At 35.9% G+C, this 144,179-nt stretch overlaps 7 protein-coding genes, 1 long non-coding RNA gene and 2 pseudogenes across 8 annotated transcripts; 5 read left to right on the top strand and 5 right to left on the bottom strand.

Moving 5' to 3' along the window:
• The first annotated feature begins 25,477 nt into the window (after positions 1-25,477).
• Positions 25,478-28,173, top strand: LOC113304643 (riboflavin synthase-like). Its single transcript, XM_026553785.1, has 2 exons — positions 25,478-26,455; positions 27,857-28,173. Exon 1 carries the CDS (start codon positions 25,581-25,583, stop codon positions 26,430-26,432), a length of 852 nt encoding a protein of 283 aa, XP_026409570.1. The 5' UTR covers positions 25,478-25,580; the 3' UTR covers positions 26,433-26,455; positions 27,857-28,173.
• A 153-nt stretch (positions 28,174-28,326) lies between these two features.
• On the bottom strand, positions 28,327-29,890 carry LOC113304644. The gene is made up of 3 exons (XR_003338276.1): positions 29,753-29,890; positions 29,557-29,637; positions 28,327-28,876 (listed from the first exon to the last, which is right to left on the bottom strand). It is a non-coding gene; the product is annotated as an uncharacterized LOC113304644 (long non-coding RNA).
• Positions 29,891-59,224: 29,334 nt separating this feature from the next.
• On the top strand, positions 59,225-63,927 carry LOC113304641 (DEAD-box ATP-dependent RNA helicase 7-like). Its single transcript, XM_026553783.1, has 13 exons — positions 59,225-59,865; positions 60,435-60,569; positions 60,677-60,817; positions 60,929-61,040; positions 61,302-61,372; positions 61,465-61,619; positions 61,734-61,845; positions 62,022-62,123; positions 62,225-62,285; positions 62,378-62,546; positions 62,658-62,754; positions 62,845-62,939; positions 63,142-63,927. Exons 1-13 carry the CDS (start codon positions 59,335-59,337, stop codon positions 63,491-63,493), a joined length of 2,133 nt encoding a protein of 710 aa, XP_026409568.1. The 5' UTR covers positions 59,225-59,334; the 3' UTR covers positions 63,494-63,927.
• LOC113304642 (vacuolar-processing enzyme gamma-isozyme-like) lies at positions 63,917-65,322 on the top strand. The gene is made up of 5 exons (XM_026553784.1): positions 63,917-64,208; positions 64,304-64,389; positions 64,489-64,528; positions 64,652-64,861; positions 65,128-65,322. Exons 1-4 carry the CDS (start codon positions 63,920-63,922, stop codon positions 64,852-64,854), a joined length of 618 nt encoding a protein of 205 aa, XP_026409569.1. The 5' UTR covers positions 63,917-63,919; the 3' UTR covers positions 64,855-64,861; positions 65,128-65,322.
• Positions 65,323-67,953: 2,631 nt separating this feature from the next.
• Positions 67,954-68,547, bottom strand: LOC113305309. The gene is made up of 2 exons (XM_026554372.1): positions 68,244-68,547; positions 67,954-68,093 (listed from the first exon to the last, which is right to left on the bottom strand). Exons 1-2 carry the CDS (start codon positions 68,545-68,547, stop codon positions 67,954-67,956), a joined length of 444 nt encoding a protein of 147 aa, XP_026410157.1.
• A 10,559-nt stretch (positions 68,548-79,106) lies between these two features.
• LOC113305308 lies at positions 79,107-82,976 on the bottom strand (annotated as a pseudogene).
• A 1,373-nt stretch (positions 82,977-84,349) lies between these two features.
• On the top strand, positions 84,350-87,779 carry LOC113304640. Its single transcript, XM_026553781.1, has 5 exons — positions 84,350-86,015; positions 86,305-86,455; positions 86,545-86,692; positions 86,793-87,038; positions 87,289-87,779. Exons 1-5 carry the CDS (start codon positions 84,350-84,352, stop codon positions 87,532-87,534), a joined length of 2,457 nt encoding a protein of 818 aa, XP_026409566.1. The 3' UTR covers positions 87,535-87,779.
• A 422-nt stretch (positions 87,780-88,201) lies between these two features.
• LOC113305307 (serine/threonine-protein kinase Aurora-3-like) lies at positions 88,202-95,732 on the bottom strand. The gene is made up of 7 exons (XM_026554370.1): positions 95,669-95,732; positions 95,497-95,621; positions 89,171-89,407; positions 88,944-89,039; positions 88,593-88,805; positions 88,407-88,481; positions 88,202-88,315 (listed from the first exon to the last, which is right to left on the bottom strand). Exons 1-7 carry the CDS (start codon positions 95,730-95,732, stop codon positions 88,202-88,204), a joined length of 924 nt encoding a protein of 307 aa, XP_026410155.1.
• Positions 95,733-122,893: 27,161 nt separating this feature from the next.
• On the bottom strand, positions 122,894-123,676 carry LOC113305305 (major latex protein 15-like). The gene is made up of 2 exons (XM_026554369.1): positions 123,472-123,676; positions 122,894-123,027 (listed from the first exon to the last, which is right to left on the bottom strand). The coding sequence occupies exons 1-2, from the start codon at positions 123,674-123,676 to the stop codon at positions 122,894-122,896; spliced, it is 339 nt and encodes a 112-aa protein (XP_026410154.1).
• A 2,606-nt stretch (positions 123,677-126,282) lies between these two features.
• LOC113305304 lies at positions 126,283-130,367 on the top strand (annotated as a pseudogene).
• The last annotated feature ends 13,812 nt before the right edge of the window (positions 130,368-144,179 follow it).

The following is a 144,179-nucleotide window of genomic DNA, read 5'->3' as shown; positions in this document are numbered from 1 at the left end:
TTTGTAAATTTTTGTCTTATATTTGTTAAGAAAATTTTCTCCTAAGTTGATGGAAGGCGGATAACAAATCTTGAAAGACTCATTCAATGTCTTCTAGGGTTTTGTGTTCATAAATCCGTTTATATTTTTGTGTCCTCCCTTTCTCTTTTCTTATCAAAAGATACAGTCTCATGGCTCCTGTAACTAGAGGGATCACAAAAAGAGATGCAGTTGAAGCAGTTAATGTGTATCTTTGTGAAGGAATCTTTTCCTCAAGAGTAAAGAAAGTGAAGTCGACAATCAATGGAGAAGGTTCTTCCTCTAACTGTCTCTTATCTGTTTGTCATTTTGATAATGATTTTAGAGGCATGGTGAAAGATTTCATCAAAAAGAGAAATGATTTAAAATCTCAAATTGTTTATTCTTTGGAAAAGATAACTCACTATCAACAAATGTTGTCACTAACCAAGAACACCTTCTGTGAACTAAAAAGAGAAGTTAGTGAGTTAACTAACATTTCTGAAGACCTAGAGGAATTGAATGATTCTATAATAAATGGTCTTTTCAATAATGAGAAGGAATTATCAGTAGATGCTCTGAGAAAGCTCTATAATGTCTAGGAAACTTCTTAATAGAATTTTATTCTTGTTTTTGTTTAAGAAGGATAACTAGGGTTTGGAATAGCCATTATTGTGAGTACACATAGTTATGTCCAACGTTTTCATCTTCTTGTTTTTAGATTTATTTTTTTAAATTCTAAAGCTGGTTTGGAAGATGCTTTTTGCAGTATTAATATTTATGGTTTTATATATTGCAATTTGTTACCGGATATGTGTGTTTGCATCCGTGAACTATTATTGTCCCATACAATGTCAAAAGTTATCTCGTTTATATGTTGATATGCAAATATTGATACAAGATCGATGAACTCTTGACATAACAAAAGTTAAGCCTATTATGTCAATTCATTAATGGAATATAGGTTAAAATATTTTGTTTATGAGGATTATGTCTACTGTATGTCATTGTGCAAATAATGATGGAAAATAGAATGCATCCTTGTATATTCCGCAGTATTGATCTTTCCCTGATCCATATTTTATGTGTATATTGTGCGGCTCCATAAGTCTTCTTGTGTGAGCATTTCCAATTAAACTAATCATAGATTCGTTTATGATTTATTTGGTTGTGTGTTCCGATTAAATTAATCATGGGTGCTCTTGTGGTTAGTTTAATTGAGAATTTTTGGATAACAAAATGATTTTGTGATTTTTGGTGTCCAAAGAAATCCTTCTTTTCTTGTAAAAGTAAGGTCGCTCTTGTTATTCTTTCGAGAATGACATCAAATGGGGGAGAGTTCTTTTGAACTTGCGCTTAATTTCCATATCTTTGTGGGGAGTGCGGCTGTGGAATTTTTAGGGGTTATCTTGTATACTTATAAACTCCTTGATGAATGCATTTAGCCCCGGCTATATGATTGCATCTAAACAAGTTGATATGTGCTTTTCTTTGGTCTTGAAGCATCTCCGTGGAAATTTCATTAGGATCCCACTAGTGTTCGTAACTTTGCCAATTTTATTGACAAAAAGGGGGAGAATTGATGTGTAGTTCACACTACAAATACATATGGTTTTCGGATCATTATGTAAGGAGGAGTGGTTTTCATGTTGAGATGAAAGATTTGACTAAGGGGGAGTGATACATATCACCATAGTATTGTTGTCGAAGTTGTAATATAAGAACTTTGATACTGTGTAATAATACTATGACACTGTATAACAATAATCGAGAGCTTTTGTTTTCTCATTGTTATGGATACGGATCTTCAACAACTATGATGCTGAATTGAACATCTATGGAATCATGGGAGTACTGGGAAAAGACGAAGTTTTAGAGTAATGTTGAAGCACCAAGGAGATCAAGCATGTGGACGAGAAGCTACAAAGTTTTATTTATTTTGTAATCCATATGTATTGATAGTTTTTTCACTAAAATTGACAAAGGGGGAGATTGTTAGAGCACTGCTCGGTCGAACTCGCATGCGTTTCTATCTCAAGCATGTTTGTCAAATTTAGTTGTCAAAAATATATATCTTGATTTCTAGACTACTTATATCTAAATCTCGGTTTAGGACAGATTAGTGTAGTTGAGCTCCATACTCCATGGCGATCATCTTACGAAGACAAAGAACTACTCGAGGAATAGGTGAAACTTCATCCGACTAAAAGGTATGTGGAGACTTGAATTCATATATCACTAAAAAGTCTATCTCTCTATCTCCTACTCTTGAGACAAAGTCGTATAAGTATGATAGTTTTCATACATACACATTTGTTATTTCGAGACGAGTTAACTCGCCTATCTTTTTCTCGAAATACGTGTTCGTAAGCTTTCGCTTTAACCACTTTTCACCTTTATCCGTGACGAAAGTCATGATGATGTTTCAATCTTGAGAATATATTTGATGATGATAGTTGTGAATAACGAATGTTATAACATTATAGAAGAATGTTTCGATGATTGAAATGTAGAGTTGAGATTATGTAACCAACTATGGATATAAGCATATATAGTATGTTGGCACATTAGTTTATAAATCCATGTGTCGGAAACCAATTGTATGAACTTGTGCATGCAACATTGGTAAAGGACACTGGTTAGGTACGTGTACCCGTACGCCTACTGGCAGAAGTTTTCTAGCCGAAAATTTCTGCTGGAGTTTGTAGTTTACAAACCAGAAAGCCAGTCACCTTAGGTACGCATACCCGTACACGTACTCCCGAAGTTTTCGAACCAAAAATTTCTGCTGAGTTTTCAAACTCAAATCCGGTATCTAAGGTACACGTACCCGTACGCGTACCCAAGCTGGTTATTTCTCAAATTGGAAGTTCATGAACTTAAAACAATAAATTATAAGGAATGCAATCTTTGCAAACCGTGGGTATATTTTCTTGAATTGATTCTAGTGGATCAATCCGATTTTGTTTCAATTTTTTCTATGAATAAAGACCCAAGCAATTGAATAACTCTATAAACTAGTTCTTATGAGTCATTTGAACTAGTTATGAGAAAGATGAATACGGTTAATATGAAAAAGCTCATATGGCTAACCATTGGTTAACTATTTGTGAACAATCCAAGTGTACATGTTTAGGTACGGTTAGTCAAACCTAAATGAAACACATTTCATTTGTGTATGACAAGCTAAGTTTCGACCTAATGGTTGAAAGATATTAGCTTGGAGAAATCAGGTTTTTCATCTAACGGTGAATATTGAATGCTTTGTTACCAAGGTAACTTAGATTGCAAACCCTGATTTGAAAACTATATAATATAGACATCTATCAATTGGAAAAACTAATCCCCATATCTCCTGTGTGATACTAGTTGGGTTGCTAGAGTCGATTCTCCTTTAACCTTAGGTTTCTTCCCGAGACTCTGTAGGTTAACGACTAAAAGACTTCATTGGGATTGTGAAGCCAGACGAAAATACTTCTCTTGTAGTTGAGCGATCTGATCTTGTCATTTTCTATCGCACAATTTCAATTGAATAATTTGCTTGAGATTTATCTATGATAGGGCAAGATAAAAAGAAATCACAAACATCTTCGTCTCATCGTTTATGATTCTGCAACATCTTGTTTCGCTACCATACGATTAAGATTGTTGCGAGGTGATTGATATTTCTAGGCTGTTCTTCGGGAATATAAGTACGTATTATCAATTAGTTCATGTTCACCTTGATTTATCAAAAGACGGAACAAAAAATCTTAGGTCTTTCTGTGGGAGACAGATTTACATATCAATAGACTTTTCTGTGTGATACATATTTTCTTATTAAAGCCTTCGACTTTGGGTTGTAACAACTCTTGGTTGTGGGTGAGATCATCTAAGGGAATCAAGTGTGTAGTATCCTACTGGGATCAGAGACGTAAGGAGCGCAAATGTACCTTGAATCAGTGTGATATTGATTTGGGTTCAACTACAGTCCAGACCGAAGTTATTTTGTAGTAGGCTAGTGTCTGTAGCGGTTTAATACAGTGTGGTGTTCAATCTGGACTAGGTACCGGGGTTTTTCTGCATTTGTGGTTTCCTCGTTAACAAAATTTCTGGTATGTGTGTTATTTCTATTCCGCACTATATTTTGTTATATAATTGAAATATCACAGGTTGTGCGTAAAGATCAATTAATTAGAATATTTAACCGTTGGTTGTTGATTTAAATTGATTGACACTTGGATATTTGTCTTCGGTACAATCCAAGTTATTATCCTTGTATTTGATAAAGACTCGCAGACTTCTATTTGCTTGAGTAAAGATCAAATCAAGTGAGAGAGATATTAACTCATCGATATACTTTTCTCTAGATTGAGTCTAACTATCTAGTTGACTCTCTGGAAAGTATATTGGAGTTAGTTCATACAGATTTCTAATCGAAATATTGGGTTTGGTTGTTAGACCCCCCGCTTTTTCAATTGGTATCAGAGCAGGAAAACACGTTTAAGACCTCAAAAGTTTGTGTTTGTAGCGATCTGACTCTATGGGCAGAGGTGTTATCTCTATTAATGTACCACCAGTCTTCGATGGATCAAATTACTTATGGTGGAAAAATGCTATGCGAGCTTTTCTTCAATCGCATGATTTCAATCATGGGTATATGTTGTTAATGTCTATGATGCTCCCGTTGTTGCAGTAGGTAACGTTAATGTTCCAAAAAATATTGGCGAATACGATACTGCTGAGATACTTGCTGCAAAGAAAAACTCTGACGGTTTGAATTCCATCATACATGCCATTACCCCATGTGTCAAACTGCACTAGGTATAAAGATGCATGGGATATCTTAGAAACCGTATTCGAAGGTAATACCAGTGAAAAGGAATCTAGGATTCAAAACCTTAATTCCGATTGGGAAAACCTTCGTATGGCAGATGAAGATTCATTTGATGAGTTTAATCACAAAGTGTCTGAAATTTTAAATGCATCTTTTGCATTGGGTAAGACTATTCCTGAAAAGGTCATTGTGATGAAAATTGTCAGATCGCTGCCATCTAGATACGACTCTAAGAAGCATGCCATCGTTGAGGGAAATAAACTTGATACACTTTCCAGAAACACTCTGATAGGAAAGTTAAAAATTCTTGATCTTGACACAGGCAGAACGTTCGCACTCAATTTTGTGACCAAAACAAGTGTATCCTCTCACTTGTCTTGGGATGTTGCTCTAATAATGTTGATCTTGATAAATCACTGATAATCAGAAAGGTCAAGGATTTGATAAAGAGGAAAAGTAGATGTGATGAATTTCCATCTTCAGTTAATGCTTCTGATGATTCAATAGAAGACAAAACTATAGATTCTATAGATTTGGATGTCTCAGGTGAGTCTACTATAGATTCTCTTTCCTCTTCAACTTCTGATTCATAACTTGAGTATGACACAGAGTCTCTTGATCTCTTGAATAAAGAGATTCTTCAAGAAAACCTTCACTTAAAGGCCTCTTTGAAGAGAGTTGAATCATCACTCCAGGCGAAGAATATTGAGATAGAGCGCCTTAAGGATAAATTCGTCAGAACCATGTCTCTAAAGGAAGAAGAGATTAATACTCTCAAGTATGACCTGCAAAGGTTATCTGGAAGCTCTGACAAAATTGCAGCGATGTTAGTTGGCCAGAGATCCTTTGGAAAAGTAATGTTTTAGGTTTCAAAAGCAAAACTCAAATCTCAAAGTTGTCCGTTCCAACTAATCAAGGAACGATAATTGTTGATTGTTGTGTTAAACCTGAAGAGTCACATAAAGACGAAAAATCCTCATTGATTTGTTCCTTATGTGGACATTCGAAGCATGATCAAAACACTTGTTGGAGATTCAGAAGAAGCAATAAGAGAATCACCAAACTTCAAGAGAACATGTAGAAAATGAATCTGGATCCGGATAACCAAGCTCTTTTAAAAAAATCCAGATCTATACGAGGTAAGAAATCTGTTTACACAACAAACAGTGATAAGCCACGAAAAAATACGAAGTGTGAGCATATGGATCACACAGTCACCAACTAATGCTGGTGACGTCCGCATCCTTATTTTTTGCTTGGGAAAAATGAGGTTTGCACTAAAAATGGCTCAAGTCTTTGTTTTTGTAAATTTTTGTCTTATATTTATTAAGAAATTTTTCTCCTAAGTTGATGGAAGGCGGATAACAAATCCTGAAATACTCATTCAATGTCCTCTAGGGTTTTGTGTTCATAAATCCGTTTATATTTTTTTGTCCTCTTTTTGTCTTTTATTATCAAAAGATACAATCTCATGGCTCATGTAACTAGAGGGATCACAAAAAGAGATGCAGTTGAAGCAGTTAATGTGTATCTTTGTGAAGGAATCTTTTCCTCAAGAGTAAAGAAAGTGAAGTCGACAATCAATTGAGAAGGTTCTTCCTCTAACTGTCTCTTATCTTTTTGTCATATTGATAATGATTTTAGAGGCATGGTGAAAGATTTCATCAAAAAGAGAAATGATTTAAAATCTCAAATCGTCTCCTCTTTGGAAAAGATAACTCACTATGAACAAATGTTGTCTCTAACCAAGAACACATCCTATGAACTAAAAAGAGAAGTTAGTGAGTTAACTAAAATTTCTGAAGACCTAGAGGAATTGAATGATCCTATAATCAATAGTCTTTTCAATAATGAGAAGGAATTCTCAGTAGATGCTCTGAGAAAGCTCTATAATGTTTTGGAAACTTCTTAATAGAATTTTATTCTTGTTTTTGTTTAAGAAGGATAACTAGGGTTTGGAATAGCCATTATTGTGAGTACAGATAGTTATGTCCAACGTTTTCATCTTCTTGTTTTTAGATTTATTTGTTTAAATTCTAAATATGGTTTGGAAGATGATTTTTGCAGTATTAATCTTTATGGTTTTATATATTGCAATTTGTTACGGGATATGTGTGTTTGCGTCCGTGAACTATTATTGTCCCATACAATGTCAAAAGTTACCTCGTTTATATGTTGATATGCAAATATTGATACAAGATCGATAAACTCTTGACATAACAAAAGTTAAGCCTATTATGTCAATTTTTAGGGGTTATCTTGTATATTTATAAACTCCTTGATGAATGCATTTAGCCTCGGCTATATGATTGCATCTAAACAAGTTGATATGTGCTTTTCTTTGGTCTTGAAACATCTCCGTGGAAATTTCATTAGGATCCCACTAGTTTTCGTAACTTTGCCAATTTTATTGACAAAAAGGGGGAGAATTAATGTGTAGTTCACACTACAAATACATATGGTTTTCGGATCATTATGTAAGGGGGAGTGGTTTTCATGTTGAGATGAAAGTATTGACTAAGGGGGAGTGAGACGTATCACCATAGTATTGTTTTCGAAGTTGTAATATAAGAACTTTGATACTGTGTAATAATACTATGACACTGTATAACAATGATCGAGAGCTTTTGTTTTCTCGTTGTTATGGATACGGATCTTCAATAACTATGATGTTGAATTGAATATCTATGGAATCATGGGAGTACTTGGGAAAGACGAAGTTTTAGAGTAATGTTGAAGCACCAAGGAGATCAAGCATGTGGAAGAGAAGCTACAAAGTTTTATTTATTTTGTAATCCATATATATTGATAGTTTTGCCACTAAAATTGACAAAGGGGGAGATTGTTAGAGCACTGCTCGGTCGAACTCGCATGCGTTTCTATCTCCAGCATGTTTGTCAAATTTAGTTGTCAAAACTATATATCTTGATTTCTAGACTACTTATAGCTAAGTCTCGGTTTAGAACAGATTAGTGTAGTTGAGCTCCAGACTCCATGGGGATCATCTTACGAATACAAAGAACTACTCGAGGAATAGGTGAAACTTCATCCGACTAAAAGGTATGTGGAGACTTGAACTCATATATCACTCAAAAGTCTATCTCTCTATCTCCTACTCTTGAGACAAAGTCGTATAAGTATGATAGTTTTCATACATACACATTTGCTATTTCGAGCTGATTTTACTCGCATATCTTTTTCTCGAAATACGTGTTGGTAAGCTTTCGCTTTAACCACTTTTCACATTTATCCGTGATGAAAGTCATGATGACCTTTCAATCTTGAAAATATCTTTGATGACGATAGTTGTGAATAACGAATGTTATAACATTATAGAAGAATGATTCGATGATTGAAATGTAGAGTTTAGATTATGTAACCAACTATGGATATAAGCATATATAGTATGTTGGCATATTAGTGTATAAATCCATGTGCCAGAAACCAATTGTATGCACTTGTGTATGCGACATTGGTAAAGGACACTGGTTGGGTACGTGTACCCGTACGCCTACTGGCGGAAGTTTTCTAACCGAAAATTTCTGCTGGAGTTTATAGTTTTCAAACCAGAAAACCAGTCACCTTAGGTACGCATACCCGTACGCGTACTCACGGAAGTTTTCGAACCAAAAATTTCTGCTGAGTTTCCAAACTCAAATCCGGTAGCTAAGGTACACGTACCCGTACGCGTACCCAAGATGGTTATTTCTCAAATCGGAAGTTCATGAACTTAAAACAATAAATTATAAGGAATGCAATCTTTGCAAACCTTGGGTATATTTTCATGAATTGATTCAAGGGGATTATTCCGATTTTGTTTCAATTGTGTCTATGAATAAAGACCCAAGCAATTGAATAACTCTATCAACTAGTTCTTATGAGTCATTTGAACTAGTTATGAGAAAGATGAATACGGTTAATATGAAAGAGCTCATATGGCCAACCATTGGTTAACTATTTGTGAACCAACCAAGTGTACATGTTTAGGTACGGTTAGTCAAACCTAAATGAAACACATTTCATTTGTATATGACAAGCTAAGTTTCGATCTAACGGTTGAAAGATATTAGCTTGGAGAAATCAGGTTTTTCATCTAACGGTGAATATTGAATGCTTTGATACCAAGGTAACTTAGATTGCAAACCCTGATTTGAAAACTATATAAAGGAGATATCTAGCAATTGGAAAAACTAATCCCCACACCTCCTATGTGATACTAGTTGGTTTGCTAGAGTCAATAATCCTTTAACCTTAGGTTTCTTCCCGAGACCCTGTAGGTTAACGATTGAAAGACTTCATTGGGATTGTGAAGCCAGATGAAACTACTTCTTTTGTAGTTGAGCGATCTGTTGTTGCCATTTCTATCGTACAATTTTACTTGAATAATTGGCTTGAAATCTATCTCTGATAGGGCGAGATATAAAAAAATCACAAACATCTTCGTCTCATCGTTTGTGATTCCGCGACATCTTGTTTCGCTACCATACGATTAAGATTTTTGTGAGGTGATTGATATTTTTAGGTTGTTCTTCGGGAATATAAGTCCGGATTATCAATTATTTTTGTTCACCTTATTTTATCAAAATAAGGAACTAAAACTCTTAGGTCTATCTGTGGGAGACAGATTTACCTATCAATAGACTTTTCTCTGTGATACAGATTTGTTTATTAAAGTCTTCGACTTTGGGTCGTACAAACTCTTGGGTGTGAGTGAGATCAGCTAAGGGAATCAAGTGCATAGTATCCTGCTGGGATCAGAGATGTAAGGAGCGCAACTGTACCTTGATTCAGTGTGATATTGATTAGGGTTCAACTACAGTCCAGACCGAAGTTAGTTTGTAGTAGGCTAGTGTCTGTAGCGTCTTAATACAATGTGGTGTTCAATCTGGACTAGGTCCCAGGGTTTTTCTACATTTGTGGTTTTCTCACCACACTAGTTTCAATTAAATCACTGTCATGTATGCACTCCCTTAGGTACCGATTGATGAATAATACACCTGAGAGAAACCAATGTCAATTACTAAAACAATAACACGTCTTTTTCTTCCACTATAGTATCCAAATCGATTTCATGTGTATATTTCACATAGGCCCGCACGAGACTCATATTGTACCTTTAAAACAACTATTTTACTTTCAGTTTCTCAATATTGTACATGAAATTCGGTTCATTCAATATTCAATGCTAATAGAGTAGTTGTTTATAGTCATTACACTCAACATTGAACATGAATACATTACAAAATAAGTAATATTCATGGGTTTTTAACTACATTATGTTCAAATGTTATTATTGAGTTGTATACAATGTAATTAATCAACCTAATATAAAGAATTTCATGATTGTCAAAAATAATAAATGCATTACAATTAACCATATAAGTAGAATGACTAATGTTTGGTTATTTTGTGGATGGAATTTGAAATTAAAAGATACAATAAAACTACCTTTTATTTTTCTTCATAAAAGAGGATAATCCTCAACTGATTACATCATTTACTTTATTTCTCACATAATATAAGATAAAGGAGAACATCTTGGAGTCTTAGATAGTACATCATAGCTGAGAGACTCTCTATTATCCAAGTGTTGGTAACAGCATAAGTACTACAAAAAATCGAAAAATTTGTTGCTTCCAATATAAAGGCCTGAATCTTAAAGTTTATAAAAAAAATTGAATTGTTTCCAGTGCTTGGACTAACTTTGCATCAACTTTCCTTAAATTTTGCAAAGTTCCCCGTCACAACAACATAGTAGGTTCAGAATCACTTTGACAAAGAAGATTATGTATATTCCAGTCAGATGCTCATTGAAATACAACTTCGGCTCCTAGCTCTTCTATTTCTTCTCTGGTACGTAGTATAGTTTCCATTGAGTCATCTTGCAGGAATTGTTGTTGTTTCCCAGTCATTTATAGTTAGACCAATCAAAAATTTGAAATGGCGTTTAATATAAATACATAAATGTTAAGGTTATAAGCTAAAATAATTTTGTTACTTGTTGGTTGTTCTATGAAAATCTCCAGAGATTCATCTAACATTAGGTTATAAAGCAAGTTAGTATAATATTATAAGATTTATTATGGACATACCTAAGACTATCAATGAATTTCACAATATTAACAGTAATATTTATACCGTTGTTTCATAGTTCCATACCATAAAATTCAGGTCATTTCATAACATACCCTTCCCTAGAAGTATCTTCAAATATCTTGTTCAGGCCACCAAGCGTTGGTATGTCAAGTTTGGTTGTCATCTTTTAGTATCAAAACTCATCTAGAGTTGCTTGATTAATTATTAAAATCAACTTCGTATAGGTTAGACTACAATGTGTAGGAAAGTTGAGACTTACAAGTATTACTCTGAAGACCTGAAGAATGTGAAGAAGTAACGACTATAACGAAGACATCATCCTCCCACTTGAGGTTAGTACTACTGACTTGACTTGTTTCCATTCCTAACTTATCATTCCAATCGCTTTATATTGAAAACATAACATGCGAAGCTATATTTATGAAACTCTAGTATTTGACTTGGTCATGTTAATATGATCAAAGTATCGAGGAATTATATTAAATTACGAAATATAACATTTATCTTTTAAACTTCGTAAATACGCGATCAACATAATCTATGTATTTAGTTACTTGAGTATGTGTAGGGTATATGTGTGATTTCATCCTAGGAAACTATGTGTTATTACATTGGTTTACGGAAGTAGATGTACGAACTTGTTTCGTAATTGAAAGGGGAATCAATAAGTGTGTTGGTACGACTTTCATTGAAGATTATTTGTATGACCAATGCAAGATGACAAGGTAAAACCAATCTTAACTGATGTTGAGAATCAAGGTAGAACCGTTCATAGCCTATATTGTGTGACAAGTTATAACCGATCCTAACTAGTATTGGGATATAAGGTATATCTCATAACCTATATCCAGTGACATGGTATAACCGATCCTAACTGGTCTTGGGAAGCATGGTATAACCAGCCATTACCTATACTGGGATTCATGGTATAACTGGTCCTAACTTAGTTTGGGAGTCATGGTATAACTGGTCCCAAGAGCCAATTCGAGTTTCCAATGTCCAGTTAATAACTCTCCCCCATAAAATGTCATTCCCGAAAGGAACAACAAGAGCGACCTTACTTTCACAAAAAAGAATGATTTCTTTGGACATTAACAAATTACATGAAACATGAATTTGTATCCAGAAAACTCAATTAAATTAACCACAAGAGAACCCATGATTAATTTAATCGGAAATGCTCAACATAAGAAAACTTACGGATCCATACAGTACTTTCACATAGAAGTGGATAAGGGAAAGATCAATACTGCAGAATATTCAAAGGTTCATTCTATTTTTCATCAAAATTTGCATAATGATATCATAGACTTAACCTTTGACATATAATCCAAAAGTTCATTCTATTTGCCATTAATATTTGCATAATGACACAATAGACTTAACTTTTGAGAATATATAGAATAACCACGGTCCACGGACGTAAAATACATATCCCATACAAAATTATTTTTTCAATATATAAAACCAATCAAGATTAATACTACAAAATCATCTTCCAAAAAACTTATAATTTAAGTAAATAAATCTAAAAACATTGCAAGATGAAAACGTTGACAATAGTTATGTTTAATCAAAATAATTGTTATTCCAAACCCTAGTTATCCTTCTTTAAAACACAAGAATAAATTCTCATAAGAAGTTTCCTAGACATCAAGACAAACTGGTAATGCACATACAATATGACTTGTCCTTAGAGGGTGGAATCAATCTTTTTTGCACGGATTTACACCAAGAATAGCTACCAAAGGCGTATAAAAAGATTTTTTTAACAAAGAAGAACATACAGAGTCATTAAAGATCATGCATCATAGTTCACATTAGATGATTGTTAACATTCAAGAATCTCATAGCAATGCGTACTACTGTCCATTCTTGAACTTCCTTCTTTGTGATTCACCAATATCATTCTTTCAAAAGCTATAAATGATCTTAGAAGAAAATTACTCCAATAATCCAAGTGCCCAACTCCAAGAGAAGTATAACAAGTGTGACGAAACGGAGCAAAACACTCATAAACAAGATACGGGACAAGTACCAACCTTAACTCATCCAAATTAATTAATTCTCATCACCATTTTGAAGATATTTTAAAGAGGGAGAGAATTCAAAAATAATGAGGTCATTCCTAGTTCGGATGAAGAAGTTACAGCCAAAATAAGCTTTTTTTTATCAAATACCGAAGACAGAAAAAGTTTGCATACAGGTTTGCAAATGGGATTTCGTGAACTGGAGCATTTTGCAAACTGGTATGCGAACTGAAGTCCCTTGTATTTTTTTTTTAAATAATGGTATGCATACCTGGTATGTGTACCATGAAGGCCAAACATCCTGAACTACTATTTTCAAGCCTAAACATTTAAGAACCTTAAACACAAATCAAGTTAGGTAGACATGAATGATATACAAGGTACATGGATCATTATATGTACTTTAAGAAAATAATAAAAGAAAATAAATCTTTCTTAAGTTTATAAACATACCTTTTTAGAGGAATCCAATCGAATTCTACGGCCTTACCAAAGATTCAAAATCATACCTAACACAATATGTGCGCCCTAATTCTCCTGATTCCCTCACTGTATACATAGCAGGGCATTTCTTGGTGAGGATATAATTACAACATAATATAGTTGTGTTGAGGTGAACAATGTCTTTCTCACCACAAGTGACTGAAACAGACTTTTCGGCAACTATGGATTTTCACCATCAATAGTTTTTGGCTTATTCGGTTTCACTTTTGGATTATCATGAAAGAGATCGCTTTTAGATCCTTTCACATCCAAATCCATCTTTCCAAAGAACTTTTTAAGTTCCAACATCATGGATGCTGCCTTCTCCATAGTCATGGAATTTTCTGAGAGATCATTACTTCTCACACTCAAAGCATCATTGACTTCCTTTGGTATCCACATCTGAGTGTGTTTAGGAACAACCAGACATTCTTCCCGTTACTCTCTTATATATTTCTCTGAAGAGAATTGGACTGACTATTCTTTTGCAAGTTAGTCTTACTCCAATTGGAAGCATCGGATCTTGTCTTTGTCTTTACGAAGTTATCCTTTTGATAACCATTACGATTGTGAAAAGGATTCGTATGACGTTTATAGGCAAGTCTATGTTTATCACAGCACCGATTCCTTTACCTAAGGGTTGGGTTACAACCTGTAATGTTAAGAGGATTAGCCTTAACATAAGATCTTGGTTTCACAACTTCTTGTGATTCCCAAACAAGAACATCATGAAGTTTCTCATTACTTATACGAAAACGACATCTCCTTTCCAAATGACATTTGTTTCCGCAATAATGACAAATATAAGGAATGTTCTTACCCGAATTCATGTGTGCTGTTTTTGGAGGTTGATATAATTTGTTCTTTCGAACCTTAACTTCCGGTGAAGGAATTTCACTTTTTCCATCAGTGGAAACCTTTTTTTGAGAATAATCACTAGCCTTGACAAATTTTACCTCTTTTCTAGTACTTGGAGCATTTATTCCCTTATAGCCCAATCCTCGTGCATCACGATGATTTTTACTTGCTCCTACCATAGTGGTTAATTTGCTTGAACTAGTATTGAACTTTTTCAAGTCCTCTTCCATCATCTTGATTTTATCAAGAGCAGCAGCTAAATCATCCTCAAGGCGTTTTTATCGAGCGAGATAAGTGATTTCCCTGTCATCAAAACTTGCTTGCTTAGATTTAGTCCTTGCTTCAGTTTCTGCAAGTTTCTCTTCCAACAAGAAGTATTTCTTATAAACATTATCACATTCAAGTGACTTTATACTCAGTTTTTCCTCAGAATCTTTGAGGATTGACTCGCAAGAGCGGTTCAAAACACAAAGACCTACGTAAATCCTTTTCAATTTCTTGTTTTCTCGACAGAGAGGAGTCAGAAGAGGTGTGATATGAGAATTTCTCATCTTCTTATTTTCCAACGAATTCAAAACCTTAACGTACTCTGACACTTCCTCATCAACATCTCTATCAATATTTGAATCACCTTCATCAGAAAGTTCATCCAACTGTTCTTCTAGGCGTGTTTCCCAATCAACAGTTTCTACATCAAGAGAATGTATAGATATTGACTTAGATATGAAAGTTCTCTCAGGTGAATCAAAGCTTTGAAATACATCTGGTAATTTCTGACCTGGTACGTTATTAGAGATAGACTCGTCCATAATAATCAGATTGCTACAAACACAGAGTTATGAGGTCTTAGCGTGTTTGCCTTCTCTGATACCAATTGAAAAACCGGGGGACTAACAACCACACCCAATATTTTGTCTAGGAAATCTGTATCGACTAACTCCAATATATTTCCAAGAGTCGGACTCAATCAAGGAAAATACATCCAAGAGTTATATCTCAATTTCTCAAATCAATCTGCAGTCGAACAGGTAGAAATCTGTGAGCTGGATTAATATGAGAAATAACTTGGATGGTAACAAAGACCAACATCCAAGTATCAATCAATTAGACAATCCAACCTTTGGTTGTTGATATAAATTGATTGATACTTGGATGTTAGTCTTTGGTTGTTGATATAAATTGATTGAAATACGCACAACCTGTGATATTTCAATTGTATAAAAATATAATGCGGAAAAAAAATAACACGGACACCAGAAATTTTGTTAATAAGGAAACCGCAAATGCAAAAAAAACCCGGGACCTAGTCCATATTTCAACACCATATTGTATTAGGCCGCTACAGACTCTAGCCTACTACCAATTAACTTCGGACTAGAATGTAGTTGAGCCCTAACCAATCTCACACTGATTAAGGTACAGTCGCGTTATTTACGCCTCTTGAACCACGCTTGATTCTGCGCACGTGATTCCCTTAGCTGATCTCACCTACCACTAAGAGTTGCTACGACCCAATGTCGAAGACTTGATAAACAAATCTGTCTCACACACAAAAGTCTATTGAATAGATAAATCTATCTCCCACAGAAATACCTACGAGTTTTCCGTCTTTTGATAAATCAAGGTGAACAGGAACCAATTGATACACCATACTTATATTCCCGAATGACATCCTAGTAATATCAATCACCTCACAATAATCTTAATCGTATGGAAGTGAAACAAGATATTGTGGAATCACAAACGATGAGACGAAGATGTTTTTGAATACATTTTATCTTACCTATCAGAGATTAAATTTAGAGAAAATCTTAGAGAAGATAGTACTCAATACGATAGAACAAAGTAAGATCATAACACGCAACTACAGAGAAAATAGTTGGGTCTGGCTTCATAATCGCAATAAAGTTTTTAAGTCGTTAACCTATAATGGTTTTAGGAAAAACCTAGGTTAAAGGAGAATCGACTCTAGTCACAACTAGTATCACACATGAGGTGTGGGAATTAGGTTTCCTATTTGCTAGAGTTATCCCTTATATAGTCTTCAAATCAGGGATTGCAATCAATGCTACCTTGGTAACAGAGCATTAAATATGCACCGTTAGATGAAAACCTGAATAGAGTCAAGATAATATCTTTCAACCGTTAGATCGAACTTAGCTTGTTATACACAAATGAAATGTGACTTCATTTAGGTATGAGTAACTGTACCCAAACATGTGCACATAGTTGGCTCAACAATAGTTAACTGAAGTTAGCCATATGATCATTTTCATATCAACCTTGTTCATATTAAACACAACTAGTTCAAATGACTAAAATGAAACTAGTTATGGAGTTGTTCAGTTGTTTATATTCTCATAGAAGATACAATTGAAGCAAAATCGATTTTGATTCACTTGAATCAATTCATGAACACTATAGTCACGGTTTTCAAAAGATTGCATTCCTTAATACATAAATATATTTGTTAATGAACAAACGATTTTAGAACTTAACCCACTCAAGTATGCAAGCGGGTACGCATACTTAGAGTTCCGGACTTGGTCTGGGTTCGCCAGTATGCGAACAGGTACGCATATTGTCGTACGTGACCAAACTCAGTTGAATTCTCGGATTAGAACTTCTCAGCCGGTACGCATACGTGTATGCATACTAAGTTCCCGGATTTCAACTATCAAACCAGTACGCATACGGTTATGCATACTTTGGTTCCCGGACTTTGAATAAGTTGCAACAGTTAGTATACAAGTACATATACTGTGTTATATCCAATCAATGGTTAATCTTTCTAAACTCCATCTTAATCATTGAAACATTCTTGGAAGACGGGAATAGCTGTCTCACACAAACTATTAGCTTCAAAAAAAAATTCAAGTGATCAATAGATCAATATGAAACATTCTGAGTCTACATCAAATGAATGTCTCGCACAAATCATGTAAGATGTTACCAGACGATTTTTACATAATAATCTTTTGAATTTCGTCAAGAATAAAGATGAACTTGGTTAAAGCGAAAGCTTACCAACACATATTTCGAGAAATATGTAAGTGAGTTAAACTCATCTTGAAATATCAAATGTGGATAATGTGAAGTCTATGTAGCTATATGACTTTTGTTACAATAGGAGATAGAATAGAAATAGACTTCTGAGTGATAGATGAGTTTAAGTCTCCACATACTTTTTGTTGATGAAGTTCCACAAGCTTCCCTTAATAGTTCTTCGTCTTCAATCGATGAACGCCATGAAGTCTAATGCTCAACTACACATTTTATCCTAATCTGAGACATAGTTATAAGTAGACTAAAAATCAAGACTTATAGTTTTCGCAACCAAACTTGACAACAAGCTTGAGATACGCTTGCGAGTTCGACCGAGCAGTGCTCTAACCGATATAAAGATAGAGTTTTTATTTTTATTTTTAGAAAATTTGTATTAGTAAATCTATATATATTTTCTGATTTTTTGTTAACAAAAAGAAATTTATTATTACTTATTATTTTTGTAATTTTAATATTTTTCAGTTATTTTTGGACACTGATATTATTTTGTATTTAAACTCTAAGGTAGGATAACTAAATATAAATTTTACAGGAAAGGATGACAATTACAATATTTCCTCGACCCCTTGGGTTCATATGCTAACACGCGAGTTAGTGGCTGAGTTGACTTCAACCGATTCATCCCCCATCTGGTAAGGTAGGTAAGACTCGATTAACCCAAGAATCCCCATAAGATGGGTTTATTGCATTCATCCGCATGCATATATGTTGAGGAATTGAAAACAAACTTTATTTTCTAATAAAAGTAAGAAATTGGCCGCACGGGATAAGGATTCAGATTTCATCACCATATCATTTTTTCCCTCTTTAGGAACATGTTACCTACGCGAACCTAACACTACAATTTGGCTAGAAAGAAAACCTATATGGTAACGAGCTTATTGGAAAAAAAAATCGTAATGATTGTATTGGTTACTTTATTAGCTTAACTCAAGGATGTAATCCAGAGACACGTGCCAAATAAGTACGGTTATTCAATCTACTCTGATCTTATCCTGCTTCTCTTCGACTTAATTTATCGGATCGTTCTAGAGAGATTTGATAGAACTGTAACTAGTTGTCGTTTGAAGAATAGAAGATGGTCTAGAAAATATCTAAGCGGAGCTGTCATGATTTTTATTTGCTAGATTCAATAGGTTTGATTTGGTTGAATCAGATTATTTGTGCTTTTTTAGAATCCCTTCCAATTAGGATTTGTTTTTCTTTTAAGTCTTTCTAGTGTATGCCAAAACCACTCAATACCATCAGTAAGCGTGCTTGAAAAAGAGATACTTTAGGCCATTCTATTAGCGATAGGCCTAGTAGTTCTGTTTTTAGAAACAACGATATCAAAGACTCTTCTTTTGAGAACCTTGTTTTTGGAAATTTGACATTTTGCGAAGAAGTTACCTATATTTGAGAGTGCCAACAATAGCAACTTAAAAGCTTTATTGAAATATATGACTACTTGCTCATCATGAATCAAGTTAGTTGACATTGAACCAAACTATGAGTTGATACCTGACACCATACATATGCTCCCATCTTCTTAGGAAAAGACAACTCATATTTTCATGTTAGGGGTTTTGAGGAAATATGTAGTACCATTAGAATTAAAATCCTAGATTACGAAGAATCGAAACTTAGGTTGTTTTCTTTGGAGTTTACTTTTATGTATCAAAAGTAAAATTGGTTCTAATTATAGATTATTTTATTAGAGAGTATCATCGTTTCCAACATTGACAGTTATGAGTATTTCTTGAACCAATATCTTGAGTTCATGATGCATGTGAACACATGTATAAAAGACACTAAAAGTATCTGGCATACGATGATTTATTCTACACAAATTTTAGGTCATTTGTCTCTTCAGAGCATCGTGGTATTATGTCGTGAAAAATCCCATGACGTCTTGGAGTTATGATCAATACCGTAAGTTTTGTCGTTATAAATATCGTAACTTTTTTTCGTTTAAATTTAAAGTTTTTTTTCTAACTTTTATATTGTTCCTTTTTCTTTCTTTTTTTGTTATAGGTCTTAAACATCTATAGTGGGGAGTTCATCAATGAGACTAGATCTATCAATGGAGAATGTATATGTTTTTAGTTGAAACTTAAGTTCATATATTAGCATAGTGTCTTTTAACATGAGTATTTCAATTGTTAAACATGATAATCATCCCATGTCTGAAACTTTTTCTTATTATTTCAAGAGGTGGCCTAAGTAGTTAGTCATATCAGTCGGCACAAAAGTCATGTAGATTAAGAATAACTTGTTGTTCTCAAAAAGTTGAATAATATATTTGTGTTTATACATATATGAAACTAACAAATTAAATTTACACACAAAAATTTACAAAATATATATTTGCCCACATTCTTAAATAGTTATCATTAAATTAAAAGTATCTATATTTCTCCAACCAAATAAGATTTCACCTTTGCGCTCAGATTAACGTCTATCTATATCTTAGCATTTTTATTTCATGATTTTTTTTCAAATGATTACAACAAACATTTTGAGCTTATTTAGTCTCCTTTGGTGATTGAATGATACCAAAAATGTACCGGAGGATATGTTTACTTCAAAAAAATGTTATGTTGCAAGGGATAATCATTCGAAAAGTATTCTAAGGCCAATGAAAGATTTCATGATGGTATTAAAGGAATGTGGCCATACTCGTAATATTCTTCAATTCTATATAGTATTTAAGGCTCTACATAGAGGAAAAAGAGGATGAGAGTTCGCTAGGAATGTCATAAAGTTCCGTGAGAATACACTACTTAGACCTTTAATTTCATAGTTGTTGCAAAGAAATGATTATCATGAAGTTTTGCATGTCATTTATTTCTCTACTCCTACTATACTTTTTGATATCATCCCGTACCTAGAAGAAGATCTTTCGAATAATGACTTTAAATCGGAGAAGTTACTCATAGAGTTAATTGTTATGGAGCAAGGTAAAGAAGTCCCTGATGGATTAAGAGGTTTATTTTGTTTTTTTTCTTTGCAACCTTGGAGCATGGAACAGTTGAGTTACAAGTTTTTCAGGTAATATACATATTTGGAGGATTTGTGCTTATTAGGCATGTGGGTTTGAAAGGGAAATGTACTGATATTTTCATTTGTTCAAAACTTATGTTCAGAGAGAATATTTTACATTGCGTGACGTCCACTTAAGTTTTTCTAAATTGATCATTATTTTCCTTTCTTTTGGTGGCTTTGTTTAAGAAATAATCAATTGAAATGAAAAGGAAAAGTGACAAACGTTTCAGACTTTCAGCAAAAAAAAAAATATCATGTCATTAAAGATTCTGGCATGATTATTTGTAAGATATTTTTTGTATTGGTCAAAAAATAAAAATATACCAACATTTAATCTTATGCAAAAAAAAAAAAATTGATATCATAAAATGAAACTTATATTAATAAAAGATACTCATTTGTATACAACTATATAGAGAAAAAATCATGACAATTATTTTTATATACAAACTAAAACTAGTGTGTCATTTTTTTTCCAAATATTTAAAAGTAACATATCCACAAATATTAAACAAATTTGGAGTTTTACAAATCTTAAATTAAAGATTAGTTTAGGAGTTTAAAAAGTTGAGTAAACGTAAGTTAAAAGAAATTAATTGTGGTGTGAGAAAATAAATTTTCGTAATACATGTAAACACATATTCCCCAAAAGTTGAACTAAACATGAGGATGAATACTTCATTTTATCGAATAAAATTGTTATAGTGGATGGAAAAAAAATTGAACACGCATCACGGAACCAAAGTTTGAACGAGCACCTTTTGCCACCCTTGGATGATAAAGATGGGACGTTATCTAACTATTAACTTAACCATAGTTTGCACCCAAATTATAATTATATCTTAGGACTCTTTTTGTTTCCAAAACAAACCAAGTAATCTTTTATTCTTGGAAAATGCCCATTATATCCTTTCCACTTAGGGTGCCAAAATCTCACCAAATCAGATGATTTAATGGAAAGACTTACTGTTGTATGAGATGATCATCTTGATAAATATGATATGGGGTACTGTTGGTTGGGCATTAAATTCGGTATAGTGTTCATTGTCTGCTAAGTTACTTAAGTCAATGTAATTTTTTGGTGCCAGGAATTCGCTATTGTTTAAGATTAACTAATTTGATAGTTTAACACGGCAACGTTAAAAACATCATCAATGATCATGCTATCATCTTAGTCCTATCCTTTCAAAGAGAATAATAAGAAAACATATTGCATATTTTGAGAATTCTTTGTTTGTGTGATTTCGGTTTTACTATGTAATTTCTTCAGCTAGTAAGCATGAGTTCTTATTTCAAACCTAAATATTCAACTTGTTTGATATTGATTTTTTTTGAAAGTAATGACATTTTTTTTTGCGCCCAAAAGAAGCAAAAGAATAAGAACATGATAAGTATTTGAAATTGAATATAAGTATAGTTAAGATTCCTAAAATATAGTTAAAATTTTGGTAAATAACTATGGTTAAGTTAATAGTTTTATTATGTCACATATTTATCATCCAAGGGTGATAAATGTGCTCATTAAAACTTTGCTTGCGCAGTGCGCGATCAAATTTTTTTCTTGCATGGATATAATGCCTCCCTTTTAGACTGATACAACCACCTCAAGATCTTCTTTAGTCTTCCTCATCTTACCACCTCTTATAATCCTTGGCTAGATCAATTGGGTATTCCACAAAATCAATCAATTTGGTTTTATTCTTAATTATTATTTTTTCAAAAACTTTCGTCGTTGGAATCAAAAATCTCTTCCATATAGTCTAGTTCATTGGTGCAAATCCTAAAATATTCGTTCGAGTACGTTACACCATTTGTAACAGCGGATATGTCATATTCATTCCCCTCCTTTTGAATAGGAGAGTGATTATTATTATGATTCAAAGTTGAAAATAACTTTACCATTATTAAGAGGACTTTTCAAAGGTTGATCATCTTCAGAATTATCATCGATCAAATATTCTTAATAATCATGGGAACATTAGAATTTTTTTGGTTTTGAGACCAAACTTCTTCCTTTTTCACTTTCTCTTTAAGTTGACCAGTACGATTCTTCGGGATATCCATAGTCTTTTGAAGTTCTTGGAGTGTATCTCTAGTATTTTTGTTGTATTCATCTATCAGTGATAATTCTGAAGATGATCAAACCTTTTAAAAGTCCTCGCAATAATGATAAAGTTATTTCAACTCCGGATCATAATAATAATCACTTGCCTATTTATAAGAAGGTGAATGAAGATAACATATTCGTTGTTATAAATGGTGTAACGTACTCGAATGAAGAATTTAGGATTTGCACCAATGAATTAGACTTTCTGAAAGAGGTTTTTCATTCCAACGACGAAAGTTTTTGAAGAGATAGTAATTGAGAATGAAACCAAATAGATTGATTTTGTGGAATACCTAATTGAGATATCCAAGGATTATAATGATGTTGAGATTTCGGTTGAAGCAGAAATTGATGAAATATATCCATTACAAGTTCACCGTAGCTACCATAATGATCCCTGTAACACAATATTTCTTGATGTTCATGTTATATTGTACTGAATATTGACCTTCATTGTCTTGTTCAACTCAGCTGTCAAGGAATCTAGATCAGGTATTGTTGTTTTATTGCCAAGAGTTTTCAACCTATCGATGTACCAATCAGCAACAATTTGTGAATTTGCACATATTTTCTTCCCTTTATCATTATCAATACAGTTGTCTGTAAGATTCCAGCTTCTAAGAGTGAATGTAAGTCCTTCACCCTTCATAACTCTTCCATAAATAAAAAATTGTTGTTTTTCTGGTTATTGGAAGAACTCTTTTTCCATTGTGAAAAATCGAGTTTGCGCATCCACGTAGGAATAACTAATGCTCTCACCATAAGAATGGCAGAAGCAGGGTTCATTTTGCAATGATTCGAATGAGCACACGGTGATGACTCTTGCACAACCTTTAGGAATAACTAATTCTCTCACCGCATAAACATGGGAAACCGTGATAGTAACCAGAACAACGACGAAAAGGCAATAAAATGTTGTTTGAAACGACTCATAAAATCTCATAGGCTTCATAAAGACCCAACAGAAGCTCCTTGGTATATCTCAGAAATGATTGCAGAAATAAAACAAACAATGTGCAAAATTCCTTTCTATGATACACAATACAATTATCGAGAAGGAAACCAAGCGGCAGATGTCTAACAAACTATGCATCTACTACTCGACCATGAGATATGAAATCTGGAAATCTTATCTTTCATTAATTAGATTTTCTTAAATGACTCCATGAATATCAAATTACCTCTTGTGATAATAATAATATGGAAAATTAACCTTTTTATAATACACATGCTTCGAAAAGGAAAAAGAGAAAAAAAAAAAAAAAAAAAGGATACACCACCAAATTGATTGGAAATTTTGCCAACTCCCAAGGCAGGGTGGTGAATTTCTGAGAACGAAAATTCTAAACTCACAGTAAAATCCACCGAGTGAAACATAAAAAGTGAGCCCTCTATAAATCCCTGGGTGGTGGATTCCAAGTAGAGCTGGCAAACCAAGCCAAAACCCGCGGGTTGGCCCGTCCCGTCCCGTGAAAACCCGCACCCGTCCCGGATGGTAACTAAACAAGACGGGCGCGGGTTGTATAATTAGTGGCTTGTGAAGAAACGGGTTAACCCGGCCCATACTGTGAAACCCGCGGCTGGCCCGTAAACCCGTAATTTCATTCCCCTACTGTGAAAGAGCAACAGATCCAGGCTCCAGTCCAGCCTCTTCTTCAACATCAGAAATCAATCACTACCTCCCCCATCCATTGTTCTTCTTCCCACTGAGTTCCTCATATCAACACCACTAATTTGATTCTCTGAAATCTCGTTCTTGAACTGAGCTGCAGTATCAACAACACCACCAATCGAATCTCCTTATGCAACCGATTAAACCCATTTCATCTTCATAGCATCGACAACTCCTTCAATTCCTTGACAATGACTATGAACCCATCTTGATTCTTCCCTGAACTCTTGATTCAAACCCACAATTCCTATGGCTTCTTCTTCTCTGAATTTCATATCTCAGAAACAATCGTAACAGATAAAATTACCTCAGCTCAGACCCATCTTTCAATTTCACATACACATGAACCCATCACTGAACATCAACATAACTCTAACTACAAATACATGCAGCTCCACTCCATCCCAAACTCAAGCCTTAGTTCCATTAGTACCAACAAAACTCGATAATTGAAACAACTCGATTCAGAAACTAAAATTAAATCAACTTAGAACCCTAATAGAAACAACTCGATTCAGGAACTCTAATTCCTAATTGGGGAAGAACAACAAGAACCCTAATTCTTAGAATCAAAATTAAATCCTATACAATCATCTCTACCTTAATCAATAACAAACCCATGAAATATTATACCAAAACAAATTCAATTTCATAAAGAAATCAATCAAAACTGAAACCCCAAATTTACCTGGTTTTGATTCTTCATCAGAACAATCTCCAATCGATAATTCAACATCCAAAATCTTCAACAAAACAAACCCATCCTGCAGTTCCGTTTAAATCTTCTTAATCCTTTCTCGTATCGAATTCCAAACAATTAACAGAAACCCTAATTTTACTTCTCTATTTCATCATCTCGAGCAGAACTATATCAATCCCCTGACTCTCCTCCTTAAAGATTCACCACCACAACAACACCTCCATCATATAATAGTTTCATCAAACACTTCTCTCAATCGATCTCTCACAAACTCTCAGAATCGCTCGGAAAAGAACTCAAGAAAAACGAAGATGAAGAAGAAATAAGAAAAAAGAAGAATAAGAGAAGGGATACGACTCTCAAAGATAGTTAGGAATTAACCCGTGAGCACCCGTGAACCCGCAAGCTTTACCCGGGACGGGCGCGGGTCGGATAAATGACCACCGTGAAGAATTTCAACCCGCAAGCTTAGGCTTGTATTAACCCGTAACCCGCGAGTTGGTCACAAGCCAGCCCCATCCCGCCCGTTTGCCAGCTCTAATTCCAAGGGTATGTTCCACCCGGGACATCTCACGGTGCAAAAGCACGGTGAGTGTAGAACTGCTCTTCTGACTTATGAGAAACAGTCTCATATTGGATTTGTGGGTCTTGGATATCTGTAGCGTTTTCACCTTCAACATACACTAAACTGCGGTTCTAGGGGTTTCAGTTTTCTCCATACCTATCATATCATGGCAGTTTCTAATCATTTCACTGCAATCTCATCAAAATTCCTAAAATCCTCACCTCCTAAAACCTTATTTACCAATCAACAAAGAATCCTCTCAAAACCCCAAGTGAAATTTAATCTCAGTTCCAGAAATCCAGTACATAATCTCTTCTGCAATGCTAACAGTTTTCAAAAACCCTCAATTCAGTCTCTTCCCTACCCTAATTACAATCCAGTCAAAAATCTATTCACTGGAATTGTTGAAGAAATGGGTGAAATTAAACAACTAGGCTATGCTGAAGATGGTGGATTTGAGATGAAAATCTCTGGAAATGTTGTTCTTGAAGATGTTAAACTTGGTGATAGTATCTCAGTTAATGGTACTTGTCTTACAGTAACTGAATTTGATAAAAAGGAATCTGATTTTTCAGTTGGATTAGCACCGGAAACCCTAAGAAAAACTTCGTTGATCGAGCTCGTACCGGGTTCGCGTGTTAACTTAGAAAGAGCTTTACTACCGAGTACTCGAATGGGTGGTCATTTTGTTCAAGGGCATGTAGATGGTACTGGTGAGATTGTATCATTAGAATTTGAAGGGGATTCATTGTGGGTGAAAGTGAAAACACCACCAGAAGTATTGAAATTTATTGTGCCCAAAGGGTTTATTTCTGTGGATGGAACTAGTTTGACTGTTTGTAAGGTTTTTGATGATGAAGAGTGTTTTAATTTCATGTTGGTTGCTTATACTCAGCAAAATGTTGTTATTCCTTTAAAGAAAGTTGGGCAGAAAGTGAATTTGGAGGTTGATATTCTTGGAAAGTATGTTGAGAGGCTTCTTCAAAGTGGCTTCACTAGCAACATTACACCAAAATGAACCGTCGCGAAATTCTGGCTTTGGTACTTGTTTTTACTCTCCTCCAAGTTCTCTTGATCATGGTTTTCATTATTCTTTCATTTACAGTTATGCTATTTTCTATTCTGATTTTGTCCAATTTAAGTTTAAGTTTTTCATGTTTTCTTGGCTTCTTAGATTAGTTTTGTTTGGTTATACTCTTATTAACAGTTCAGAATTATTAAGTTGTACAATCCATAACATTGAGCCTTTGATGTGTGAATTCACTATCGGATAAGAATGTGTATCACAATTCATAATCAGAGAATGTCAATTTGCTTGAACAGAGAATTAATGACACGAAATATGTACTATGTAGTATTTTGTTTGGTAACACTCACGCGAAAACATTCTTCTCATTTTATGATCCCAAGCATATAACATTGAGCCTTTGGTATGTTTATAAACATAGAGAGATTAATCGAAGTGTCAGAAAAATCAACTAGATGGATGTCTAGGGACGGACCATGATCGAGTTTTGTGTCTAAATTTTTTAACATTTCACTAGCAATTCCGATCAACATTGATACTTGTAGAATCAGGAATCAGTGAAATTGTAGATAATAAGATAACTGATAATTGGAAACTTTTAGATAGTGGCTTTGCTCCTGTGTGGTGTTCTTATGGAGAATAACCAAATGCAGCAGTCAGTAATATGAGCTAATTAGTAATAGATATGCTTCAGGCAGCAATGATCGACCAGTTACTGCTACATTGCTGGGTTGCAGAGGAAATAATTGACTGCTTGAGTAATCATTAGAAATGAATGACCAGTTACTGCTATATTATTGGGTTGCAGTATTGGGTTGCAGAGGAAGTTCAATTCTTTATGATAAGACTATGGAAAGCTTTCCGTGGCATGTGGATGAGCATTTTTCTGCAAAGCAAAATATAACCAATAAAGTTTTAAAGAGCAGAAAAAAAAAACATTAAATCAAAGGGGGTTTTTATTTATGTTTAGATAGAGAACCATTGTATCTTCTTTAATTCTAAAATTGAAACTGCGACACATCTCTATTTTGACGGTCACTTTGCTAAATCAGTATGGGCTTTACCTCCTACACCTATTTTAGTTGTCATTTCTAGCTCTGGTAGTATCTTTCTGGATCACTACAATCTTTGGCTTGCTAAAGATAAAAAAATGGTTCTCAGTTGGATGTGGCAGCAACCAAGTGTGGTACATATGGAAAGACAGGTGTAACAGGGTTTTTAATGAATCGAAAAGGACTAGTACCAAGGTTTTCTTAGCTATACAGAGACTTGAAATTCTGGAAACGAAAACCTCGTCTAATTCATGTTCATTCTGATCCTAATACTAGTATAATCTTAACAGGACAAATTATAAGAAAACAGAACTGAATTAGATACTAATTGTGGTTTTGGTTTCCTGGTGAGGGATAATACAGGTACATGTAGTGCAGATGGAGCAGGACCAACTAATGCAGGCCCTCCAGAAGAGGCAGAAGCTATAGTGCTGCTTCTAGCTGTGGACTGGGTAAAGAGGCAGATCTCTGAAACCTCTACATCCAAGGAGACTCGACTGCAGGAAGATCATCAGCTGCATGCACAAATAAGTTAAATGGCAGTGCCAGGCGATTTTTCAAGCACAATGAAAGTTCCAGGGCCCAATTCTAGAAACCTAGGGCCTCACATTGTTAGGGCCCAAGATTTTAAGTTTTCTTACAACTTGATTGTTTTAGTGCTCTCACATAGCGCTTGATGGTCATACTTAGGGGTGTGCAACGGACGGACGGTTGCGGATTAGGGGTCACCCGCAACCAATCCGTCAAAATTGCGGATTTGGAAAATCAAACCGTATCCGGTCCAGTCACCCGCGGATTCCACATCCGCGGATCAGCGGGTGATACGGGCCGGTTGCGGATTAACCGCGGATTCACTCATGAAAAGAAAAAAAAGAAGTAAAACAAATAAAAATACGAAGTTCAGAAATAGGAAATTTTAACACAAAAGAGTATTGTGTTTTTTTAACGGAAACAAAAAAGTACTAATTCTTACAACAACGGAAGGTAAACTATCAAATGCAACAAGTCTGGTGCCAAGCCAATGGAAATTCTGCTGCCAAAAAAGAGTACTTAGATTTGAGTACTAGTTCATTCAATCCATAATTCATATGTCCGGAATCTCTTTCAAGATTTCTTCGGCATCCGTAAAATGAGAAGGAATGTTTGCAATTAGATAAAATTGAACTGTGATGTGTGATCATATAAAAAGTACCAATTGACTAAAAAAACTGAATCATGACAAACACCACTATCATATGTTTAACACAAGTATGGCCATATCTATTTCGTACTTGCAAGTGGACAAAAATGTAGATCATTTGAAAAATGTGCTTTATCAAACAACATTCGCAAATGGAAAACCGTATGAAGAGAGAGCAGCTTTGTTAAACATGACCAAGAGTACTGCAACAAATATATTTTATTGAATCTGTCAGTACCATAAGAGATATACAAATGATATTACAAAACTCTGAGCAACCAGCAAAGAAAACGACAACTCAAATAAGATATGTCAAAACAGTCATATCAACTAGGAAAGATAAATGATTCATGTAAACTGAAAGCGAAGCCTGTTGTCTGATTTTTCCTAACTACACTTTAGTCTAGGGTACTCTGAACAAGGGTTCTGAGTAGGAGAAAAAAACAAATGTGAGATGCAATTTCGAAGAAACGCTAACTAAATTCCCAATAAAAAGACCTACTTGACCTAACATAACAGGTATCTGTTCTCAGTTCACTTAGTTTTTATGAGGCTTTATGTTGTTGATATCCACTCATGTCTCACATCAAATCCTAATTTCCTCATATAAAGAAATTCTAATTAGCAACAAGATCCTAATTTCCTCATATAAAGAAATTCTAATTAGCAACAAGACGTAAGGTTGATAACTAATTGGCAATACTCTTGTAATCATTCGCAATTTTGTAAGTCTGTATTCGTGCCCCCACAACCAAATAAGCTGAACATAACGAAATAGAATTTGATACCTTCTGCTACTTGAACATAATTTCCCTTAAAAGATACTCAAACACAAGACTAAGCCCAAGATACACAAACAAAGAAAGCAAGGTTTGAGAATTACCTAAGTCAATTTTTTCAATCTCTTCTAGCATCTCCTCGAAATTGATTTGTTCAGCATAATTTCTTATAAAACTGTAGTCTCCTTTCACACATGAAACTAAACCCAATTTAATTTCATGTGTTTCAGACTTAAAGATGAAAAACCCGGAATTTTTTTCTACAATTGAATCCAAAATTAAACAGATAAATAAACTTACTGGTTTCAGGTGCAGCAATCAGGTAGTGCGTTTACTTCTTCTTCAACACGATCCAATACTTTTTAGTGATGAATCTGATAGGCAGAGAACTACTCAGAGTAGAGAAATGAAGAACCTCTCATAGGCAGAGAAGACTGTTGAGCGTGAAGTGAAACTGTTTTAGGTTTCACAAAGATAAGATATTTATATATCAAACTCATATTTCCTATATTATCCCTAGTATTTCTATCAAATTTCTTTCCTGTCCTGCGGTGCGGGTGAATCCGCGGATTCACAAAACCAACTGCAACCAAACCGCTAAACCTTGCGGATTTAAAAACTCAACCGTGTCCGGCCCATTGACTCTTGCGGATTGGTTTTCACCCGTAATTTTGCGGATGGTTGCGGGTGAAATCCGCGATTTCGGTTTTTCTGCACACCCCTAGTCATGCTATCTAGCTGTTATTGAATGTTGTTTGTTATTAAATGTTGTTTGTTTCGTAAGTACAGCGTACTACTTTCTAATTCCATATAGCTATCTACTTTTCAATGATTGAGTTACAGATGAATCATCCTCCAGAATTGATATTTCTATAAAAGATGGAGGACATGAAGACCAAACTCTCGACATTTTAAAATTCCTAGTATGCCTAGCAAGTTTATCTACTGGCTTATTGCAATCTCTACTTATATATTTGCAATACCATCTAGGGTTATTGCTTAATAATATTTTTATATCTAGAATCATAGATTGATTCTCCTAAGCTACTAGCTGATAATGTCCATTAACTGCGTTTGCCATCGTTTGTGCATCCAACTCAAAACACGCTTCTTGTATTCCAATTTCTTCAGCACATTTTTCCTGCTCCGAGCTTACATATTTGTCTGCATAGATGCACTTCCCTTGTTGATAAGTGCCTGCAAAATTACGAATAATTAGAAATTATGAATTATTAGTCATATGCCAGTATGATGTACGTTGTTAAACTTTATATAAGATGCATCACGATAGAAAGAGAGATAAGGGTTTGCAGGGAGTTTCCAGTGAGAGATAGGTCTCATATTCACTTGAGTTGATACATATGCATTTATATCTTTCATCTTCATTTTCTTTCTCGTGCAACCATTTAGAAGTTGAATACGTTTTATTACACCCATTGGATTTGTCCTGATTTCCTGAAAGACACAGTCACAACGTGCCTTCCATATTTCTCAGGCCGTGTTTGCCATCTTTACGACCCAATCATCTACTATATTATGTGTACAATCTGTTCACCAGCTTTTTACCCATTCTGCCACATTGTTGCAATTACGATGAATATTTTGACTTGCACCAGCGACTGTCAACCAAATTGCTCTTGAGAAAGAACACTCAAACAAGATATGACTTGTTGTTTCCTCTTCTTGATGGCACATCTGAAAAAGTGGAGGTCTAACAACCACACCTAATATTTCGCTTAGCAATCTGTATGGACTAACTCCAATATACTTTCAAGAGAATCAACTAGACAGTCAGACTCAATCTTAAGAAAAGTATATCAAAGAGTTATATCTCTATTTTTCAATTCAGTTCACAATCAAACAAATAGGAATTTGCGAGCCCGATTGAATATAAGAAATAACTTGGACGGTATCAAAAATCAATATCCAAGTGTCAATCAATATAATCAACAACCATAGGTTGGATTCACAATTGATTGAACTTACGCACAACCTGTGATATTTCAATTATATAAACAAATATAATGTGGAAAAGAAATAACACAAACACCAGAAATTTTGTTAACGAGGAAACCGCAAATGCAGAAAAACCCCGGGACCTAGTCCAGATTTGAACACCACACCGTATTAAGCCGCTACAGACACTAGCCTACTCCAAATTAACTTCAGACTGGAATGTAGTTAAGCCTTAACCAATCTCACATTGATCAAGGTACAATTGCGTTCCTTATACCTCTGAATCCCAGCAGGACTCTGCGCACTTGATTCCCTTAGATGATCTCACCTACAACTAAGAGTTGCTACGACCCAAAGTCGAAGACTTGATAAACCAATCTGTCTCACACAGAAAAGTCTATTGTATAGATAAATCTGTCTCCCACAGATATACCTATGAGTTTTGTTCCGTCTTTTGATAAATCAAGGTGAACAGGAACCAATTGATATACCGGACTTATATTCCCGAAGAACATCCTATAAATATCAATCACCTCACAATAATATTAATCGTATGGTAGCGAAACAAGATATTGTGGAATCACAAATGATGAGTCGAAGATGTTTGTGACTACTCTTGATCTTGCCTATCGGAGATTAAATATCGAGAAAATTTTAGAGAAGATAGTACTCAATCACGTTAGAAAACAGCAAGATCATAACACGCAACTACAGAGAAAATAGTTGGGTCTGGCTTCACAATCCCAATGAAGTCTTCAAGTCGTTAACCTATAGGGTTTTGGAAAAAACTAAGGTTAAATGAGAATCAACTCTAGTCATAACTAGTATCACACAAGAGGTGTGGGGATTAGGTTTCCCAGTTGCTAGAGTTCTCCCTTATATAGTCTTCAAATCAGGGTTTGCAATCAATGTTACCATGGTAACAAAGCATTCAATATTCACTGTTAGATGAGAACTTGATTTGACTCAAGCTAATATATTTCAACCGTTAGATTGAACTTAGCTTGTTACACACAAACAAAAAGTGACTTCATTTAGATATGAGTAACCGTACCTAAACGTGTGCATCTTTGTTGGCTCAACAATAGTTAACCGAAGTTATCCATATGAACACTTTCATATCAACCTTATTCATCTTAATCATAACTAGTTCAAATGACTCAAATGAAACTATTTCTAGAGTTGTTCAATTGTTTATATTCTCATAGAAGTATGCAAGACATAATTGAAGCAAAATTGATTTTGATTCACTCGAATCAATTCATGAACATTATAACCAGGTTTGAAAAAGATTGCATTCCTTAATATATAAATGTATTAGTTCATGAACAAACCTATTTTAGAACATAACCCACTCAAGTATGCAAACGCATACCTAAGTGGTGGGCCCGGAAAAGCGTATAAAATTGAAGCGAAATGAAACGCGGGCCTACAGTAATACCGCAAGTGCACGGTCGTCGGTTGTAGCTCGTGCAAGTACGGGTCGATCCACAGAGACTGGGAGTGTTTGGAGTTTCTAGCTATTTGGGCTCTAAATTGCTATTGGGCTTAGTGGGTTTTTGTAACAATGAAATGGTTTTGGGCTCAATGGGCTTTTGGATTGACTGTGAACTTATGGGCTTTTGGTCTTTTGAATTGCACTGGGCCTTGGGCTAACAGTGACTGTGAATTGGGCTTTAGCTTTTCACCTGGGCTTTGATTAAGTCCACAGTGGGCTTTTGTAATGACTGAACTTGTAGCCCATAATTGAACTGAACTGAGTTGGGCCTTAGGTTTCTAAACATATATAGTGGTCTTAGCTGAGCCAAGATCAGTGCACAGCAGCAGCAGTGGCAGTGCACAGCAGCATCAAAACAACAGCAAGTAGTAGCAGCTGGGGGAGAACAAGGCAGCAGAGCACTAGGCAGTGAATGCAGTAACAAGAACAGGAGAAACAAAAGAGAAGAAAGAGCAAATAGTGGCAGTGAAACTGTGATATTTACAAAGCAATGAAGATGGTAGTGAAATAAACTAACAATGATCATGGGAAAGAAGCAAAAATCAGTGGCAATGAGGCACAAAGGCAGTTAGCCTAAGGCAAGGGAGCAGCAATGAAACAAATGGTAACAGTGGCAGTTAACAGGAAACAAAACCAAATAAACCAAGGCTGTGAGCCAAGGGCAGGGAGGAGAAGAAGTAACAAAACAGTTAAGTTGCAAGTGACTGTGAAAACAAAATGTGGGTTAAGCTAAGGCTTTGAATCCACCCTTGTGTCCTAGCCAAACAATGTGATCCTAGGTTGAGTTGAAAATCCTATGCATACATCTAGAATGGGAGGAAAACTAATTTGCTCACTAGTTTGCCCCTAGCATTGACTGTCTTTTGACAGAACAATCAATCACATGCACTATGAGCATCAATCTCTTCCCATTGCTCAATCAACACACTGCACTAAGGCTCTAACCTAGCATTCCACTATCTAACAGTCCACTAAAGCTTCATCTGAGCCTCAGCAGTGAACTCAGAACATGAGAAAAAAGATGGAACAACACATGATTAACAGGAACACCACAACATTTAAACTACTAAACAGTGAACGAAAATTGCAAAAGAATAACCCTAAAAATTAACAGTGAAATCAAATTAAATTAACCCAATTAGGGGGTATCTCGGCTAACCAAGAACAACCTTTAACATCCTACATCAGTTCCTATTTATAGTTTACAACAAAATATAAAACCCTAATTCGAAACCCTAATTTTTTGGGGAAAATCAAATTCTCTCACCAATTTCCTGAATTGAGCTCGACCCATGCTTTGGGTATGTCCCCTCTGCTCTTCTGAAGCTTTTCCTGCCCTCAATTTTGTCTTCTCCTCGCTGTTGGTGAAACCCTAGCTCGAGATTTCTTGTCAAACCCACACCTAGGGTTCAGAGATGTGAATTTGGAAAGAAGTCTAGGCTAGGGAGAGATGTCATGGTGTTGTCGGGTGGTTGTGGTGGTGGTGTGGTTCGAGAAGAAGGTGTAGCTGGTGGAGGTGATGGAGATGGCAGAGTTGCAGAGAATTTGGGAAGAAGAGAGGAAGAACCCGATGGAGAAGAAGGGTCCGTTTGGTTGGGTAATAGGGTTCGGTGACTAGGGTGTGAAGCAGGTTCAGCGGAGTTTGATGAACAACGAGTGGAAGGCGTTGGATGATCCCATATAGATTGAATCGAACGGCTACGATGGAGAGGTATGTGGCGACCGTTGGATTATGAGATACAACAAAATTAACGACACCAGATGGAGTTAGGTGTTGTAGTGTTAAGCGGAAGTATCGAGGTTTGATGCGCAGGCAAAGAAGCGACCGTATGATCTAAATGTGATCTAATCTGAAGGCTTGGAATTTAGGTACTATGGTGTTTTGCAGGGACTTCAGATTTTGATGAACGATGAAGAAGCGACCATTGGATGATGAGATGGATCCGATCTAACGGCTGAGAATGGAGGCGGGTATGGATATAGAAAATGGGTTTGGGTAAGGGTTTTGGGCCTTGGGTATGCCAAGCCCATATCTTCTTTAAGAACAATTCTTCCTTCTTGAGCCCATTCCTAGCTTTTTGGACGTGCGCTCCATTCTTTGCGTCTTCCTTGCGTAATTTCTTCCGGCTTTTCACTACTTTTCTGCTCTTTTCCGCTCTGCTATTCATCCAAACTTTATTTATTACCTAAAAATGCAAAATTAAGTAAGAAAAATATTTATTCTTGAAAACAATGAAAATACAGAATATGGGATAAAATGTAGAATTACTGCACAAAAGATGAGTTAAATGCCAACAAAAAGGGATAAATATATACATTATTTGGCACTCATCACTAAGTAGCCGGACTTGGACTGTGTTCGTCAGTATGCAAACGGGTATGCATACTGTCGTACACAAACTCAGTTTATTCCAATACGACATAATTATACTGTCGATTGTGAGGTTTATCTGATGACCTAGGTTTGTCTCTTGAAAACCGTTTACTTATCTTAAATAGAAGATCCCTAAACTATCTTGTGATCAAGGAGACTGATTTGTCAAGATCTTCATCCGAAAAATCACCCTCAGACTGATCATCCTCAGAGACATATACACTTTTACTTTTATCAAGTAACTTAGTGTTCTTTTGTGCTTTAAAGCCAACATCCTTTCCCATTTTGGATGTATGCTCATGATCAAATATCTTTAGCTTTCCAACCAGTGTATTTCTGGAAAGATTATCAAGTTTATTTCCCTAAACGATGGCATGCTTCTTAGACTCGTATCTAGATAGCAGCGATCTGAGAATTTTCATCAGAATGTCCTTTTCAGGAGTAGTCTTACCCAATGCAAAAGATGCATTAACAATTTGAGACACTCTGTGATTAAACTCATCAAATGTATCTTCATCTGCCATACGAAGGTTCTCCCAATCGGAATTAAGGTTTTGAAGCCTAGCTTCCTTTTCACTGGAGTTACCTTCAAATACGGTTTCTAAGATATCCCAAGCATCTTTAGACCTAGTGCAATTTGATACATGGTGCTGAAGATTTGGGGTAATGGCATGTATGATTGCATTCAAACCGTCGGAATTTTGCTTTGCATCAAGTATCTCGGCTTCACCAATATTCTTGGGAACGTTAACATCTCCAACTGCCTCAACGGGAGCATCATAGCCATTAACAACATATACCCATGATTGAAAATCACGTGCTTGGAGAAAAGCTCGCATAGCAATTTTCCACCATAAGTAATTGAAAATCACCCACAACTAAGAGTTACTACGACCCAAAATCGCAAGCTTTGACAATAAACAAATCTGTCTCACACAGAAAAGTCTATCAAAGGATCAATTTGTCTCCCACAGATAAACACTAAAGGTTTTGTTCCGTATTTTGATAATAATCAAGGTGAACAGGAACCAATTGATAATCCGGTCTTATATTCCTGAAGAACAGCCTAGAGTTATCAATCACCTCACAACAATCTTAATCGTATGGAAGCGAAACAAGATGTTGCGGAATCACAAACAATGAGACGAATATGTTTGTGATTACTTTTTATATCTTGCCTATCGGAGATATCAATCTCAAGACAATCAATCTGATTATACTCGTACGATAGAAGATGCAAGGTCATAACACACAACTACGATAAAGTAGTATCGGGCTGGCTTCACAATCCCAATGAAGTCTTTAAGTCGTTAACCTGATTTTAGAAGAAGAAAACCAAAGGTTAAAGGATAAACGACTCTAGCACGCAAACTAGTATCACACGTAAGGTGTGGGGATTAGTTTTTCACAATACTAGATGTCTCATTTATATAGTCTTTCGAATCAGGGTTTGCAATCAATGTTAGCTTAGTAACAAAGCATTCAATATTCACCGTTAGATGAAAACCTGATTTAGATTCAAGCTAATATTTCTCAACTGTTAGATCGAAAACTTATATTGTTACACACACTTGACAATGCATGCTTCTCATGGTATTGTACATAGTGATAAAAATGGTTCGATTCTCAGACTTGCAAAGGATAAAATATAGACTTAAATTCTAAAACAAAAATAGAAAACTCAAACAAAGATGATGTTGTTATCAATATTAAAAGAACACTGAGGCTAAGATTCCACTATTTTCCAAGTTCAAAGTGATTTAAATCCAATATTCATATTTATTCAATTTTTTCGCTTAATTTGATTCTAAGATGTTGCAACAAGTAGATTTTTAAAATAACAAGTGTAAATCAAAAGCATGGGATATCAAAAACCTAAGTCCAAGCATATACCATCAATGGAAATCACAATTGTTGAATAAAAATCATTAAAACAATTCTCAAACAAGGAAAATAATCATATAAATAATTGTAATAAATAAGATAAATAGAAAATACCACTCTTTATTGGAAAAATAGCTTCCTCTATCGCCTCAGCAATGGGGTTTAGCTCCTCATATCAAAAACAGGTTCAAAATATTTTTCCATTTCTCAAAAGGTGTTTTCAAAGGTGAAGAGACTTAAAGGGAGTAAAACAGTTCAATCGCAACGTTTATATGTGTTGCAGATCGACTGTTACAAGAGAAACAGAAGGAATAAGACTGCTACAGTAACGATAGAAGCGAAGTGCTGTAGAACAACGATAGTGTTCTGTGACAGTTGGGCGTGGGTTGATGTTCTTCGTGTTCTTCAGCAGCACCAGCAGAACAACTTTCCTGCAACTCGTGATTTTTGTCTCCTCTGGTTCTCTAAACTACCCCAAACTGTTCGTAACCCTTCTATGACCTATCCGAACTCCTTTTATAGCCCACAGGTCGATTGAATCTCAAGAAATCCTCGGTTATTCTTATCTTTTTCTCCACCTCAAGTCTCGGGATTTCTTTCCCTTCCAAGCTTATCTACGCGTCAACTTGGTTCTCCAAACTCTCAAGTACTCCCTTTAGACTGAATAAGGACTCAATTCATAACGTAAAATCCTATGGTACTTCCATACATAAACCAAAATATCCGAGAATACACGGAACTCCTTGTTTTAGCCAACTCGATGATTTCCTCCTCTATTTTCGAATCTAAAGGGATTACCAACCCTGTTTCGATGAATCAAGATAATCCCAATCCATCTCCACGTCAAACTCCGACATAATCTCACCCAAAAGACGATAACAACTCCGATAAACTTCACCTCCTATGTTTGCTTCTCCCGGCCTATCTAGCCCAATTGGTTGGGTCCAATCAATCACAACGACCATGTTATGCTATCACAGGTCCAGTCCAACGAAAACAAGCCATTGAATCTCCTTATAAATCGCTCAAAATTCGATCTCCAGATCTGCTTCGCTGCTGCAACAGCTTCCCGCCAAAAAGCTTCATTTGAATTGTGAAGAAGAGGCGCCTCCTATCCAGAGCAGGGGTGCGAATAGAATCTGCCATGAGGGTGTCCTGAGGGTGCCCCTTAGTAATTTGGGTACCCCTTATCCATAGTGAGAGTCCGAATAGCATGTGTCCTCCGGGCGCTTTTCGACAACTTTTCGAGCCGATTTTTCCAAAAATGTTTATTGGACAAAAATACCTACACACACATAAAACACCATAATAAGTACAAAAATGAGCACTGTCAATATATAGAATCGAGACAAATTAGACACAAAAATGTGTCTATCAAATACCCCCAAACCTATTATTTGCTAGTCCTCGAGCAAAAAAATCCTAACTCACTGACGCAGGCATCGTCGATTGCATTTAGCGTATGCAATAATCCTTTAAACCCTTAGGTGGCCCTAGTGGCCGAGTTATAGTCTCGGGAGGGCTTACCAGAGGTATACCCACAAAACCTTTATACTCCAGACCCTAGCTATCTACGCAGAACCTTGGAAAGCACTAAAGAATCTCCTTGGTTGGCATACTTATTGACTACAGGAGGAAGTACCCTGATGCGAAATTCCAATTGTTGTACACGAGTTTGCACTCAAGCATACTAAAATTCATATAAAGTGACAGATCTCTACTCAGATAGTTGCACTATGGACATCAATATTCGGAGTCAAACCAATCACATGGATAGATTAAGAGATGGATATAGAAAAACGTAGATGGTTTTGATGTTTACTAAGTGAACGGCGTTTCCCATATCTGTCTGAAGGCCTCCTCCAAAATGAACCTATCCTAATGGATTGAGATACTAGTCTGACTAATATCAACACACTGGCATATACAAGGGAACCAGTGGTCGATAACCTAACTCTAGGTTAACACAACTGGAATATACAAGGGTACCAGTGGTCGACTTTATTGAATTTATTCCTTTTGGTCAAATGGTCTGGTCTCAATTTTTTTTTTCTCTTTCATCTCTTTTTTTTTTCTTTTTCTTTTTCAACTTTTTTTTTTCTTTCTTTCATGGTATCTCAATCACTCTAATTCACCCTAGCATTAGTAACAATCGTGAGCCCCACCTAATCACTTAGAGTAACATAGTTTAAAAACAAAATAAAATAAAAATAGAAGTGAAAATGACTCAACGAGATATGGTGAAACTATCATGTTATTTCTAACACCTGAGCTCTGTGCTTTTATGAATAGACTCTTCTAGATGTTTCCATCTAATCAGATTGGTTCCTCAACTCCTACAACCAAAATGCTTCCATCCACTTAGGTTGGTTAGTGATATCCTTAATATGCATAAATTTCTAGGCTCTGGAGTTTATTTAAAACAAAAAGTTTCTACCCCACCCCCAAACTTAAATCTAACGTTGTCCTCAATGTTTTGAATGAAAGAACAGTACCAAAAATATAAGTAACATGAGGAAATAGTAAAGAGAGAGTTCGGAAAGATAGTACCTGAGTGAAGTGAAACCGAAAACTGACAAAAATATTATACAACATACAAATCGCCTCGATGGTCAATCAAGGGTAAACAGGGTCCTCCAGGGGGACCTCCTCAGCATCACCTGTAGGAAAAGGCTCTAAAAAGGGCTTCAATCTCTGACCGTTAACCTTTGAAGAACTAGTACCATCTGATGTCTCAATCTCAATAGCGCCATGAGGAAAAACAGTACGGACCACAAAAGGACCGGTCCACCGAGAGCGCAGTTTCCCGGGGAATAGATGCAAACGAGTGTCATACAGAAGAACTTTTTGACCTGGAGAAAATGACTTCCGTAAAATATTCTTATCATGCACAAGTTTCATTTTGTTCTTATACTCCTTAGCACTATCGTATGCATCTCTACGAATCTCGTCCAATTCATTGAGCTGGAGCTTTCTGTGAGCTCCTGCCTTGTCAAGTGAAAAGTTTAACTGCTTAATAGCCCAATAGGCTCTATGCTCTAACTCAACAGGCAAGTGACATGCCTTGCCAAATACTGAACGGTAGGGTGACATTCCAATGGGTGTCTTAAACGCGGTACGGTAAGTCCATAAGGAATCAGTAAGCCTCGACGACCAACCTTTCCTATTAGGATTAACTGTTTTCTCTAAAATACGCTTAATTTCCCTATTGGAAACCGCTACCTGACCACTAGTCTGTGGGTGATACGGGGTAGCTACTTTGTGGGTAATACCATATTGTTTTATTAATAGAGCAAACGGTCTATTACAAAAGTGTGAACCCCAATCACTAATTATAGCTCGCGGTGTACCAAAACGTGTAAGTATATTCTCTTTCAAAAACTTAATTACGACCATATGGTCATTTGTTTTACACGGAACCGCCTCAACCCACTTAGACACATAGTCTACAGCGACAAGTATGTAAAGATAACCTAAAGAATTAGGAAATGGACCCATAAAATCAATTCCCCACACATCAAAAACCCCAATCACCAAAATAGGGTTCAAAGGCATCATATTTCTACGGGAAATGGTTCCTAACCTCTGGCAACGATCACAAGAAACACAGTGACTATGGGAGTCTTTAAACAGTGAAGGTCAGTAAAATCCACACTGCAATATCTTAGCAACAGTCTTCTTAGCACTAAAATGACCCCCACAAGCATGTTCATGACAAAAGTAGAGAATACTGGACTGGTCACTCTCAGGTACACATCTCTTAATAATCTGGTCGGGACAATACTTAAACAAATAAGGATCGTCCCAAAGGAAATGCTTAACCTCGGCTAAAAACCTAGAACGATCTTGTTTACCCCAATGTTGAGGGGTACGGCCAGTAACAATATAATTCACTATATTTGCATACCAAGGTGATTGGGAAACAGAGAACAATTGTTCGTCAGGAAAGCTATCCCTTATAGGAAGGGCATCACTAGGGGAACTAACAACTAACCTGGATAAGTGGTCTGCTACTACATTTTCAGCACCCTTTTTGTCTCTAATGTCTGGAGAAAATTCTTGTAACAATAGGATACACCTAATCAATCTAGGTTTGGTTTCCTTCTTAGACAAAAGGTATTTCAAAGCAGCATGATCGGTATAGATTACGATCTTAGAACCTAATAGGTAGGATCTAAACTTATCCAAGGCAAACACGATGGCTAGCAGTTCCTTCTCGGTAGTTGTATAGTTCAATTGGGCATCATTCAGAGTTTTGCTAGCATAGTAAATCACATGAAGTAATTTGTCTACTCGTTGACCTAACACAACGCCTATAGCATAATCTGAAGCATCACACATAATCTCAAAGGGTAGGTTCCAGTTGGGTGCCTGGACTAGGGAGCGGTAGTGAGTAAATTTTTAAGCTTCTCAAAAGCCTCTAAACAAGCATCATCAAAGACAAACTTAACATCTTTTGCAAGCAAATTTCAAAGAGGTCTAGAAATCAAGCTAAAATCCTTAATGAATCGACGGTAAAAACCTACATGCCCTAGGAATGGCCTAATGTCTTTTACGGTTTTTGGGACCTGTAAAGTCTTAATAAGGTCAACTTTGGCTTTGTCTACCTCTATACCCTTTGAAGAAATGATGTGCCCTAAAACAATTCCTGATTTAACCATGAAATGGCATTTTTCCCAATTAAGCACTAAATTCTTTTCCTTACACCTAGTCAACACTAATGTCAAATGATGCAAGAACTCATCAAAAGATGAACCAAACACTGAAAAATCATCCATAAAGACCTCTAAAAACCGTTCTACCATATCAGAAAATATGCTCATCATACAACGCTGAAAAGTCGCAGGGGCATTACACAGCCCGAAAAACATGCGTCTATACGCGAATGTACCAAAGGGACATGTAAAAGTGGTTTTCTCTTGGTCTTCTGGGGCAATAACGATCTGATTATATCCGGAAAAGCCATTTAAAAAGCAATAGAAACTATATCCTGCTAATCTCTCTAGCATTTGGTCGATAAAAGGAAGGGGAAAGTGATCCTTCCTTGTGACCTTGTTCAATTTCCTATAGTCGATACAGACACGCCATCCCGTGGTCACTCGGGTTGGGATTAACTCATTATCCTCATTCTGGACTACAGTGATACCTGATTTCTTGGGAACAACCTGAACGGGGCTGACCCACTTACTGTCTGAAATTGGGTAGATAATACCCGCATCTAACAACTTAAGCACCTCTTTTCGAACTACTTCTTTCATGTTAGGGTTCAGTCGACGTTGCATCTCCCTAGACGGTTTGGAGTCTTCCTCTAAATGAATCTGATGCATACAAACGGTAGGACTAATACCCTTAATGTCTGTTATAGACCACCCTAAAAATTCCTTATTATCTTGAAGTACTTTTACTAGCCTACTTTCCTGATCACTATCCAAGTCGGCAGCAATAATCACAGGTAAAGTCTCAGATGGGCCTAAGAACACATACTTCAGGTTATCTGGTAGTGGTTTGAGGTCTAACTTAGGGGGCTCTTCTAAGGAAGGAACTGAGGTAGTCTCAGAAGCTGGTAATGGTGCGAACCTAGCTTTCCATCTATCAGTGTCTAACACAGGGGTAGAATCTAATAGAGAATTCACTTGTTCAATGGTACTATCATCGTCAAAATCTAAACCAAAACGGGATAGACAACTCTCTAATGGGTCTTCAGACAAGATGTTTGGTAATGACTCCTGAACTAAGGATTCTATCATATTCACCTCTTTAACACATGTGTCATCTAGCTTATAAGGTAGATTACTGACATTAAAAATGTTCATTTCGATAGTCATATTACCAAAGGATAAATTCATCACACCATTTCGACAGTTTATGATCGCATTAGACGTAGCTAAGAATGGGCGACCTAAAATCACAGGTATCTGGTTCTCTGGGTCAGGGACAGGTTGGGTATCTAGGACCACGAAATCCACTGGATAAATAAACTTGTCGACCTCAATAAGAACATCCTCGATAACACCTCGAGGAATTTTGACAGACCTATCAGCTAACTGCAGTGTTATCTGAGTAGGTTTCATTTCACCAAGTCCTAGCTGTAAGTACACATGGTACGGCAGTAAGTTCACACTGGCTCCTAAGTCAAGTAAAGCTTTTTCTACCCGGTGTTTACCTATTGTACAAGCAATGGTAGGGGGACCTGGGTCTTTGTACTTTGGAGTTGTGGTGTTCTGAATGATTGAACTTAGGTGACTAGCTAAGAAAGCTTTCTTATGGACGCTAAGTTTTCGTTTTCGCGTACACATATCCTTTAGGAACTTGGCATAATCATGAATTTGCCTAATTGCATCTAATAAAGGAAGGTTTATGGTAACTTGCTTAAAAACCTCCAATATGTCATTAAAGTTCGATTCCTTCTTTGTTGATGCTAATAGCTGGGGAAATGGGGATCTAGGCACAGAATCAGACCTCTCGGGAACCGAATTGACATCATCGGAAATTTTATCAGTCCCCTCAGTTAGTGGTCCTGAGGGATGAGATCCTGAGGGGTGAACTACAGTATGTTCACTATCGGGCATGGTTACCTGATTGTCTACTACTCTACCACTCCTAAGGGTTCTAATAGCATTCAATTGATTCGATGGTTTTGCACCTACTTCATGAACTCCTCTAGGGTTGGGTTGAGTTTGACTAGGGAGCCTTCCGTTATCTCTCTCACTTAAGGTCTTAGCTATTTGGCTGACTTGAAGTTCTAGCTTAGCAAGGCTCTGAGCACTAGTTTGAAAGTTCTGCTTGGTTTCCTATTGAAAACTAAGTTGGTTCTGTGCTAACATATCCTGAGTTTTTGCTAACATCTTAATAGATTCCTCTAAGCTAGTCGTTTTATTTTCTGGGCCTGATGAATTCTTAGTGTAACCAAAACCTGGGGGAGCATTAGAATTACTAAACTGACCTTGACTCTGGCCCTTAGACCATGAAAGGTTCGGATGGTTTCTCCAACCAGGATTATAGGTTTCTGAATATGGGTCAAACTTCTGACGGTTATCATACCTAGTGTTATTATAGAGAGCATTGGCTTGCTCTTCATTATTCTGTCCTTCCCAAAAAGGCTCCAATCTACCACTAGTGTGACCCACTTCTAAAGCTTCTAACCTTTTCGCTATAGCAGCAATTTTGGCATCTGATTCAAAGCTTCTTTCTACCCTATTAACGTTTCCTCTGCCTAGAAGAATTGCTTTCTAGGGTACCCTATTGCTTTCCCACTGTTGGGTCTTTTCGGCGATTTCATGCAAATATGTCATCGCATCATCAACTGTTTGGTTTTCAAACCCACCTGTACACATCGACTCTACTGTAGTTGTAGTGGGATAATCTAAACGCTCATAAAGGATCTGAACTAACCTAACCTTTTCTAAACCATGATGAGGACATTGGGCTAATAAATCATTGAACCTTTCCAAATACCTATACAAAGACTCTCCCTCTTGTTGCGAAAACGTGCAGATTTGCGTCCTAATAGACGATGTTTTGTGCCTAGGTAAAAAATTGTTCAAAAAGGAAGATGTAAGTTGTTCATATGTTTCAATTGATTCGGAAGCCAAACTATACATCCACGACTTGGCTTTATCTTTTAAGGAAAAGGGGAATTACCTGAGTTTCAAAGCATCATCATCAAGGTTTCTAATTTTCAGGGTACTACAAATTTCCTCAAAGTCCCTAACATGGAAATAGGGGTTTTCATTTTCTTTCCCTAAAAAGATTGGGAGCAACTGTAAGGTTCCAAACTTAAGTTCATAATTTGCTTCAGTTTCAGGTAACTTGATACACGAGGGACGAGTAGTCCTAGTAGGGTTCAAAAAAGCTTTCAAATTTGCCATTTTTGGCGCTATTAGACTATCAGGGATTTTCTCCTCAAACGGACGTTCAAAAATGGAATTTTCAAGAATCGGACTTTCTAAATTGAGGTAATCGAGATGCTTAGAACTACTAGGTTTCTCTTTAACGAATCTACTTAGGGCGTCTCTTTTACGTTCAGGCATGCAACAGAATAAGGTAGGGAATTCTATGCAAACACAAAACAAGGCTGACTCAACCAAATCAAACCTAAATTTCTAGCAAACCAAAAGCATGATGGCTCCACTTAGGTTGTTTCTAGACCATCTCCTATTCTTTCGAAAAGGAACTCGTTACAATCTGAGCAAACCCCTCTGGAATCAATCCGAGTCAAAGTAAGTTGAATCGAGGCGAGGGAAGCTTAGTGGAGCTTTGATACCCACAGCCTGTCACGTGGGAGACCCAGGTTCGTTCCCCGGCAGCGGCGCCAAAAATTGATGGTATTGTAGATAGTGATAAAAGTGGTTCGATTCTCAGACTTGCAAAGGATAAAATATAGACTTAAATTTTAAAACAAAAATAGAAAACTCAAACAAAGATGATGTTGTTATCAATATTAAAAGAACACTGAGGCTAAGAGTCCACTATTTTCCAAGTTCAAAGTGATTTAAATCCAATATTTATATTCATTCAATTTTTTCGTTTAATTTGATTCTAAGATGTTGCAACAAGTAGATTTTTAAAATAACAAGTGTAAATCAAAAGCATGGGATATCAAAAACCTAAGTCCAAGCATATACCATCAATGGAAATCACAATTGTTGAATAAAAATCATTAAAACAATTCTCAAACAAGGAAAATAATCATATAAATAATTGTAATAAATAAGATAAATAGAAAATACCGCTCTTTATTGGAAAAATAGCTTCCTCTATCGCCTCAACAATGGGGTTTAGCTCCTCATATCAAAAACAGGTTCAAAATATTTTTCCATTGCTCAAAAGGTGTTTTCAAAGGTGAAGAGACTCAAAGGGAGTAAAACAGTTCAATCGCAACGTTTATATGTGTTGCAGATCGACTGTTACAAGAGAAACAGAAGGAATAAGACTGCTACAATAACGATAGAAGCAAAGTGTTGTAGAACAACGACAGTGTTCTGCGACAGTTGGGCGTGGGTTGATGTTCTTCGTGTTCTTCAGCAGCACTAGCAGAACAGCTTTCCTGCAACTCGTGATTTTTGTCTCCTCTGGTTCTCTAAACTACCCCAAACTGTTCGTAACCCTTCTATGACCTATCCGAACTCCTTTTATAGCCCACAGGTCGATTGAATCTCAAGAAATCCTCGGTTATTCTTATCTTTTTCTCCACCTCAAGTCTCAGGATTTCTTTCCCTTCCAAGCTTATCTACGCGTCAACTTGGTTCTCCAAACTCTCAAGTACTCCCTTTAGACTGAATAAGGACTCAATTCATAACGTAAAATCCTCTGGTACTTCCATACATAAACCAAAATATCCGAGAATACACGGAACTCCCTGTTTTAGCCAACTCGATGATTTCCTTTTCTATTTTCGAATCTAAAGGGATTACCAACCCTGTTTCGATGAATCAAGATAATCCCAATCCATCTCCACGTCAAACTCCGACATAATCTCACCCAAAAGACGATAACAACTCCGATAAACTTCACCTCCTATGTTTGCTTCTCCCGGCCTATCTAGCCCAATTGGTTGGGTACAATCAATCACAACGACCATGTTATGCTATCACAGGTCCAGTCCAACGAAAACAAGCCATTGAATCTCCTTATAAATCGCTCAAAATTCGATCTCCAGATCTGCTTCGCTGCTGCAACAGCTTCCCGCCAAAAAGCTTCATTTGAATTGTGAAGAAGAGGCGCCCCCTATCCAGAGCAGGGGTGCGAATAGAATCTGCCTTGAGGGTGTCCTGAGGGTGCCCCTTAGTAATTTGGGTACCCCTTATCCATAGTGAGAGTCCGAATAGCATGTGTCCTCCGGGCGCTTTTCGACAACTTTTCGAGCCGATTTTTCCAAAATATTTTATTGGACAAAGATACCTACACACACATAAAACACCATAATAAGTACAAAAATGAGCACTATAAATATATAGAAGCGAGACAAATTAGACACAAAAATGTGTCTATCAGCTTCTAGGTTTGTTAACCGTACCCAAACGTATGCACTTGTTGGTTCAACAATAGTTAACCAAATGGTTAGCCATATGAGCATTCCATATCAACCATGTTCTTCTTTACCATAACTAGTTCAAATGACTTCAAATGAACTAGTTAGAGAGTTTTTCAATTTCAAGAAAATATCATGTACTACACAAAACACAATTGAAGCAAAGATGATTTGGTTCACTTGAATCGGTTCATGAACTTTTATAGCCACGGTTTGCAAACTGAATTCCTTAGTCTTTTTAAGTTTAAGTTCATAAATCATCTTCGGATATATAACCTTCTCAAGTTCGCAGACTAGGTTCGTGGACTTAAGTTACCGGGCAGAGTTTACAAACTCCAGCAGAAATTCTCGGGTATGGGAACTTCGTCGGTTCGCGGACTAGGTTCGCGGACTTAGCTTCACGCAAGTAGTTTGTCAACTCTAGCAGAAATTCTCGGGTTTGAGAACTTCGGCAGTTCACGGACTAAGTTCGCAGACTTGGCTCACGCCATTCTTCCGGTTCTCTTGATCAACAAAGTTCGCAAACTTTGGTTCAAGGAATAGGACTTATACATAAATGTGTTTCCACAACAATGCTTATGTCCACCATTGGTTATGTAATCTAAACTCTCATTTCAATCATTGAAACATTTTTAGAGGACGTTATATAGTTGTTACACCATTTCTCGTCAAAGCATTTTTCAAAACATATCATGACTTTCGTCACTAGGTAAAGATAAACTTGATCGAAGCGAAAAGCTTACCAACACATATTTCGAGATATAGATAAGCGAGGTACACTCGGCTCGAAATACCAAATGTGTATAATCCAAGTCTATATATATAGCATACGACTTCTTGTCTCAAAGAGTAGGATATAGAGTAGATAGACTTTTGAGTGATAGATAAGTTCAAGTCTCCACATACCTTTTTGTCGAGAAGTTCCATCGGTTCCTTGAGTAGTTCTTCTACTTGTATGATGAATCGCCATGAAGTCCTTGAGCTCAACTACACTTTCTATCCTAGTCCGAGACTTAGCTATAATAGACTAGAAATCAAGACTTATAGTTTTGATCACTAACATTGACAAACATGCTTGAGATAGCAACGCATGCGAGTTCGACTGAGCAATGCTCTAACAGTCACGCACTTGGAACAATTCCTTTGGTTCGTATTCCAAACAGTAAAGGAACAACAAATATGTTCGGTAACAACTCTTTTCAAACAAGTGATATGAGTTTGACAAAGGCTCTTTTGTTTATCCCAATAAACTTCTTTGTCAGGTTCTTAGATCTATCTCAATACAACTACCAAAGTAATTGTATAGATTTTGCAATCAATACTTCTTAGTCACAAAGATAATATATTGATTCTGATCTACTCAACTAATCAATCAAGGTTATCACAAAGATAAACCGATTATAGTTGGATCCCCAGCCGATCAAGTTTTTTGCACACCAAATAATATGAACTCAAACAAGCAATCTTCTTTATCTTCAAATCTTCTTAGATTCAATAAACACCTGCACACAATCAACTTGAATCTCTTATGATCAATCACACACAGAACGGAGTCTGTTAAAAAACTAAGGTTAAAGGAGAATCGACTCTAGTCGCAAAGTATCACACAGAAGGTGTGAGGATTAGGTTTCCCAGTTGCTAGAGTTATCCCTTATATAGTCTTCAAATCAGGATTTGCAATCAATGTTACCTTGGTAACAAAGCATTCAATATTCACTGTTAGATGAGAACCTGATTACACTCAAGCTAATATCTTTCAACCGTTAGATTGAACTTAGCTTGTTACACACAAATGAAAAGTGACTTCATTTTGATATGAGTAACCGTACCTAAACGTGTGCACCTTTGTTGGCTCAACAATAGTTAAACGAAGTTAGCCATATGAACACTTTCATATCAACCTTATTCATCTTAACCATAACTAGTTCAAATGACTCAAATGAAACTAGTTCAAGAGTTGTTCAATTGTTTATATTCTCATAGAAGTATACAAGACATAATTGAAGCAAAATCGATTTTGATTCACTCGAATCAATTCATGAACATTATAGCCACGGTTTGCAAAAGATTGCATTTCTTAATATATAAATGTATTAGTTCATAAACAAACCGATTTTAGAACATAACCTACTCAAGTATGCAAACGCATACCTAAGTATCCGGACTTGGACTGTGTTCGTCAGTATGCAAACGAGTACGCATACTGTCGTACAGAAACTTCAGTTGATTCCAGTACGCGTACATGTACGCATACTATAGTACCCGGAATTCAACTGACTTCGCCAGTACGCGTACATGTACGCATACTCTAGCTCCCGGACTTTACCTGACCTCACCAGTACGCATACGGGTATGCATACTGTATTCCATTCTTGGACCAATTACATATGCAAGTGCGCATATTGTGCTTAAATCCAATTATGATTAAGTGTTCTAAACTCCCATGTCAATCATTGAAACATTCTTACAAGATGATAATAGCTGTCTCACACAAACTATTAGCTTCAAACCAGTTTTCAAGTGATCGGATGATCAATATGAAACATTCTGAGTCTACATCAAATGACCGTCTCACACAAATCATGTAAGATGTTACAAGGCGATTTTCACATGATCACCTTTGACTTTCGTCAAGAATATAAGATGAACTTGGTTAAAGAAAAGCTTACCAACACAAATTTCTAGAAATATGTAAGCTAGTTATACTTAGCTCAAAGTATCAAATGTGCATAATCGAAGTCTATATAGCTATACGACTTTTGTCTCAAATAAGAGATAGAGTAGATAGGCTTTTAAGTGATAGATGAGTTCAAGTCTCCACATACCTTTTGTTGATGAAGTTCCACAATCTCCCTTTAGTAGTTCTTCGTCTTCAATCGACGAACACCGTGAAGTTTAATGCTCATCTACACTTTATATCCTAATCGGAGACTTAGCTGTAAGTAGACTAGAAATCAAGACTTATAGTTTTGGAAACTAAACTTGACAACAAGCTTGAGATAACAACGCTTTAGAGTTCGAGCGAACAATGCTCTAACAACATATTACAAATCTCTCCTCTATAATTAAAAACTCTTGTTAGTCTTTCATTGGAACAAATAATATCATATATACACCTCCATGGGAAATGCTTGACCTGAGGCAGAGTATCTATATTCCATAGATTCTTCCAAAATCTATCCATTACCTCATTATACTGAATATCATTGTTGTGCTTGATATCCATTAGTTTCATATAAGCTGACTTGACGGAGAACTGCCCAGACCTTGTAAGAGTCCAAACCAGTCTGTCTTCATTTTTTACAGGAATACAAATCTGTAGAATGATTTCAGCATCATCTTGTGTAAATAGATGTTGAACCAACTGAACTTTCCAGGCCTTAGTTTCTTAATCGATCAAATCTGAAACTAGTGTATAGTTGCTTGCTTCTTCAGATGAGACTGCAAGAAGAGAAGGTCTAGTTTTACACGAAATCCATTTATCTAACCATATGTGAACTTTACTACCATTTCCAATCACCCAAAATAAAGGGCATAACATTGTAGATATTTTTCCAGGCCCAAGTGGAGTTTCTTTTTTCTTTGCATGCAAGGCATTACTGTTTGGATAATAACATTGCTTCAGTGCTCTTGCCCAAAGTTGATCTTGTTGGTTACATAATCTCCAAGCTGTTTTTGCGAGCATGGCTTGATTGAAATAAGAAAGATTTCGGAAACCCATACATCCATTGCATTTTTCTTTACCAACGGTAGGCCAAGAGAGTAGACAAACGCCTTTACCATCCTTTCTTCCCCACCAGAAGTTACGCTGAACTTTATCCATCTCCTTCAGTGTTGTCTCCTGAATCTTGAAGACACTCATTTGATAAGAAGCCATTCTGTTGATAACATTTTTAACCATCACAGAACGACCAACTTGGTTTATGAATTTTCCATTTCATATTGTTAGTCTAGTATTCATGTTGTCCACTATACTAGAAAAAGAAGAAGTTTTTCTGTCTAGAAAAAGAAGAATACCCAAGTATCTTTCTTCAAGAGACATTTTCTTCATTCTGAGTCTCCTTAATAAAATCCTAAAATGACGCGAGTTTATGTTTTTTGAGAAGAAGACTGTAGATTTTTGAAAGTTAATATGTTGGCCCGAGATAGCACTGAATTTGTTGATGCTATCAAACAGATTGTTTGCATTATGAATGTAAGCTTTCGTAAACAGTAAGCAGTCGTCTGCGAACAAAAGGTGAGTAACTTGAGGAGCATTTTTAGCTATTTTGATACCTTGGATTTTATTTTCTTGTTCTGCTTTTGATAGAGCTCCTGTAAGGACCTCCATTGTTAGCAGGAATAAATATGGTGACAGTGGGTCACCTTGACGAATCCTCCTTGATGGTTTGAATGATTTACACGGTGAATCATTTAGAAGTATATGTATTTTTGTTGTACTAATGTATTCATACACCAGTTGACGCCATTTGCAACCAAAACCCAGTTTTGCCATCACATTATCAAGAAAGATATATTCTACATGATCGAAGGCTTTGCTCATGTCTAATTTTAAGGCCATGAAACATTTTTTAGTCTTTTTCCTCTTCATGCAGTGTATTATTTCTTGAGCCAGCGTGATGTTGTCACCAATTTGCCTACCTGGAACATAAGTTGCCTGCATAGGAGATATGATTTTTCAAGATGGTGCTTTAGACGAGTTGCCATGGTCTTCGTGATAAGTTTGTAGATTGAATTGCATAAAGCAATATGCCGATATTCACCAAGAGTGTGAGGCAGTCTAGTTTTTTGGTACTAAACACAAGTTCGTCTTGTTCATTTTTTTTAACATCCTTCCAGACGCAAAGAAGCTTTGAATCATTTTTATAACATCGTATTTTATCACTGGCCATTGTGTTTGAAAGAAACCTAGGGAAAATCCATCCGGACCCGGTGATGCCCACGACTTCATGTTTTTTAGTGCTTGAACGATTTCATCTTCATCTGGTATCTTCTCTAGAGCTGCGTTATCTTCATCAAAAATACATACTGGCAGTTGATTCAAGAGATCAGTATTATTAATTGGTTCAGTTGTAGTCATGATACCTTGAAAGTGAATGTTTAAAAGAGATTCTAATTCAGATCTTCTATTACACCAGCTACCATTTGGTTTTTGTAGCGACTCAATTCTGTTTATAGTTCTTCTTTTGTTAGCTTGGAGGTGAAAGTGCTTTGTGTTTTGGTCTGCCTCATGAAAAGTGTATCTCTAGCCTTTTGTCTACAAAATCTTTTTCTCTGGTGTGCCATTCCTCTATTTCCTTCTCCAATTCTGTTACCTTATTTGTGTTAACTGAATTAATATCAAATTGTTGAAGAGTATTCGACTACTCTTGTAATGCCTTAAGTTTTTCATGTATATTTGCCGAATGTGGTTCCATTGCATAGAGATATAGTTCTTCTTTTCTATGATAACTTTTGCTCCAAAGGAATAAGCTACAGAACCGTGCAAATGCTTGGCCCAAGCAACATTGATTTGTGACAGGAAGGTTTTATCTCTTAACCAACATTCAAAATTTTTCCAATTTCTAGAGTTAGTCACATCATTTGGTGACATGTCAAAAAATATAGGACAATGATCAGATCCTAGAAATGGGAGATGTTTAAGACAAGAGTTAGGAAAGTATATTAACCATTCAGAGTGTACAAGGGCTCTATATAACCTAGTCTTGATTTTACCTGCTCCATGTTTGTTACTAGTCCAAGTGTAAGGGTTTCCATGAAAACCTAAATCAGAAAGACCGGTTTCTTGGACAGTTTGAGCAACTGTACTAGAGGAAGAGATGGTACCATTGATTCTTTATTCACTATGAAGTGTAAGATTGAGATATCCTATATATAAAAATCCAAGGGGTTGTAATGTTATAAGTTTCACAGATATCTATAATAAAATTCCATTGATGACTCTTTTCCTGTAGGTACGGTGAACCATAAACACAAGACAACAACCATTTAGTTTTGGATGGATCACTACAAACAAGACAATGAATCATGTTTTTATCACTATAAATGATGTTTAACTCAAAACCATCTTTCCAGAGTAAACAAATGCCTTTAGCTTTACAAATGGATGGTACAAAGAAAGAATTTGGAAAATTCCGAGGTCTAATAAAGTTTAGGATTTTGTTTGAGTCTATTTTGGTTTCCTGAAGGAAGATAATATCTAGTTTGAGCATCTTGTTAAGATCAGCAAGATAATTTCTAGTGTTTTTGGATGCATAGCCATCACAGTTCCAAGCAATAATCTTCATGAGTAAATAACTAGGATGATAAGAGTCAATAAAATGAGATGTGGTAAAAACAAAACTAGATGAAAGATTAATTATGTAAATTAAATTCTTAAGTTGGTGGTATACCTGCGCAGTTTCTCCATGGTAATCATTTGTGGCTTCAGATTGCATAGCTAAAGGATTGTTGTAGACCATCTCTTGAGCTGTGATGGTATTAACAGTAGTATTAGTGTCATCTTCTATATTACTTGGTGGATTAGCATGAATTTTGTGAGGATTCATAGAGGGTGCTTGATTGAGAGAAAAGTTTCTCATTATTTTGGTTTGACGTTGAGCGTCTGTAGAATCTTCTTCACCAGGTTCTTCCAAGATTAGATCTAGTATACCACGTTTATCTAGATATCTATTGTACATTATCTAAGAAAGTTAGAGTTCATTATATTAAGAAATTCTCTTCAAACTAATTTAGATATTCTATTTTCCAGTAAATTCATACAGAATTTGATGAATATTACTATGTCACTAGAAGAATATCAATTTTCATCAAATCGCCCCTATTTTTTTTTGCAAGATATAATGATTTAAGCTAAAAAGAATTTGCGCATGGTTATGATACGACCAATGGAGTCATTAATTATATATAAAAAGTAGGGACTACGTGTTCCCAAAAGATAGTTTTAAAAGATCTTTGTTGACTTCGGCTTGCCGCCTGATTTGATAGTGTGTATGTCGCCTAGTTGTCCTCTTTATAAATGTGGTAGGTTGTATGATGCAGAATACATCACAATAAGCCACTGGTTTTGTTGTTTATATCTTGCAAGCACGATGGTATCTCGATCCAGGTAGTAGTGAAATGGACGAGGTTTCGTGGGTTTGACTCTAAGCAAACTTTTGCTGTTGGTGTTGCTTCTGTCCGCCATAAGCATGGCCCATGTTTCCGCCACTACCGTGGTTATTCTATAGGGTATGTCATTGATACCATGGTGATAGTTGAGGATTTCTTCCTTAAAATCTCACTATATTACAATTAATTGAAAAAGTATATTACAACGAAAATCATCAATCTGGAAAAGACCAAAACATCAAGTATCAACTCAATTTGAAATCAAGATCCTTGGTAGAGCATCGCTCGTTTGAACCTACAAGTATTGATATGTTAAGCTTTTCGTAAATATTACATGACTAAAAATGTATCTTGATTTATAGTCTACTAAAGTCAATCTTAGACTAAGATTAGGCATGGTAGTTGAGTATCAGAAATCACTGAATACCATTGAAGATTAAAGAATGAATAAAAATGAAGATATCTGTGAGAACTTCGTCAACAAAGATATTGTAAAGTCTGACTATCTTATTTACTCATTACTTCTACCATTTGATATTTAAGACAATGTCGTATGGCCTTAGTATATGATAAATCACAAAGAATAAGTTTCGAGTTCAAACTTGTATTTAACAAATCTCGAAACATGAACTCAAGCATTGGATGTTCATAGATCTTATCACTTTTGAGGTTGAGAATATTTTTTATTGTTAAAAAACTATGTCTGTGAAATATAAGCCTAAAAACGTCAAATTGTACTTTTTTTTACAAACTGATTCTTTTAGTTTTCGAACTATGCAATTTAATGATACTATTGAACTCCAAGGTGGACAAATTTTCATGAACTGATTTTTCAGTTCGCGAACGATGCACTTTTGGGTATGTTTCTGGACTATTCAAATATATTGAATTCACGTATCTCTATTCATAGTTCGCGAACTGGCCTGTTTTTGGGTGTTACTGAACTCCAACATTGGTTTATAATTTACGAACCATACTTGATTATTCATGAGCTAACTTTTATGCACAGTTCTTTAATTGATAAATACGCGGGTGCACGTTCTTCTTTGTATTACAAGGCAAACTTCTCACATTCTTACATGATTTTCATTCTTTAGAATCAATATATGATGAGAAATTTAGTTTCGTTTGGATCAAGGTAAATTTTTAAACATGGAAACTAGTTCACGAACTTACTTTGGTCCTAAGAAAATTTCCTTGAACCTTAAGCAATCTATCTTGTTACATTATTATAAATAGAGGACTTTCTGCAAATTAGATCTCAATCCCTACACGATGTATACTAGTTGCGGCTAAATTCGCTCTCTAAAGATCTAAGTTTCTTCATGAAGCATAACTTGGTTACGACTTTGAATACTTCACTTGTTTAGACAATTGTTAGATCAAGTAAATTCTATGAAAAGAATTACTACCAAAGATAACTTTAAACTAATAAAAATGGACAATATGTATTATCTAAAAGAATATCTAAACGCTTAAATCTCAAGATAAATAAGTTCTTAGAAAGAACTTAAAACTTTCCATATGAAGGAATTAGCTAAGAAAAAACAATTCAGAAGCGTGTGAAAATTTCTCATTGTAAATTAAAGAAGAATTAATGAATCCAAAGCTAATAGTGTATCAGGTTGACTCAATAAGCTTTTAAGTCCTTGAACTCAAGTGATGAGTTCGTGTACTCATAAGAGAGAAAATACAATTTCAGACTCAGTGATCCCAACAATATTAAAGTTTAACTTAAGTTCATTTACATTAATATTAGGCTTCTTGCCCAAGTGTAGGCTTATTCGATGAATATTATTGTACCAAAAACTCAAATATCTCTGAATAGACAAAGAGGTTTACATATATTGGTGGTGGCTTTGTTTTGAAAGACTCCGATGCACCTCTCCTTCCAAATAAACCAAAATTCAATGCCGCAATTCCTAACTAAGCAATATCATTATCACGTGCAGTCCATGAACTATATATGACTCCATTGCACCTCTCCTTCCAAATAAACCAAAATTTTAATGCCGCAATTTCTAACTAAACAATATCATTATCACGTGCAGTCCATGAACTATATATGGCTCCATTAGAATTATGAGAACTAGCCAAGTCTAACATATTAAGAGTGGGTCATAGCATCCAAAACTTTATAGCAACCAACATTCAAAAAATAAGTTTGTAAAAGAATTTCAAAATACGTAGTTGTAATCATTCATATCACAAGTCTAGTTTTCTAAAGCATTACTCAAGTATTTTCCATACGGAAATGTTAAAGGAATGGAAAGAGAAATCCCTCGTAATCAAATGAATCTCACATAATTATGGGATCCACCCCTGAAAAAGTGGGCTTTGTAAATTCCCATCCCTGTAAATTTGGAACGCGCAACTGGGGATACTAAAAATTAATAGGGGATATAAATTACTATCCCATCCTATAGTGTCTGTTAATGGTTGATTTTTGGGTATGAAAATACTAAAATACCCTTTAGTATATTAACTTCTCTTCTTATTCTCTTCTCCTTCTCTGCCGGCTCTTTTATTTGATTTTTATTTTCTCCATCATTGATTTCAACACGGTTTCATCGTTGTTTCAAAAAAAAATCGGCGATTAATCTATTATATATAAATATGCCTCATTGAAAAGAAAGCTAATCATCGATTTGTTTAAAAGAATTCGTTTAGTTTAGAATCAAAAATTGTAACTGAAAATTTTCAGTTTCAGTTTCAGTTGAATACAATGCCGGTTTTGCGTACCGACATAGTTTTAGTATGAACACAATGTCGTTTTACATTCCCGCACTGTTTTTAGTATGAATATGATGCCGAAATCATTAATTGCCGGCATGCACGATAGAAATCTATCAATACCGAAAGGCAAGTGAAAAATACTCAAGTTTCTGGAAAATTTGCATCATGTGCCGGCATAGCATGTTAAGCAATGTACCATGCCGACACTACCACCGACATGCTCGATAATGAAATTTCTGTGCCGGCAGTGTACTTACAATTTCAAAATTGGTGGATATTGTGTATCAGCATGGTGAAAATATGAATACCATGCCGATTTGGGCCTTGCCGGCATGGTATTTATACTTTTACCATGCCGACACTGAGTTTTTCAGGCGTAACAATGACGAATTCAATGAAAAAAAATCAAATATCAATACATTAATACCTGTACATGAGTAATTGGAGCACTTGTATGTTCACCTAAACCTTCATGATCATAAATATCTTGATTTAATGTTGTTGCATCAACAAATACAATGATAATGATTTATACTAATCATTATCAAACTAATCTATTAACTTAACTAATTATAATTAACCATTAAACATGATTAGTGAAGGGTAGATTAAGAATTATATAAATTACATGGATAGAGGGTGACTCTGATTTACTATTTAAATCTCGTTTTTGTCTTTTTCCTATATCCCCCAACTGCGCGTTCTAAATTTGTGAGTATGAGTTGATTTTGCGGGATAAATCCCTCGATAGGTACAACCCATTTCCATAAGAACAGCTTAATTATCCATCACAAGTATAATTTTCGAGAAATTTTGGTAAACCCCGTAAGGGTTTCCTCTATGGTGCTTCAACATTCAACTTAAAAACCGTTATAAAAGCGTTGCCATAAACTTGATTAACATAAGGTTCAAGCATTTGCTTGAACATAGTCTTGAATCAACATAGGAGCGACCATTGATTTGACGCTCCAAAAACTGCTTTAGCAGCCAATGGTTTGGCACTCCGCAAGATATTCTGAGAAAATATGCTCTAGAGCGACTAATGGTTAGGCGCCGGGCGACTAATCATTAGGCTCCCTACATAAGCACAAAACCATTGGTCTCTCAAGTTAAATATTTGTTTGACATTTTTTGAGCTACACTCCGTTGACACTCAGATGACGTAGTTCATATTCTTATTGGTATCTCATATTCTGGTCGGGATATGAAAGAGTGATGAGGAGACACTCAACTTCATATAGTTTACTGAAAGTGATAAATGAATTTTGGAATCACTTATTAATATGTCGTCTCCAACCACTCAATTCCGATGCGTTTTTCGTCTTTCCCGCCAATTGTAAAGGGGAGCCACTCACTATAGAAACTCATATGTGACGCATGTTTGTAACTAATCTGAAATCAAAAATCACAAAAACATAAAAAAAAATCAACTCAAAGTTGTTCTACATACCTTGTTATTTTTTATGGATGAAAATCGTGAAAAATAGGCTCAAAAGAACCACAGTTACAACTAGCAGCTACCTCTTTCTGATTTTTGTTCAAAAAAACTTCAGTTTATCCCACGAATCAAATATGCAAAACTAGGTTTTGGGTTTGAAATCAAAAAATGGAGAAAAGAAAGTGAGGAAAATCGATTCTGCTGTTAGTTTTAGGAATAATCCTCGATTGACTAATGGTTTGATGCTTTGACCACGTTGACTAGGTCGAGCGCCAAATGATTTGGCGCTTCCAGGATAACACCAAACTATTGGTCGCTCAACGGCTTATTTTTTGTTTATTTTTTGTTTTGGGAATGTTGAATCACTATGGGAGCTGGGCAAGGGTTCGCCCGCTAATTTTTCAATACGGCATACTAAAAATATCTTCAACATATGCACGTGACCAACACTCTTCTAGGACAGGTGGACTTGTTACTGACGTCCACTCAACTCAACCGAATTCCTCCGTTTTTTCTAACAGGACTCCCAAATATATCCCTCATAAACCCTAATTTTTCAATCAGCCCACGAGAAGCCCTAGACACTTCCCAAAATATTGGCAGTGCCGCCACTTGCCAGGAGTCGGTCAGTGTGGCTATTTTCTCTCTTTCAGACCGCATATTCCTGCAAGGCTATTATCGGTAATAAAAAATACGACCCAGAAAAACCTTTCTTCTTCGTTATAAAACCCTAACCCTAACTAACAATTTTTCCTTCTCTTTGCTGCGCGCTGTGTTTTTCACTGCCGCACTTCTCCATTAACCCGGAGAAACCCTAGCTTCAATTTATCAAATCTTTCTTCAGTCTAATATTATTATGCCTTCAATAGCACTTTCTGATATCAACTTCATGGATGAAGTTAAAGAGAAGAAGATTAAGAAAGAGAAGAAGATTAAGCTAGAAGTTGAAAATGGCGGTACTGATAATGGAACCCCAGCAGCTTCTCCTTCATCAGAGAAGAAGAAAAGTAAGAAAAGTAAGAAAATTTCTGATGATAGTGATGATTCCATGAAAGGGGCATCTACAGAGAAGAAAAAAAAGAAGAAGAGGAAAGCTGATGATGAAGAGCAGGAGGATGCTGTGGAAATTGAAAATGGGTCTGCGTCTGTTGTTGAGAATGGAACTGCTAAGAAATCTAAGAAACAGAAAGGGAATGATGGAGCTGCTGTTGTTAAAGATGATGTCGAAAAAGAGGATCCTAATGCACTGAAGAATTTTAGGATCTCTGCGCCATTGAAAGCCAAGCTGGAAGCTAATAATATTAAAGCACTTTTTCAGATTCAAACTATGACTTTCAATGATGTTCTTGATGGGTTTGATTTAGTCGGTAGAGCTCGTACTGGTCAGGTATATATACAGATATCATTCTTAGTCAGAAATTGATGTATTTTGTGTATGCTGATGTATTTTGTGTATGATTTGTTAACATTTAACACCTCAATTGCACCTTTTCTTAGTTAAACATGGTTAGAATTGTAGGTGAAGGTGCTAAATTTTGTAAAACTGATTTTATTTGAAACTGATTACACTGCTTCATTGACACTTAATTTTGTAACATATAGGGTTTTTATTTGGATGTTTCTATGTGAAATCCTAGTTTAACATGATACTAATCGCTGCTGGGCATTTGGTTTAGCAACTAAACTAAAACTATATGGTTTTTATTGGTTCAATGTTTAATTTGGATGCTGAAATTTTCATACTGGAGCATCTAAACTATATAGTTTTTATTGTTTGACATGGATTCTGCAGTATACCCCTGATCAATATTTCACATGCTAGGAACTGAAACCATATAGTTTTAGTTTAGTTGTTTGCTGTACAGATGGAAAATCTTATAGGTTTTATTGTTTACCTGTTTCTTGATATACCACACCACCTATATTAAACCTGTCTTTACCTTTTTCGATTGATAGGGAAAAACTCTTGCATTTGTGTTGCCAATATTGGAATCCTTAATTAATGGTCCCGCAAAAGATTCACGGAGGACAGGTTACGGAAGGTCCCCAAGTGTTCTGGTTCTTTTACCCACAAGGGAATTGGCACACCAGGTACAGTAAAATGTCATTATTAAATAAAGTACAGTATATTTTTTTGGCTAGCTAGCGTACATAACCTCATGTTGTGTTAATGTTATCTTGTTATCTTTTGTTTCCAGGTGGCTGCTGACTTTGAGTTATATGGTAAATCACTCGGGTTAACTACCTGCTGTGTATATGGTGGATCTCCTTACGGTCCTCAAGAAGGTGCACTGAGAAGGGGGGTTGATATTGTTATTGGAACTCCTGGAAGAATAAAGGTATTTATTTGCTCATGATGGATCTCAACATATGACGTTATATAGATTTTGTTAGAAAATTTGTGTAATATCGTTACTGTTTTATGCTGACTTCAAGAAATCCTGGTGCAGGATCATGTCGAGAGGGGAAACCTTGACTTTGGCTCATTAAAATTCCGTGTACTTGATGAAGCTGATGAGATGCTTGACATGGGTTTTCTTGATGATGTTGAACTTATTCTCGGTACGTGTTACAATGATTAAAGTTTTATAATCTTCTAATAATTAAGTTGTGAAAAGCATGGAAAGTCTGCTGAGACTCTTGAGTAATATTTTATATATCTTGTATTTTTGCTCGGCCAGATGATGTGTTTTTTGTATGAGTTTATGTATGTAAGAAAAATATTTTTGGGCTCTGTGGTTCATACTGAAAGCATTCATGGTTGTTGTTGTTGAAGTTTCACTGTGCACTTATGTTAAAAAAACTTTCAATTTGGTATTGCAGGAAAGGTTAAAGATTTGAAGACGGTCCAGACACTCCTCTTCAGTGCTACATTACCACCACGGATTAAAAATGTGGGTCTTCAAACCATGGGATGTACTATCTTGATACTTCAATTCTTTTTAACATCACATGTCTTATTCATGCTCCTGTTGTCATTTGCCAGATCACTACTAGGTTTTTGAAACCCGACAAGAAGATTGTAGATCTTGTTGGAAATGAGAAAATAAAGGCCAGTGTAAATGTTAGACATATTGTCATGCCATGCTCTAGAGATGCCAGAGCAACAGTCATTCCTGATGTAATTCGTTGTTATGGCAGGTTAGTTATCTCCTTTCCTTTCTTATGCAATGGTTATCTTGCTTTTCTTTCCTTGAAGTGAACATTCATTTATAGAACATTAGAAATGAGTTATTTAATCACTTCTAATTTCAGTGGCGGCAAGGTAATAGTTTTTACTGAGACCAAGGGTTGTGCTTCTGACCTTTCTGGGATATTGCCTGGAGCGCGTGCTTTGCATGGAGATATTCAACAAGCCACCCGTGAGGTAAGTTCTTTCTAGTTCTGGTGTAGTTGGCATATTTTATGTTCACACTTGGTTGATCGTTCTATGGCCCTATCAATAGTAATGATAACTGTCGAAGATGATTTGTTGTTGTTAAGTCATTTTTTTTGTGCTTGTATTATCGTTCTCCTTCTCTAATTTGAAGGGTTGCGTTGCAGGTCACAATCGCTGCGTTCAGGGCCGGCAAGTTCATGACTTTAGTAGCCACCAGTGTGGCAGCCCGTGGTTTGGACATCAATGACGTCCAGTTAATCATTCAGGTATTTGCTTTTTCTTTTATATGGAAATGCCATCACTAGATGGATTGTGTAGTCTCGTTTGTTGAATCTTGTGTATTGATATTTCATTGCTTTTTTTTTAGTGTGAACCTCCGCGAGATGTAGAAGCCTACATTCATCGTTCTGGGCGTACTGGAAGGGCCGGTATGTATATGAAACTCGCTCCGTGTTTATATTTATTTATTACATCGATGACAAGTTCAAGCATAACTAATTGATTTTCTTTTTCTTCCAAGGCAACACTGGAGTTGCTGTAATGCTTTATGATCCAAGGAAGCATAACATCTCTAGAATAGAAAAAGATGCTGGTGTGAAATTTGAGCACATATCGGCTCCTCAAGCCACCGATATCGCAACTTCTGTTGCTCATGAGATATCCGCAGCTATCCTTGAAGTTTCCGACAGGTATATATTATCTACCGTTTGGCCAATTCTTCTGATGCTACCATGTTCAATTTCGGTCAGTTTACTTCTGGAATATCTGCTTATATTTATTATGTACCGTTTCGAATGCAGTGTTATTCCAGCATTTCAGTCAGCAGCTGAGAAGCTCATTAAAACCTCTGGACTCTCTGCCGTTGACCTTCTTTCAAAGGCCCTAGCCAAAGCATCTGTATGCAACGGCAACTTTCTCAATTTTCACTTTATACGTTTGTATTTCATTGTATGCATGATCTTTACTGAAACTACTGGGTTGATGCAGGGGTATACTGAAATAAAGAATAGATCGCTTCTTAATTCCATGGAAAACTATGTTACAGTACAACTCGATGCTGGAAAACCAGTCTATTCACCATCGTGAGTGCTCTTTACAGCTTTATGCACTTTGGACCCTAAGTCCTTTACTTTACTATAGGGATTAGTTTGATTCCGAGGACTTGTAATTGTCTCACATGATCAGTTTTACCAATTATTATTTTATTTTTTTCTTATCAGTTGTGCTTTTTTACTGATAAAATTAGTGTTTTGACTAACCAATTTGACCCATTTTTGTTCCCAGGTTTGTGTTTGGCGTTTTGAGGAGATTCTTGCCCGAAAATCAGGTTGAAGCTGTGAAAGGTCTAACTCTTACAGCAGATGGGAGGGGTGCAGTATTTGACGTGCCTACTGCAGATCTAGATGCATATCTTGCAGGTCAGGAAAATGCAGCAAATGTGAGTATTGAAGTTCTGAAAGAATTGCCTAAGTTGCAAGAGAAGGAAGGCGGCAACAGTAGATTTAGTCGTGGCGGTGGTAGAGGATATGGTGGCGGCGGTAGAGGATATGGTGGTGGCGGCGGTGGAAGAGGAGGTGGCGGTAGCTGGGGAGGAGATAGAAGAGGAGGTGGCGGCGGTGGCAGATGGGGAAGGTAATAATTTCCTAGTATGATGATAACTTTCTTTGAAGGAATCATTTCCTGGAGATAAGATTGTTTTAGCCTCATTATATGGAAATTATGAATATCTTTCTGGAGGAACTGTGGCCTCAACGTGGGCCTTTTCGGACGTGTGGAAAGTATACTTTTATCAGCAGCAACAACAACGCATCATAGTTTTTTGCTCTGGGTTAATTATCAGTTCACAGGAGGATTAAGATTCTAAATTTATGTTGGTAGTAATATTACATTAAATTTTTGTTGCTGGATTTTGTCCCCTTTTCAGCTTTACTTGAGAACTTCAGATACAACAAGTCTCTTTACTATAGTAATGTTTTCTTCTCATTTTCTGTCATAATTTGTTAAACTAAAACTTGTAGTAGAGATATTGAGCTTTGATTGAGAATATACTTCTACCGTTTCTATGTTAAAGATCTTTGAAACTTGTCCAGTTTTTTCGGTTCTTAATTTCCGTGAACTTCTTGTGGTATGTATCCGGAAATTGAACTTGGCAGGTGCCATTGTAGTACAATCACTACCAGTGACCAAAAAAAAAAAAAACTTGGCAGGATTCTTATGTGATTTTCAAAGATTCCGAGGAAGTCATTGCCGGCTATGGGACCTCAGGAAGAGTCTCAACGTACGACGGCCATCTATAGAGGGCGAAAGAAATCGGAAAAGGTTTGAAAAAGGGAACTCGCAAAGGATTGATGGTGAATCTTCTAACTGTCGAATTATCCTCCCTGACGAATGCATCTTTTTATATGTTGTTGGGAAGTGTAATTTGTTCACATTTTTTGGAGTGCAGGGATGCCAACATATCCTTATTTTTACGCAGATGATCTGGTTGGTGTTTTGAAGCAAAAGCATTCTTTAGGAGCGTATAAAAGCTTGGTAAATTCCTAATGTTTCTAATATGCGTGTTTGTCATTTTTAAGGAATATCTTAAGTAGTGATTTATGTTGCATACTTTACTTTCTGTGTTTCTTGTAGGTGTTCTATCTCGAAGCTTGTGATGGCATTCTTCCAAAAGGTTAAATATTTATGCAACCACAGCATCATTCATTTCTGGCACTTATTTTACTTTGTAATTTAGTATTTTCTTTTGTTGGATTATATATCCCCTTTGTATTGCATTTTTCAATTTTCTCATCAGCACAGTACCGAAAAGCCCCAGAAGGTTCTCAGAGGAAAGCTGAAGCACAAAAGCAGTCTGTAGAGGTAATGCCTCACCGGATGCACGTCGACCGCAGCATTGGAAAGCTTCTATTTGGGTTTGAAAAAGGTCCTCGAGTACTTGAAGTTGTTCGTCCTGCTGGACAACCCCTTGTAGATGACTGGGACTGTCTTAAGAGTTAAGACCATGGTAAGCGACTACATCCTCATTTTTCTTCATGCTTTTCATTTGTCCTTTTTACTCAATTTGAACACTCCAACATCACTTATGCAAGATGACTTTTAATTTTTAAATACTGTGATCTGCTTCTCGCGGGCTTGGAATTTTACTTCAGTCTGGAATCTTTTTTCTTAATGCTTGTGAGGAAGCTCCTGTGTCATCTCCAAGTTTTAAACATGAGATTGGGAATGTAGTGTTGAACTTCTTCCACTGACATGTTATATTTCTTGGTGCAGGTGAGGACCTTTGAGACCCACTGTGGAACTAAAAACTTTGTCTATATTATCATTACTGAGCAAAACTGGAGAGGCAAGTTAAAAAGGAACCATTGAAATGCAGAAATGCCAAATATAAAGTAATCGATCCCATTAGCCATAGAAATACTATTGAATCTTCCGAGTTATTATCAGTGAAACAGAACAGAAACAAGCCCGGAGAATCTTAATGGAAGTACAGACTCACTGGGTTTAAAATTTTAATGATATTAACACTGGGAGATTATCCGATAGAATACAAAACTGAATCTCTCTACATTGTACTCCCTCCGTCCCAAATTAGATGGCCTAGTTAGTTTTAAATTTTGTTCCGAATTAGATGACCAATATCATCTAACAATGAGGCATTTCTAAAATTATCCTTTTAATTAAATATTATTTGTATAAGAAATATGTATAATTTGATAGTCATGTTTATATTCGTTATGTAAGTGTTTTAAAATGTCTTCCAACCATATAAAAGTTTATGAATATCCGTCGTATAGTTTGAGAGAAAAATTATTTAATAATTTTACCAATTATTATACATAAGAGTATAGTCGTAAAAATTACCCGGGAAAACCCAGAGTAATGGGGTATACCACAATTTAAATGGACCTAGAGCCTTGGCTGTGGGGTGGTAAATTGTGATGAACTTACCTTATTTCCCTTGACCTAAAGGCTTAAACCTCTTTCATCTTCTTCGCTTCTTTATCTTCCACCAATACTTTGGAAGTCGTCATCTTTGATTTTCCTCAAAAATGGGTGATTGGCATGGAATAATCTAGAAGTAAAAACTGATATCAAATCTCCAAATTAACAGAAAAAGGTAAGAGAAAAGTTGGAACTAGTGAAATCAGTGAATCAAAACATGAAATTCCTTCGGTTGTTGAAAAGAACCCATCATCGACGAGAAGAAGATTGTAACGATGTCTAAACTCAAACCCATTACTCTATTGTGTGCTATGATTGTTATATTAGTTTAGATTATTGAAAATGATGATTTCTGGGTTGACATTGTCAAGTTATATATATTTGCTTAATGACAACTTTTGATTTTTAGTGTTAGTCATGACGACTTTTGATAATGTTAACAGCGACTGTGAACCAATAACCAGGGTCATCATGTTAGTTATGCCTCAAAGATGACGACATGTGTTAGTTATTTTGGTCGTAACATTCTAATATTTATTATAACATAATGACTTAATGTCACAAGAACTTCGTTTTTTTGTGTAATTTTTAGGGTGTAAGTCGTCATTCTTTCGAGATATAAAGCTGACGACCATTTAGTTACATTTATGGTCGACACGATCATTTAAACTTCAATATAACGACTATCACATGTTCAACTTTCTTTTATGTGTTCATAACTTGTACCTACTTGTGTATTGTTTTATTATTTAGGTTCCAACAGAATAACAAAGGAAAAGAAAAGGCTTCTCCTCCTTCGAGACGTCTTGGTGATGAAAATGAAAAAGGAAAATGTAGCAGAATTATTCAAGTGGATTGAGGATAATCCACAACAATACCTAAGGGATATGAACAGTCCTAGCGATCCCCTCATGTATATTGAATCATCATCATCAGACGATAAAGAGGAGGGAGCTGATTATGATCCATGACTAGTTTCCATCGAGTGAAACCATATTTCAACGAGAATGGAGAGTACAAGCTGATGATGCTCAAACCATGATGAAGTGGAGGAAGAACAAGTTGATGATGCTGAAATCCATGATGAAATGGATGAAAAATCGACATTGATAGATATGTTTGCTTTAGTTATTGTTGAGGAGTGTTTCTAAGACATTTTAAAGTGTGCTGGGTACTTTTAAATTGTGGTTGTAGTTTGAGACTTTTCAGTTACGCTTACACTTATGCTAATTTCGGTTTCAGTTGCTCTTATTATTATTTTTTTTTGTTTTTGCAGTTTCAAACAATGTTAGACTAGTAGTAAACCGTTAAGGTACAAAATTTTCTAAACTGCCGACTGTAAGCATTCGTCATTTCCATAAATTAACGTACCTAACGACTTCTTACTGGTCGTTGGGGCTACCAAAGCAATAGACCATAACGACTTACATAACCTATATAACCTATCAATAGTATAAAAATAATATTTGAAGTACAAAGTGTAATCAATTGAATGCTCAGCGGCTAGTATTTTCATATGCTATCCATTAAGTGTGCTGTTAGTATAAAAGTACTTTCAACTTCAACTTCATCTTCAACCAAGCTTAAAGAATGGAAGGTTCAAATGCATCACAACCAGTTATTTTGTAGCCTTTGTACACTATCTGGTCATTTTGCAGATGATTGTCCATTTAAAGGCAGCTGATGCACCATTACTAATTGTAAGGGGTTATTGTTTCTCATGAAAGATGCAAAAGGAGATGTACTGTATGCTTCAAAATGCACATGTTGTGGATTTTTCTATTGGATAGATGACCATGCAGCTCTGTATGAAGATGAAGCTGCTAAAATCAACTTTCTACCATGCACCAATCCATGTGGCGATGGTAAGACGAAACTACTTATCTCAACGAAATAAGTGTGTCCTGACAAAACATATTATCTATGTCCCAAATACGGTAGGGTTCAGTTTTTGATGTTTATATGCTCTAATTAAGTTTTCATTGTTTCTACTTTTAAAACTATGCGGTTTGATCGACAATCTTTAGTTTTTGTGAAATGACGACTATTTTATGGTTGTCAAGGTTATTATTAATAGAAAATGACGGTCTTTGTTTTTTTGTCTAGGGATGTGTTCTAAATTTTTTTTTTGATTCAAAAATAGAGATTCATTGATTAAATAGAGGATGCATAATTTTCTTGAGAGACCCAATTTTTTATGTTAGGAGGGAACTCATCAAACAGTTCAAAATTGGCTTTCAGACTTTTAGCCTTTTTTTCCAACTTGTCTGCAACAACATTACAATCTCTCTTAACTGAAACACATTGCCAGTGTGCAATTTTATTCAAAAGAAATTTAATATCTAAAACTAGACCTTGATTCAATCAATGAACACATGGAACTGATTTATTGATTGATTTAACTAAAACTTCGCTATCAGATTAAAAAATCACATTGTTCAAACTTCTTGAGATGGCTAGAGAAACAACTGCCTTCATAGCTTCGCATTCTAGTTCCTCCACCTCTATTCCTTCCTTCATTCCTCCATTAAAATATTGTCCTTGCACACCAAAGCAGGTACCTGCAAAATCCCTTAATATCAGTCCTATACCACCCTGAAAATTTTGTTCAACAAAAGATGCATCAAAGTTGATTTTCAGATAACCATTATCTGGTGGTTTCCATCTGAAATTCTGTAATGACACAATATTATTAGCAGCATTGTTAGGAACATGATAAACAATTATATTGATATTATCCAAAGTCATTAATCTATTAGGATTATGATTCTGAAAAATCTTAGTGCACCTATCCTTTCATATAGACCAAGCAGAAACCATTAAGAGTTTATTCATATCCTCCCTTAGTAAACCTGTTCCAAAGTTCAAATTAGCACCTGTTGTGAACCAAGATATCACCCAATTCCTGAAAGAGCCATGCTGTGATAATATAATTCCAACATTTATGTTTAGAGAAAACCAAATGGATCTAGCATAAGGACAATTTAAGAAAAGATGATCACTTGTTTCATTAGGATGCCCACACAGACTACAGTGAATCTCAATATCATTTCTATATCTAGATAGTTTATCTCTTGTTGGAACAATATCTTTAATACATTTCCAAGAAAAAAGTTTTACTTTATGAGGTAATTTAGTTGTCCAGATAATCTGAGGAACTGTGTTAGGAAAAACAGTGACTTGAGTTTGTCTAGTCAAAATATTGTAAATACTTTTGACAGAAAACAAACCCTTTCTATCTGGTTTCCAAATGAGTGTATCCTTACCTGAACCAGGAACATCCATAGCCAAAATTTTATTAGCAGACTCAGGTTCAAAAAGATAATGTATGAGAACAATATTCCAATCTCTAGTATCATTATGAAATAACTCAGAAACATAAGTTTAGGAGACAGAATTAACTAAACCATTAGCAGGAATAGGAGGATGACTTAATCCTATGACCCAACAATCCAACCAAATATTAATTCTAGTACCACACCTCACAAGCCAAAAACTATTATTGTTAACAGTTTCAATGCATCTGTAAAGACCTCTCCAGATCCAAGAACACCTTTCATTCAGTTTCTGCAAATGAAGTATACTGCAATTATGGAAGTAGTTAACACTCAGAATTTGAACCCATAATTCATCCTGGTCATTAATGATTTTCCAGACTAACTTACGTATGAGGGTAATATTGAAAGTCTCTAGATCCCTGAAGCCTAATCCTCCTAAATCTTTAGACTTGTTAATATTATCCCAACCTATGAATTTAATTCCCTTACTTGTCTTATGCCCCCACAAAAAATTCCTCTGCAGAGAATCAAGTTTACTTATAAGTGTAGTAGAGATTTTAAAACAGCCCATTTGATAAGTAGGTAGAGAATTCAAAACATATTTAATCAGAGTTGATCTGCCTGCTTGATTAACAGTGGTACCCACATAATTTCTGAGTCTAGCTTCAAAATATTGAACAATAGGATCAAAAGATCTAACCTTGGAATGGCCAAGCATCAAAGGTGCACCAAGGTATTTCTCTGTATCTAAAACTATTCTCATATGAAGAGCATTAACAATATCATCACAATAGCTTGGAGAAAGATTCTTAGTAAAATAAACACAAGATTTATCTAAGTTAAGCATTTGACCAGAAATTGACCAAAATTGACCAAAATTTTGAAGAATTTGTAAGATGTTATCGACATGCTTCATATTGGCTTGACCAAATATTAAAATATCATCAGCAAACAACAAATGTGTTATAGGAGGAGCTTTCCTAGACACTTTAACCCCAGTTATATGTTTATTGACTTCAGCAGCAAGTAAAGACCTAGAGAGAAATTCCATGGCCAGAATAAAAAGATAAGGGGATAAAGGATCCCCTTGTCTAATACTTCTAGTAGGTTCAAATTTTTCACAAGGAGAACCATTGAGAAAAACATTTATACTGGTAGTTGAAACACACTGCATAATGAGATTGCAAAATTCAGATTTAAAACCAAATTTCTCAAGGACTTTAATTAGGAAACTCAATTCCAATCTGTCAAAAGATTTTGACAGATCAAGCTTGATAGCCATAGTGCCACTAATACCTTCTTTTAGCTTCATAGAATGAACCATTTCATGAGCAATTATAATATTGTCATGTATGGCTCTGCCTGGAACAAAAGCAGCCTGATAAGGAGAAATCAGTTTCTTAAGCAAAGGTTTTATTCTGTTGGCCAGGATCTTAGAAATAATCTTGTAGGTAACATTGCATAGACCAATTGGTCTAAATTCAGAAGGCAGTTTATGACCTTTACATTTAGGGATAAGAGATAAGTAAGTCCTATTTAGACATCTAGGCATATAACCACATTAGAAAAATCTTTGGACCACATCAATAATATCTTTACCAACTAGGTTCCATTGAGACTGATAAAAACCAGCCTGGAAACCATCATGACCAGGATCACTCCAAGCAGACATATTTTTAACCACATTCTCAATTTCAACATCACTAGGCATAACAGACAACATTTCATTATCAGCATCAGACAAAATACTAGGAATAATATCAAAGAAATGGTCAGGAAAAGCAGGATTTGAAGAACAAGAAACTGAACTAAAATGATTAGTAAACAGCCTACCAATATCTTTCCTTTCCTTAAGCCAAATACCACTATTATCACATAAAGCATTAATACTATTAGTATGAAGTCTTTTGTTAACAATGGAGTGACAATATCTGGTATTATTGTCCATATCAAAAACAGCTTTGTCCCTAGATTTTTGTTTATAAAATTCAGATTGTATTTTATACCATTTTTCCAAATCACTAGTAATATCTTTTACTCTAGCATGCTGATTAATAGAATTAGAATCATTTTGGACAGAAAAAAGTAAAGCCTGAAGGTCATTAATTGTTTTTTGAATATCACCAAATTCCATCTTATTCCATTTAGACAAAGCAATTCTAGCACTATGTTGTCTTTGATTCAGTTTAAAAGCAGGACTACCATGTATATTGACATTCCAAGAAGCTTCAAGATTCTGCTTAAAAGTACTATGACTAATCCAAGTTCTAAAAAATCTGAAAGGTGTCCAAAGATTTTTGGGAATAGGATCAGTTATTAGAAGAACATGATAGTGGTCAGAAGCAATGAAGTTTAGATGTAATAACTTAGCACTAGAAAAATTTATAGACCAATCATTATTACATAAAGCCATATCCAATCTAGCTTTCTTAGGGCCAGTACCATAAGAATTACTAGTCCAAGTATGATGTCTACCTTCATAACCAACATCAATTAAACCAGCATTATCAACTGCATTTTGAACCCATTTATCTGAACTATTATTGTTTCTATCTAGATGAAAGTTTAAATCTCCTATAATAACCCAAGGCTGTTGAACATCTTTACTGAAATCAGGATGTGTTATTATTTTCCGACCATAGTCTTCACGTTCAAGTTTTCGTAACATGCCGACTACACTTTGGTAGTCATTCTTATCGGATTATTAAAATAACGACTAATGTGACCATTTTGTCCAGGATAATGTCCAGTTTTACCTGAATTAATTAGTCGTCAAGTTGAATATTTTATAACGTGCTGACCATAGTTTTTTGTTACTCATATCATTGTATTACCTTGCTGACTATGTTGAGAAAACAAATATAGGAAAATGATATATTTTTCCCTTTTAGTTTCCAGGTTGTAGACTTCCTAACATGTCGGCATACAACTATTCGTTATTGTTTGGAATGATGATCATGCCGTCTATACTAGGCTTTCTGACAAAATAGGTAGTCAATCTGATAAATTTAAACCTTGACGACCCTGAGAAAAAGTCAAAAAAGTTTTGTCAGTCGGTCGGCATGGTCGTATTATACATTAGAAACTGACTTGTAAATTAAAGAGAGAGTCAATAAGTTCAGTAATAGAGAAAAATGACAACTTTTAGTATGTAAACACAAAAAACACATCCATTTCATTCATTAGTAGTAGTCCAAAGTAAATTACACAAGATAAAAATGCGATCACCAAAAAATTATGTATTTCCAAAACACAATCATCCTTCATTCAAATCCATTGGACCTTTATCATAGAAATCTATGGGAGGGAGTTCATTCAATTTTATCGAACCTCCTTCGCTCAAATATATTGTACATTTTATATACTTATCCAAAGAATTATATAAGTTCATGTTTCCTTCATAAAGTTTCACCCATTCTTCACTCTTGTTATTTATGAACTTTTCCCAAAAGTTGAACCGAGAAATAGGAGGTAATGGACAATCCTAGTATAGTTATAGACCGGTCTCAACTATATTCCAGTCCGAAGTATGATAATAGGATAGTATTTGTAGCGGCTTAATACAATTTGGTGTTCAAATCTGGATGAGGTCCCAAAGTTTTTCCGCAGTTGCAGTTTCTTCTTTAACAAAACTTCTGATGTCTTGTGTTTTTCCTTTTTCGTATTATATTGTTTACTTTATAATGGGATCTACACAAGTAGTTAGTATTCAGATAGATACTCCTATATAATTAAGATCAATGACAAGACTCATTTCTTGTAGAATTTGTATTTTGCAAGATAGATAATAAGTTTCATACTTGGCAGAATTCAGATCTGAATGTTAGAGCATTGCTCGGTTGAACCCACCAGGCATTGGTCTGTCAAGGTTTGTTGTTATATGTTAATATAAAAACTCATAATTTGCTTGTTTAGATAACTAGAGTCAACTTAGTTAGGTTATACTATGAAGTCTATAAATGTTGAGACATAAAAGTATTACTCTGAAGACCCGAGGATTACGAAGACGTATCGACAACGAAAATAACATCATACTTCCACTTAAGGTTAGTAATACATGACTTGACTTGTTTCAATTTCTATATCGTCGGCTTTCACATCGTTTCTACTTGAACGTGCGAAGTTATATATGTTAAACTCTAGTATAGTAGACTTGAACATCACGTTGTGATCAAAGTGTCAAGGAACGATATACCAACATCAATAAATGCTTCATATTGATATATTGAATTACGAAGTATAATTCTTATCTTTTGGACTTTGTAATTGTGACATCGACATAATCTTTGTAAATCATTAATAGATTGTGTAATGAACATATGTTTGATTTCATGCGTAGATGTAAAATCCCCTTATCCTAAAGACGTATGTGTTTAGTGGTATCCTTGATTTTGGTTCTATAATTATTTCCCAGCAATAATGATAGTGAGATTTTTTTTTGAAAGAAAAGAATCTCATATGTTTTAGAAAGTTAATAAAGGATTTAAACTAGGAGATTAAGATTGTTGTTTTTATTCTTACAAGAACATAAAACATAGCACCGCATTAAAGCCTTTTTGTTTGAAAACCTAGTTGTTGTGAGAGAAGAAGAAGAAGGATAAAAATGATTGATTTGAGGTAAAGGGTGCTGTTACTGAATGGGGGATTGTTCTTGCTTCATACCAGGTATGTTTTATTGATCTTATGCTCTTTATTGTGTGGTCTAATAGGTGTTAAAAAGTTCAATGACATATTTAAAAGAGATAGGAGGAGAAGGATGAGAATTTAGAATTTTTATTTCAGAAATTGCGAAGAACGTATAGAGAAGAATGATGAATAATAAATCCAAATATAGCATCCTTTTTGTGTTTTTTATTGTGTACAGTATGGTTAATCAATGGGTTAGATTGAGATTTAAATAGTCATGGAGTTCGTCTCTTTTGGGTGAGATAGTTGTTTAGGCTTAATTTCTTTTAATGTGTTTAATATATGTGTATAAAAATGCTTCCCATTGCTATGCCGGTATATTGATGTTGTTGGCTATTAGTCTTGTACTCGATTACATTTTCCTAAATTCGTATATCCATGACCCCAGAGTTAGACGACAATTGATGTTCATTATCTGTATGATATGTACCCTCTCAAATGATCATTTAACTTGTTAAGTAAGCTAGATTAAACAACTAAAAGAGAACTAATTGATTATTGATAATAGGCTCCCATTGGCAAGATTAAATCAGTAGAAGTGAGTTATGTTGTGTCATGGGTGTTATGAGTCGAACGTTTGGTTCTATTTAGAATGCTAGTGATGTACAAAATTTATATACCACATGTTATTATTTTAGTATGTAATTTGTCTTGATCTCCCAATTTCTGGGTAGGATGGTAGAGGTAGCTAAATGTAGTGCATTCTATCAGTGGCTACTAGGGTGTAGATGGGGAAAAACGAGTCGCCGGTTTTTTGGGAAGTGAAGAGACGAGCGTGCTGTCGAGACTCCTCAGCCGGGGGAAATGTTAATCCTCACACAGATGCACCGCAAAGGGAGTGCTTAGATTCGAGAGATCAATATATATGACTCCGTCCTAAACCAAGTCAATGGCCGTTCCAAAGTCAATTCGGTCGCAAAGAGGAGATGGGTTGATCTGTAGGAGGGAAGCTGAGAATTGTGTGGGATCATTAATGATCAAGGATTGTTGGTGTGTTGAAGGTTTCTGCAATTTGTGGTGAACTGATGAGTTCGAATAAGTTCTGATGGATTGATGAATTCTTTAGAGTAGTTTTCTCGAGGAATTCTGCGTAGACAGTTGATAGCTAGTGATCGATCATTGTCTGTTGTTTTTTAATCATGGATTCAGAGACTTATTTATATTGTCAGAGTTGTGAACACCTTGATCCCTGTAAGTGTGACGGTTTCTTAAGTGAAAGAGTGGGAGATCGTGGTACAACTAGTTCCAGGTCGTGCGAGGCTGGGTTGATCATTTACCCACTACTTTGCTAACTCCTCCAACCATTGACACGACTTACTCACATTTGTCATTGTGGATGAATCCACGTGTTGTAGGCCGCCAGACCAAAACCCTAGTTGTTATCCCCCAATTTGATGTGGTTGATATCTCACGAATCGTGGAGTCTGAGTGACAGACGTGTATTGATTAGTCAGTTGTTGACTGATTAGACAGTGAGTCTAGGTTTTGTTGAATCGATCATAAGTGGTGAATGCTCAACGATTCATGGATCGAACATGTAATTCTCTGAAATGGTATCAGTATTGCAGATTCAGTGATGAATTACTGACCAGCGAGAGCAAGTATCGCTCGATTCGACGAATTACTGAATATTGAGAATTTGACGAGCAACTGAGCAAGTATTGCTCAATTCGACAAAATACTGAATGTTGATAATTTATCGTGCAATCGAGCAAGTATGCTCAATTCGACAAATTACTGATAATTCACTAAATATTGATAGCTGGATCAATATTTGAGCAATTGAGCAAGTATGCTCAATTCGACGAAATATGTATTGGTGACGTGACCCAATAAAATATTAAAATATTGGTAGATTACCAAATATTATATGATTAATTCAGATGTTGGTTGATGAATCCATCATAAATTCATTAGTGTTTGAATCGTGCTCAGATTGATGATTCGTGGAGCATTTATTCAAAACCCTAATTCAGATCATAGTTGATGAATCGCTGAAAATAGGTCATGAGTGATAGAGGGACCGACCACATGGGATGATAGGCGTCCATGTGGTGCCTAGTGCTCGAGTGAGCATGCACCAGGGTTCTCAGTTTAAGGATTGGTGAAGGAATGATGATTAAATGCCGGTTTCATCATTTACTGAAATATTGACGGGTTCAGCATTAGCTGATAAAACCTAAGTATGAAAGATAGGGGACCGACCAAGAGAGCATGGGACCGGATCTTGGTGGTCACGGGACCAGCTGTTGGCTGTTTGAGCAATCCTCAGGTTGGTTGGAGAGAGTTTGGGCTCAATATGAGCAATTGAGCAAATTAGGTCAGAATTATGAAAACGTGTGGGAATTGCTTTGTGCAAGCCCTAGGGATGACCCTGGTCGGTCAATAAGGCATGCACGTGTTGCGATGGTGTCCATGTCTCCGTACTGAGAGTTTCAGTATTTTCTGATGTGCGTTCGAGCAACATTGTGAATATTCAGAAGAGTTTCATCTTGACTGAAATTCTTGATTTTTGTTGGAATGAGCATGTATTCTCAATTGATCAATATTTTGTAAATATTAAAATAAGAGTATTTTAACATTTAAAATTGTCGTGAGAGGCTAGCCGGTCGTGTGACCATGTTGGCTTTTGGTTTTTCATGATTTGAGCAATATTTGAGAAAATATGAAGGAATCATGATTTTTTCTCAAACCAAGGAGTTTCATGAATTGAGGAAAGTAATAATTATAAAAGACTAGGGATTGCAAGTTGTGGGTCCGGCCACGGCTATGTTGCCCGATCCCGCACACCTTTCTCTATTTTATAATATTATTTTTCATGAATCCGTGAAGTTATGGAGAATCCATGAGTTTTGTTGAAACGGAAGAGTTCATGAAACTAGGGAATAATAATTATAAAAAGCTAAGGATTGTAAGGTGTGGGACAGGCCAAAGCTTGGGCATGGCCGGACGGTTAGGTTCCCCGGTCCCGCACACCTTTCCTTATTTTATAATATTATTTTTCATGAATCCATGAAGTCATGGAGAATTCATGAGTTTTGCAAAAACAAGTAAAGTTGCTAAAATCAAGGAGTTTTCATGAGTTGATGAAAATAACAAAAATAAGGAAAATAATAAGAGAGGCATGGGACACATGGACGGCCGGCGGGTAGGCCCGGTCCCATGGGCGCCTCGTTATTATTATTTAAATATTTGTTGTTTTTCTCCTGTTTTTTTATATGATTCCTCATCTGTCCATATTTTTGGATGCTCGTTTGTGCATTTGGGTGCTCGTTCGTGCATCATTGTCGAGTACACTTGCACCATTTTATGGGGCTTACTCAGTAGTAGTCCAGATGCTCGAGTGTTGAGTATTTATTACTAATTTATGAAATTCAGTGGAGAATGATTCATGAAATTGAGCAATAAAGTGAGTAGTCATTTCTTATCAGTTCATAGAATCAGCTGTGGATTTGACCATGGATTCAGAATAATAAAATGATAATTTTATTACCATCTCATGGAATCGTAGATTTGACCATGAAATTGGAGTAATAAGATAGGTGGTCATATTACCATTTCATGAGATCAGCCGTGGATTCGACCATGAAATCAGAGTAATATCTATTACCATTTCATGAGATCAACCGTAGATTCGATCATGAAATCGGAGTAATACATTTATCTATTACCATTCCATAGAACCAGTCGTGAGTTTGACCATGGAATAGGAGCAATAAGATAAGATAGATTATCTTCTAGGAATTCAGTGGTGTATATGACCTATAATTTAATCTCTTGCGTATAGTCAGTGAATCAACGAGTGTTTCCAATGTCCCGAAGACGTGTTGCCCTCTCAACATTTCATGTATGGAGGACCGCATGAGTCTATACACGGACACTCTACATAGTCAGGAAAGAGTGAGCGTTACCGGCCTCATGAAGGCGTTATTTCTCTCAATCTTATGGAGAACCGCCCAATCGTTCTTCTATGTAGAGGCGAATTCCTCTATGTAGTCAGGGAACAGTGAGTGTCACCGACATCCTGGAGGCGTTAAGCTCTCAATCTTACGGAGAACCGCCCAATTACGTTATTCTACATAGAGGCTATGATGAAATGCCCGGTGTCGAACGCTCCGGAGAGGTCTTTCGAGCGACATATGCATCATACTTCGTAAAACACGAATCGTCACATGGATTCCTGAAGCAGTGTCAGAAACATGAAGTATCATGATTTTACGGTTTTGACCTTTGTTGAAAATCCACCATCAACATTAAGTCCCCTGCTTAGTGAGGGACAATCATGTTCCGCAGTAATCACTAGATGGTGATTTTCAGTCGACGAGAGATCAGTGGTTGAACTCAGTCTACAAAGGCATTCTCAGAATCTCCAATTTACTCCAATGACGTCATATGCGAGCAAATGTTCGGGTGGAGACCCTGGTAATGTGATAGAGCGTCATGTCGTGAGCACGGAGAGATGAGGCACTGCTGATTTGAGCGACCGAAGGTCTAGTTTTGGTCGGTTTAGGATTTACGGGTCTGGGCCCAAAAAAGGAAATCCTTGTTTTAGGAACAGAAGTTCTCGTTTGTTAATTAAGAAATAAACAAAATATAGTGATAAATTTTTTGTCTATGCGTTTTCATGAAAGCCAAAATTTTATTTTTTAAATATGTGAGATTTCACAAAAAGGAATAAACTCTCGTTTCAAAGGTGGATGCTCGTACGAGAGAAAAGTTTTTTGTTTTTTCGATATGAGCTTTCATGAAATTTTTTTTTTTCGATATGGGAGCTTTCATAAAGTTTTGAAAATACACTACTCGTTTCAAAGAGAGAGCAAGAATATATACAGCACCGGAATTTTCACCGACTATTTTATGGGGATGTATGTATCTATATATCCATCACGTATTTATCGTTCTAATCATTCCTCTTTCGTTTGTAGATAGGTCCCATTCACCTCAGATTCTAATTTGACTTATTATTATCACATCTCATTCTACACGGAAAGCCCATAGTACATGCATGTGATTATCTGGCATGCATTAGAAAGGCTCATCTAGAGGAATAATTTCTCCGCCTCAAACCAGTACTCTGCCCTAGCAAGTCCTGTTCACGCATCTGAGATAATACAAGCAGTTTTACTTTCTGATCAGAGGGGGGTGATATAGGGGGCGCTGGCAGTGGGGCGCGTCATTACTTCAAGAAAAATAAGCAGTACTCGTATCTTTTTTAGGGTTCTTCAACGAAATACAGTAGGATTGGTGATTGAATGCCATTGCTAGCTCACCAATGACAAAACAATTTTCAATTCAAATCAGTTTTGGAAGCAGAGTCTTGAACCAATGGTTTGATAGGTTGACTGGTCAATGTAAAATTTTAACTATTTCGCGTAAATTTTCCAGACTTTGGCAATCCAAAGAAATTACACAACATGAGTTGAGCTCAAACCAAAACTGGTACACTTCCATAGGGAAGAAGATTGACGCAACATCTCAAACCCAAAAAATTAGTAATACTGTGGAAGAAGGAAACAGAATCAAACCAAAACGAAAAGGAAGAACTACTCTCAACTACTAAACAAGGGGGCTTTACAATGCTGTCTAAAAAGATAATTACAGCTTAGCAATGCCGACAATATCAAGGGTTAGATGAAGGAACATAAGGCTCAAAGAGGGTTACACAAGGATCTGGATCATATTGCATAACATCAGCCTGCTCCGTCAAATTCTGCTCGAATAGTTTTTATGGTGAACTTGTCAACAATTCGACCCAGAGCATGCGATGTCTCAAAAGGATCCTCGACGCATATCAGATGACGATCATTTCCAATTCGCCTTGTCCAGTCCTTGGCACGTTTGCTGTATTTAAGAAACCATGCTGAATATTATCAACAAGTAGAATTGCAGATCAAATTAAAGTAGAACAGTGTGAATACCTACCAACATATATGATGAAAGACAATCGGGGTTTTATAATCACATCTGATACATTTAAAACTTTTTTCCCAAGGTCTAAAGAGGTTACGAGGTTACTAATGCTTCGTCGTCGTCAGGTTGAGATGGTATTAATGTGAATCAGAGGAGCTTTTTATTAGGCTTATATAGTCGACATAGAACTAGGATTGTTTCCATTCATGTTGAAGAAGCATATCATTTGGACAAAACAAACAGTATGAGTATAATAGATAAAGACATTAGACTTGTAATGGGCAGCAGAACTTCACATCTGAAACAATCTTAGGCCCAAAATCAGTGGTCTACTATTTTCTTACGCAAGCATGTGCAGCATACCAGAAAGCAAATCACTCACCTAGTCACCTGAATAAGCTCCCAGTTCGAACAGATATGACTGAATTTGCATAATCATACGATGCGCCCAATAATCAAAGAATGCCCACACTAGATACGCTATACTACCAGCTCCGAACTTACGAAGGTTCTCAACTTCATCAACGTTGACGATATAAGTAGGCGCGATAACGGGGAAGGGTTTACATGGGAAGCAGAAAATGATAGCTAGACAACTTAAGTTAAAAATTAATCAGATCGCTAACAAATAAACCGACTACAACAAATATAACTGCAAGGATGGGAGTATAGCAGGCCTCCAACGCTGTAAAAAGAGGATACGCATAAGAACATAACTGCATAAAAAACGATAAAGATCAAACGATTAACACTAGTTTTAACATTTTAGCACAGGAAACTACAAATACATGAGTATTTTCTTAGTTGACAGTTCGCAGAACAGGGTATATAAATAAAATATTTCAGTTGTGACTCACGCATAGCTGGATACGGTTCCTCAGGTATGTCATTGACTCCTCGTCACTCAGCCCAGTGCTTCAGAAGAAAAGCCAATTGCCGCAGTCTACCATCAATTTGTGCATAATCTCGAAGGAGCTTTGTATTTACAACAGCAAGAACATAATTTATGCATGCCCCATGAGATACCACTCTCAGGATCCATAAGCTTAACCAATAGGGACTCTTGCATGTGTCAGAGCCTGTTGCAATTAAGATGTAAACTGAATAAAGATCTAAAATAGAAAGTAGAGTCTATGACAGGGATTAAACATTTAGAAAGAGCTCATTTTCAATGAGGATGATCAACATGGTTAGGAGAGCAACCTCAGCCAAATAGAAACTCTTCAAAGTCTCCGTATAGCCACATAAAGCAATGTGCAGTTAAACCATTTAATAGAATTCTGCCTCGTCAATTAAATGTTCCATGAAGAATGAGTGTTGAATTATAAAAGGCATTCATAACCAACGAAAAAAGTCGTCCTGCTCACCTTCACATTCTCAAGATTATTCGCCTCAAATATCTCCGCCAATTTCTCTATAAGCGCTCTTCCTTGTGAATATCAGGTTCCTCAATTGCAAGGCACACATCAATGTCACTTTTGGCAACTCCAAATGATTTCGCACATGATCCATAAAGATACAGCTGAGCTCCAGGCCATTCACTATTTACTAGTTTCTCTAGTGATGCTATAAGATGACACTGCTTTGCCTTTTCTTCCTCGGGTGGTATTAGAGATTCATACATTTCAAGAAAAGGTCTGTTTAGTCTATCAATATCACTTCAATATCCCCTATAATTTCTCATCCGCTGTTGAGCCCAAAGTCCTTTGGAGTTCTGATGGCAAGAACAACAAGTGAAATTTAAATAATAAGAAAAAAAACATATACTAAGCAACATAAGACTTGGGGGTATGTGTAAAAACTATAGGACTTGCAACAAGTACAGTTGTTCCAGCAATAAAAAGTACCCATACCAACCTAAAACACTGTGTGAGAAAGAAAAATATAAAAATCAAGTATCTCACTAGCAGTCTGTTATAGTTCATTGGCACACACTGGCATTCTACCAGTCTCGTCTTATGATGCTTATGTATTAGCTTCAGTTTTTTGACTTGCACTTGTGAATTAAGGTATTTGCAGATCCATGGACTCAAGGAACCACTAAAACCACGGCGAAAACTTATGTCATTATCCATTAAATGATTAAGTGATAATATATACAGAACCTATGGTGGGTCAAGTTCAATGATGCTTCCCCATGCATTATAAGAAAAAAATTCTATTTTAGCTCCAGACTTGCTGCCCTACAGTTACATTCTCATATGGAAGTAGGATACCTTAGCTTGTCTATGTAAGACAAAAAAAGATCGACTTGTTTTCTATTACAGTACAAACAACTCAGATACAAACCTGAACATTTCATGAAAGTTGCTTCCATACAGTCTGTTGGAATCTTTCTTCACAAATTTTAAACATCTACACTGATCATAAGCAACTCAGACACATATAAGTTGCTTCCACAGAATACACACAGTCTGTTGGATTATTTCTTCACAAATTTTAAATAAGCAACCTTCCCAGATGTGAATTCTACAACACGGTTCTGCATCGTAATACTAATTACCTAAATGGAAATTGGCAAGAGCAAAACAGATCAACCTATAGTACACTGAGTGATTCACATTTTACCACAAAAAAAGCTATCAAACCTAACAAGAAAAGATATATGCTGCCAAAGAAACTTCATTTCAGTCCAGAAAGATAAAAAGTAAGGAAATAAACAATAAAAATGAAAACTTTACCTTATCATGTCGATTGTTATGCTGCCTAATGCCATTATTGTTCTCATTTCTATTCCCAAGAGTCATGAACCTTTGAACTGTTCAACCAAATCATTTATCCCTCGGGGAATATCTCTTTGATCTCTTTTCCGATGTTCCTTTTTTTTGCAATTCCTTGATTACCATTTCCTTCACCAATTCGATCCAATTTCACTTGAGATTCTTCAATAGCTGATGCTGGAACAGAATGCAAGTTACTTCCTGGTGGAGGACCTGGATGATCAAATTGCCCACTAAGCCACTGCAAATCCCCTTGAAATCCACCGTGTACATTTGATTGTTTCTTCCTTGTGATCTCATCCGCAAAAGCACTATGATTGAGCTGAACATGACGAGTATCTTCCTTGTGTGTGAAACCAGGTGCACCTCTCCTTGCTTCTCACAATGTGGATCTCTGAAATTGTTGTTGTTGCTGTTGTGGTTGTCTCCCACCCATTCCATGTTCATCACCACCACGACTTCTTTGATCGTGAAACAACTGATGGTTCCCTTGATGAGCTTGATTAGAATTCCTAGGATCTAATACCCAATTCCTACCAAAATTGTTAAAATTTGAACTTCCATTCAAAACCTGTAACTCCATTATCCTTCTTCTGATTATCACAAGCTAGAGAACCTAAACATTATACTATCTTGCTTCTGTTGTTGCTGAATACTAGGGATTGGAGTAACATTAGCTCCTAAGCCCTAATCCGAAAAGTTCATCAGGGAAATGTGAAGAAGATGAAGAAGCAGGTGGATTTGGAGGAAAAAACCCAGGAGGAGGAAGAAATTGAGATGATGGATCGATTGCACCACTGGATTGAAGATTCCATGGTGGTGGGTATGAAATACTAGGTACAGCAGGATCAAGATGCTGCTGTCGATTCTGCAGCTGCTGTTGTAGATGGTGATGATGATGATGATGAAGTGTATGATTGGATGAAGTAAAACTAGGGTTTTCTGTGGTTGTTGAGATTGATTGGGAAGTAAATTTCAAAGGAATTGACCACCTGAATTTGTTGTAGAAGATGGTGGCTGTGGTGGTGGTGGTTGAGGATGAGATTTTTTTTCTAGTGCAGCTTCTCTTCTTCTTCTTCTTCCTCCTTTGAATCCTTTTCCTGCTGATCTTCCTCTGTTCATGCCTTCATGGTAGTGATTTGAGGAGAGATTACAGAGAAAGAGGGAACTCAAAGAAAAGGGTTCTCGCACATTGGATTTTAGCCGGCCTACATTTTGGTTTGGGCATATTAGCAGGTAGGGCTGCACATGAATGTCCGGGCTTTGTTTGAGAGGGCCTTGAACTCACTCCCGCCAGAGAAATCTGTAGAGGTCTGGAAGCGGTATATTGTGATTTCCACTCGGTAGAAAATAACGATAATTTGGTGCTCCCTGCGAGAAGAAAACAAGTCTAATAATAGCAGAACCCATTGAAACCATAAATCCAAGTGTCCAATGACCTGATTCCTAAAAAAGAAAAAAGGATTAATTTTTTTTAGAGGTTGTTTGTTTTTTTCCGACTCAATAGACACGTCTGGTTCTAGCTAATCTGGATTTAACTTATTATATCTGAATCTGATTCATTACATCTGACTCAAGAATTATTAATTCTTAAAGTTATAGAAAACTTCTGAATCCAGTTAGATATGTGCCCATCGAGTCAGGTACAAAATGATATACAACTCAGATAGCCTCAAATCAGATGTATGAGCCGAGACAGATTTCGATCAGACATCCGAAAAATGAAAAACAAGTGATCTGACAACTGATTCTTGTGAGTCAGACTCTGAGTCAGATTCAGTTCGCGAGTCCACCCAGCAAACAAGGTGTAAAACGGTATCTGAAACAAGGCCTCCTCTGTTTACGCAGTAAAAGTAATCTACTGATCCGATCCGATCCAGGCCAAGGACTCGATTCCCTTTCTACTATACAATTCACTTCAAATTCCATTTTTTTTATTCTGCAAAGCCAGAAAAAATGTCTAAACAAGCTCAACACTTCTTCCTCGAAGATTGGTTGAAGAGCACCACCACCACCACCACCCCCATCGCCACCACTAAACCCATTGCATCATCAGCAAGGGAAATAATTCAATCATGGTCTAATCTGAGAAACTCACTTCAAACCCAAACATTTCAACTCCACCATCTCCAATCTCTACAAACCCTTTTAAATTCCCAAACTTCCATTAACGTTGCAGACCCACAAGCTAAACTTCTTCTCTCAATACTCTCTTCTTCTTCTCCAAATCTTTCTCTCCCCCCTGAATCTCATCCTCTTTTTCTTAAACTTCTCTATATTTGGGTCAGAAAATCATCAAAACCCTCGCAAGCTCTTTTGGATTCAGCACTTCCTATACTATCTAATTTATTCAATGGAGAAAGAGAAATCCATTTCTCTGTGGGTTCTCTGGGTGTTCTTCTTCTGGGTGCCATTTCTATTGTACCTGGGTTGTCTGAGAATTCAAGAAAGGTCTGTGTGGAGCTTCTTTGTAAGTTGTTTGAACAAGAACGCGGCGGAGTAATGGCGGTGGTTCAGGGAGAATTTGTTCCCGAGGTTCTTGCTGGAATTGGGTATGCTTTAATTTCTTCTGAGATTCCTTATATTAGTAGAATTTTGGATTGTATGTTTGGAATTTGGGGTACAGGAAAGGGTTTGCTTGGTTCAGTTTCTCATGGGCTTATGATGCTTCATTTGATTGAATGGGTTGTATCTGGGTTCATTAATTTACAGTCTTATAAGAAAATTGAGTGTCTTTGCGGAGAGATTTTGAGAACCCGTAAATTAGATTCTGCATTGTTTGCAGTAGTCATGGTTGCAGCTGGAGGATTGAGGGGATTAATCAAAGCTCCACTGATAGGGACTAGAGCAGAAACTGTTCATAATATTAGGATTTCTTTAGAAAAATGTATTGCTGTTGTAGCTAGAGAATTGATCTCTAAAACAGGAAATTTCTGTCATTCGGCCTTTGATCCTAACAATCGTCTTGTTGTACAATGTATAGCGTTGAGTTTGGCTCGGTCTGGTCCAGTGTCTTTCGACCCCTCTTTACTTCTATGCATTACTTTTGCATCATTGACTGAAGTTTTCCCTCTCCGATCTTTCTACTCGAGAATTCTGGATTCCTTGCATAAGAATTCCATTCAGTTGGGCTTGAGTGAGGTTAAAGGACATTTAGATAGTATTCTTTTTAAGGAAGCGGGAGCCATAACCCGGGTTTTCTGCAACCAGTATGTATCCGCAGACGATGAGCATAAAACTATGGTGGAAAAGCTAATGTGGAGCTATTGTCAGGATCTTTATTCAGGGCATCGAAGGATTGCTTTGGCTCTTCACGGTGAACTGCCAGATCTGTTTGGGGATTTGGAAAAAATTGCGGAGTCTAGTTTCCTTATGGTTGTGGTTTTTGCCTCAGTTGTGACTAAGAACAGGTTTAATTCAGCACTCTCAAGGGAAATACAGTTGGATGTATCAGTCGGTATCTTGGTTTCATTTTCTCGTGTGGAGTATTTCAGAAGGATTCGATTACCAGAATACACAGATGCAATTCGAGGAGTTGCTAAAAACGTTCAAGAAAATGAACCTGCCTGTGTTTCTTTTATCGAGTCAATGCCATCTTATGATGATTTGACAAACCGCTATGGTATGGTTTTCGATTCTTATTTCAGCTTGCTTTTACATGCTAGCCATCTATTGTAGATTGCTTTATGTGCTGAACCATTATACAGTAGTACTATACTACTAATAACCGTAAGGTTAAACACTGTATGCTGACCAAAAGCTTTAGTGCTCAAATCTTTAATCATTTGGCATAAAGACCAAAAGCATTTGATCTTGCTGGTAACCACAATTGAAGCGAAACATATGGAACATTCCCAAGCACTTCAGATCTTGAATTGTTGTTAACTTTTGATTGATGTATATTTTTCTAGGCTCTGTTGGCTTGAGTAAAGTGGAATATAACTGGGCAAAAGACAATGTTCAGACTGCCCGTATACTATTTTATCTGCGTGTTATTCCGACTTGTATCGAACGCGTTCCTGCTTCCGTATTCAGTAAAGTGGTAGCTCCAACCATGTTTCTGTATCCTTTGTAAGAAATTTGATGGATGTGCAGTTTCACCTCCTAATTCTTCTATTTCTCCGTTAGTTCCTTAATATGATTTGGACTAGATATATGGGACATCCTAACGGGAAATTAGCTAGGGCTTCTCATTCGGTATTTGTCTCTTTTATGTCCTCCGGGAAGGAGTCTAATCAAGAAGAACGAACTCTATTGAAGGAACAGCTTGTTTTCTATTACATACAGAGAGCTTTAGAGGTAATGAAAAACTTTGTAGTGCTTGGCGATATTTTTGTCTTCTTTTTTGATTGGAGTTTCTTATCTTTGTTTCTGCACTAAAATTTGACATAAAATGCAGGGATATCCTGGGATTACCCCTTTCGACGGCATGGCCTCAGGAGTAGCGGCGTTGATACGTTTTCTTCCCGCTGGAAGCCCCGCTGCAATGTACTGTGTTCATAGTCTTGCAGATAAAGCTAAAAGTCTATGCAGTAAAGCCATGACTGAAGATGCTGGGATGTGGAAGGATTGGCAGGGAGACTCGGAGCCTAGTAAGAAACTACTCGAGTTGCTTCTCCGACTACTATCTTTAGTTGATATACAGGTACCCACTTATTGTCTTGCTAAAATTCATCCTTAATTAGCATCTTTGATATGTATTGTATTATCATCTTTATCAAGATATCTCAGTACCGGTAGTTCTTATTTTGTTTCGTAATTGTTTTTTCCTATTACATCCACCGAACATTGAAATTCACCAACTTCATTAGACAAACTTAACACTTCTAAAACGCATAGTTCTGTTTTATTGCATCTCTTCAGCTACCAATGTCACATTTGCTTCTTTTTCTCAGATACTACCAAACTTAATGAAGCTGCTAGCACAATTCATTGTAGAATTACCAAAAGATGGGCAGAACATGGTACTAGATGAAATATATAACCAGGTTGCAGACTCTGATGATGTCACAAGAAAACCTGCTCTGGTTTCATGGCTGCAATCACTTTCTTTCCTTTGTTCCCAGACGACTTTTACAAAATCAACTTCTTCATCAAGTACGGATATTTTAAGCTTAAACGCTGTCAGTGCCCGTCTTTGAGACTCTACATATTTAGGTATAATTTCTGGAATTTTGTTCTTCTGTACGCTTGTGCACTTGAACTATATGTTGTCAACACACCAAATAGGAAATTCATTTTAGAAATAAACCCTTAGTGTATAAGATCCATGTATACAAGGTCATGTTGTAAAAATAAATAGATGCTGTTCTATCTTGCTGTATGATTTTCTTAAAATCGATTAATCGATGGAAGAAATAAAAGGGAAAGCTTTTGCTCTTTAAAATGGATACTGTCCAAGTAGTTTGGTTGTTATATACTTTGGTGTCTGATTTCAATTTTAAAGGAACACTAGCTAAACTTTTAAATCTCCAGCATTTGGGAACACGATTAGGCGTTTGCGCTTTCGGCAGTCTACTTGACACAGCTTAAAGCTTTTATCCATCAAAGGGAGGCTTAAAATGCTAGATTCACTGAAATTTTTTTCAATGCTAATCAGAAAGATCAGTCAGAAATCTTACTCTATATACATATACATAAAGGAAATAGTTCAGTTGCAGAAGTCATGCAACAACTTACATACAAAAACGCAGACCAGAGGACTGAGGACTTCTACAGTTTTCAAAAAAAACCTTACACCATTGGCAACTTAAATTACATCATTTTTGTGTAGAAAATATGTGAGTGACTGGTGACTCTGATAGTACATTACTTAACATCTTCTATTTCGCAAACACCAGATGGGTCTGCATTCTTGATTATCCAAGGATGCACTAAAATCTTTGACACTGGAAGTCTCTTTGAGGGATCCTTCACCAAAAGCTGCAGATGTTCAGAGTTTATAAACGTCAAAGTTGTCCTCTTATTACTTTGTGCACACAAAATTAAATTGGAGCTTTATAGATGAACTTACGAAGCAAATAAAATCTTTAGCTTCCACTGATACATCAGGGTTTAGAGGGAAGCTGTAATCAATTTTCATTATCCTGTTTGTAACGGAAGAAAATTGTTATGCACATGCAAATGTTTCAAAGTATTAAGACACCAAGTAAGAGTTGCAGAAGCTTAACCCGAAAAGATCCTTCTTCTAACCTTAACTTTTCAATGTTTCACTCTGCGTCTCAGCTTCAAATGGTGGAACCCCAAAAAGGAATTCAAAACACAGTACACCCACAGTCCAGGTATCAACAGAACAATCGTGAACTTTGTTCCCCGCTATTTCTGGTGCTAAGTAATCCAATGTCCCACACATTGTATGTCTCCTATCTTTTGACTGCACAGACCATCCAAAACCTGCAAGTTTCAGTCGACCCTGCAATAAAAAGGAGGATAGAAGTAAATCTCATCTCCGTTCCATGTATGCACAAATATCAATTAGCAACTTGGCAATGTCTGACTTCTACGCGACAACAGGATACGTTTAAAGGATTGAGAGATATCGAAAGATTACCTCATGATCAAGCAACAAATTCTCCGGCTTGATATCTCTATGAATGATATGCTTCTCATGACAGTACGACAATGCTTTTGCAAGGCTTGCAATGTACTAAAATTCAATCAAAACCGAACAGAACCCAAAGAACATAATCAGCAAAGTAACATAAACAAACCAAAGATAAACAAATCCAAACAAACAAAAAACTGATTAGAAATCAAAATTTATGGGTTTTTGCTTACAGTAGCAGCTTGTTTCTCAGTGAAATGACCAGTTTCACGAAGTAAGCCATAAAGTTCACCTTTATGGGTATACTCAAGAATCAAGAAAATCCTTATATCATCACCAAACCAACCATAGAGACTAAGAATGTTTGGATGATCTAATGCACTCTGTATTTCCATTTCTCTTTTGAGCTGAGGAAGTAGATCGTATTTCTCTACTTGGCATCTATAAATTACTTTCAGTGCACAAACATACTGATGCTGCGATACACACACAAACAAAAAAACACCCAAAAATTACTTCAGAGTCCAAAATCAAATATACAGAAAGGTTCTGAAAGTGAGCGTTGCTTACCTTCTTTTTGTTGGAAAAATGAGTTTTATTGTGTTGATTTTGTAGTCTTGGTGGGAATGGAACTTAGGACTTTTGAGTCTCTAAGGGTACTTGCTCATTTTCTTATGAGTGAATGAAATATGACCTTTAGTCCCACATAGGGTATAACTAAAGAGGAGTTCCACTATTTAACTATTTTTTTGTGGATAGTTAGTAAAACAATGTGGGTGGTACGAGTGGGGCAAAAACATATTTGTTTTCACTAAGGTTAGGGCTCGGCTCGTGCCAAGACTTATCTTTTTGAATTATTTCCTAAAACGTTTTAAAATCATATTAAATTATGTTTTAAATGTGGGGGGCATTTGACCAGGGTGATATTATTTTCTTACCAAAATAATTTATAACATAATTATGTGCATGAATGACGACATTATTTCTTACCGTTTTTTTGACTATTTTATGACTGATTTATGTCGACATCATGAAACATAATTTCGCACATTAATGTTCATTGATTTCACCTCTCTCATTTTTGCCTATAAAAGGAACTCGACTTCTTCATTTCAATTCGTGTCCAGAAGAGCTACTATCCTCTTCTTTTCGTCTCTCTCCCTGTGTGTGGTTTTTTACTTTCATTATATGCCATTGCTGTTGAGTTCGTATGAGTGGGCAAGTATTGTAGTGCTAACAATATTTGCAATGGGCAGTTTTATCCTGGATACGACTTCACCACGGGGTATAGACATCGCTCATTTTTTTGGTGTACTGGTGAACTATCGTGTTAAGGACAGCGTGTTGAACACGTAACTCTGTCCTCTGTTTGCTATCCATTGAGTGTTTGTTTAATCCTTCCAAAAATTTATTTTATAACATCTTTCTTTGAGGTTTTATTGTTACAGCTGCAACAATCTTAACACGATAGTATTTTCTATCTGTAACAATGGGTAAGAAAGATGTTGATGGGTCTGCAAAATTTTCTGGGGAGCTCATCCGTTTTGTCAAACCGATCACTTCCATTATAAAGGAGATAAGTATAAATATTTTTTTTATTATTGTTCCTTGTCTTTAATCATTGCACCCAACAAGCGTGGATGTTATTTGTGGAAGAATGTAGAATATATCTTGATAGTTACCCACATAAAATTTCAGAACTTTTGGAGTTGTAAAAGTATTTTTCCGATATTTTGCAAAACAGGAAAATGTTCCTGAAAAATTCTGACGAGCAGAAATTTGTTGTTGACAATATTAGTTTTTATGGGGTAACCATGAGTTTTTTGAAATGGTGGAAGTTTGTAATTCTAGATGTTATCTTCAAAATTCATATTTTATTTTCTGATTCGGAATTGTGGTTTGTGAATAAAGGTGTCATCTACAAAGGACATGGCTAATAGGCGCATGTGGCTGAAAATAAATCTTCCAAAGATGACGAAGGTGAGAACGTCAAATGGAACACTTTGCATAGCTCTCGTAAGAAAGGTATGTTTCACGGACTTAAATCTAGCATTACTTTGATTAAAGGTGTTTGTTATGTTTGTAAAATTCCTGGTCAAATGGCAGTAATTGTAGATAACGTAAAACCTTAATATGTAGAAAGTTAATGCTAATTTAGTTGAAACAAACTAGAACGAGCTCAGTGGATGGCATGATGTCAGAATTTATTTTAATAACCAATGTGAAAGACTGGTGGGTGGACTCTGGATCCACCAAGCATGTTTGTTTACAAAGACCTATTCACCTCTTATCAGAGGATAAGGGATGTCGAGAAACTCTTTATGAGTAACTCATTTGCGACAAAGGTTGCTTGAAAGGAAAAGGTCGAGTAGAAGCTCATATCTGTAATACTCTCACATTGAATGATTTTTTCATGTTCCGAGCATGTACAAGAAAGAATCTTGTACCTTGTTTTGTTGAAGATGGTAAAAGACTTAAGAAATTAACTGAGTCAGGAAAAATTGTCGTAACTAAGAGAAATTATTTTTAGGAAATGGTTAAAAGACTTAGGGTCTATATATGCTTAAATAAAAATCTGATGAAGTGAACATAGTTGATTCTTGTGCTTTCTTTTGTGTGTCTTTTAATGTTTGGCATGGTAGACTTGGACATGTTATTTATAAGTCAATGCATAACTATCCAATGTAGGTTGCATACCCAAATTCAGTTTGGAAAAGGAACACAAATGTGAAATATACAAAGTATGCTAGAAAACTTTTTAGCAAAAATGTTCATAGAATTTCTAAACCCTTAGAATTAATTCACTCATACCTAGTCGACTTGAAATCCGTTCAAACTAGAGGTGGTAATAAATGGTTTGTTACTTTTATAGACGAGTGTACTAGGTATTGCCATATATATTTGCTTAGAGTTAAGGATGACGCCTTAGAAGCCTTTAAGATGTATAAACTAGAAGTTGAAAACCAATTGAATACTACCATTAAAACCATTAGGTCTGACCGTGGTGGTGAGTACAGAATTCCCATGGGAGATTTATTTGTAGAACATGGCATAATACACGAAGTTACCCCCTCCAGTCTAATGGTGTAGCTGAACGTAAGAATCGTACCCTTAAGGAGATTATGAATGCTATGTTAATTAGTTCGGGATTACCTTCGAACTTGTGGGGGGAAGTTGTCCTCTCAGCCTGCTATATCCTGAATAGAGTACCCTTTAAAGGATCAGATAAAACTCCATATGAATTGTGGAAAGGTAAACAACCTTCTTTTGCATACTTCAAAGTTTGGGGGTGTTTGGCTAAGGTTCAGATCCCTAAACCTAAAACAACCAAGATAGGACCCAAAAATGTTGAATGTGTCTTCATAGGGTATCCTGAGCATACTCCTGCATATAGATTTATGTTTGTGAGTTCTGAAATTGGTGTGAATTCTATTATGGAGTCTAGGGATGATGTTTTTTTTGAAAATGTTTTTCCTTTGAAAACCGACTCTTGTAAGAGAGGTGTTGATCCCCTAGATGTCCCTTCAACCAGTCAGACTTTACCTTTAGAGGAAGATGAAGTAGAAACTGTGCCTAGGAGAAGTAAAAGCTAGAACCAAAACCTCCTTTGGACTTGAATTCATTATTTTCCTAGCTTAGTCTGAGCTCCATAATATAATCCATAAACATTTACCGAGGCCTTATTCTGGTAAGAAGCTTCATTTAGTGAAATGGACTAAGTCCGTCTGAACCAGACTTAGGAGCATGCTAGTTTACCTCAAGGGAGTAAGACCATAGGATGTAAAATGAGTCTTTAAGAGGAAACATAAGGTATATGGAAGGATGGAAAAATATAAGGCTAGGTTGGTAGATAAAGGCTATAAACTAAAAGAAGGTGTAGATTTCCTTGATTGTTATTCACCTGTGACGAGAATTACTTCTGTTAAGATGTTAATCGTTATTGCTGCCATAAACAACTTTGAGATACATCAGTTGGATGTTAAGACGACATTTTAAAACCGTGAATTAGATAAAGAAATTTACATAGACCAACCTGAGGACTTTGTAGTGAAAGGTTGTGAAGACAAATTTTGTAAGTTGAACAAGTTTTTGTATGGTTTTTCCAATAAGCACGTAAACGGTGATATGAAAATTTGATCATATGATAATGAGTAGTGGATTTAAGTTAATGAATCTGACAAGTATATTTCAAGCAACTTGTAAGGATGCTTGTGTAATTGTATGCTTGTATGTTGATGATATTTTTATACTTAATACAAACATAGATGTGATTAATTCCACTAAAGGTACACGTTGAATGAGAATGTTGACTTGAAAGACTTAAAGATGAGGATTAGAAGATAATCAAAAAATTTATAATCTTAGTCATTCTGATTATGTTGAATTTGTGCTTATGAGATAAAATCAGTCTGGTTGTAAGCATGTGTGTACTCCATACGATTCTACTTGTAGACTCGAGAAAAATAAGGGTAATGGAGTATCTTAACTTGAATACTCAAGAGTTATAGGATGTTTGATGAATTTAATGAACTTTAAGAGTCCATACATTGCCTATATAGTGAGTAAGTTAAGTAGATATAATTTTAGTCCAGAGCAAGAGCATTGGGATGCACTTAGTTGAGTATTACGGTACCTAAAATACTCTGTTGCCTTTTGTTTGATTTATGGAAGATATCTTGATGTCCTTGAAGGACTTTGTTACGCAAACTGGATAGTTGATTCAGAGGAGTCTAAGTCTACGACTGGATATGTTTTCGCTCTAGCATGAGGGTTTTTTTTCTTCGTAGATTTCCAAACAGACATATACTGCTCAATTTATTATGGAATATGAGAGTATTTCGTTAGATAAAGCATGAGAGGGGGCTAAGTGCCTAAGATTCTTTTTCGAAGACATTCCTCTCTGGCATAGGCCTGTGCCAGCTATATATATACTTTGTGTTAGCCAAGCTGTAATAGCTAAAGCTAAGAATAACTAATCTCAATTGGCGTTATTTCCATTGACTGGATTATGTCCAAGGAGAATATCGCAAACCCTTTGACGAAAGGTTTGTCCAAAGAGATAGTTAATAATGCATCAAAGGGGATGGGGCTTAAGCTCATTAAATAAACTTGCCATGAAGGATACTCAACCTTGCTGACTGGAGATCCCAAGATCAAGGTTTTGAATGAGAAACTAATTTGTGGCGGGTTAAGGTAAACACTATCAGAGAATTTCATTCTCTGCCCCTTCCCTATGGTGTAGACGTGATAGTGTGACTGCATGTGAGGATGACTTTCTATTAAGTCTTAATGAGTTCTATAGTTTCAATTTAAGATTGAAGTGGGGTGTAGCAGTAAACACTCTTGATGGAACTCACCTATCTGAATGTGGAAGTGGGTCGCTTCCTATGAGAATAGAGCTGATTCTCTAGAGCATTATGAGAAACGGGATTTGTCCAGGGCCAAAAAGGACACAACGACACGAACTTGACAGCACCTAGAGAGATATCGCGCGTGGTTATTATCGCGGATTACACCAAACGATGGCAGTTCAAGACATCGCGTTCACTGTCCATCAAGTAGTCCCGACAATTTCTCACTAAGCAAAGGTTCAAGACCTCATGAACACCTCTTGCCTAAGTGGTATTTCTCGCTTTCCATTTTCTTATTTTTATATGTATTTCATTCATGTGGGGGATTGTTGGAAAAATGAGTTTTATTGTGTTGATTTTATAGTCTTGGTGGGAATGGAACTTAGGACCTTTGAGTCTCTAAGGGTACTTGCTCATTTTCTTATGAGTGAATGAAATATGACCTTTAGTCCCACATAGGGTATAACTAAAGAGGAGTTCCACTATTTAACTAATTTTTTGTGGATAGTTAGTAAAACAATGTGGGTGGAACGAGTGGGGCAAAAACATATTTGTTTTCACTAAGGTTAGAGCTTAGGGCTCGGGCTCGTGCCAAGACTTATCTTTTTGAATTAATTATTCCATTGAATTATTTCCTAAAACGTTTTAAAATCATATTAAATTATGTTTTAAATGGGGTTGGGGGTGGGGGGGGGGGCATTTGACCAGGGTGATATTATCTTCTTACCAAAATAATTTATAACATAATTATGTGCATGAATGACGACATTATTTCTTACCGTTTTTTGACTATTTTATGACTGATTTATGTCGACATCATGAAACATAATTTCGCACATTAATGTTCATTGATTTCACCTCTCTCATTTTTGCCTATAAAAGGAACTCGACTTCTTCATTTCAATTCGTGTCCAGAAGAGCTACTATCCTCTTCTTTTCGTCTCTCTCCCTCTGTGTGGTTTTTTACTTTCATTATGTGCCATTGATGTTGAGTTCGTATGAGTGGGAAAGTATTGTAGTGCTAACAATATTTGCAACGGGCAGTTTTATCCTGGATACGACTTCATCACGAGGTATAGGCATCGCTCATTTTTTAGGTGTACTGGTGAACTATCGTGTTAAGGACAGCGTGTTGAACACGTGACTCTGTCCTATGTTTGCTATCCATTGAGTGTTTGTTTAATCCTTCCAAAAATTTATTTTATAACATCTTTCTTTGAGGTTTTATTGTTACAGCTGCAACACTTTTCTCTGGCCATATAAACTCTCCCAAATTTTCCTCTACCAAGGGGCTTACCGACGTCGAAATCTTTCAAACCCCAGTCATATAAATCTGGGTTTGGATTTTCTTCTTATTTTCATCCATGGCTTTAGAATTACTCATTTGTCTCTCCGAAAGCTTCTCCAACGGGTGTTCGCTAACGTCACCCAACTGATAAGTCATTTCAGGCTCAGCAGTACGAAAAGCATATATGTAGAAATTAAATAGACTAATTAACAAGGGTCAGGATCATCTAAAACTAACCATCCAAAGGTTGGTAACTCTCCATTGGTCATTCATGCTATCAAATATCAATGCTTTTTGCTCATCTCCTTTTTCTCATCAGAACCATTTCTACCCGAAAATACAGCTCTAGTCATTAACCTTTATTTATTGTAAAGACTGAGATAAAAACCAACCAAACCCCTTCTTCTTCGATCTTCATATCCATTCTGCTTCTTCTCTCTACAGCTCTCATTTTGTAACAACTGTTAATTATCCATTAGCTGAGATCATGTCTTCTCTACCTCTCAAAAGAAAGATTTCTTTTTCCCCTTCATCACCTTCAGTTTCTTCGACTGATCAACAAGCCTCCTCAGTAAGCAGCATATCTCCTGGTAGCTACACTCATTGTCTCTACGTTTCTGATGAATTTGAGAATACTAAACAAGAAGTTTTCAAAACCTTCCCTGATCAAAAACCACATTTTAAACCTCTCGAGAACTTCTGTCCTAGTATTCGTGACTCAATGAAGGTAGCTTTAGAGCTAGATTTTGTTCATCTAGTTACTACTTTCTCTCAAGCTGTAGATCCTGTTGAGTTCTATAAAGGGTTAGGAGATTACGATTCTCAGATGTCAACTTTGGAGGAGATGGGTTATGATATGAAGAAGCTCTCGAAAAAGTTTGATGAGCTTACGACTATTGCCGTAGGTGAAATAGTTAATAGAATACAAAGAAGAACTTAAAGGAAAGAAGAAACGTTTAGAAGTGAAAGCAGAGATCACTCGGGAGAGGATGAGTAAGTTAAGAAAAGAGATGGAGGAGTTAGAAGCTATGTCAAAGACTCGAGAGGAAGCAACTGAAGATCTTCAGTCCAAGGTCAGGAAGTGCAAGGAAAAAGAGAACTTGGTGAGTTTTAGAACAGCTGCAGCTAAACCATGGTAGTTATCGTAGCAAGGAAAGAACTAATTCTTGAACTTTAGCAGTAGTACTGGCGTATAGGAATGAGTTGGTTAGTAGGAGACTAGGAGCTCAAATCACTGTTGTAAAAGCACTTATTTCCTTTGAATGAAATTTAGTTTTTTGTATTTCTGTAATTTCCTTTTCTTGGTTCTTTCTTTCTGTAATCAACAATGGATCATCCATTCTAAAATCCAAACTGGTAACTACCATTTTTTATCCCCTTTCACTTTGATTCTCATTTGAGAATGAGATCCATTTTCTTAAGATTTCTTCAATCAATTTCTCTAAAGATTAATTCTACAATGCTGCATCATAGATTTGAGGTGATTTCCTCCTATTAGCAGTGCTGTTACATAATGATCACAAATCTGTTCACATTGACATTGGTCTCACTCAAACAATATAACGAGATGGAAGCTTAATTAGTTGTAGTTGCAAACAATTGTTCTCGGCATCCTTGGCATAGTGATATACTGACATTGGTTCAAAATTTTTGATTTTACAATTACCAGATCTGTGTTACTGTTACTGACCTGTGGCTTTGTCTTGAGGCTTGAGCTTTACCATTTTAAGCTTTCATCCAGAATAATTTTGAATTTTGAATACAGATAGTACAACAAAAACCCATTTTAACAAGATCAAGTTCCCATCACCGTCATGGGAAAAACTAACCATGAGTCTGACTATCCAAGGGACATAGAAACGATAGGGATTGAAATTTGCATTGCCATTCCAGGTTTTTTACTGTAAAAAGTGTCTTCTCAGCTTAGTCATTTCAGGCTCTATCAAACTGTACAGACGATTGTTCTCGTTCTTCTTTTCCGCTATAATCGTGTTCTGGGTTTTTTTTGTTTTTCTGTTACATTTGAACTTCCATTTTTCACGTATAAGTGTATAACCAAAACGAATGAATGAAAAAAATGAATGTATCAGCGAACTAGAAAACCATAATTTATTTTATTTTTCACTCAAAATAGTGTGGTTACTTGTTACATGACTAGTACATCGGACAAACAAATGTATCCCCCTGCTAGGCCACATGATAATTTTTGTGACATTTAATTACCATCTACAATGTCAGATTTCAGTTCACAGTAGAGACTTCGGTTCATTAGCGAAATATAGGACTGCGAGGGGCGATACTTTGATCCCACAAGCCCATTTTGAGCCGCAATAAAGATCATAGGCCTTTGAAATTTGAGAACTTAGGTCAATATTGTAAACTGAGTCACAATGCAATGTTTGTGGCACATGACGAAATGTGGCTATTAAACAAGATTTTGCTTCATGAGGACAAACAAAACTTTAACTTACACTGCAGCAGTATAGTCAAAATCGCTCTCCAAGGCCGATTACTCGCCGAGTAATCGCTACAGGCTATATAATATGACCGAGGCGATTTCCGATTTCAAGTGATTTCCGATTTTTAGCAACTAAAGCAGCCGATTGGGACCGATTTTTAAGCAAAACGAGTTAACGATTTTCCCGAGTTGGCATTGCATGCACTAAAATCAGAAAACAACAATTCTGTAACCCTCAGATGGGAGTTATACAATAGAAAATCCTCTAAACACATGATAAATACGTTCAATGTAACAATATTACACACTTAATTACATGACAATGTTAAAATTTTAATTTTAATTAGGTAAATTAAGACAACTTATTAATAAATAGATTCCGAGTATTAGACCGAGTTTTGGCGATTTCCAAGTCTGAACTTATTGATCCTCGCTCCAAACTCTCCAACCGAGTAGGACCGAGAAACGACTTCGACTACTTTGCACAACAGGGCAATTTTATTTTAAGGTTATAGTTCATAAGGGTGCCTAATAAATGGTTCTGGTTTATTTCACTTATGTGTGCTCTTTCAATCAAAAAAAAAACTTGTGTGTGCCCTTAGTATTATTCATGAACCTGTCTATTTTCTTTTTTACGTATATGCCCTACACGTGTGCGTTTATTATTTTTCTTTTCTAATTGTCTCTTTCAGCATGATTGTATTTGTTTTTGTGGAAACTTTTTAAAATCAATCAGCAATGAATGGAGAGGCTCAGGTTTTCTTGTCAACACGCTATAAACTATGGTCAATTTGTACTGTTTATATGACTTTGTTCAATTTGTGTTAGACCAAATTGCTAGCTATTTTAAATGCTAAACATTTTTTTTGTTCTTTGTTACGGCCTGCAGGCTACAAAATTGAATTCAAGCAGAATGACAAGATTTTTTTCTTCAAATGCTCATTTTATTTTTATTTTGACGTGAAAAAGGCAAATTTGATTAAAAAACAAAGGTGTCACTAAGAATGACATCAAAATTACAAAAAATAAAAACAAAAAGAAAAAGAAAAAAGAAAACAAAATCATAGAGGAGCAACTCAGAACACTCCCAAAGAAATAACAAAAGAAATCCAAATACAAGCTCCAACAAGAAACTACATAAATCCTCCACAATCAAGAAAACCAAAAAGCAATTCATTCTTTAAAAATCCTCATTTTCATCTTGAAAAGAACATTTGACAACATCAATTTGCTCATCATTGTCAGAGTCAGTGTCGAAATCTCCCAAACCATCATCATCCTCCTCGATCAGAGGCGTTTTCATTTTTAATTGAGATTTTGCATTCTCCAAAAGATCCCTACACTTAGACCTCATTAAAGGATGATCAGAGATACCCATCAACTTTTTAAAAGCGATTTGAGAATCGGTTTCGGTATCACTAACATAGACAATATTGGACTTTACTTCAATATCTTGTGTCAACTGACTAGAAGTAGAGGGAACATAATTTGAAAGCAAACCAAAATCCTTTCCTACGAAATTTTTCATCTCCTTTTTCGGACCGTAATCCAACTCAAGTCTCTTTTAGCGAGAAAACCCGACTCTAAGTTCTCCTTCCTATTAGGATTAAAAGTCAAAATTGGAGTTCCATACCCATTATTTACACTAGCAGAAATATCTTCTGAAAAATCGGGGGTACCGAAATACACCACCAACTTTTTCTTGGGAAACCTGTATGTACTAAACTCAATTAAAATTCCGAGAGTTACAACTTAATGAATCTCAATCAGGAATTACATAAGAAGTGTTTATATCTCTTTATCTCACAATCAATATGTAAACAAACGTACACAAGTCTGTGAACCTGATTATACCGTGAGAGTACTTGGACGATTCCAAATATTAGTATCCAAGATCAATCAAGCCGTATCCAACAATTACGATGGACGTATCTACTTTGATTGATTTACGTACAACCTGTGATATTTCAATTATAAAAATAAAAAATTTAATGCAGAGAAATAAATAACACAGACATCAGAAATTTTGTTAACGAGAAAATCGAAATTGCAGAAAAATCCCGGGACCTTGTCCAAATTTGAACACCAAACTGTATTAAGCCGCTACAGACTCTAGCCTACTGTGAAAACTTCAGAATGGATTGTAGTTGAGACCGAATATACCGTCACAACAATTCAGTTATAGTCGTGCTCCTTACACCTCTTGAATCTCGCAATACTATGGAAATGGATTTCCCTAGCTGACGTCTTTTACAGCCTAAGAGTTGTTTTAACTCAATTGAATACTTTAAACCAGTCTTCCTCTTACAGATAAGCCTATATGTGATTTCCGTTTTGATCAAAGATCAAGGTGAGATAGGAAATCGTTTGCAATTGACAAAATCTAGCAAACCTCAAAATCCGGTACTTACGACTCCCGACGAGCAACCTAGATTATTATTCACCTCACAAGTAATTTCTACTCTGATTTGAATTCAGAATCATTATAGAGGAATATACCCGTGGAATCACATAGTCTGAGATGAAAAACCTTTTCCATTTCTATCTATCTTGCATGATCGGAGTGAGACTCAACAATCAGCAGCAAGCTCAGGATACACGAACTATCAAGATAAAGATAGTTGGACCTGGATTCACGAATCCCTAGGTGAAGTCTTTTTAGTCACTAAACCTTAAAAGGATTAAAGGATATGATGACTATAGTTTACAAGTAGGACAGACAAGAATAATGTCGAGGATTCAAAAATCCCAGTTGCTTGAGGTTATCCTTGTACAACCTTTCAAAACAAAGGTTGCTTTAGATTTAAGCTAAGGTAGCTTTGGAATCAAGCAATCAATATCCACCTTTATATGAATCTTTGTTTTGAGATTAACATCACAAAATATACACTCTGGTTAGGATGGACCATAACCGAACCTTGTACAATGACTTGTTCTTGAACGGTTAGACGAAACTAGCCAGACGAACCATAAGCTTAATCATTTTCATATAACACTTGAAGACTTTAATCTTGAGTCACAACCATAGGTTAATGTGATGAAGTATGTCTAGATGTGCTTTTATAGAGAGTTGTTCAAATGCTGATTATCTCATAGAAATAATTCTGATGCATCTGAAAATACTCAACAGGGTAAGTACGTGTACCTACATCCGGTTTGTGAGTTATTTTTTCATGGTACATGTACCGGGTTTGGATACCTTTAAGATAAAAAAGAGTTCAAAAGTTCACGAAACGTTTTCAGTATGCATACTAGGTGTGTTTACCAACCTGAGTTCACGAGTCACAGAACCTTTTGGGTTTGTATACTGGGTATGTGTACCATCCCGAGTTCACGAGTCACATAAATTTTTGGGTTTGCATACCGGGTATGTGTACCCGAAAGTCGTTGTCGAACTATAACTACGCCGGTACGTGTACTGGGTACATGCACTGCGGCTCCGGACCTATAAAAGTTTTTCCAGTATATAAGCTGTTATTTGTACTGTCCTGTATCTAGATTTACAATAGTTTTATCTCTCTAATAATCTATTTGAAACATTCCCGAATAACATCAATGACACATATCACTGTTCCAGGCCATTATCAAATGATAATCTTGAATCATAATTTAGGACATAAGCAATAAATTGTTTTTAACCAAATTTATCAAGTATGAACAAATATTCATAATCTTAGTTAACATATATCGAGAATGATTAATCAAGTCAAACTTGACTCAAAATTTTTGTTGTGCATTTAAAGTCTTCTTTAGTCATGCGACATAAAATCATAGATAGAAAGGTGAAAACTTGAGTAATAGGTGGTCCAATCTTCACTTACCTTTTGTTGATGAATTTCTCCAAAAGCTTCGGTTGATCTTCACCTTCAATCGATAGAATGCAGTGATGTCTAGTACTCAACTACACACTTCTATCTTAATCCGAGACTTGACTAAATATAGACTAGAGATCAAGATATAATTTTTTTCAACTAAATTTGACAACAATCTTAAGATAACAACACTTGTGAGTTCGACCGAGAAATTCTCTAAAAATCTTCCCCTTTGTCAATTTTAATGACAAAACTATCAATCCATATGGATTATAAAATAAAGCTTCAAAACTCCAGAATCCATCATACTTGATTTCCTTGGTTCTCCAACTCCTTGAATTCTTCATTACTTCAAGTTGTCAATGATTCTGAACGTGTTCAACTCAGCATCGTTTTTGTTGAAGAACATGTATTCTGAATCGTCGTTATACAAAAACATGGTATTATTATCTTCTCCAAAGTTCAATTGTATCACAACTTCTAAGTACTACTACGGTGATATGTCTCCCCCCCTTAGTCAATGCTTCCATCTTTTGTATAATAGTTGAAACCTATAGATGTTGCATTCACTCCCCCTTACATAATGATCCATAAACCATATGTATATAGTGAAAAACTACTAATTAATTGTCCCCCTTTTTGTCAATAAAAATTGGCAAAGGTATGAAAATCATGGGATCATAATGAATTCAACCAAAAGATACTTAAAGATTTAAGGAAGTTAGAGATAATACATAATAACATAGTTAATATGTAACTCCTCATATCAACCTTATTTGGATGAAATCACATATTATGAAATACTTAGAGCTCATCTAGGAGATTTAAGATAAGCATCTCCTGTAAATTCTACATCCACACACCCCACAGAGCTATAGCAATTAAGCACAAGTTTATTTAAGAACCCTCCCCCATTTGATGTCATTCCCAAGAGAACAACATGAGTGACCTTACTTTAATGAAAAGAAGGATTTTTTCGGACATTAACAAATCACATGAACTTGTATCCTGAACATCGACTTAAATTAATATCATCGTCAGTTACGAACAAAGAGATAGTTTTAATCGGTATGACTCAACATAAGACAATCTTACGGAGTGCATAGTGTAGTAATAACACAGAAGTGTGATCACGAGTAGATCGATACTGCGAGATATTTATCAAAAAGTTTGTTCTATTTTTGGTTTATAAGAAATATAATAGGTTTAACTTCTGAGCATCTAAGAGATATCAGTTCAATTCACATAAAGTAAATGACACATATATCTTATAAGACTTCTGCAATAATTAAACCAATAATGATTACATACTGTAAGTTCATAAGAAAGAATAAATTCTAGTTATCCTTCTCAAAAGAAAGAATAAATTCTCACAAGAAGTTTCCTAGAAAAATAAAAAGGAGAACTGGAATTCATATGTAGTCTGCAACTTGTGTTTTGAGAGAACCAAGATCATCAGATGCTTTTCCCAATTCTGAAGTAAGAAGCTTGATATCTCTTTTGGCAGCATACAATTGTTCGAACACCACTTTGATGTCACTCATAATATTTCTGGCCAAATCATGGGACATTTGAACCGGTCTTGACTCTGTATGTTCTTGAGAAAAGTAACAGGATATGGTGACAGGATTATCGTAAAACTCAACAATTCCTTTGGGACCAACATCCTCCATCTTCTTGTCATCTTCTTTTATGCTGTTTGAAATCTTAGAAAAATCAATGGTTATGAACGTTCACGAGTTATTCCAGCACTTGTATATATATATATATATATACAATTTATAGGTCAACAAAACTAAAGTAAGAGACATCCTTTCTAGAATATTCTGAAGATGTTTAACTCATTACTTCCAAAGGTTTGGACCGGCTATGGAACCCACATGTTTACGGGTTCGTGAGCACGGGAAATTTGTGAGCAAAAAAAAATTCAAGATAGGTCATGCGAACAAATATTAGTCAACCTTGTTCTTAGCTAAATAAATATAAATTTAGAGCACAAGAGGTAGTTGATATCACGATGCTTGAAATAACCGTTCAAAGAGTAACCTTATGTAGAAAATCAGAAATCCAAAAGAGAATGTACAAAAAACAAGATAAAATATGTGTCAAGAAGGAATTGGTTACCTTTCTTGAGCATGTTGTGCGTCCTCCTTTTCATGCTACAGGAGGAGGCATGATTTATCATAATCAAGTTATGTTATGGTAGGCATCTGTCAAATGCCCATCATGAACAACAAAATTATTCCTTGTTTAGCACATGTTGCGTCTATAATACAATTTATGTTAGGTGAATTACAAAGGTATAAGGAGGTATAAATCTTACATGTATTTATCCTTTTCCTTGTCCTTATAATGCCTTGTAATTGGTTAATCTGTTTTCTAAGATCAGAAATGCTATGATCAACCCTTATCCGAAGGATAAATTTTATAATCACTTCATGATTATTCACTTCGATACCTATAAACATCAAACAAAGTTAGTCTTTTTCCAATTGGGAGCATCGGATCTTGTCTTGATCTTTATAAAAGTTATCCTTTTGATAATCATTACAATTGTGAAAAGGCTTTATATGATGTTTATAGGTAAATCTTGATTTATCACAACACTTATTCCTTTGCCTAAAGGTTGGACGTTAACAACCCATAATGTCAAGGGTATTAGCCTTAACATATGATCTAGGTTTAATCACTTCTTGTGATGCCCAAACACGAACATCATGAAGTTTTTCATTCCTTAAACGGAAAAGACATCCCTTTTGCAGGTGACCTTTATTTACGCAATAGTAGCAAACATAAGGAATGTTATTACCTGAATTCGTGTGTGTTGGTTTTGGAGGTTGATATAATTCGCTCTTTCGAAACTTAACTGCCGGTGTAGTATTTCACTTTTTCCATTAATGGAAACCTTTAGTTGAGGAGAATCCTTAGTCATGAAATTTTTTACCTCTTTGCTATTACTTGGAGCATCTATTCCCTTATATCTCAATCCTCGTGAACCACGATGATTTTTACTTGCTCCTAGCATAATGGTTAATTTATTTTAGCTAGTATTGAACTTTTTCAAGTCATCTTCCAACATCTTGATTTTATCAAGAGCAGCAGTTAGATCAGCCTCAAGCTTTCTTTCTCGAGTGAGAAAGTCACTTTCTCTGTCTTCAGAACAATTTGTTGAGAGTTAATCCTTGCTTCCTTCTCTTCAAGTTTTTCTTTCAACCCAAAGAGATTTCTACAAAGATCTTTGCATTCATAATTTTTTGATAGCACATCGTCTTCGCGATTTTTAAGAAGGGATTGTATTAGTTGATAATCACAATCATAACTTTTAAAGATCTTTCCAAATTTCTTGTTTTCTCGGAAGAGAGGAGTCAGAAAACCGATCAGATATGACATTGACCTTTTTTTTCTTTATAAGATTGTCAAACAACTTGGTATATTGTGAGACTTCCTCATCAACATCTTTATTCATCTCAAAATCGCTTTCGTCAGAAATTTCATCCAACTGTTCTTCTAGGCATGTCTCCCAGTTATCCACAGTTTTAGATGATGCTTCAGATGTGACAGTTTTTTCACGTGAACCCAAACCTTGAAAATCGTATGAATGATTCTGAACTGGTGGTACATTTATCGAGAATTACACTCTTGTCCATATAATTAGATTGTTTCAAACATATACTTATTAGGCCTTAGACGTGCTTGCCTGCTCTGATACCAATTGAAAACACCGAGGGTACCAAAATACACCACCAACTTTAAGAGTTATATCGATCATTTTCTCTCGCAATCACAAAGTTTACATAACCAAATCCGTGAACCTGATATACATGTGAAAGTTCTTGGATGATCTCAAAAATCAATATCCAAGAATCAATCAAGTCGTATCCAATAAACAAGGATGGATGTATCAACTCGATTGATTAACGTACAACCTGTGATATTTCAATTATAAAGATAAACAATATAATGTAGAAAAATAAATAACACAGACACCAGAAATTTTGTTAATGAGGAAACCACAAGTGCAGAAAAACCCTTGGACCTAATCCAGATTGAATACCAAACTGTATTAGGCCGCTACAGACACTAGCCTAGCTAGTACTAATTAACTTCGGACTGGAATGTAGTTGAGACCGAATTAAACCCTCACAACAATTCAAATTACAGTCACGTTCCTTACGCCTCTTGAATCCCAGCAGTACTGCGCCCAAATGATTCCCTTAGCTGACGTCCTTTACAGCCTAAGAGTTGCTTCAACTCAATTGAAGACTTTAAACCAATCTGCCTCCCACAGATTAGCCTATATGTGTGATTTCCTTTTTTATCGTAGATCAATGTGAGACTGGAAATCGATAGCAATAGAAAAAGTCTAGCTAACCTCAAAATCCGGACTTATGCCTCCCGAAGAGCAGCCTAGATTATTATTCACCTCACAAGTATTAAACTTTTGGAATCAACAAAGTCTGAGATGAAGAGAACTTTGATGATTGCTATCTATCTTGATTGATGGGGATAGCTCAACAATCAAGATCAAGATTCTCAAGTTATGAAGATAAAAGATAGCTAGACCTGGCTTCACGAATTCCTGTGACGTCTTTTTATTCGCTAAACCATAAAAGGGTTTTGGGAAGAGGACGACTCTAATTTAAAACTAGGACACACAAAGATAGTGTCGGGATTCAAAAATCCCAGTTGTTTGAGGTTCCCCTTTTATAGAGTTTCAAAGCATAAATTGCTTTAGGTTTAAGTTAAGATAGCTTTTGAACTAAGCAAACAATATCCATTGTTGGATGAATCCTTGAAATGTAATTGACATATCAATATATACACTCTGGTTAGGATGAACCGTAACCGAACCGTGTACAAAGACATTGTTCATAAACGGTTAGCCGAAACTAGCCGATTGAACTATATGCTTAATACTTTTCATAAACACTTAAGAATTTTAAGTTTGAATCACAACTATAAATTATAATGTGATAAATCATGTCTATATAGTGTTTTTAGAGATTTATTCAAATGTTAATTATCTCACTGCTGATGGTGGTTTTTAGTTTAGGGCTAAAATTGTAAAACCCTGTATTTAATATGTCGTCGTTCTGCCAAGAAATAAATCCATTTAAAAGTGATGAGTGTTTATGCCTCTTTGCTTACATATCTATTGAGAAATTCAGTATACTCATATATAAAATTTATTCATAATAGTGTTGGTTGCAAAAAATCCCAGACATTCTGTAAATTTTATTAATCTCCCACCAGCATTATTCACTAACGCATGGGTTGCTGAGTATTTTCCCTATGCCATGTACACAGATGAACTCTTAATATTGACATGATATGACAACTAATGTTCGTTCGCAGCTGAGCATCATGAGTTTCCCGAAATGTCAGGATTAAGATGTGCATGAAAATACTCAATAGAGACACGCTGCGCTGCTCTCTGAGATAAAGATTGATTGATTTTGTGTCAGCTCACAAAATTCAATTTTTCTAACATAATTTTATAATTTACAAAAAAATAGGTTTTTTGCGGTCTGCGCGATATCTCGATCCCTATTGGTCGAGACCAAACCTAGGCAAACTAGGAAATTAATCCATCATGGAGCTAGTAGGAGCAAAATCCTATTAAAAGTTGGAAAACAAGAAACAAAGAGAAACTGCGGAAAATAAAGGAAGAAGGAAAAGGGGACGCAACCACGCCGCTTGGCCGTCCGGTTTTCCCTGGCTAGCGCCTCCCATGGCCGACCGACCATCCCCAATATTGCTGCCTACCGGCTCCTCTTTCCCACCGACCAATCAAATCGCTCTAAATGCGTAGACCACACTTTTAATTAAAAGTGTAAGTTGGCTGGTCGGCGCACTTAATTCCTTAAGGAACCGAATATAGGATGCCGATGTCAGCCTTAAAACGATCATGGCCGCACGTTTTGTCCTGCTGATTTCTCAAGCTTAGTTGCCTCCTGATGCGACCGGACAAGCTTTGTGGTATACACCGGAGGGACCACTCGTACTTCAGCCAATCGAAACCCTCCAAACTTGCAAGCGGAGCCTCAAACCGATTTCTCAAAGTAGGTTGGTTGCGTGGCTTACAAAACCCTAAGTTATGTTAACGACAACACGTTAGTGTCGCAAAATGAACTCGGCCGTCCAACTTGGCTAGATAAGTCGACCAACCCAAATCCGATTTTAGGCAGCAATGTGGTACAATTGTAATCATCGGCTCCCCCTTCCTATGGGAACCGATCGACCCATCCTCAGCTTGCTCGAACAGTTTTTGGCAGCTTCCCAAAGATGGCTAGTCGCGCTGCCTACATGGGTCTTAAATGAATTCAACGACAACCAATAACTTCCAAAAATCATCTCAGCCACTCAATTTGGATATCCAATTTAACCGGTTTAGATATAATTTAGGCCAACTAATAGGATGTCAAAATGGTTACAAGCCATCACCCTCCTATAAGGACCGACCGACTCATCTTTAATGTACATGGATAGCTCCTGAAAGCTTCCTGAAGATGGCCGGTCATGCTCCTTTTAAGACAGTAAGCTCCGCGACTAATTTAAACAAGCTTTATACAACGATGCTTCATGAGCATCGATTATTTTGAGCTGCTTGTTTAAAAGAGATGCTTTATATTATCGATCACAAACGATGTTTTACAAACATCGATTTCACAAATAAATTAATTGTTTGACCTAAAAGCATTATGTGATATTTTTTACGGCAAGACTCACAAATTGACTTGTCATAAATGTCTACCTGCCGCCTAGCTTGCGCGTGATCGGTCAAAATATTAGGCCTTGCAAGTAAGATCCACTCAGCAGCCTTCTGCATATTTTACTACAAAACATACTCGAGACATCAAACATGTCACAAACTGGGGGATGTTCATCAGGGTATTGGTCTGGCGGTTTACAACGTGCGGAGTGCAACACGCCCATTATGAGAAAGTGTCAGGAAAGGGGAACAGTTAGTGGCAGTAGAGAGGTAGTGGGTGTAAAACCAATCAGTCTTCCCTTCATAATAGGGAAATGGTTTTCACCATTTTACACAATTCCCATTTCTCCATCACTCAACTACTTCCATTTCCTATGAGATCAGTGTGTGTTAGACTATGACTTGTATAAATAGATTTTCAATCTATTTTAAGGACAAGCTTTGATTAACGGAAGTATCCAGAAAACACCAAGAACTTATAGCTTACATTCTGCAAGCAAGTTCTACATTCTGATACAAGTCATAAAATAAACACATCTCATAGAATTCATCATTCTGATCTCAACACCTTCTTTGTTTCCCTCCCTAATATCAACCATTCTCCTTCATTTTGTGACTGAAGCAAGGCTGGAACGGCCATTTCTTGGTTTAGACCAGAATTGTACAGATTAATCTCTCGAATCTAAAGTAATCCTATGCAGTACATTTATTTAGGGTTTAGATTCGTTTCTCGACGGCACCCAAATTACCATTTTCAACAGAATTAGTTTTTACCCCCAAACACTCACATAAATAATTCTATGTGCATCTGAAAATATTTGACAAGGTAAGTACGTGTACCAGGTACATGTACTTCAACCTTGTTCGTGACTATATTTTTCATGATACATGTACCCTTAAGAAAAATATAAGTTCCGAAACATATAGAACTTTTCCTGTTTGCATACCGGGTATGGATACCACACCAGTTTCAAAACCAACAGTTTTTTTCGGTATACATACAAGGTATACGTACCATTCCATTCACAAGTTCACTGAATTTTTGTGGTATTGATACCGGGTATGCGTACCAGTAAGTCTGAAAAAGACGAGGGTACCCAAATATACCTCAATCTAAATTTTTTCCACATATAAGTCCTTTCTACGAAAGTGATTGTCTATGGACTAACAATCTCCCAATTTGTTAAGCAAAAGCAATAAATATATGAAAAAATATCAGGCTTTTCTTAAATAGGAAAACAATTAACTAACAAGATTGTTACCTCAAATTTCGCATCCTCTTCTCCAATATGTTTGCATCTTCTTCCAGGGAGAATTCATATCGAAATTTCATTATGTTATCATCCTTATGCAAAACAAAAGAATAACAACAACCAACCTTTACCAGAGAAAGGTTGAAAATAGGTTTTAACTATTGTAAGCAAAAGTTGAAAACCGTGAAACACATATGCTTTTATGCTAAACCAAAACCGATTCAACATATTGTGACTTTTTCACATATTGTTTCTATCAGAACCCCTCATGATCCTTTGATAAAGCCTATCAACATGGGTTATAATTTAATCCTGCTAAATCAAAAAGTCACCCAAACCATAAGGGTTCACAACATTATGAGATCGAATAGCAAGGTTAGTAAAACCAAAATCAAACATCCCATAAACATACATAGCAATAACATAAAGCATTCAAGCACAGGTTATGTAAATTAAAAACTATCACAAGAAAAATTATAAATCAAATAATTTTATTTATAATAAGATAGTTTTATTCATAATAGACTTAATACAATCATTGAAAGGAATCAAAAATTGATGTCTACTTTCCTTGAACAAGAGTTTAAACTTATTCATCCTTGTTATCCTCTGTTTCCATGATTCCATCAAGGTTTTCTTCAAACATTTCAATATTGGTGGAGTGAAAACTAATCATTTGAAGATCACGAAAGTCTCTATAAGATGCCCAGCAAACAACATGAAAAATAATTTCCTTTCGAGCAACAGAGGATAATTCCTTCAGGAGTTCTTTTCTTCTTATCAGTTCAAGAACTCCTCCACATAAGATAGTAGACTTACTTCAGTAAGAGAGGGCATGATCTGATATGAGCACAAATCAGAACAGATTTCGAATCTTCCTTTATTAGAGGAATCCAAAACACTTTCCACTTCCTGGATACAGTATTCTCCCACAAACTCGATGTATGACCTTTTATTCTCAGTGAAAAGGATTATGTGAATTTTTCTAGTTAAAAGATCATGAAATCTACATGAGTATATCAAATCAGATATAGCATTCTTTAGATCTTTCATTGTTGAAAACCATGAAGAATCCGAATGAGAATTGGGTTCTTATAGGATCTTAACCACTTATAAAAATTAACCTTTATATATAAAGATTTTCGGTAATCTTTCTCAAAAGGAAATAACTGGAATTACCCATTTTAAACAAATTTCTATAACACAAGAGTGCTTGGGTACAGAGAAATTTGTTCTTGTGTAACAATGCATCATTTTTGACTATTCTTATTCTTCCATCTCTTGAGATATGATACGTCATCATAATCTAAGAATGGTTCAGAGATTGATCCTTTTAAAGGATGAGAGACAAATCTTGCCCGTTTAAAATCATTTTTCTTATGCTCCTTTTTAAATGATTTTGGAATATACTAGGTAGACCAGGAATTAGCATAATAGTACTTTACTCTGTTTGATAAGAGGCGAGGAACAAAGTTTATTTTTCCCAATTCCCTTGAAACAAATCGAAGAGCATTTTGCATTTTACGAATCTTGCACATCTTCTGAACATGATTTTTACTACCACAAGAATAACAACGTTTGATATTATGAGAGTTGTAATGTTTGTAGTTACTTGTTTGTGCAAGGTTGTTGAAGGTTCACTTATCTTTCTTTACTCTTCTTAGCTTCGATCCCTTTTCTTCTTCTAGAATGATTGATCGTCAACTGTTTGTTTTTCCCTACAAGATTCTTTACAGTTGCATTGAGCATTTTGTTTTGGAGAATCCTCTGTTTGAGTGCACACAGATTTAACAAACTTAGTTTTATTGTTAGGAACTACAATATTAGTTCATTCATATCCTAAACCATGTGTATCTCCATGGCTTCTTCCTGACTCCAGTAAGGAGGATAAGTTGTTTGAACTCGCATTTATTTTTCTCATTATAAAGATCTCCTCTTTTAATGAATTATTTTCATCAAAAGTAGTGTTAAGAGTTTCCTCTAAACAATTTATGTTAAAAAGAAGACCTTTTTATTTTTCTTTGAAGCACTGTTATTGGGAGTTCAATTTTACTTTGGAGTCATCAAGCTCCTTTTCCAGAAGACAGATTTTTTCTTGAGATCTTTCCAGATCTTTTTCACAAGTTTCTACACGATGACGTTCAGTATTCATCCCTTTTTCGTAGTCACAAACTTTTTATGTGAATTATTCTTTTAGTAATTCATGCTCTTTATAGAGATTTTCAAACTTTAATGTTAAATCTCGTTCTCTTTCAAGTGTTGAGAGAAGTTCATTAGAGCAAAAAATAAATTGTTTACTCAATTCCTTTAGTTCAGAAGTTTTCACACTTGATCTGTCATTAGAGATCTCAAGAATAGAACTCAAAAATGTCTCGTTAGAGATATCATCAAATGAGCAATCTGAGATTGAAAAACAATCTCCTTTTGAGCACATATCTTGTGATACATTAATTGAGCCTTTCTTTAGTTTTCTCTCTCACTTAACTTTGCTTTGTCCCATATATTATAGGTTGGGTCGCACCAAACACAGATTGTTAGATCTTTTCGTGTTTTCCTGCTCTGATACCAATTGAAAAGACGAGGGTACCCAAATATACCTCAATCTAAAACTTTTCCACCTATAAGTCCTTTCTACGAAAATGATTGTCCATGGACTGAGTCGAGACTAAGGGTGCACAGGAACCGAGCCGAAAAACCGGACCGTCCTGGAACCGGTGGAACCGTACCTGTTTTTGTACCGAACCGAGGAAGGGGGTACAGGTACCGGTCCAAAAACTGAGAACCGACCTCTAGGGGGTACAGGTACACGGTCGTATTCATGTCTTGTACCGTCCCGTTTATACTGAGTAATAATAACCATTAGATTTAAGGATTTAATATGAATGTCTGATGGTGGTATATATAAAAAAATTAGGTAGGGTTTCTCATTTTTTCTTTTTTCTCCTTCTTCTTTGCAGATGCTCTCTCTCTGAGAAGGATTGAAGTAACACGAACACCAGTTTTACAGGGAAGAGTTTTCTTCTCTTCAAGACTTAAACTCCACGAACACCAGTTACACCACCTATCGTGTCTTTTTGCAGAAGCAGCAAACCAGAAGAAGAAGAAATTTCTCATGTAAGTTTTTTTCTTTTTTTCTTCTCCAATTTTACTGATTCCTTATTGTATTTATTTTTTAATCATTTCATTTGGACTACTGGGTTCTTTTAGTTTTTTTAATTGGAGCTTGATTTGGTAATATGCAATCTAGATCTGTGACATTTGTATGTTATTAAGACGCTTAATTCATCAATGAAAAATCTTGAAATCGTCACCTGCTACTGATAAATCAGCCTTAGATGAAGCTATTAAGACTCTTAATTCATTGAAACTTGAGAAATCATCAATTGAACAACAATTATTAACTGATGTTGACGGGAGTACTAGTGTTGGTGGTGTGAATAAAGAGGTATTTAGGAATAATCTTGTGAATAAATTAGAGAGGATATTGTTTTATTTACCTACTTTAAGATCTATGGTGGTGTTGCTGGGTTGTATGATTATGGTCCTCCTGGTTGTGCTGTTAAATCTAATATTCTTGCCTTCTGGCGTCACGTATACATATAACTATTCTCCTTAATTTTGTTGATTTCAATTTGGTATTACTTAATTTTGAATGTGGAATTTGATTTTTGTTTTTATGTTGGATTCTGATGCAATTTTTAGATTCTAATGGTGGAAGTTCATGGAAGTTAAGTCTAATTTGATGTTTTTTTGACTATAGTAGGATTTGTAGGAATCAGTGTGAAATGATTTCTTTAGTGAGGACTGAATCGACTGATTACAAAACAGTAGAGGTTATTTCAAATGTTAACTTGGTTCATGTTTGTGATTTTGCTGAATTATCGATACGATTTTGAGGTGAAATGTGAATTCTGTAAACTGAATTGGTGTTTGCTTGAGTAAATTTGAAGCTTAGCTAAGTAGGAGGATATGATAAGTAAGCACTTTGTTTTAGTACCTTGTTTGTCATTGGCGCAAAATCTGTCTAATGTTGTAAGTTTGTAACTCTGCTCTCATATTCTATTCATTCATTTCAATCTTTTTCCTTGTTACTTTTTTTAGTAATAGTTACTAACTGGCTAACTTGCTATTACTTGTTTTTGCAGAGATACTGGGTCCTATCAACAATAATGCCACCACCAGTGATGTCATGGAATAGATCTCCACAACCACTTCACCACCACTGCTACCACTTCAATTCTTCTTTTCTTCAGTGTAGTGCTATTAGTTGTTAAGACAGTAACATTTAAGAGTTAAGACTATTGTAGTATTGTGTGTGTGTGTGTGTGTGCTTCTGGTGCCTGTAGTGTACTGCAGTCTGCATCTTTGCTACTTGTTATTTTTTCAAAATTTCAAGACTTTGGCACTTTTCTTTGCTAGTATTATTGCTACTTGTTAGTTTTTACTTTGTGCTTTGATTGAGATATTTCTTAATATATTGTTTCTCAGTAAAACAGTTACTTAAGCTGCTTAACAAACCAAAAATTTTCTGGAAAACTGACAGAAAATATCGACTGGTACCGGAACCGTACCTGGCATCGTACTTGTACCGAATGGTACCGGAACCGAGGACGGGGTTACAGGTACCGGTCCAAAATCTGAGAACCGAGACAAGGGAGGTACAGGTACTCGGCCCCGGCAAGAACCGAGCCGAACCGTACCGTGTTCACTCTTAGTCGAGACAATACAATAAATAGGTTTACACTTCGTGTGATCGTCTATGGATACGAAATCGAGACAATACAACAACGAAGTATGTTTACTTGATAAAAGGTTCGGACTTAACCAAACACAATAGGATTGCTTATCAAGTAAATAGGAATTAACGTTTGTGCGATGTACTTTAAATTATAATAACAACAATTATAGTTTCGGAAAATAAAAGTAAATGACACATCAAGATTTTGTTAAAGAGGAAACCGCAAATGCTGAAAAACCCCGGGACCTTGTCCTGAATTGAATACTCTCAGAATTAAGCCGCTATACAAAATCAAACCAACTTCGTATAGTTGAGACCAAGCAACTAAACCTATAGTTCACCTAGTTCCGTCTGTATTCCCATGCCTCCAACTTGTAATAAGTCACGTACTTGGAACAATTCCTTTGGTTCGTATTCCAAACAGTAAATGAATAACAAATATATTTGGTATCAACTCTTTTCAACCAAGTGATATGAGTTCGACAAAGGCTCTTCTGTTTATCTCAATAAACTCCTTCATCAGGTTCTTAGATCTATCTTATTATCAACTACCGAATTAATTGTTAAGATTTTGCAATCAATACTTTTAATCACAAAGAATTGTATTGATTCCTATCTACACAATTAATCAATCTAATCTACCACAAGGATAAACCGATTATAGTTGGATCCTCTTTTACCGAAACAAGCATTGTGCACACCAAAGATTATGAATCCCAAATCAGAAATCTTCAAAGTCTTCTTTTTCTTCAAATCTTCTTATATCTTTAATAAACACCTGCACATAATCAACTTGAATCTCTTGTGATCAATCACGCACAGAATGGAGTCTGTTAACAATTGATTATCACAAGACGTCTTTAGATCTACAAATAGTCTAAAGATCCCCGTCGAAACTTCAATATAGTTTGAGTGAATCTTATATCAGAAGTGAAGATTCTCAAGCATAAACAAACTAGGTGCAATCAAAGTTCAACCACCGTTAGTCAATCAAATCAATCGAAAACAAAAGATAAACCGCAATTATCTAGTTTTCCACCAACGGTACTAGTAGAGCTTCTCAATCCCAAAGAATAATTTAAACTGAGCGGCGGTAAGAGATTTCTCCTAATTAGGTTACTCTCATCTCCGAATAGGCGGCTTCACCAGTAGTAGCACAACTGAGATAGTTCTTGATGTACGAGGATTAGTTTGCTCTAAATGAAAACTTTCATATTTATAAACCAAGGAAGTTTGGACACCTAGGAATTTCCAAAACCGAAAATATTCTCAAGAAATGCAATATATTCCAGATTCGGTTTCCATAATTCCTGGAAATGCTCTGTCCAAAATAATGACCGAAAATCTCTTGGAAAATCTCCAACTAGTAAATGCACATTACTAATTTTCATTTTCCTAAAATAAAATTAACAACCTTAAATAAAAGATACTCAATTTATTTTATTGGATCCGGGGTTTTCTTCCTTTAGCTATTAAGGAATAACTTTGAACAATTAAAGATAAGCGTTACTGCACATGTTCAAAGTATGTCGACATCTTTACTTTGTAAGTCCTCTTTCATACTTACAATCTTGAAACCGATTTGCCACACTTCTAAACAAGTTTAGAATTGGTTCATCTGACTTTCAAGAACTACGTGATTGATCAAGAACACTCAATCACAAATCATGGGTTTCACGGTTCTACCAAAACAAGTTTCGGTTCTACCTCCATGTGAGTACTGTGCATAGTCACACTATCTTTCCAAAATTCGGTTGACTAGGTACTAGGATCGGTTCCTCACATATATATGGTATCTAACTTGTACTTGATGCACATGTCCATAGGATTGGTTCCCCTTTGCCTAAAAACGTGTTGCAAATGTCCATAGAATCGATTCCCCTTTCTGCTAAAAACTTGTTGCACCTCGTACAAGGATCGATTCCCCTTTTGTGATAGGTTGCACCTCTTACTAGGATCGGTTCCCCTTTACCCAGAGTCGGTCATACCAATAACACAAAATACATTATACCATCTCAGGTGATTACTTAAGATTGATTTCACTAATAAAAGTCATACCAATACAAAAGTCAGGCCTTTGTGAACAGTTTTACCAAGAACATAAACAAGTTATGAGCGGTTATACTAATCACACATATTGGTAGTTCAAAAGATATGCAATGAATAACAATACCAATAATGCCTGGAGATTTCTCTTCGGTTCACAAAACAAGTTCATGAATTTACTTCCTTAAAAAAATGTAAAACATTGTTTCCTATGATGAAATCTTCACCTTATACTCATACATAATCACAATAGCATTCAAACGATTATGTCGATATCTTATCTACAAAGTTTAAAGGTTAAGAAAAAAACCTCGTATTGTATTCCTTAATACTATGTCTAACTAGAGTATAATCATTCATGCTTCGCAGTTTTGTTTTCAATATGCAAGACTTGAAAGATACGTTTAGGGAATGAAACAGTTCAAGTCAAATATCACTAACCTCAAGTGGAAGGATGATGTCGTCGTTGTAGCTCCTTACTTCTTCACTTATTCAAGTGTTCGCAATACTTGTAATGTTTCATATCCTAATACTTTCAAGCTAACCTATACGAAGTTGAATCTAATACATAATCAAGAGACTCTTTAAATGAGTTTTGGCTCACTAAAATATGACAACCAAACTTGACATACCAACGCTTGGTGGGTTCAACCGAGCTATGCTCTAACAAAGTCACTTCTAAACTATAGCTACGCCGATGCGTGTACTGAGTACATGTACTACAACTCCGGACCTATAACAAGTTTCCCAGTTTGTGATACTGGTATGCATAATGTCATGTATCCATATTTTTCAGTAGTTCTATATTTCTCTCCATATCAATTCGAAATATTCCCAAATAACATCAATGACACATATCATTGTTCCAGGCTATTTTCGAATGATAATCTTAAATCATAATTTAGATTACGAACAATAAATTTTTCTTAACCGAAATTCATCAAGTATGAATAAATATTCATTAAGCTTAATCATATATATTTTGCGAAGTTCCTTAACTTAGTAATTAGTTCTCGAAATTCTTGATATGCTTACGATAGTCTAATTAGTATGCGATAACATCGCATAGATAGAAAGATGAATATAACATGAGATATAGGTGGTTCAGTCTTCACTTAATTTTTGTTGAAGAAGTTCTCCAAAATCTTCAGTTGATTTTCGTCTTCAAACGGTAGAACGCAATGATGACTGTTGTGATGTCAGTTTCTCAACTACATCTTCTATCCTAATCTGAGACTTAACTAATTGTAAATAGAAATCAAGATATAGTTTTGACAACTAGATTTAATAACAATCTTGAAATAACAACACTTATGAGTTCGACCGATCAATGCTCTAACACATAGAATTGATTTAGTAATTCATTGTTCTCCACATATGATGCATTTGGCATGGTAGTTTTTGAACGACTAATAATACATTACATAAGAAATCTGGTTGGAGAACATAACAAATTTTTAATCCATTGAAGATTCAAATTATACTTAGGATGCTATCTGACTCGATTATGTCAGGTTTCAAATTGATAAAGTATCAAAAATACCGAATTAGTTGATGCTATTAATTTTACAGGTCTCTTGAGGAGTCCTTAAAAACATTAAAGTCCACACTTTCATAGCATAAATATTATTTTTTCCTAAATACTGAAGTTTAAATATTATGTTTGCACAAAAGTTTTTTATAATATAGACTAGATTTATGATTTTGGTGTTTTTTTTTTCTTTCTATAATACTCGTATAATTGAGTTAGTATCCATATTTACGTCAAAAACTTGTACTCTTTTTCCTTTATTTTAGGTTTTGTCCCATGTAGTTTTCCGGTTTTAACGAGGCAACATCTCACTAACGTTTAATGTCAAAATGTTGGTATTTGCTCTTTTTTCTTCGTCCAGATTGTGTCCCATTGGGTTTTACCAGCAGGGTTTTGGTGTGGCAATTTAATTCAACATGATGGTCGTCTATGAGGAGTTGTATCAATTATGGTTATTTGGTGGATTTCAACCATTAGATAGGTCATTTTGTTAAACTAAATCAACATAACCAACTCATAAGTTTTGGATTTCTTTCTGAACCACATACAGTTTAATCACAAATACAGTTCTGTTCACTTACGGTAATATACTTACATCTTGACCTTTTTTTTAAGAAACTACATCAACCACTTATGTAAATTATCTCCAAGAAGCTAGCAATCCGAGACACAGGTCCTTAATGTATTTAAAGAAGCATGAAAACTCAAGAACACTACTATTCAAAGAATGACACAAAAGAAGACTTCATAAACTAGCAATTTTCATCACGAAAACACAACAATCTTCTTCATTCAAAAATTCGCTCATCGAATTTAGGAAGTCTCGACTCAGTGATTGCAATCTAAGGTTTGACTGAAGTTCTTATCAATGGAAGCCTCATCATTAGAGGTACCTTTACTGGATTATCACGTTTTACTCTTTTTCCTTGTCAAGATTCTGTCCCGCTGAGTTTTCCTTCTGAAGGTTTTAATGAGGCAACATGTGCGTCTCTGTTATAAGCTTACTCATAATTGTACTCTTTTTCCTTTAATCAGGTTTGTCCACTTTCCTGAGAAAGTTAGCTTAGACACAATGTCATCAAGGGGAATGTTATAAACGTGTAATTTATTTAGGAATATCTAGTGTAAATCTCATTTATTGCAGGAATGCCTTTATGTCTAAACATATAAGTAGAGGATTTATTCTTCTATTTCTACACACATTAATAGAAATCTCTCTCTTCTTCCCTTCTACACGGTCTTATTTTATGTTTTCTAATTTCACAACACTAAACATTTTTTAGCCCTAATTAAAATTTGAGTTATGAGGCATATTTTGGTAGGAATTCAGATTTTAGGTTATGATTGTCCTTCACACCCACTTATACGTTATGCATGCGCAAAACCTTAATTGTTCTTTTTATTACTCAAATTTTAACTTGTTGAAAATAGAGAATGACAGAAGAATTTATTTGTCTATTTATTGAGGATTTTGAATATTTACTCATTTCTTCGTTTTTTGCAGTAAATCAAAAGTAATAATTGTTTTTTGGGCTTGAGGTAAAGACAGTGTTTTAGTTAAAATTGTAACAAACCACGTCTTTCCTTGATACAAAATAGTACTATATTGTTTTCCATTTGAGCCAAAATCTAATACTTAAATGTCTAGACAATATATATTCACACGTTGAGAGGTGATGGAATGCTCGCTTCATATTGGCAGAAATAGGTCTTTTGTGAAGCATGAACTTTGATGAGGAAATTTGGAAAAGTTTGATTGGAAAATATTCTGTGGCAAAGGAAACACACTCTATTGGCTGTTACATTATAAAAGAGTTTGGCATTTTGGTAATTTTCTTGTTTTTGTGGCAAGATGCTATAAGGCACTTGAGGATAATGAGTTGATCTCATTTCTTCATAAGAGTTTATGGAATCCAAAGACTCCACTAAAGATAATATTTTTTGTCTGAACATAATGTTATGATGCTTCTCTAACATTAAAGATTCCATTGCGGTGAATGGGTGGATGCTTTGTAAAAAAGTTGCAGAACCAGATTTTCTTGCATTGGAAACTAAAAGGTCAGCATGGTTCCATTTTCTAGAAGGTTATAATTTGAAATGAGTATTTTAATAATTTGTCAGACAAAATCTATGGGAATGAAACTGGAATAATAGTTCTCATCTGACCTTCAAAGCATGGGCTATGGGTAGTCTCAATTGGAGACTAATTTGTTCATTTTGAAGAAGTTCTCCTCCACTTAGGCTGAGTGTAGTGGAGGAGGCAAGGGGGTACTTATACAATACCGCCACGTCATGTAGGATTAAGGTCTTAGTCTAATGGAGAGGGAGGTAATTAGGATATGGGAGAGGATTGCTTCCTCGCCCAAGAGTGTTTTATTTATATAAAACACTAAAAGTGGGCCCAACATCTGTATTAGTATATTTTATTAGTTTTTATTATAATAAAAGAGTAAGCGAGGATTGAATCCTCGTTTTTCTCTTTTTTCTGGCGAAAAAACCATAGCATTTCTAGCTTTCCAAACTCTCCACATGATTGACGCTGTCGCTGGTACAAATTCGTGGCTTCTTCTTCTCCACTGCTTACATATAGAGTATGTATCTGTTGGACATATTGAACCTGTAAATGTGACCGGAATATAACAATATTAAACACAACAACAAAACTAGCATCTATTTCAGTATTTCGCATACGTACTCAAGGATCAAACCAAAATAAAGTGGCAAAACTATGAATAAAACAAAATCAAAAGAAGTTTTTATCAGTACAACATATACGTACTGCGGATTCATAAACTACAAACTCAATTGCATGTCAAGAAGTGATGAATCCATGAATATAACTGAATCAAAGCACATGCTTCCGTATTTCACGTACGAACTCATGGATCAAACAAAAAAAAGTGGCAAAACTCTGAATAAAACAGAATCAGAAGAAGTTTCAACCAGTACGACATATATGTACTGCGAAATTCATGAACTAAAACTCAACTGCATGTCAAGAAGAAGTGATGAATCCATAAAGTCTAACTGAAGCAAAGCACATATTTCAGTTTTCCATATATGTACTCTTGGATCAAACCAAAAAAATAAGATAAAACCTATAGATTCATAGTAAACACAAAAAGAAACAGTACATCATATATGTACTGATGGTTAATACACAAAAGAAAACTGAAAAACAAACCAAAAACCATAAAAATATGAGATCTACTAATGAAATAAACATAAAACATGATTTTTTATTTAGATCTGAACTTGTTTCATCAAAATCCACCAGTATATCATATACGTATCGATGATTGATACACAAAAGCAACTCAAAAGCATATCAAAAACAACCAAAATGAAACTAAAATCAGCTGCATGTGAAAACCGAGTAATGAATCTATAAAAACAGAATCGAAACACTTTTTTTTTTCAGTATTCCATATATATCCTTCTAAATCGAAGAAAAAAGATCCAAAACTACAAAAATAACAAAATTAAAGCATAATTTTTCAGTACACCATATATGTACTGCTGATTCATAATCTAAATTTCAGCTGCATGTGAAAAATAAGTAACAAATCTATGAAAAATAGAATTGAAACAACTTTTATTTGAGTATTCCATATATGTACTTCTGGATCAAACAAGAAAAATCTCCAAAACTAAAATAAAATAAAATTAGAGCAGTATATTTCAGTATACCAAATATGTACTGTTGATTCATAATCTAAAAATCAGCAACACGTGAAAAACAAGAGACATATCATGAGATCGAACTACCAAAACTGCAAAAAGAAAGTGAAAACATCAAATCGATCGAATTTTCATGATTCAGTTGAGAAACAAAACAAAAACAAATAAGAACTGGAGAAAAGATTACATAACATACCTGTAAAACCACGAAACATCTTCACAAACCCTAGGTATAAACTTCATAAGCGGCAGCAGCAAAGAAGAGGAGAGGAGGAGAGAGAGAAAACAGATCTGAGAAGAAAAAGAAAATTGAGGAAAGTTGGTTTTTATTTCTGTTATATATAGTGAAGGCTATTTTGGGAATTCTTAAAATGCACTTAATAGGTTACACACGTGTGCAGGATGTGGGCTTAAAAAATTGGGTTCATTTTTCTCTTTTCTTTTAATTATGGACCTCCGGTTACTGGGCTTTAGTGGATGAACCTGCCACTAACTAAGAACATTATAATAGGATTTACAGGTAATTCCTACTTCCTGTTATTGCATGGTACCCTCTTTAAGAAACAAGATGCAATGTCATTTTTTTAAGAAAAACTTTTAACAGAAAATACAGTACAAGCATTTCATTCATACTTATACAATTCTTCTTAAAACGTTCATGAAGTTAATGGTAGTACAGAATTTATATGGATCATATATAGTCTGTCCGGATGCCTCTTTTTAAGGATTTTTCGTGTCACAAATACTTGGATCATTTGTAAGATGATAAAATAAAATATGACAAAGAACATCTTATTCCAAAGAAGCTAGATACAAGAAACAACATCTTGACGCACAACAGCTCATGATGAGGGCGTTTATCAACACTGTATGCATATACTAGAAATCGCTCGAAACACTTATTAAAACAGAGGAAGATAGCGAAAAGATATAAAGCAAACCACACGTGTGTGCATGCATGCACATTATTTAGATAGATAGTGGAAAATCCACATGCTATTATTTATTATCAGACGGACACCGTACACCGGAATCGATCGACTGTTGGATTGTATCGGTCTGATATATCCCATCAATATTGGGAATTTACTGAGAAGCGCAAATGTAAGAGTTCAGGTCCTCGATTGCCGACTGGAAGAAACCTAGATAGTCAACTGGAACCGGAGAATCCTTGTTAATCTTCTCATATTCAATAGTGTGGACAAGTTCGTTTTTACCCTCTGCGTACACAAATATAACACGTGCAGCTATTAGTTAATGTAAAAGGACAGGGACCTTCGGGACTGTTGTGAGGGACTCTTAAGAAAAAGGACAAGAAGCTTCATAGAGTCTATGAAGTAGGGTTCTTGTGTTTTAGTTTGTAGGTTGGTTATGCAACTTGCCTTTAAACTGTTGGTGCTAGGTTTGTTGTTTTCCCTCGACTTGTCACAGAGATTGTTGGCTTTTTCTTTGTTCTCAGAGGCTTTAGTCCTCCCTATGTTTCGATTAGGCGCTCTTATCTGTTTCTCTTTTGAATAAAATTTTAACCCTTTTACTTCAAAAAAAAAAGTAGTTAAATGTAGGAAATGCATGTTAAACATGCAATATGAAAAGAAGAAACTAACTGTGCGCAATTTAACTAAAGGTGCCCCATTTTTGTGCTTTCAATTGTAATAAACACATACCAACAATATAATCCCATTGCTTGACACAAGCCGAAGTAGTTCCATGTCCTTCGGTAACTTTGACAGCAGTGAAAATATGTGGGATTGCCTTACGAATGTCAACATGTTGCTTAAAAATTCCGTAATATTTATCAGCACTGCAGTTAACCTCTGATTCAGTCACAAGCTTCCCAACTAGTCCTGAAATGGTATGATGTTGAGCCATTTTTGGTAGTTGATTGATGTATAGGTAGTTTGTACAACAATACGAAGGATATATATTTTACCCGCTCTTGATGAATTGATATATCATAGTGTAGTTGCAGGAAATCCTACAACCACACCCTTAATGAAATCTATATAAGAACTCAAGTAATCATCATAAAATTCATAAGAACATTTGTTAGATCTTTAACTTGGATACAAAATAACAAGAAAATTCTAACTTGGAGAACAAATCATCTTTCTCTCTCCTAAATTCCTTGTCTAAAAACTCTCCTCTCATACAAGGTCGCTCGATCCAGTATATAGAGGTTTACATAGTGGATGACAGTTAATAAAGCCCTTATTTTCGGATCTGGTGTGCGTTACATTGACTCCTTTCGCACGTGCTCTATAATATCGCATAGTTCTTCATATTTTTTTCGTGACTAAGTTGACGTCATATGCTACGTCATTCTGGATGTACTGTATGCGGTTGACTTTGCTTGATCCTGATGATCGGTATTTCGCATGTCAGTGTGTGGTATTTTACTCCTACACATAGCTAGCTGAATGAGTTTATATAGAAATTAAGCATTGTCCAACGAGGCTTCGTACGTCCTTTAATTATCTAGTGGGATAAGTGTTATGCATGTGCATGTACGTATTTTTTCTTTTTCTCTTGACAGGGAAGTTAACATTTTATTGGATGAAAATTAGAGTACATGAAAGATGAACCAAAACCAGAAGCCACCACCCAAAAATGGAAAAACAAGAAGCTACTTGGAAGCTGAAAGCATGCCGACACACTTGGATACAACACCAAGTTGATCCCTCAAAACCACAAGTACAAATTAAAGCAAATGCTCAAGGAGTGGTTATAAAACAACTTGATCCCACCATGCAATAAAGGTTTCGATGGTTAAGCTAAAGTTGGGTTTGTTGAACAGCCAAAAAGAACAGGTGTTCTTGATGCGTGAGCTGTGATTTGAGCTTTGGAGCTGGAATGGTTGTTAGAAGCTCTTTAATTCCTCGGCAACCAAAGTTCCCCGGTGATAGCAGCAAGGATCTTTATCACATTTGCTTTTTTGATGACCGCTCTAGACTTAGACCAAGAAACAATGATAAAACAACCTCTCAAAATAAAAAATGGACCCACCATTTGGGATTAGTAGGGGACCATTTTTGGATCCCACCAGTGAGAAAACGTGAGGAGTTGTTTTAAAGTTGTTGGATGAGGCGGTATGTTTAGAGTTTTTGTAATGAGATTGGGCTAACAACAAAATTAGCAGAAGTCTCTTGAGGATGCCTAAACTTTAAGGGGTTACTCCGTTGAGTATCCCTAATCCAAGTAAAGGCTGTAGATAAGACGCCATCTTTGTTCGGTAATACTTGTACGACACGTGACGCAATAAGTTTACAAAATTTCTTGCATGGCAAGAAACGAAATTTCTTGCAGAGTGGAACCATGTTAGGATCCGGTACCAGTCATAGGTTTTCATCTTAGTTTACGATTTTCTTGTACTTGCTAGATTATGATTTTATCATGAGTATTTGGAGGAAGCCAAAAGTAGCCATTGATATGATTCGTTATCTCAGTTTATTGGGATTCTAGTCCCACATTAATTAGATGGGGCTTAACTGGTAGTTTATAAGTCAATGAGTTCCCTCATCTAGTCAACCGGTTTTCGAGTTGAGTTCTACCCATGAGTTTATGACGAGTTTAGGGTCGGTACCCTAACATTTGGTATCAAGGACAACCACCACGACCAATGCCCGCTCCACGGAAGGGGTTACATATAGGCTGGTATCAGAGCCAATCACCATGACCCATGCCCGTTCCACGGAAGAGGTGACCAATAGGCTAGATTAAAGTGTTGGGGCACCTATGTATGGACGTAGTTGTCACTCGCATTGAATACAAATAGGGGAGTGAAGCCGCCATTAGAAAAATGGCTACCTTCGGGTCAGTGTCGATAGAGTGGGCCAACGAGGACGTTGGGTCTGGAAGCGTGGTGGAATGTTGTGATCCTAGTCCCACATTGGTTAGATGGGGCTTAACTGGTAGTTTATAAGTCAATGGGTTCCCTCATCTAGTCAATTGGTTTTCGAGTTTAGTTCTACCATGGGCTTATGACGAGTTTATAATGGATTGTCTTGGGAGTAGTTAGATTTTAAAAATTGAAGTATATTACAAATTATTAATATATTTGAAAAAACCAAGGTCATCATGATTTCTTTAAGAAGAACGAAAAAAAAAAGTGGTGGTGGGTGGAGGTGGTGGCGGCGGTGGGCGTGGATGGTGGTGGTTGGTGTGTGGCGGTGATGGTGGTAATGGTGACGGTGATGGTTGGTAGTGGAGGCGGTGGTCGATGGTGGTGTGTGGTGGTGGTGGTTTGTAGTGGTGATGGTGGAAGAACATAGCATGTTGTGATAAAAAAAAATTGTCCATGAGAATCCACGAAATTCTTGTGGTTTGGGTTAAGAAAGATATGAGATAATAACATACATATTTTGCCAATCCATATATATCATATCCTTTAACTATTCTAAGAAATGTTAAATAAATTGAATACTTATGATATTTGTGGAATCTAAAACAATCCTAATTGAATATTTAATGAATATTTAATGAATATTCACGTAAATCCTAATCCAATACACCCTGGTAACTCTTTTCACGCAATCGGAAAACAAAATCATCGAGCACGTCCATTTTTTAATGGTGCACGTACATTTTATCGTGGAGCGTATAATGCATATAAAAATCAGATTCCGCTTGATGCTAGACTTATATTGAATCAAATTCTGCGTGTTCCTAGAAAAAGATTGATTACTGTAGGATTGGTTGTTGGTGGAGTTCTTATTACTGTATGGGGATCAGAAAGAATTCCTTATTCAAAAAGAATCCATTTAACTTTTTTATCAAAAGATCTTGAGAGAAAAATTGGAGAACACAATTTTAATGGTGTAATAAAACAATACTAAAGGAGAATTCTTCCGGAAACACATCCGGAAAGTGTCAGGGTTAGATTAATAGCCAAAGATATAATTGAAGCTTTGCGAAGGGGACTGAGATATGAGCCAGTGGGGAGGAGTGATCTTGAAACAGCAACGAAGTTCATGATAATGGCAAAGGGGTACTTCAAGAAAGTAGAAAAAAATGTGCAAAGAAAGGTCAAGCTAAAGGTTCTACTCATCATTTGGAAGGATTAAGTTGGGAGATTTTGGTTGTTGATTATCCAATTGTTAATGCATTTTGTGTGCCCGGTGGAAAGATTGTTGTTTTCACTGGTTTGCTTGATCACTTAAGATCAGATGCTGAGATAGCGACGGTACTTGCGCATGAGGTATTTATTTTCTGCTTATGTTTAGAATTCACAATATAGTTTGTATTTCAATAAAGTAGCATCTTAGAATATGCAGGTGCAGCATGGAGATAAGCTTTGAACTGTTGTAACAGTAGACGTAGTTTGTCAATGAGTGGAGTCATCCTTCCATATTATATTTAAGTTAATTATGCCGAAATTAAGGATGTGAGATTATTGTCCTTTCACACCCTCCCTCATGTGTAAGGCCAGTCACTCGGCCTAACACGTGGATCTACGCACGTGTGAATCATGGGTGTGCAGGTGACATTCGGTCACAGTCCATCTCATGTACAGGTCATACGAGTGACCAGTTCGGTCACGGATGTACATGTGAACCAATCATTCGGTCACGGTGGTCACCAATTCGGCCTACACCCCGTCTACGGGCCTAGCTCTGATACCATGTTAGAATACGAGCATCCAACTCAAAACCAACTGGCAATGAGTGGAGCGGCCCTTCCATATTATATTTAAGTTAATCATGCGAAAACTAAAGATATGGGATTAATGTCCTTTCACAAAAGAAGAGGACGCAATTGCTATCCCGAGACAAGGTTATGGAAGAAGCCCTTAGCATATATAGGGAATCAAATTCAGGCAGGGGTATCGAAGGCTTCCTTTGAGGTGTTAAGGGAAGAAAAAATTTAATGTTTTTAGAGGGTGATTTAAACTTCAAGTTAACCCAAATCCAGATAAGACTGTAATATAACAATTAAATAATATCGGCTTTTCTTTTTTCTAAATCGCATTAGTCATTATTTTTTCGAAAGAGAAGATTATATTAAAAGAAAAAAGAGAATCATGAAGTAATCCAAGGTCAATTACATATACGTTAGAGTATCCCAATTACTCCAAATGAGAGTTAGATCAACATACCCAGAATGTGTCATTATCACAAATCATAAAACTACCATGCGATGGAATCGAATTTTAGTGGTGGGGAAGTTTTGTGTAGGTTTTAGTATCTTTTGGGATACATGGAATCAAATTCAGGCAGAGATATAGAAGGCTACCTCTGAAGAATTAATTTCCAACCCAAATTTGCATTATGACCAAACAATGGAAAAACCTTGCTCGAGCAGAAGGCATCCCCAACAAAGCTAATAATGAGAGGGATGCCTAAATGTTAATCAAGGGTCACTTAAAGTCCTAGTTATATTTAGTTACTAAATTTTAGTCGGACTTGAATTACAAACAATTGTTTCTTGAATATTAAGTTACGGTATCACTATATATACTTCTTCCGTTCTTTTTTAATAGGCCAGTTTCTAAAATCAAAGTTTCAAGAAAATATGCCAGTTTCTTAATTGGGAAAGTCAAATGATACTTCAATTTTTTGGGACCACTTTTCTCTTAACTTCTTTTGGTGACAAGTGTCATGTGGACCACTTCACTTTACTTTTTTTGCTAACAAGTGTCACGGGGACCATTTCGCTTCACTTCTTTTATTGACATGTGTTATGAGGACCACTTTCAATGATTAGTTCTCTTAATTTTCTTAAATTTCGCTAAAGACAAAACCGGCCTATTAAAAAAGAACCGAGGAATTAGTTTTCAATAAAAAATAGTCATTGCTACAATTCGTTATCTCATTTCAAAAGATTTTAACCCGAAGCAGAAACCCTATTCATGAAGGTAAGCAAAGATTTAAACAATTCACTCAAAGATCAATTCAATGCCATCAAGTGATGATAATAATAATAATATTGTTTCTTGGTATTCATCAACTCACTCAAAGATTAATTATCGAGCACGTCGATTTTTAGATGGCGCACATAGATTTTATCGGGGAGCGTATGATGCATATGAAAAACATAAAAATAAATTGATTACCGTAGGATTGGTTGTTGGTGGAGTTGTTACTGCTGTATGGGGATCAGAAAGAATTCCTTACTCAGAAAGAATCCATTTAATTTTTTTATAAAAAGATTTTGAGATAAAAATTGGAAAAAGCAGTTATAATGGTGTAATAAAAAAATATGAAGGGAAAATTCTTCCGGAAACACATCCAGAAAGTGTTAGGGTTAGATTAATAGCCAAAGATATAATTGAAAGCTTTACGGAGGGGATTAAGATATGAACAAGTAGGGAGTGATCTTGAATACAACAAAGAAGTTCACGATGTCGACAAAGCGGTTCAAGAAATCACAAGTCAAGCAAAGAAAGGTTCTAAAGTTGTTACTTACTATCATTTAGAGGGATTAGATTGGGAGATTTTGATTGTTGATGAACCAACTGTTAATGCAATCTGTATGCCTGGTGGAAAGATTGTTGTTTTCACTGGTTTGCTTGATCGTTTTAAATCAAATCAGATGCTGAACGAAAACCGGCTTGTAAGGTTAGGATTGTCCAAGGAGTGGCACGGAAGTCACGGATACACTAGCGAGAATACGGAGTGACACGGAAATCACGGACGCACGGGCAGCGTTAAGAGGGGTCTGGCTCCAATACCATGTTAGAAACCCATGGCCTAACTAACCTCGAAAATCGGCTTGTAAGGTTAGGATTGCCCAAGGTTTATTAAACGCGATACCTAGGATGTCCTAGGGGATATGGTACTATTTAACAAACATGTGGTATTCATCTTCTGCTTCTTTCAGTAGCTTCTTAGAATTCTTAGTATAGTTTATATTTCGATAAAGTAGCTTCATAGAATTTGTAGGTGCAGCAAGGAGATCGATAATGACAGGTTGGACATGTTGTGGCGAGACATGGAGCAGAAAACATCACAAACACTATGTGTTTCGTAATTCTGCGTATCATTCTAAGTCAGCTTTCTAATACGAACGAGATGACTAATCTAGATAAGGCATATAAAACTCTCCTCCATCTGCCTTTCTCTCGAAGGTATTTATTGTGGCTTCAGTGTTTTTTTAAGTAGAATTCAACTTGCCATTTTTGCCAGTAATTATGCCCTTTTTGTTTACTAGAGTAACCAATTGATCCCCTGTTAGCCAGCTTTTCATTTACTCAAGAGTCAAGACTCATCAAAATTGAGTTCTATTTTTTTTTTCTAATCGCTTTATTTCATCTTGTTGCAAGCTTGACACTGACATCATTTTGTGCTTATGTTTCTTGCTGGATATTTTTCTTATTAGGATGGATAAGGAAGCAGATTATATTGGATTACTCTTGCTTGCCTCAGCAGGATACGATCCGCGAGGTGCACCCCAAGTATATGAGAAGCTTGGTGATGGAAAGTCGTCGTGGTCATCAGATTATCTCTCTACACATCCATCTGGAAAGAAGAGGACGCAATTACTATCCCAAGAAAAAGTTATGGAGGAAGCCCTTAGCATATATAGGAAATCAAATTCAAGCAGGGGTATCGAAGGCTTCCTTTGAGGCTTTAAGTGAAGAAAAATTGCGCAATTCCAAGTGAGATTTTAATGTTTCTAGAGGATGATTTAAACTTTAAGTTATCCCCAGTCCAGATAAGACTAATATTGGCATTATTGGCTTTTCTTATTTCTTCTAAATCGCATTAGTCATTATTGATTGGCAGCTGCCATGCATGGAATGGAATGGAATGGAATTTTAGTGGTGGCCTGGTGGGGGAGTTTTGTGTAGGTTTTTTTGGGGAATTTCGGAATAAGGTGGTTGTTGAAGTTGATTTGATATATAATCTAAGAACACAAATTTGAATTAGACTCCGTATAGGAAAGGAAAAGATTCTTATTTCCAGAGTTTCGCAAGTTAACTAATAAATTAATGAAGAACGTACGATGATGGGCAGTCTTTATAGAAGGAATATCTCTTAGAAATTCAGATGATGCCGATTTTGGAATAATTTATTCTGAGTGAACAATTGAGTAAGTTTATTATTGGATACACATTCTGGTTCACATTCTGCTTTTGGTTGTAGTTTTTCTGCTTGCATGCATTGAAACTTCCGTAGGACACACCTTTTTTTTTTCCACTGCAATTTTACGACAATTCCGCGGCCTTTTTTTTTGGTCCAAAACGGACCGAGTTGGACTATAGTTGAATCATAGTCAAGCCGACCCACTAAACACGTTTGCCTTTAGAAACATAAATCTCCACGAGGTTTGAAGTTTTTTATACCACACACTAATGCCGTTTTCTTTTCTTCTTCTCCCATTCCTAGTTTTCTTGGGATTCCTATTCCAAAAGGCGTGTGAATATGTAATTTGTTAACCAAAGAATGTCGTACAGTCAAACACCTTAACCCTTACTCTTCCTGTTCGAAAGGTGATAGGAATATTTACTTTGGAAACCAAGTATGCTATATAATCAAACACATCAATGTTCCCATCTCTTCTTACATTATAGTGTTCTGCCTAGTCTTTCATAATAATCTTTGAGAGATGGGATCATTAGTTAATGCTAACCAAAGTGATAGGGTTGATGGATTCACTGCTCCATACAATTTCTCAGTTGTTGAAAGTGGAGTTTATAGGTGTAGCTTTCCAGATTCTTCGAATTTCTCGTTCATTGAAGCCTTAAACCTTCGTTCGATACTGTGTTTATGTCCTGACCCATATCCTGAAGAGATTTTAAGGTTTCTACAATCTAAAAATATTAAACTTTTTCAATTTGGACTTCAAGGAACTAAAGAGCCTTCGGCGGTTTCGCAATGATCACGGAAGCTCTAGAAGTCTTGCTGGATGTTAGAAATCATCCTATAGTAATTCACTGTAAACATGGAAAACATAGGACTGGTTGCGTTGTTGGTTGTTATAGGAAAGTGAAAAACTGGTGTTTGCCTTGTGTGCTCCAGGAATACCAGCACTTCGCGGGTGTAAAAGCTAGGCCAACCGATATGAAGTTCATCGAGAACTACGACGCTACATGCGTAAGCCAGAGGTTATTATACAGTACTATCGGCTACCGCAAACAGTGTTTGGTGTACCAAGAAGAGAGTGCAGGTGCAAACAATAACTGTGTGAATTATTATGCAGATTCAAATCTTAGTCTTCATAAAGGGAAAAACAGACTCGTAGATAGACAAGGGTCCATGCTCCCTATTCCGTTAAATTAACGGAAAAAGAAAAGAGTAACCTCAGAGGACGGAAAAAGAAAACCCACCGAACAAGAAATAGCTAGGCATATGTCTACGCAAGGATTATGCTTAAAATACATTTTCTGCATTTATTGCTCGTATGATGGATATGTATTGGACTAGTGCAATAAGTAACCGGCTATAGGTTTCTTGTTTACATTTTTCTTACATGACAAGAAATGATAATTTTCCTTCTTGGCCAGTTAGGCAGATATATAGGTTTCTTGTTTACAATTTTCTTGTAATTGTTGATTATGATTTTATAAATAAATCATGAGTATTTCGAGACATGCAAAACTAGCTATTGCTACAATTCGTTATCTCAGTTCCAAGATTTTAACCGGACGCAAAAACCCGGTTTGCGAATCTAAGCATCAGTTGAAGCAACAATTGGATTGTTCTCTTAATTCACCGCCATCAACTAGTTATAATAATATCTCAAGTGTAGTTTCTTACAGTTCTTGGTATTCGTCAATTCACTCAAAGCTTAATTCTTTTCAAGCATTTGGAAACCAAAATCATCCAGCACGTCCGATAGTTAATGGTGCACGTAGATTTTATCATGGAGTAGTTCACTATCATGACCGAAGTCTAATTCAGCGTGCTCCCAGAAATATACTGACTTTACTCCTAGAAATATATTGATTAACGTTTTGGTTCATAGTGGAGTTGGTATTAATAAATGGGGATTAGAAAGAATTCCTTACTCAAGAAGAATCCATTTTATTCATCTATCAAGATATCTAGAGAGAAAAATTGGAGAAATCAGTTTTAATGATGTAAAGAAAACTTATGAAGGGAAGATTTTACCGGAAACGCATCCGAAAAGTGTCAGGGTTAAATCAATAGCCGGAGATATAATTGAAGCTTTACGGAAGGGATTAAGATATGAGCAAGTGGAGGGCGATATTCTTGAATGCAACAATGTTGTTCAAAAAAGTAGAAGAAAAGGTTCTACTTACCATCTGCAAGGATTTAATTGGGAGATTTTGGTTGTTGATTATCCAGTTGTTAATGCATTTTGTATGCCCGGTGGAAAGATTGTTGTTTACACTGGTTTGCTTGATCGCTTTAAATCAGATGCTGAGATAGTTACTATACTTGCAGATTCCGCAGTGTTAGTTAGTGAGAACTCAACACTTTATTTGCATTCAGGCAGCGGAATTGCATTCTGGAATGACATATGGTGTGGTCAGCAATTTTTAGCTACTTTATCTCCAAACCTATACAAACTGGCTAGAGACAAAGATGTTAGGCTTGCCGATATGATTTCTGTGGAGGGGAATTTGAGGTTTGATTTCAAACGTGTCCTAACTAATTCAGAAGCTGGAGAATACGCCACTCTCCTCACTGTCATTGGTGATACTCCACCGGTTCGAGATCAACTTCCAGATACGAGAAGATGGAAACTTCATCCTTCAGGTGTGTTTTCCGTTAAAACTTTATACTGTAAACTGGTCGAATCATATGGAATAGAAAATTTCCCATATCTTTTTGTGTGGAAGGCCGTTGTTCCACCCAAAATCAACCTCTTTGTTTGGAGTTTAGTTCACGGCAGGTTAAATACTAAAGATGTCCTCATGCGTAAGGGAATTGAGCTGGATAATTCATGTGTCCTTTGTGGTGATGATTTAGAATCTCAAAGCCACCTCTTCTTACACTGTAAAGTCGCTTTCAAAGTATGGTTTCAGTTGTTGCCTACCTCTCGATATGCTTGGGTAATTCCTGGATCGGTTATGCAGCTTGCTCTTTGTTGGCACAATATAACCTTTACAAACAATGGAAACTATATTTGGAATTTGATACCGGCAGCAATCTTCTGGTCTTTATGGAAAGAGCGCAACAGCCGTACCTTTGATTCAAACCATATCTTCAAGACAGATGACGATTTGGTCAATGAAGTTAAGACTTCTATCCTCCTATGGGCCGCAGCAGCTGGAAACAGAGTTCATGTGAACTTCTCTAGTGTTGTGATTAATGATTGTGATAACTTATTCATGTAATATAGCTTTCTTTTCGTTGTTTGTTTCTGCCATCATCGGTAGACTACTGTAAATTGTATTATTCTAATATATCTTCTCTTTTCCGATCAAAAAAAATACTTGCACATGAGGTATGTTGGAAAACGATTAATAAAAAAATAATTTTTTAAAGTTTTAATAAAAAATTATAATTTATTGTTTTCTTTTGTGAATGAAACTTTTTAGTCCCACATTGTGGAGTTTCCAATTTTTAGTAGTTTTAAGAAACTATATAAACTTATTAGTCCCACATTGTGGAGTTTCCACTTCTTAAATTGTTTTATTCCATTATATAAAGAAATTCACTACTTTTGTAAAATTTATGGGAAAGGGGTTGCTCTATATTTTAAAGGGACCCCTAAGGGAAAATATTTTATAGCGTTTCTTAAGAGTTCGCGATTTTCCTTAACGGCTTTTTCGGAGTTGCCAAGCTCAAGTTGAGCATCTACTACATATGCTAGTAGTAGGTGTAGTGGAGTGTTTTATCCTGGAGATATCCGTCCTGTGAAGGCTATAACATCACTCTTGAGTGTAGCCGGGCGCTAATGTCTTAAGGGCAACGTGTTGAACACGTGACTCACTCTGTTTTTCCAAAGTTTTGCCTTGTTGCTGTTGTGGAGATATGAGAAGCTCGTTCGTTTCGTCAATCGATCAATTCCATTATAAAGGAGATAAGTATCAATAACTTTTTCTTATTTGATTTTTTTTTTATTTTAATTATCGCACCCAACAATCTTAAGACATTATAATTTGTAATAATTGAAAATGGTTGGTTGGTTTGTGAATCATGGATGTTAATTGTGGAGTGAAAAACAAAAACAATTTTGTGGTCAGCTGTAGAGTTTCGAGATTATCTCTTAACCTAGAAGTAATTTCGATGAACCCTTTTGACACAACGTAGTAGACATCCTGATAGTTACCCACGTAAAATTTCAGAATTTTTGGAGTTGTAAAAGTAGTTTTTTGATAATTTACAAAACAGACAAATGTTCCTGAAAAATTCTGACGGGCAAACTTTTGTTGTTAACTAAAGTATTTTTTATGGGGTAATCATGAGTTTTTTGATATGGTGGTTCAAACGAAGTTTGTAAATCTAGATATTATCTTCAAAACTCATATTTTATCTTTCGTTTTGGAACTAAGGTTTGTGAGATGTGGTGTATTAGGTGATTGGGAAATTACCGTGTCCGTGGTCAGAGAATAAACGAAAATTGTGACATGCAATTGAAAAGCAACATGCCTACCAGGCGCATGTGGACGAACACAAGTCTTCCAAAGCTGACAAAGGCGGGAATATCAAACACAACTCTAACCATAGTCTTCATAAGAAAGGTATGTTTCGTAAAACTGAATCCGGCGTTACTTTAATTAAGGGTGATTGTTATGTTTGTAAAATTCCGGGCCATACAGTAGTAAAGTGTAGACAACATAAAACCTTAATAAGTAGAAAGTTAATGCTAATTTAGTTGAAACAAATTAGAACGAGTTCATTGACATGATGTCGGAAGTTATTTTAACAACCAATGTAAGAGACCAGAAGGTGGACTCTGGAGCCACCAAGAATGTTTGTTGAAACAGAGACCTATTCACCTCCTATCAGAGGATAGGGGATGTCGAAAAACTCTTTTTGAGTAACTCATCTGCAATAGAGGTTGCATAAAAGGAAAAGGTCGAGCAGAAGCTCATATCTGTAATACTCTCACATTGAATGAAGTTTTCATGTTCCAAGCATATGCAAGAATCTTGTATCTTGTTCTATTGTAGATGGAAAAATATTTAAGATCTTAATTTTTTCTGGAAAACTTGTTGTAACAAGGCAGTTATTTTTTAAGTAAGAGTTATAGGACTTTGGGTCTATATAAGCTTAACGAAAAAAACTGATGATGTGTACATAGTTGATTCTTGTGCTTTCTTTATGTGATTGATTGTTTTATGTGGTAAGCTTGTAACCGTAAACTTATAAGTCAATGCTTAACTGGATAGCATAGGCTGCATACCCAAATTTAGTTTGGACTTTGAACACAAAAGTGAAATCTGTGAAGAATCAAATTTGCTTTAAAACCTTTGAGCACAAATGTTCAGAGTAATTCTAAGCCTTTAGAATTAATTCAGTTAGGCCTAGATGACATGAGTTCAACCTAAAATCACTATGGTAAAAGATGGTTTATAACTTCCGTAGATGATTGTACGAGGTACTGTCTTGTATACTTGCTTAGGGATAAGGATGATGCCTTAGAAGCCTTAATATGTATAAACTTGAAGTTCAAAACCAATTAGAAGCCTTGAACATAACAACTGTATCCTTAAGAAGATGATAATTGTCATGTTGATTAGTTCAGGATTACCTGCGGCCTTGTGGGGGGAGGCAGTCATGTTAACTAGTATATCCTGAATAGAGTACCCTTAAGGATCAGATAAAACTCCATATGATTTATGGATAGGTAGATGACCTTCTTATGAATGCGTCGAAGTGTGGGGGTGTTTGACTAAGTTTGCCATTCGTCTTTCTAAAAGAAGTAGAAACCAAAAATGTTGATTGTGTCTTCATATAAGGTATGCTGAGTATACTTCTACATCTATATTTTTGGTTGTGTGTTCTGATTTTTCAGACTTTGGTGTGATTTTTTCTGACTTTGGTGTGATTACGATTACATAATCTAGGGATGTTGAGTTCTTTGAAGATGTTTATTCTTAAACCTGTACCTCATTAGAGATGTGTTGTTGATCCCTAGACTTCTTATGAATCCGACTTCATAACATGCCTAGCTTAGTCTAAGCCCCGGACTTGTAAAGAAGCCTTGATATCTACTGAAACCCCATTCTGGTAAGAAGCTTCATTTAGTGAAATGGACTCAGTCCGTCGGAACCTGACTTGGGAGGTTTATAGTTTACCTCCAGAGAGTAATACCATGAGATGTAAATGAGTCTTTAAGAGGAAACATTAGGTATATGGAACTGTAGAAAAATATTAGGCTAAGTTGGTATCTAAAGGCTATAAACTAAAAGAAGGTGTATATTTCCTTGATTCTTATTCACATGTGACGAGATTTACTTACGTTGAGATGCTAATTGTTATTGCTGTCATAAACAAATTAGAGATACATCAGATGGATGTTAACACCGCTTTTCTAAAATCGTGAATTAGATAAAGAAATTTACATATACCAACCTGAGGACTTTGTAGTGAAAGGTTATGATGACAAAGTTTGTAAGTTGAACAAAATTTTGTATGGTTTATAAAATAAGCACGTAAACAGTGACATGGAAAATTTGATCATGTGATAATGTATAGTGGATTTAAGTTAATGAATCTGACAAGTATATTTACAAGTAACTTGTTAAGGATGCATGTGTGATTGTATGCTTGTATGTTGATGATATGCTTATACTTGATACAAACTTAGATGTGATTAATTCCACTAAAAAAAAAACATGCGCTGAATGAGAACGTTGACTTGAAAGACTTAGGCCCTGTTGATGTAATCTTAGGGATGAGGATTGGAAGATAATCTAGCATTTATAGTCTTAGTCGTTCTCATTATGTTGAATTTTGTGCTTAAGAGATACAATCAGTGTGATTGTAAGCCTTCTTGTTCTCCGTATGATTATTCTTGTAGACTCAAGAAAATTAAGGATAATGGAGTATCTTAACTTGAATACTCAAGAGTTATAGGATGTCTGATGAATTTAATGATCTGTAAGTGTCCAAACATTGCCTATAGTGTGAGTAAGTTAAGTAGATATACTTGTTGTCCAGAGCAAGAGCATTGGGATGCACTTAGTAGAGTATTACGGTACCTAAAATACTCTATTACCTTTTGTTTGGTTTATGAAAGGTATCTTGCTATCCTTGAGAGACTTTGTGATGCAAACTGGATAGTTGACTCAAAGGAGTCTTAAGTCTACGAGTGGATATGTGTTCACTCTAGCAGGAAGGTTTGTTTTTGAAGATTTCCAAACATACATATATTGCTCAATTCATTATGGAATCTGTGAGTATTGCGATAGATAAAGCACGAGAGGGGGCTGAGTGCCTAAGATGCTTTTTAGAAGAAATTCCTCTCTGGCATAGGCCTGTGTAAGCTATATCTATATACTGTGTTAGCCAAGCTATAATAGCTAAAGCTAAAAATAACTAATCTCAATTGGCGTTATTTCCATTGATTGGATAAAGTCCAAGGAGAATATCGCGCAACCTTTGACGAAAGGTTCATCCAAAGAGATTGTTAGAAACACATCGAAGGGGATGGGGCTTAACCTCATAAATTAAACTTGCCATGAAGGATACTCAACCTTGCTGACTGGAGATCCCAAGATCAAGGTTTCGAATGAGACAACTAATTTATGGTGGGTAAAGGTAAACACTATCAGAGAATTTTATTCTCTGTCCCTTCCCTATGGTGTAGACGTGATAGTGTGACTGCATGTGAAGGATGACTTTTAAGAAGTCTTAATGAGTTCTATAGTTTCAATTTAAGATTGAAGTGGGGTGTAGCAGTAACACTCTTTATGGAAACTCACCTATTTGAATGAGGAAGTGGGCCGCTTCCTATGAGAATATGAGCTTTGATTCTCTAGAGAATTCTGAGAAACAAGATATGTCCAGGGCCAAATTGGACAAAACGGCACGAGCTTGGCAGCAATCTTGGAGACATCACCCGTGGTTGTTATCGCGAATTACATCAAATGCTAGCAGTTCAAGACATAGTTCACTGTCTCTAGCAAGTAATTCCGGTAATATCTCACTAAGCAAAGGTTCAAGACCTCATGGACACCTCTACCTAAAATGGTATTTCCTGCACTTTTCATGTGATTTTAGTTTTGATGGTTTTGGTATTACTGGAACTTAGGACATAAAGGTCACTAAGGGTTCACTAGTTCATTCTTTTTCACTTTGGTGAAAGATACCTATAGTCTCACCATGTGAGAACTAAAGATGAAAGCTCTCAATATTATTATGATTTATGCAATCCATAGTATGACCTGGGGTCAACACACTTTTGTGTGAGGGAGAGGACGTCGAAATGACTAGTATGATTTCAACACTTGCACGATCAGTCTGTTTGGATCGTGAGGTTGGGATGTTGATTTACCAAGATCTATCTGTGTTTTCATGTTTTATTGAGTTTTCATTCATGTGGGGGATTGTTGGAAAACGATTAATAAAAAAAATAATTTTTTAAAGTTTTAATAAAAAATTATAATTTATTGTTTTCTTTTGTGAATGAAACTTTTTAGTCCCATATTGTGGAGTTTCCAATTTTTAGTAGTTTTAAGAAACTATATAAACTTATTAGTCCCACATCGTGGAGTTTCCACTTCTTAAATTGTTTTATTCCATTATATAAAGAAATTCACTACTTTTGTAAAATTTATGGGAAAGGGGTTGCTCTATATTTTAGAGGGACCCCTAAGGGAAAATATTTTATAGCGTTTCTTAAGAGTTCGCGATTTTCCTTAACGGTTTTTTCGGAGTTGCCAAGCTCAAGTTGAGCATCTACTACATATGCTAGTAGTAGGTGTAGTAGGGTGTTTTATCCTGGAGATATCCGTCCTGTGAGGGATATAGCATCACTCTTGAGTGTAGCCGGGCGCTAATGTCTTAAGGGAAACGTGTTGAACACGTGACTCACTCTGTTTTTCCAAAGTTTTGCCTTGTTGCTGTTGTGGAGATATGAGAAGCTCGTTCGTTTCGTCAATCGATCAATTCCATTATAAAGGAGATAAGTATCGATAACTTTTGCTTATTTGATTTTTTATTTATTTTAATTATTGCACCCAACAAGGTATTTATTGATTTTCTGATATATAGGCCTTCGACCGGTACCCGTAGGTCGACTTGGTGTCACTTTTGGCAATGTAGCTCTGGCTCACATTGAAAACATGTATATATTTTTTGGTTGTACGTATAGTTGTTTATTTTTTGTTTGTGACGATGTTTTCTTTGATAGTGATGGAATCTAATATAGGTTTGATATTGAATTTTAGGTTGGGCATGTTGTGGCAAGACATGCAGCAGAAAGCATCTCGCACGTTATGTGGTTTGTAATTCTGCTAATACTTTTGGTGCAGTATGTTGATACTAGTCTACTGACGGGCAGTCTGGGTAAACCGCTTGGGGAGGCATATAAATATCTCCTCCAGCTACCTGTCTCTCGAAGGTATTCATTGTGGTTGAAGTAGAATTCAATTTGCCATTTTTACCACTACTTGTGCCCTTTTTTCTCTAATAAAAGTTAGCTTTTCATTTACTCAAAGCTCGACATTCGTATGTGCTTATGTTTCTTTCGGGAGAAGTTTTACTCTTCATGTGCTTCTCTTGGTAGGAATGAAAAGGAGGCAGATTATATTGGATTACTCTTGCTGGCGTCAGCTGGATACGATCCTCGGGGTGTTAACACAACATAATAACGTGTACAATATACACGGGTGTTTCTCTTTTAAGAGTTTTACTATCTTTGGTATTCTTGTATATTAGGAAATTGAACTCCGTTAGGAAATAAGTTAACTTAGAGTTATATTTCATTATATATATGCCTGTCGAACTTCATGTAATTTAGTTAAGAAAAGTTAATAATATACGAAGTTCTGTTAAAGCTCGTCTTCTCTTCTTAAACTTTTCTTATCTTCTGTCAAACCTAAATTAACATAAACCAATTAGTTCTAACTTGGTATCAGCTAGGTTAGTCGATCCTTAACAAACATGTTTACCGAATCCTTTATTATGTCTTCTACAACCCCTGCCATTATGTCATCTACTGCTCATTCTTCTCAATCCTCAATCATGGCTTTTGTTCAATTTTTTCAGCCTCATCATATCATCACTGGTAAATTAGATGAAAAAAACTATTCCTTGTGGCGAGCATAGTTTTTGCCGTATCTTCAGGGTTACGATCTCGATGGTTATATTACTGGTACGAAACCCTGTCCAGCATCTCCTGTTGAAAATGCAACTCCTACTCCGGATTTTCTTTCATGGACAAAACATGATAAAATCCTGCTAAGTTGGTTGTTCTCGTCTCTCACACCTGCTGTTTTTCATCACCTTCAGCGTCTTACAACTTCCAAAGCAATCTGGGATTCTCTTGAAGCTCAATATGCTTTGCACAAATACATTATCTTCACTGCGATCTACGTGCTCTTAAAAAAGGGTCAAAAACTATGCGAGAATATATCAATCATGCTCGAGACTTGGTGGATAGTCTTGCTGCTGCCAATACTACGGTTACCGACAAAGAATTTCGTCACTGTATTCTCGTCGGTCTTGATAGCTCGTATGATGCCATTGTTACGTCTTTAACTACCACAATGAGCTCCCTTAATGTAGAAGACTTCCTTACGTTTCTCCTCACTTTCGAGTTACGGGTTGAACACCAGGCTAAGGCTCTGATACCAAGTTAGAACTAATAGGTTTATGTTAATTTAGGTTTGACAGAAGATAAGAGAAGTTTAAGAAGAGAAGACGAGCTTTAACAGAACTTCGTATATTATTAAGTTTTCCGGTCGCAAGAACCATGAAGCCTCATAATGTTGGAATCGTTTTGATCGAAACTTTCGTCCTCCTCGACGTCAGCCACCGTCTTCTACACCTCGTGCCTATACTGCTCAGACGACTGGAATACTGCCCTCTCCCCCGTGGACTTCTGATAGTGGTGCTACTGATCATATAACTAATGATTTCTCTCGTCTTCAGTTCTCAAACGAGTACACTGGCCCTGATCAAATTCAGATGGGTAATGGTTCTTCTATTCCAATTTCTCATGTTGGATCCTCTATTTTGGGAACTCCCAACCGTAAGTTGAAGCTTCGTAATGTTCTTTTTGCACCACAAATATCTCATAATCTCTTCTCTGTTTCCCGTCTCACCACTGATAATAATGTTTTATTCGAATTTCATCAGAATTTTTGTCTTGTGAAGGATCGATGTACCGGGAAGGTTCTGCTTCGCGGCAATAGGAAGGGTGGTCTCTATCAACTCGCTGATTCTTCTAAGTCTCTCAAAGCTTGCATAGGAGAACATGCTAGTTTACAAGACTGGCACTCTAGATTGGGTCATCCAATGATGCGTACAGTTCGTAAAGTCGTCTCTCAGTTTTCACTTCCAGTTTCGAGTCAAACTATCAGTTTTTGTTCGTCTTGTCAAGAACATAGGAGTCATAAGTTACCTTTTCATCCTAATACAACTACTTATTCAAATCCATTAGATTTAATTGTCTCAGATGTATGGGGACCTTCTCACATTTTATCTAATGAAGGATACATATATTATATTATTTTTATTGATGCGTTTAGTCGTTTTACTTAGATGTTTTCTATGTCTCAAAAATATGATGTATTTTCTATATCCTTTTTGTTTCAAAAACATGTTGAAAATCTTTTTAATCGAAAGATCAAAATATTTCAATCTGATAATGCACATGAGTATCGTAAACTTACTCCGCATCTTCAACAACTTGGTATCTTTCATCGATTTTCATGTCCACATACTTCTGAACAAAATGGTTTAGTAGAACGTCGTCATCGTCATATTCGTGAAACTGGACTTACAATTTTAAACATGGCTTCTGTACCATCCTCGTGTTGGTATGATGATTTTTACACTGCTTGCTTCTAATGAATCGTGTTCCTTCCACTTCTATTCATAATTCATCTCCATATGCAGATCTTTTTGGTATTCCATCGGATTACACTTTCCTTCGTGTTTTTGTTTCTTTATGTTATCCTCGCCTACGTCCGTATCGATCTCACAAAATGGATCCTCTTTCCTCTCCATGTGTGTTTATTGGTTATAGTCCATCTCAAAAAGGCTACAAGTGTCTTCATATTTCTACGGGTCGTATTTATGTCATTCGTCATGTTATTTTTGATGAGACTACTTTTCCCTTTGCCACTACACCCTCGCCGACATCGATCGCTTCTCAGGTAACAAATTCTTCACCCCTATCATTACCACCATTTTCTGTTACTCGCTCCAGTATTACACCTGTGTTGCCAGATCGTACATCTCACGATGGTTTACGGAATTTTTCACGTCAGCACCCATCTCTGTCTGGTTTCCATTTCGATTCAGTTGATGACACTTCTTTGGTTGTATCTATAGCGCCAGCTACTTCAGCTTTCAGCACTGGGAATGTTATTAGTGGGGCTACAACATCGGATACAACTTCTCTTTGGCCCCGATTTCAAGTTCGCCTCCAGCACCTACTATGTCCGTATCTACTATCAGTTAACTTACTGCACCATATTTACAATCAGTACCAGCTCCATCTTCAGCTGACAATTCAGTCCAGCATGCTTCAGCTACCGCACCTGTTCCTGACACACATCCAATGGTTACTCGAGCAAAGGCTGGAATTTTCAAACCCAATTCAAAATATGCACTGGTATGTGATTCTCTTCGTGAACCAACTTGTATTTCGGAGGCTCATAAAGATCCAGATTGGCGAGTTTCATCGGATGATGAAATTAATGCATTACTTCGGAATGGCACTTGGACACTAGTACCGTATCATCCTTCAATGGATGTTATTAGTTGTAATGGGTATTTCATATCAAACGGAAGCCTAATGGTGAAATTGAACATCGTAAGTCTCGCTTGGTTGCTAAAGGGTATAATCAACAAGAGGGAATAGATTTTTCTGAAACGTTTAGTCCGGTTGTTAAACCATGCACTATTCGTATTATTCTTACATTGGCTCTATCTTCCAATTGGCCTATTCATCAAATTGATGTGCAAAATGCTTTCTTACATGGTGAACTTCAAGAAGAGGTATACATGAAACAACCTCCAGGGTATGTTGATTCTCGATTTCCTACACGTTTGCAAACTGCATCGTTCTCTCTATGGTCTTAAACAAGCTCCTCGTGCATGGTATCACCGGCTCAGTACTTTTTTATTGCAAATTGGGTTTACCACTTCAAAGTGTGACTCATCTCTATTTATCTATAATGGTTCATATGGCATTATTTATCTGTTGGTGTATGTGGATGATATTATTGTTACAGGTTCCAACTCTGCTGGTATTAAATCCACTATTAACCGTCTACAACAGGAATTTGTTATTAAAGATCTTGACTCCTTGTCTTATTTTCTTGGAATTAAAGCGGTTCGTA

This window comes from Papaver somniferum, chromosome 8 (genome assembly GCF_003573695.1).
Source record: "Papaver somniferum cultivar HN1 chromosome 8, ASM357369v1, whole genome shotgun sequence".
Taxonomy (NCBI): domain Eukaryota; kingdom Viridiplantae; phylum Streptophyta; class Magnoliopsida; order Ranunculales; family Papaveraceae; genus Papaver; species Papaver somniferum.
The sequence above is the reverse complement of the archived record's forward strand: the minus strand, read 5'-3'. Positions and strand labels throughout refer to the sequence as shown.

Bases quoted from the DNA above. Each gene is read 5' to 3' on its own strand.
- LOC113305307 (XM_026554370.1), bottom strand. From the start codon at position 95,732: ATGACTTATCAGTTGGGTGACGTTAGCGAACACCCGTTGGAGAAGCTT. The intron at 89,040-89,170 runs GTAAGCAAAAAC...ATTGAATTTTAG, and splicing joins CTGAGAAACAAGCTGCTACT to TACATTGCAAGCCTTGCAAA. The intron at 88,806-88,943 runs GTAATCTTTCGA...TTTTTATTGCAG, and splicing joins ATTTGTTGCTTGATCATGAG to GGTCGACTGAAACTTGCAGG.
- LOC113304640 (XM_026553781.1), top strand. From the start codon at position 84,350: ATGTCTAAACAAGCTCAACACTTCTTCCTCGAAGATTGGTTGAAGAGC. The intron at 86,456-86,544 runs GTATCCTTTGTA...GATTTGGACTAG, and splicing joins GTAGCTCCAACCATGTTTCT to ATATATGGGACATCCTAACG. The intron at 86,693-86,792 runs GTAATGAAAAAC...CATAAAATGCAG, and splicing joins ACATACAGAGAGCTTTAGAG to GGATATCCTGGGATTACCCC.
- LOC113304643 (XM_026553785.1), top strand. From the start codon at position 25,581: ATGGCAGTTTCTAATCATTTCACTGCAATCTCATCAAAATTCCTAAAA.
- LOC113305309 (XM_026554372.1), bottom strand. From the start codon at position 68,547: ATGACTTTGGATAATATCAATATAATTGTTTATCATGTTCCTAACAAT. The intron at 68,094-68,243 runs GTTTGAACAATG...AATGTGTTTCAG, and splicing joins TTCTCTAGCCATCTCAAGAA to TTAAGAGAGATTGTAATGTT.
- LOC113304642 (XM_026553784.1), top strand. From the start codon at position 63,920: ATGTTAAAGATCTTTGAAACTTGTCCAGTTTTTTCGGTTCTTAATTTC. The intron at 64,209-64,303 runs GTGAATCTTCTA...TTTGGAGTGCAG, and splicing joins GAACTCGCAAAGGATTGATG to GGATGCCAACATATCCTTAT. The intron at 64,390-64,488 runs GTAAATTCCTAA...TGTTTCTTGTAG, and splicing joins TAGGAGCGTATAAAAGCTTG to GTGTTCTATCTCGAAGCTTG.
- LOC113305305 (XM_026554369.1), bottom strand. From the start codon at position 123,676: ATGGCTCAACATCATACCATTTCAGGACTAGTTGGGAAGCTTGTGACT. The intron at 123,028-123,471 runs GTATGTGTTTAT...TTGTGTACGCAG, and splicing joins GCAATGGGATTATATTGTTG to AGGGTAAAAACGAACTTGTC.
- LOC113304641 (XM_026553783.1), top strand. From the start codon at position 59,335: ATGCCTTCAATAGCACTTTCTGATATCAACTTCATGGATGAAGTTAAA. The intron at 59,866-60,434 runs GTATATATACAG...TTCGATTGATAG, and splicing joins GTAGAGCTCGTACTGGTCAG to GGAAAAACTCTTGCATTTGT. The intron at 62,940-63,141 runs GTGAGTGCTCTT...TTTTGTTCCCAG, and splicing joins AAACCAGTCTATTCACCATC to GTTTGTGTTTGGCGTTTTGA.